Here is a 136,089-nt window from a genome sequence, read left to right as displayed (position 1 = left end):
CCTAAGACATATAAATATATCTTATTCATGTACATGTTGAATCAAGTACATTTATATAATTTATGAGGCTAACTTGACAGTTTCCAATTAGAAATACACTAGCAGGCCCTCCAAAACAAAGTTTAGAACTAGTACTACTAGGTATGTGTGTGTGTCTTGGATAAAGTTAATAGGTATTTGGAAGGAGATGGTAATAATAGGAAAAGTAATATTGCATTAGTGGTATTATCATCATTAGTACCAAGAATAGCAGCAATGACAATAGTTATAACAGTAATATAAAAAATTATAGGAAAACAAATTTATAGAATGATATGATCCTATAACTTGGTTTGAACCATCTTGAAAAGTCTAGACCCATCAATAGTCCAATCCTGAAAATATTTTTAACAACAATGGTTACAATAATAGCAGCAGCAACAACAATAAGTAATAATATATATATATATAGAAAATCACGTTTAAATTTCATGTTATTCATTCATCATTAAAAAAAGTATACTGTTAAGTTCTAGAATATGTACAGGCACCCTATAAAATGACTTTTCTATCATACAAAAGAGATATTTGTGTGAATTGATTGCCAAAAATTATTATCTAGACATAACAATAAGGAAGAACATATTGAAGATGATTGGAATATGCTGATTTGTTTTTTATAAGTCACATTATACACATGTTTAGTGTCCAAAAATTGCACCAAAGGATTCAATTAAAAGTAATTCATGATGCTTTTTATTAGGTAGCTTCATCCTAATAAAAATTGGTCATTCATTGAATAAAGGAGGGGTTACTTTTTATTTTCAAATATCAGTCACTTTTGACCACTTTATTATCTTTTGATATTTGTAATCTCATATAAGTTAAAAATATATTTCATTTCATCCCTACAAATTACAAACACATTGGACCAAGTACACTAGGATTATTTCCAAAGATAACTTGGTCACTTTGGATAAAAAACAACTAGCTGCCCCTAAAAAATGTACTACTACTACTAGGAAGCGACAAAATTAATATTGATTGGTTGTGGAGGAATGAAGTGATTCCAAAATTAGTGTTATAAATATTTGTACTATAATAAACTAAATTTAGGAAAAACCTAAAAGTTTCAAGGGATTTCAGACTTAGAAAATATGTTTGAGGGGATTTCATCCAAAAGAAATTAGAAAGATCTTTTAAATATTTTCTAAGTCAATTTTACATGATGAGTATTGGATAATTGCAAATAATGTCAATGGCTTAAAGCAAATGTAGTTATTTATCTAGTTTATGCTTTTATCTAAAAACTTTAGCGCTTCAATTTTAGAAAACATTGCATAAAAGCACACCTTCTGAGAAAAATATATTTTATCAAACAATTAATTGCTACCAAACGATTAATACATTGGGAGCTAGAAATGGTAATAGGAGAAAACGTGTTTAGTGCTTGATATATTAGGTCCATTATTTAAAGAAGGATAAGCTGGGCTATGACACCTAAAATCTATTTTGACAAAAGTATTGATAGTGTTATAATTTCATCACTTTCAATCAATAACAGTACTTTTAGAAAACTAATAATTATCAATAAAAATAGAGTTAATTAGATTGGTACCATTATAATTTCTCAAAGTTGGAGATATACTACTACAATTCTTCATATTGGAGATGTGCTACTAGAATACATCTTTCTCCACTTTGGACCCACACGCAGTGTATACGAGCTTGGTATTTTTACGTATGGACCTATTTGTCCCTTCCTATCGATCAATCTCCCTCTCTCCCGTACATCGCTCGCCCCGCTCATGAACCCTAGCCGCCGCTGGAGTTGGTCGTCGGAGAGGGCCGCGCCCCACTGCCGCGCGGTGCAGACCGGAGCAGAGCAGACCGACAGCGCCCCTCTGCGTTCGCCCCCGACCTGAGCAGAGGAGGCGCGGGCCCAGACGTGCCGCGCGCTGCCTGCCTACCGCGGTCGCCGCCTACAGCAAGCGTAGGCTGCCTGCCGTGGGCGCAGGCCCCCGCGCGCCTGCCCTGCCGCCGCCTCAGCGCCGCCAGCAGAAGAACTCCCACGTTGTCTCGGCCTTCTTGAACGCACGCATGAGCTTGCACGCCAGCCGCGGCGTCCAGACAAGCCCGACGGCCTCCAGGCAGGGTTTGAAATTTCGGCGAAATTTCGCCGAAATTCGGCGAAAAATTTCGTTTTCGCTAGTTACCGGGAAAAAAAATTTCGGTATTTTTCGGAAAATTTCGTTTGAAAATTCAAAATTCAAAAAAAATCGGCCGAAATTCACCGAAATTCGCCGAAATTTACCGAAATTTCGGAACAAAATTTCGTTTTCGCTAAACACCGGGATTTGCAACGAAAACGAAATGGTTAACCCTGCCTCCAGGTCGGCCACCTCTCGCGGGTCCCAGCCGTCCAAAGCCCTAGCGAGCTCGCGCGGGTCGAGGCGTCGAGCCATGGCTTCAGGCTCTGTTTTTCACTTTTGCCTATGTCCCTGTCGCCATGATTGGCATCGCCGTTGTCGTCGTCCTCCTCGTTGTCTCCCTCTCCCTCGACGTCGTCCACAGCATACCCGATCTTTGCGTTGGGTGAAAGCTCGTCGACGAAATCCTCCGTGCAATCGTCGACGTAGAGCAGGGTGAGCCATGTACGAGAGAAAGAGAGGGAGATTGATCAACAGAAAGGGGCAAATAAGTCTATCCGTGAAAATACCAAGTTCGTATACACTGCGTGTGGGTCCAAAGTGGAGAAATATGTATTCTAGTAGCGTATCTCCAATATGAAAAATTGTAATGGTATATCTCCAAACTTTGAAAAATTGTAGTGGTACCAACCCAATTAACCCATAAAAATATGTGCATTATATTAAATGCCAAGGTCTATGTCCGATGAATAAGTTGGATCAAGCCATACGCGTCCTATTCTCTGTACACTACTAGAAAACGGGCCTTGGGCACCGGCTGAGAAAGGCCAAAGGCACCGGTTTCCCAACCGGTGCCCCGCAACCGCGACCATTGGCCTCTAATTAAGACACCGGGTTTTTCAACCGGTGACTTAGGCTTCCATTGGTACCGGTTGGAAATACCAGCCGGTACCAAAGAGGCTTCCACGCTGACGTAAGGTGGCAGCCTCTTTGGTACCGGTTGGCATTTCCAACCGGTACCAATAACATTTTCCCTTTTTTCTCAAATCTAGTTTTGTTTGTTATATTTATTACTGTTTATTCTTTTATAATTTCTAAACGCACTCAAGCTCTACAGTACTCTACGTTCATTGGTTGTTCGTGTTCGTTTTCAGAGAATATTTGAAACTAACTAAAAGTGAAATGCGAGCATATAATTAAGCTAATTAGATGAACTAATATATTTACAAATTTACAAACATCAAGGCATAATGTTTAAAAATATTTACAAATGTACAAGTCATGTTAGCGTCCAACTACTAGTCCCATCAGGATGTCGATGAAAGTCCTCTATCGATGTGACCGTCGTGGTAGAACTCGCCTCTAGGATCCAAGATCTCGTTCAAAATGAATCCGGCGAGCTGCTCGCACACGGCGTTGATCCGATCAGTAGAGTAACATTCATCCCCCATTTGAGACATCTATCATTTAGGAAAAAAGCATTAACATTCTGTGCGTTAGTACAATTATGAAAATATACTAGTGAACGGTTTGGACGTACTCTCGTTTCTTCATCAGTAGCCTTCCCGCATGGAGTCATGATGTGCAAGTAGTCGTATACGTAGTACCCGCACCAATCAGTTCCTTGTTGTTGTCTCGCACACTTAAGGAGAAACAAATAAATTACTCAATTTAGAACAATTTGGGATTATATACTTAACTAGACAAATCTTTATGAATGAACATACCGGATAATCCATGTTAACGTTCAGTTCGGGCCTCCATTGACCACGTCCTTTGTTATTTTCACAAATTTTTTCCAAACCCTGCGCTCAAAGTTAAGTTTGATATTCATGAATTGTTATTAACAGAAAAAAGATTTGATTGTGCAAACTGAACTTACCTGTTCAATGGGTCTATGATATGTTGGATTGCGGACTTTGGATTTCTCATTGAGTCAAAGACTATAAGATTGCCGGTCTCTACGGAAAGTATGAGTAAAATTCAATGATAACTACAGATATAGATAGGATATATACATAAATGTATTAGACAACTTAGTATTTATTTAGTAATATAACAGAGGTTTGAGTCGATCAAGGCTTACCCAAAGTTGTATGGTATGAATATATAGGATTTGTAACTTTGCCTAGTCAACGAATCGTACATGTTTTCGCACGTTTCCTTGTAACTTTCGTTGATCAATTTCTGGTTGACTAGCAAAGGAGACATGAAGCCGATCTGATGGTGCCATCCATGTTTTCGGCTTTTTTGGATCTCCTGTCTAAACGATGCAATAGAAATTTTATAATGCACACATATAATTATGTTCTTGTTAACAAAAAAATATTAATGTAGAGGTAAGTGATACTTACAAAACCCAAATGGTGATGATAGAGGCGTCGAGGGCTTGTCGAACGGTTTTCCATGCTGGAATGGAGTAATAGTGCGAGCGACAGGGATTTTTGCCTCCACATGCCCCGTTGCCTCCTCTAGCGTTAATCCAGTTTCAGAAAGAAATATTGCGGCCTGTAGGTCCGGCTGGAGTTGTACGTCCGTCGGGTGTAGGAGTGGCAACCCTGGCACTCGGAGGGGCTCGAGTTCTTTTTGTTGTGTGCCAAGCTGAGGAATGGTCTTGCCACATTTTTTCTTCAGACAAACCATTTGATGCCTTCCATTACAATAATTCCAATGTGGTACCCAACTTCTTTTGGTCTTGTTTGCAATCAGGGTACAACAATGTTCAGTAGTCCTCCAACATACGCTTCAGATCTCTCGATTCCTTTTCTGTTTTGCAACCTTCCTCAGCTTCGCATAGCATCTGACCAAGATCATCTTCTACAACGTATCCTTCAGTATATTCTTCAGGCTCACCCATTGCAGTGTCGTTGAAAAAGGAATTATAATTGGCTGCAAAGTCAGGAATACTGTCCTCTTCTTCTACATTATTATCCAGCACAATTCCTCTTTTGCCATGCTTGGTCCAAACATAGTAGTTCGGCATGAAACCACTATTGAACAAGTGACTATGGATGGTTATTGATGATGAGTAATCCTTCTCATTCTTACAGAATTTGCATGGACAACGAATGAAACCGCCATACTTGTGTTTCTCGGCCGCTTCTATGAATTCATGCACGCCATCAATAAACTCCTTTGAACGCCGATCGGCCATGTACATCCATTGCCGACTCATCTAGGTCCACAATACATTTATATACATCATTGTAGTGTACAAATAGTTCATTCATACTATAATAAATTTGAATTCAAATATATAATTGATAATGCATATAACTATAATAAATAAATACTATTCACTTATCAAATAAATTAAATGATAACTGCTTCTAAAAACCAATTGCTAAGTTATGGAGAAAAATAACTAACCTTTTTTGAAGAAAAAAAATAAAAAAAATCGCCTCCCCTCCCCTCACTCAGCTGCCATGAACAGTGAGTTCACGGCAGTTTGGAGGGGGGAGGGGTTGGGGTATTTATAGGCGTGGCTCAAAAGCACCGGTTGGTGCTCAACAACCGGTTCCAAACAAAAGGCATAGGCACCGGTTGATGTTACCAACCGGTGCCTTTGTTGTGGGCACGTGGCGGCACCGGGCCATGGCAAAATCCAGTGCCATTGTCCACCTTTTAGGTACCGGCTGGTTCCACCAACCGGTACCTATTCCTCCTTGTGCTTTTGGTACCGGTTGGTGGCACTAACCGGTTCCTATATTGAAGTTTTGGTACCGGGTGATGTTTTAACCCGGTACCAAACACCTTACTTTTGATCGCCGCTGGCCAAAGCTACCAGCTGCTTTTGCAGCCGGTACTGATGTGTGGCATTAGTACCGGTTGCAACAGCAGCTGGTACCTTTGGCCAGGACCTTTGGCCTGTTTTCTAGTAGTGGTACTACTCGTGCCAGCCATCAACTAGTTTGTTATGTGATTTTAACACTTGCATATGTTAAGCAACGGCAAGTACAAAAGTGTTGAGCATAGGGTCACAGTGCACCCCATACAAAGAGCGCATCTCCGCGGCGATGTTCCACCAACTACTCCCAAACACGACGGTTGGCCCTCTTCAGGAGCTCGTGAAAGGCAGCAGCGGGGCGCGGTACAGATCGGTGGATTACACGGATTTCATGAAGCACTTCTTATCAGCGAATGAAGCATGATAAAGGAGCGAGCCACCTCGACCACTACAAGATTTAATTTGCTCAAAGAGGATGATGGATACCTTGTTATCTGGTTAATGATGTATCATTTGATGGATGAACTATGAAAAATAAAAGCACTTGTGATGCATGATAAATATAACGGGAAACATGTTTCTTTTAATACTTCTACGACTCTACGTGTTTTGCTGACATTTTATAATGAATAACTTCAGTGATAGAAACATATATAGGCCGTTTGGATCCATGGACTAGGCCTAATGTTTAGTCCAATAGGTGATCCAAAGAGGTGGACTAAAATGTAGACAAATAAAGTTTAGTTCCACCTAAACTAAAGTTTAGTCCATTAGTCCTCAAAATCCACCTAATTTGGACTAAACCAATCTGCGAACTGCGAAATTAGGTGTGACTATATGCATGTAGGCACAAAAATAGTATAATCCAAGGGTAAAAAGAATATTTCTATATATGTCCCACCTAAAGTTTAATTCATATATGGATCCAAACTGGCGTGGACTAAAGTTTAGTCCGAACTAAAGTTTAGCACCAGGTAATATATGAAACGAGCTTACCTGTTTGGCTGGAAACTTTCCTGCAAAATCCTCTTTCTTTTCTTGAAAAGAAGCATGAACACCTTGATTTGAAGCGTTGTGGGTACCTTCACTCTACTCCAAGGTTGATTTTTCTACTGAATTTTGCACTTTTCTTCTATGCTCATACGAGCCATCTGATTTGAGAAATACGAAACAATGACACAAAAAGAAACTGAGGCAATAATTGTACAATTATACCTGGTCCGGCCCAACTCTTTCGCAGTTGTCTGAAGCTACCTAGCCTTCCGCCGGTGCCATGACATTTCGTTAGCAAATATTGTCAGAAACTCAGGTTTGGACAAACTTTGGACTTTGAACGTTGATTGTTTACTCAGACCCATACGCATGTACAATGGTTCTTAGCTTGCAGAATGTATAGCCTATGTTAGAAAGCGATGTTGCACCTGCCCTCCAGGGAAGTAATGTCCTTTTTACTCTCTAGTGGAACCATGTGAATTTTGTCTACGGTATTACTTCCTATGTCCCATAAAAAGTGATGTTCTAATTTTGTTTAATGGTGTGAAAAAATTCTCATGCTGTTGTTTGTTGGCTACATATAGTTAGTTTTAGCATGTAAATCAAATCTGACAACTTAATCAGCTGATAGTTGAGATTTAATTTCTTAGATTACACTCTTTGTGGAATTTCTTTTTTAAATGTCAGAGAATTGTATTTTTTATAGAACAGAGGGAGTAAATTTTAATAATTACGCCAATAATATTACCTTGAGTGCTTGACCCACCCATATAGATGACTTCCCTGCCTTATCTTTCTTTGACTGATTATAGGATTTAAACGTAAAATACAGCAGAGAGAAAGAGACCTGTTACTCTTAGCCTATACATGTGCCAGCATATTCATCATCAGTAGTTTAAAAGATTAGATTGCAGGAAGGAGAGGAACCAAATCAGTCAATGGCTCACGCGAATGCAGGAGGTCATCTGCAGGTGCCCAACGTGCAGGCACTCGCTCAGACTTGGAACGGATCAGGCGATCAGGTGCCAGCTAGCACGGTACGTCAGGACGGAGGAGGTCGGCGCCGAGGTGGTCGCCGCCGCCGGCTGCGCGGTCCCGGTGGTCGATCTCGGCAGGCTGTTGGTTAAGCCTCGCGTTATAAATAGACTTGCATGTTTCTTTCTGTTATGCATGCGCACGAGCACTGACTTTGTGTGGTCGCCGTGCGTGTAGGAGGTAGTGGCAGCGAGAATAGCTCGCGCATGAACCTGGGCGATTGGGTCTGGCCGGACGACGTGGACGTGGGGATGGACACGTAGGGGTGGTAATAGCCCAGTGGTCTCTTCACAGCCCAACAAAATTCTTAAATTTTTTAGTTCAAAATTGTATATAAGATTAGAGCCCGGTCCTTAGATTTTCTAGTTCAAAATGTTAGACCCTTTACCACCCCTATAGACACGTCGTGAGCGCGGCGTTCGGCCGACCGCCAGGAGCTTTGCTTGTACTTCACAATAAAAGGAGAAGAATAGAACAGAAAACGCTGCCAGTTTAAGCAGCACCAAACTATTGTGTCCAAGTGATAGCGTGTGTTTCTTGCTGTGAGACCTCGTCTTCCGGCGAGCTTGCGACCTCGACGCCGGCGTACATCGCCGGGTTAAGGTCCAACACAAACACAGGCTGCTCGACCCGCGGTCGTCGGAAGAGGAGCTCGCGAACCTCGGCTCTGCCTGCCAGCAGGGTTTCTTTCAGGTACGAGAACACAGATTAAAGCTATTTCCTGTCAAGTTCTTGCATGCTACCCGAATTCCAAATTGTAATTCTCGATCGTGTTGGAGAATCACTCACAGCTCATCAACCATGGAGTTGCGGACGAGGTGATCCGGGACGTGAAGAGCGACATAGCCGAGTTCTTCAAGCTGCCACTCGAGGCCAGGAAGGTGCACGCGCAGCTACCGGACGGCCTCGAGGGGTACGGCCAGGTCTTCGTCTTCTCCGAGGCCCAGAAGCTGGACTGGTCGGACATGCTCTACCTCATGCTCCGCCCCGTCGAGTCCCGCGACATGCGGTTCTGGCCCGTCCAGCCTCCGTCTTTCAGGTCGCCACTCATGACGTGCGCCGGCCGGCCGCCCGCCCGCCGGCGGCCCACTCCGTTTCTCCGATCTGCTGCAGGGTGCTAATTTGAGTGTCGTCTACCGCGAATCCGGATACGTTTGCAGGAGCTCCGTGGATCGGTACTCGGCGGAGGCGGCGAAGGTGGTGTCGTGCTTGCTGCGGTTCATGGCCGTGGACATGGGCGTGGAGCCGGAGCGCCTCCTGGAGCTGTTCGGCGGCCAGCCGCAGACCATGAAGGTGACCTACTACCCGCCGTGCCGGCAGGCCGGCAAGGTGATCGGCCTGTCGCCGCACACGGACGCCTGCGCCATGACGCTGCTGCTCCACGTCAACGACGTGCAGGGCCTGCAGATCCGGAGGGACGATGGCAAGTGGCTCGACGTTGAGCCTCTCGACGGCGCACTCACTGTCTTCGTCGGTGGCGTAATCGAGGAAAAGTACAGCTAACTATGTTTATTCCTTATTAACCCTTATGGTGTGTGCTTAGGAAAAGTAATAGTAAAATGATCACATTGTTTAACACTTTTTCGATTCATACTTTTTCTGTTCCAAATTATTAGTTGTTTTGGTTTTTTAAAATTCACACACTTTGGATGCGTAGCAAAGTCTCTGGATTTAGAAAAACATAGAACAGAGGGAGTATCTTAAATAAGAAGTAAATTAAAGGGGAGGTACGGTACTAGTGTGAGTGCTGACTGGTGAGCGATTGCGACTTGCAGATTCTAAGCAACGGGAGGTACAGAAGCGTTGAGCACCGAGCCGTGGTGCACCCGGACAAAGAGCGCATCGCGGCGGCGATGTTCCACCAGCCGCTGCAGAGCATAATGGTTGAACCTCTGCCGGAGCTCGTGAAGAAAGACGGCGGCGGAGCTCGGTACAAATCTGTGGGCTACGCGGAATTCATGAGGCGTTTCTTCTCGGCGAAGCTCGACGGACGGAAGAGCCACCTCGACCACTTCAGGATTTACTAGTCGACTTCCGTCCTACAAGCAAGCGAATAAAATGTCGAACAGCCCAACAGATAAATGTACTCCGGTCAGAGGTTTATGCTACTAAATTTCTAGGCTGGGTTTATCTAAATAAAGTACTCCATGGGTTATATTAATGTAAGGCACATTTTTATTTTCAAAACTGAATTTTAAATTTTGTCCAACCATTAGCCAAATTATATATGCGTTAATTAATGTACAAAAGTTGACCAATACATTTGTTTTCTAATAGATTTTAAGAAGATATTTATATTCTATATATAGCAATTGACAAATATCAGTGTCAAAAATTACTTTTCCTCGATACCTTTTCGAGACTGTGCCTGAGCATGTTTTTCACTAAAAAGAAAAGAATTACAAATGACGCGATTATGACAGAATCCTCGTAGCGCAGAATTACAGACCATCGAGAAGGTGACTCGTGCCACGAGCTCCTACTGCCGCCCGCTGTGCCTGCTCGGCCTCCTCAGCCGCCCGCCCCGCCTCGAGTTCCCGCTGTCAGTCTCCAGCAGCCCACGAGGTTGGCTGAGGAGGAGCCCAACACCGCAAGGGGGAGAAGTGCGCGAAGAGGTTGGCTACCTCCTTTCACGCCACTCTCGGGGGCAAAGGTGGCAAGAGAGATGGAGGAGCCGCGGGGAGCCACTTTTTGTTTTGGCTCCCCCTCGGTCGTTGGGCTCCAAACAACGGGTTTTCAAGGGCTTCTCTGGTGGAGCCGTCGTGAAGCACCCCATTTGGCAGGGTTTTGCATGGAGCTAGGTTTGGAGCTCTACCAAAGCAGTGGAAATAAATAAATATTTTTTTGGAGGAGGAATAAAGAAATGTTAGTTGTGAAGTATTGTGTTATTATGCCCTATCCTGATATGAAGAATCAAATATCAGAAAAACTTCATGATTGTTTGACCCTCAGGATATAATAATAAAAAACTGCTATGCATGACGAAATAAAACGTCCACTTGTTTCCTTTCATAACCGCCATGACTAATGAACTACTTATGCCGCTCCGAAATAAAGAGAAGGATCCGTGCATGCCAACTCAGGATGCAAGTGGGTTGGATTTGGTTGACCCAAACCTTGACCCACTGTACCCAGTTAATTAGCGTTGGGTTTTGGGTCAATCCAATCCTAGACAACTCTGGGTTTCGGGTTTTGGATCGGCCCAAAAAAAAAACACCAGCGAGCTTTTTCTTCTTCCCTCGGAGAGCAACGCTCTCGCGTGCATGAACCACTGTCCGCAGCAACCCCACGTTGAGGCGGTGCCGCGGTGCCGAGCCGTGCTTCATGCCTCAACTGTCGCCGTCATCGCTTGCAGTGAGCGCTCCTCCTGGTCCCAGGGAGTGAGCTCGATGACGGACAGCAATGGCGTCAGGCCATCAGCGGTCTAGCAGCGCCGCTCTATGATGCGGATGGCGCTGCAGCAAACGGGCCGCAAATGTCTCGCCGTTGAGGAGGAAGATGACAATCTCCACTAGGGCCTCGGCCTCGCAGTATTGTGCTTGTGCTGCGATGACCCCTCACCTGGAGCCACTGCTCCAGGCCGGCAACAGGCTACGTCGGCGCGGGAGGTGCGAACGTCGTCGGCTCCAGGTGGTGCGTTGCCATCGCGGTGAGCAGAGTTAGACGGGAGAGCACTTCCACAATGGTCACACCGGAGAAAGTCATGATGATAGTAGTGGTGCTGCTAGCTAGCGATGCAATCTCCACGAGCGGCGGGATTTATCAGACTACGAGACGTAATATTTTCGGGTAATCCAATGACCCATTTAATAAACACCAGTTTGGCACCATATTATTCTTGGGTTTGTATTATAGGGTTTTTACCCTACTAGTTATGGATTGGGTTTTGGGTCATTGGGTTGACCCGAGTAATCCTGCATCCTGAATGCCAACGCTTGAAAGTTGCCTGTTTTTTTTTTCATTTTTTTTCTTTTTGATGGACTGTCACTGGATTAGTTGAAGTTGTCGCGTCCCAAACAAGCATTTGCAACTTGAAACTTTGAAAGGACACCTAGTGCTACAAAAACTTCGGACCTTCGCATTGATTATATGATTTGTTTACATACATGATGATTTACACGTCTAATGGTCAGTGATGTCTCTTTCTGCGTTAGCCTCCACGATTTGATGTGTGTTTGGTTTCAGAAACTGAAGAGTGATGGAACTGTCTGATCCAACTCTTTAACACGATCAATTTGTTTAAAGTACACTCACAAAACGCCAATGTTGTTGGTAAAAGAAATGCCTAAGTATCAATACAAATGAAGTGAGAAACTACGGGAACTATGCGTCTATTATTGGTAAGGCTTGTTACAAAGGGAACAAAACAACACCACAGGTAGCTGTTTTTTTAGATTTTACGCAGTGGTTGCAAATGAGCATGGGCAGAGAACAAAGATTGTGGCCGTCAAAGTACAAAGCACCAAATCCATGTCTCAAACATGCTTGGGGCCAACAACAGCTGATTGTTTCAATGTGGGCATTTCAAGAACAAACCAACTTCATTCAACTTTCCTTGGTTCTGCTCGGGGCTTCCAGAGACCAAGACGATACTTGTGAGCAAAACTCAAGATCAACTTCCTCTGCATTGTAGGAGGGGAATTAGATATATAATAAATTAAGAATTTGGATTAGCAAAAAAAACAATATTAGAGAAGTAAACAGCTAAACATTATCCAATCAAGAAAAGAATGCTTGTGATCAAGACCTCACGTCTTGACCCACAGTAAATGTTACAAGTAGAAATAAGTAGTTAGCAAGAGGTCAACCGTTTCAATGTTGGGTTCAAGTAAAACAAGATTTTGTTAACTTGATTTACAGCCTAGCTGCCAAAATCATAGTTTAGTTAGACATATAGATAGCACCAAACTTGGACATTAAAAGCCATATTTCCTGCACTCGAACAATGGGTTCTCTATGGAAACTAACTTCTACCTGGTTTTCACAAATTAGAAAACTATGTACAAAAAACCACTAGAGTGGAGGACAGACATTGTATAAATACAATCCCAACTGAATAAAAACATATAATTAGCATTTCTAGAATTAAAACTCAATATGTGTACTGAACCAAAAACTCAGTAGGCACACATACAGTTGTAGATGATACTACTCAGAACATCACTCACACTATTCAGAACTGAAAACATCTAACAAGCGTCTGTAGTGCAAGTCAGGAGGTGCTAAATCTCATTGACTAACCTATAAAGTAGTGGATTTCCATTATTTTCGAGTATCCGTAGACCATTTCCTAGGAAACAGCCTAAAAAAACAAAGGAATGCCCCCACAATTCAGTATGCAAGAATTTAACTGACTAAATCTATCAGGCGATTTCCTTGCAGTTAAAAGTGAGCGCATAAAAATGGCTTCCGCCTGGTTTAGAACTCCTTCAATCCAAAAAAAACATTGCTGAATGCTGATGCCTTGATGATGGCTTTCAAATTCTAGTTTAAGTTCCTAGTGCCTGAAACAAAATGCATGGAAATTTCCCACATGACAGTACACATGAACCAATATTCACCTCGAAGTGACAGTACAACAACAAAGCATGGCATTCATATATTCCTTACAACGTTTTGAATACAAAATTTGGGTCCTGTGCCCTCTCGAGATCATAGCAATCACAGAAGTACATAAAAAATTTAACTAAAAAACTAAGTGGACAACTTCAACCCAAAAAATCTGCTCTTGGTGATAAGAAATCGCAACAGTTTAGCACATTTCCATTCCCCATTGAGTATTCACTGCAAGTTCTGGATGATGTTAAGATATTGAATAATACAATCCACCGTAGAGAATAAGTGAAACAACATCTGAGTTTTTTTTATTTTCCGTAGCCATTCACTAGGTATAGTACAATCAAGGGGACCCACCATTGGAACAAAATGAGTCACTAGAACCAGCCCTAGCCTCTAAACATGAAAATTACCTCGCATTTTTGCCAACCTAGGTATATGGAGAAAAGTGCTACACATCTCAACCAGAAAACACCGCAGTAACACTCCTCACCAACATTTGACGACAATAAAAAAGATTCAGAGTGGATGTAACAGTCCTAGAATTCTACTAAAGCATCACAGCAATAGGCAACAAAATCCGACCAACCATGACGAAATGCTCAAAAAACCAATGCGCTAGCAGAAGAAGTAAATTAGCGACTTACATGCTTGCAGGGGATGCCGAGCTTCTTGAGCCTCAGAGTGCGGGCCTCGAGGAGCCTCTGGAGGTCGCCGCCCACGGTCTCCTCCAGCTTCGCGGCGTGCGTCTCCACCCCCTTCCCCACGCCGTTCAGGAACTCCACCACGCCTACCTTGGCTGCGTCCCGCAAGGATCCAACCCCAATCAGCAGAAACAAGCGCCATGAGATTAAGGAGGCGGAGAAGGAGAGGGCGTACCTTGGTAGGGCTGGGCGCGGAACGCTCTCGCCGGTGCTCCAGCGCCGGCGAGGAGGAGGCGGCGCGCGTGAGATGCGAACGCGAGAGCCATGGGATGGGGGAGCAGGGGGGGGGGGGGGATCAGTGGATGACGAGACGCACGGGGCGGCGGCGGCGCCGGAATGCTGTTTCTGGGAGGACGAAGTCGAAGGTGCAGGTGCTCCACTGATCAAAGCGACTTGGGCTTGGGCTCTAGCCTTTTGGGCCTTCCCAACACGAACTCCAAATTGGGCCTTGATAGGGGAATCGAGGAGAAGGCGACCTACGTCAATTCGATCGGGACGGACCTACTAGCAAATTGGGCTTTGATAGTGTTTGATTGGGCCAAATGTAACGCAAACGGATTACAACGCTATTTGGTTTTCGATAAAATGCTGGTCTGGTATGTTCTTCCTTCTCTTTTAAGCCATTTTCATGTTTTCTTAGGTATATGCCTACAGCCGCCGCCGCCAGACCCTCTCATCGCCGCCCCCTCAATCCCCTCCTATGTTCTTTCGCTAGCCTCGCCGGTAGGGGGAGGAGCGGAGATCCATTCCCTACATAAATCTAGTCTTTAGTTCTTTTTAAAGTTTGGTTCTCCAGTGATATTGGCGAGGTGGTGGCGACGATGACGCTTTCCCTACCTCGACAGCGTCTGTTCCGACACCAATGAAGGTTAAGTGGAAGTTAGTTCTATCAAATCTGACGATTTTTTCCAATCAGGAGATGTAGTTGGTTGTCTTTTGTTATAGAGACTTCAACCTCTTCTTTTGATCTGTTATGCGATAACATCTAGTTTGTTCAACACTATATTTTGATGGTGAAGGATTGCAAGCCTGCATTGCTTGTGGTGTTTCCCTAGCCAATGTTTTTTCAGTGGTTGTTAGATCTCGTTGTAAGCAGCGAGTTTTTGCGGTCTTCAAGCCTTGTGTGGCGATGGCGTTTGCAGGTGTCCCTTTTCCTTACTGCCTTTTCAATGTATTTTTTAAGTTTTGGTGGATGGCGAACAATCGAATGAAGAAGACGATTAGAGAACTCTTCGGTGTAATTTTATTTTCTTTATGTCCACCCATTGTTTTTCTTGATATGAATCAGATATGAGACATCTTTATGTTTCTAAAAAAAAGGTATGGATCGATTTAGATTGTAGTGTCTCTTTGGAATGTAGTCTGCTTGGTTGGATTCTAATCTTTGTCCAGCTAAAATTATGGCAAGCCACGGCTTGTTAAAATTAAGGCATGCCAAAGTTAGAGCAAAAATTTTAGGTGTTCATTTGGTTTAGTGCCAAAATATGATAATCAATTCCCCCTGGTAAGGTTCAAGAAGTTTCCACTAACTTTCCATAGTTTTATTTGCAAATATTAAGGACATGAATCAACTGCCAGCAAAATTTTATGGATATGGCTTGAGTTTAGCTGGGCAAAAATTTGAAGCCAACCAAACAAACTTGTAGTGTTTGATTTTTAGGCAATGATTTGTTTAGATATTTGCTTCAATTCCACATGGTAGTAGTCTGGTAGACTAGAAAAAGGCACCCATTTGGTGCCTCCTTGTTCTTTGCATTAATTCCACTACCGTCTTATTTATTTGTGCTAAAGCCGATAGGGTCACACAAGCAAATCTCTACATGGTAGTAGTTTGGAGCTGCAATGATCAATCCCCTTTTTTTGGTCATTTGGTAGCGGTACTAGTGTGTGTAATGACAATATGTGCATGCAGGATAATCTGTGCAGAGCATTCAGAATTGGGCATGATAAATTTGCCAGAATGGGCCGTGATACTACTGCACTCATGTGTGCATACTTAAGAGATTTGAGAAGTTTATTTTTTTTGAAAGATAGATTTGAGAAGTTTCCAGGCTTTCTATATATTTGATCCTTAGACCTGAAGCGTCATTATCCAATTTCTGACAGAAATGCATCCACATGTTGAATAAAAGGGTAAAATATTTTCATGTTAGCAATTTCGTTGTGCTAATTTTTCTCGAGCACGCAAGAGAGGTCTTGCATGGTCTCCTACACCGTCCGCCTTGACAAGGCCTATTTGCTCACAAATAGGATCAATGACTGCGTGAGGTCTTGAACAAACTTGTCATGCAACCTGCGCTACACATGGTCGACCTTCCATCACCGATTAGTGATGTCACCGTCTCACCGAGATGGTAAACATAACCACAACGTTGGGGTGGACCTTGATGCTGAAGGAGGCCCATGGGCGATCTGGCTCCGTCTGAATTTGTTATCATTTTGAGGCTCTAAGACGTGACTACGTGAGGCCTTGTTTGCTCAGCTTTTTCACTTGAATAAGTTGACAAGCCAATGTCCACATCTAAGACACTTGGAGCTCAAAGGCATGTTATTCTATTATCATTGCAAATTTTCTGAAGCTGTGTCAACAAAGATAAGGTGCGGCTTCGCCCGGCAGCGGTGGCGTCCGCGCTTGGCGTGCGGTGTCCGCGGTCACCCCGGAGGCGTGCCTCGGCGCAATTAACGGCGCGGTGGCGCCTGTCGGCTTCGCGTGCTTGGTGGAGACGATGCGTCGGCGACGACGGTGCTACCGCGGTTCCTCCACGTGAGGGCCTCCGGTTTCAATGACGGAGAGGCTAGTTCCGGGTTTCGCGACTACTTCTGGCGATGACATCTTCATTCTATTTTCTCATGTGTCTTCCATGCAGTTCCAGAGGCTCGTGTCATCTTGGTTTCAATCTGCGGATTCTCTTACTCCGAAGACGGGTTCCATTTGCACTTCGTTCCGGTGGACTATGCACGTATCTATATTGGACACTTTGTAGCATGGTATTCACGGCAAACGAGGCTACAGATGGTTTGCTAGACTTGGAGTTCGTGGCTCTTTGAAGTGGGCCAAGTCTTGTCTGTTTGATAGCATTGGCTTGGCAAGAAGGGGGAGCAGCACCAGGTGACTTTGTCTATGTGGTACTTGTTCGGTACTGATTCTTCGGTGCCAGGAAGAAATTCCAAGTTCTGACCTTAACTAGTTGTACCTGATAATGGTCTTGTTGAAGGCATTGTTTGAATTCCGAAGAATTGCTCTCTAGGGTGAAAACCTATGATCAGGCCTTAATTGGTTGGGTCACTGCAATGGCAGTGCGTGCACGTACCGTTTCCACGTTGGTGGCGTTGTTTTGGGAGCCTTATTCGAAGTCTAGGTGTTGCTATGGTAATGAAGGAGGCAAGGAGTTGAAGATGAAGTTTTATGTTGTAGTTTGCTACGGTATGATTTTTTGTCATGTCGCTCTTTTGTTTCTTTTACTTTATAGACTGTGTGTATCCTAATTATGCAGAGGTCGGGTTGGATCTTAGTATGATTGTATCATCATGATGTAATTGTCTAAGATCGATAAAGCTTCTATTTTCTTAAAAAAATAAATTTGGTGATTATATTATCTGAGATTATGATTTGTAAAAGAATGCACATTTTTTAAAGTTCTTTCTCTTATGTATTCAATTCTATTATTGTTCTTTCATTTTGTGATGGATCTTCTTACTGATAGTACTGTTTTTGAATTTATCTTAGAAAAGTTTGATGATCCGTAGATAAGTACTGGATGCTTGTCTCTTATCTGTTACTACAGGGGAAAGCATCATGTTACTTGTCATCTTTATTCCCAGCCGAACACAATAATGGAAATGAATAACGTTACGGAGCCAAACAAACAAAGCTGTTTTCCTTTAAATTGTAATAGATAGCGCTGTGGTTTCTGTTACCATTACCATTACCACTACAAACAGCCTGATCCAAACAGCTCCTAAGATTAGATGGAGAATTTTGATGGGAAAGTAGAAAGGAATCGGGAGCTCATCTATTTGCATATAAATTAAACTAAGATATACTATCTAGATGTGCAACTAGTGTTCTTCTAGTGTGAAAATCTTCATCCCAAAAGAGTTATGCAACCTATAGCCAATCCTATCAAGATTTTACTCTAGAAAGTAAAGGCACACAAAAATTACAATAAGTAAATGCGGAAGCTTAAAGAGGGATGAGAGAACGCAAACTCTTGTGACACGAGGATTTATACCGTGGTTCGGTTAGCCACAAAGTCACACCTACATCCACGTTGTTGAAACACTCACAAAGAGTATTGCTTCTCGTCCACCAAGTCTCTTCCATGAACACTCACGGTCACCTTGGCCCCGGGTTCCACTAAGAAGCTTCTCCACCAAGAAAGGGAGTCTCCACGTCCTCCGCACAAAGCTTGTCGCCGCCGTTCCACACCAAGCGGAAGGGTCGAAGATGTGCCGGTGAGTCACCAAGACTCCAAGGATGGCCAGCTCACCGAGTACAAGTGATAGTTCACTCTAGAACCACAGCACAAGGTGCAACAACCTTGCTCACTCACTCACTTAGGAGCTATTCTAGCACTATCACTCACTAAGGATGTGCTAAACCTAAAGATGTGATCAATTTGATCTTTGGTTGGCTTGGAGATGTTCTTGGATGTGTGTGGGTCTTCTCTGAATTCCAGCAACTCTAAAATGGCTGGGGAGATGCGCTTATATAGACCACCAACACATATTAGCCGTTGAGTAGCCGTTATGCTTTTTTCTGCATAGGCGTCAGATAATCCGACGGTGCCATTGACCAAGGTGTCGGATCATCCGACCCCACTGCGATCTCCACGATAGCCGTTACCCTTTGCAACTTTTGCTGACGTCATTTATCCGACCTATTAGTCCGGCGTGTTCTGAATCACATGTCGGATCATCCGGTGCCACTGCCAATTTTGAATTCCAAACAACGGTCACTGATCATTGCTACTTCCCATTAGTCCGATGCTCCGAAGTCACCACGTCGGATCATCCGATCCTGAAGCATGAATTCCAGCTGAGAAAACATGCTCTCTGGTACATGATCCGAGCCTTTGTCCGACGTGCGTTTTTCCCATCGTCGGATAATCCGAACCCACTGTGACAGGCTCTCTGCAGAATGCTATGAGTCAAATTCTGACGCATATTCTCAAGGGTCTTATAATCCGAGTGCATTGGCATGTTTATTCGACCCTAGGGTATTCGGATTATCCGAGCCCACTGTGTTTTGTAGAACTCATCCAATTCAGCGTTTCTTTGAGTTCTTTCTTCGTGTTTTGCTTTGCTAGAGCTTTTTACTTCATTTTTGGGACCTGATGAGATACACTTGACAAACACATTAGTCCCATTGATTGCATTGTCACACGATCATCAAAATCACTCGAAATGGCCTAAATGGGGCCATGTTTGTTACAATCTCCCCATTTTTGGTGATTGGTGACAACACAATCAAAGCAAGCATAAATTTGCAAGAATTGACAAATTAAACCACTTACACTTGCTTGGATGCTTACCACCATCCAATGTTGGCTTGGCCTCCCCCTAAATCCATGATTTTTCCCCTTTACTTCTCCCCATATCCCCCCCCCCCATTTAGAAGACATTCCTCCCCTTTTGGGAGATACTTGCTTTGAGCCACATTTCTCCCCCTTTGGAGTCAAATCACCTAAAAAGGCCTTGCAAAATAATATAGCTCAAAGAAAAATATTAGTAGCCTAGGGAGTTAGTTCCATGAATCATGGTCCATGTGTATGATATCGATGAAGATACCACTTGAATGATTACTAAGGTGGATCACAAAATATGAAATTTGCATGACATGAGCTAAGCTTTTCACAAGTATGTGCACAAAATGATAATGTGAAAATCAAGTGCACAACTAGATGTTTAGACAAAAAAATTAGATCATATCATGCACGGAGATAGCTCTAAAGGATATAGAAATGATAAAGATACCAATTGAAATGAGTTTTAGAACTTTGCATACCTCCAGGGGACACTTAGTTACCTTGGTTGTACCACTTGAAAGAGAATGAGTGAGAGGCATTTGGGTACACCAAGGTGGGCAAATGTATGAGCACATAGTCTATGAACTTAGATATGGAAATTTAAATTCGATAGAGCATGTCTCAATATGCATGAAAGCACAAAACTTTATCTAATCACTCTTATAGAGTTGTTTGTTCACATTGAGAGTGAATAACATTCTCTTTGAGTGTTTACTCCATCGAGAGACTACAAAAGGTAAACTTGCAAACATGTTAGTCTCCAAAATCACAAACCATAGGATGAACTCCCCTAAATGTGTGCATTTAGTGTTTGAATTACCATGTAAATGTATGCACATTGTTTATGACAACAATGGGAAGTTTACCCTATAGCTTGTGTTCATGGTACAAAAATAAAATACATACCTCATGAAGTCCTTGTACCATGAAGAGGTGTTCTTGTGTAGCTTTCTACACACTTATCAAACTATGTAGGTTGCACATGTGTTAGAGCAAGACATAAGCAACCCACCATATATAGCACTAGGAAATGCAATGCAAACATCCTAACAAAAGCAATGGAGCTACATGATGTATGAATTGAAATTTAGCTACCATTACCTTATGGGGGATTTGGGCACCAAATGTCCAAGTTGTGAGTTTAGCTTCTTTTGCTTGAACCTTCTCATCATCTTGTAAGCTAAGCCTCCAAATCCCCCGTAGCCTATCCTTGGTCTTCAAGTATCTTTTGGAACCCACACTATTTGAGGCCCTTTCATGTTGGTAATGACTTCTTTGGGCACCCAAATGGAGCGGTTCCAACTCCAATCCTCCTTCCCAACCTTGTGAGCAACCACCTTGCCATTGTTCTTCTTCTTGATCACATAGGTGGTGCTTTTGCTTTTGTTCTTGCGGTTGGGCTTGGTGTAGATGAGAGAACTCTTGATTGTGATCTTCTTCTTGTTCTTCTCATCCAGAAGCTTCTTCTTTTGTTGAGGGCACTTGTTGGACTTGTGGCCTTCTTGATGGCACTTGAAGCATATCACGGTGGACCCCCTTCTCAAGCCTTTTCACCATGTCTTCACGGTTATCTTGAGAAGGTTGGACAATGCTCTTATCCTTCAATCTTGACATGTCATTCATGAGCCTTTCCACTTCTTACTTGAGCTCATCATTCTTCTTGGCAATGAGATCATTACATAATTCTACAACAACACTCTCATAGCATTTCTCATTGTAAGGGTTAGATTGCTCCGTTTCCAAAGAGTCATTAGTTTTTTTAGTGATGTTCTCAATTTTTAATTTGAGCTCTTCATGCTCCTTGCTAAGCATTTAGAATTTGCACAACAAATTATCATAATTTGTAACAAGGGTAGCATTAAAATTATTAAGAGAATCACATTTTTTAGATTGTTTCTTAATTGCTCTTTGGTGCTCATGAACTAAGTCAAGAAGCTCTTCATAGGAAGGAGAGTCGGAGTCATCATCACTTACATCGCTTTTCATACCTTTAGCCATAAGGCATGTGTTGGATGATGAAGTCGCGCCCGTGTTGAAGCGAGTGGTGAAGGTTTTGTTTGACTCATCACTTGAGTTTGTGCTTGATTCTTCACCACCGTTTGTCCATTCGCCAAGAACGACAAAAGCTTCTTCATTGGGCTTCTTCTCCTTTTCTTCTTGAATCTTCTCTCAACCTTCATGAGTTGATGGTGAGGCCCATCTTTGAGGAAGACCATGTACCCCATCGAATTGATCTTCTTCAAGCTCTTGTTCGTGATTTTCACTTCCTTGAAAATCTTAGGGGGCATGACTCCATCTTCATCACTTGAGGAGCATTGACTCTCCTCCTCTTCACTTGAGCTTCTCTTGATTGCCATCTTCTTCAACAACTTTTCTTGTTTGCTTGTGAGAGTGCTATGTGTTGGTGAAGAAGGTGGAGCTCTTGGCTTGATGTCATTGCAAAGCTCATGGGCGGTCACCTTGTTGAGAACTTTATTTTGTGTCATTGTTGAGAGACCTTTCTCAAAGAGAATGGTTGTCACCAAATCATATTCTGGCCTTCGGAGAGAGTAGAGTATCTTGCGAATGAGTTCCTTGTCTTCAATATTCTTGACACCTAGGGCATTAATCTCATTCACAAGAATATTCAATCGTGAGTACATAGCTTCGGCATTCTCATGATCTAGTTGCTTGAAGCTATTTAGGCTATCAATGAGAATATGATATCTTTCGTTAGCCACATCCTTTGTGCACTCATGGTTCTCAATGATAGTTTTTCATAGCTCTTTAGCATTCTCACAAGCAAACACATGATTGAAAATTTTATCCTCAAGAGAACTCAAGATTACATATTTTGCAATAGCATCAAATTGTTTCTCTTGTTGACCCTTGTTTTTCATGCCCTCACTAGTGACTCTCCAAACATTTAGGCCCTTTGCTTGGAGATGAGATTCCATTAAAACCTTCCATCGTTGGAAGTCCGTGCCATCGAACCGTGGAGGAGGTCCTAAAGAATCCATCTCTTCCCCGATGAGCTAACTCACTAGGTGGTGAAGTCTAATACCGATCCTATGAGCCGGTAACACAAATTGTCAATGGAATTGGCTTTCTTTGTAAGAGATGTGAGTCCCGGCTTTGATACCAATTGAAAGGAATCGGGTGCTCGTAGCCTAAGAGGGGGAGGGGTGAATTATGCAAACTAAAAACCTTAACCTCAAGCTCCAACTATTTGCACATAAATTAAACTAAGATATACTATCTAGATGTGCAACTAGTGTTCTTCTAGTGTGAAAACCCTCATCCCAAAACAGTTATGCAACCTATAGCTAATCCTATCAAGATTTTACTCTAGAAAGTAAAGGCACACAAAGATTGCAATAAGTAAATGCGGAAGCATAAAGAGGGATGAGAGAATGCAAACTCTTGTGACACGAGGATTTATCCCGTGGTTCGGTTAGCCACAAAGGCACACCTACATCCACGTTGTTGAAGCACTCACAAAGAGTATTGCTTCTCGGCCACCAAATCTCTTCCGTGAACACTCACGGTCACCTTGGCCCCGGGTTCCACTAAGGAGCTTCTCCACCAAGGAAGGGGGCCTCCACGTCCCCCGCACAAAGCTTGTCGTCGCCGCTCCACACCAAGCCGGAGGGTCGAACACGTGCCAGCGAGTCACCAAGACTCCAAGGATGGCCGGCTCACCGAGTACAAGTGATGGTTCACTCTAAAACCACAGCACAAGGTACAACAACCTTGCTCACTCACTCACTTAGGAGCTATCTTAGCACTATCACTCACTAAGGATGTGCTAAACCTAAATATGTGATTAATTTGATCTTTGGTTGGTTGGAGATGTTCTTGGATGTGTGTGGGTCTTCTCTGAACTCCAGCAACTCTAAAATGGCCGGGGAGATGCGCTTATATAGGCCACCAACTCATATTAGCCGTTGAGTAGCCGTTATGCCTTTTTCTGCATAGGCGTCGGATAATCCGACGGTGCCATTGACCAGGGCGTCGGATCATCCGACCCCACTGCGATCTCCACGATAGCCGTTACCCTTTGCAACTTTTGCTGACGTCATTTATCCGACCTATTAGTCCGACGTGTTCTGAATCACATGTCGGATCATTCGGTGCCACTGCCAATTTTGAATTCCAAACAACGGTCACTTATCATTGCTACTTCCCATTAGTTCGACTCTCCGAAGTCACCACGTCGGATCATCCGATTCTGAAGCATGAATTCCAGCTGAGAAAACATGCTCTCTAGTACATGATCCGAGCCTTTGTCCGACATGCGTTTTTCCCATCGTCGGATAATCCGAACCCACTGACAATTTTCCAGGCCACATGACAGGCTCTCTGCAGAATGCTATGAGTCAAATTCCTACGCATATTCTCAAGGGTCGGATAATCCGAGTGCATTGGCATGTCTATCCGACCCTAGGGTATTCGGATTATCCGAACCTACTGTGTTTTGCAGAACTCGTCCACTTCAGCGTTTCTTTGAGTTCTTTCTTCGTGTTTTGCTTTGCTAGAGCTTTTTACTTCATTCTTGGGACCAGATGAGATACACTTGACAAACACATTAGTTCCATTGATTGCGTTGTCATACGATCACCAAAATCACTCGAAATGGCTTAAATGGGGTCATGTTTGTTACAAAAGTTCTTGTTGGTGACTTCAGATTCAGGTGCTAAAGATTTGCTAGTTAGATCATGTCCGCTAAGCCGTGACAAAGCAAGTCTAGGGCCATCTGCCACTTTGAAGGTTGGTACACCCTAAAACCTAAAATCATATGACCGACAACAAGGTCCGGACTGAGCAGGAGCACTTTGAAAACGTGTATTCCTTTGCATTAAATTCATTTGTATATTTTTTATTCAATGTTTAAATAAGTCTCTTGCAGAACAACCATCAGATCAGGATGAGGGAACAATGAAAACAAATGAGAATACCCTTTGCTGGGATTGTATGAACACAAAAAACAAGTTTGGCAATTGGCTAACGGGTGCTACGTTTACAGATACCAAACCTTCAGGATTTAACCAACACGATTGGCAAATGGTGGGAATTGGATACAGCATTGAAATGTATGTGTATGTTCCGAAGGGAAAGCGCTGGGATTTAAGTAGAGCTTTAATATACACATGCTCCTGGAACATTTCAGAAGATAGGGATCTTTGAATTTTCATTGCCAGGAGCTTGATCACCAACAGGTGGCTCTTCCCATCCAGGAGGAACTCGGTTGTTCATCACTAACCAGCAAGCTCTGCTAAAGAAATGATGGTTGGTTTCTGGCAGATTAGAAATTGCCTGATGTTTAGCTTGTCAGCATTCTTGTTAGTGACTTGGGGGTCCAGTTTTCTTCTCCAGCACATATATAGTTAAAAGACTCCGTAAACTTTTCCTCTCTTGCTTCGAAAAGAACTTTTCCTCTTTTGCTTCGAAAAAAAATGAAATTAGCAGTGCTCTTGGCCTCTTACCTTGCTTCTAAAAAAAAGAAAAATTTTCCTAACAGATCTCTGCAACATTGGCGATAGTATGTAGAAAACTAAGCTTTCACCTCTGCATAAAAGAACAAATTAACTTTGCTGGATACATAAGCAAGAAGCAAATGGAAAGGTGATATCATATCGACAATGCACATGTGTATACCTCTCGTATCTCGATCCTTCGGCTTTTAGGTGAGAGGTCACCCTCAGCTAGGTTTCTTCCAGAGTTGAACAAAGAAAAGATAGACCTGCACAAAATATAATATTATTTTATTTCTTTACAGCCTGTGCTGAAATATTACCAGGATGAAAACATGCACGGACCACCGTAGGAAATTGATTGTTGTGTTTCTCACTATCATCCTTGAACTATTGCAATTTCTATTTCGTGCAAGCAAAGAGAGTTAGTCTAGAACTCAAACTTTGGTGTAGCTTCTGTATACAGTAAAGGTATTCAGAATAAAATCAAAAGATTACCCAATAGCCTTGTCCATCCAGAGTCAATCATTTTTTTTGAAAAGATTACCACTATGAGGAATTGAATGAGTTCTAAGAAAAAGCAAAAAGGGAACCTTTCCTCAAGATAGGTCGAGTATTCACTATTCAGCTAGTTGGCTAGTGTAAATTATTATCAACTGCTTGTCGCTTTCTGTTATCCTAGACATAGAGTTTGGTAAACTCGGGTAATGTTTATGTTTACCATCCTTAACAAATCAGCGCCCTTACCTTCTCAATGAGGCTTAAGCAACCCTGTTTTATTTTTTACGGAGTGCCAGAAACAAAGCTAAGAGTAGCATGTCAAACTAGTCGACCAAGGCAAACTTGTGAGCTACTTTGGCACCACAACTGCATTTTCTTGTAACAATTATATATGACCTTTTCACCCAGCTATGAACTTGCTGCATATATATAGAGAGTCTAGGCTTGAAACGAACTAGATTGAACCAGCTTAGCAGTATCGCACAAAGAATTCTTTGGGTGTCCAAGTGCACGCGCGCATACATGGCGTCCAAAACATTCTCCAAATCTTTTTTCGCCTTCTACCATTTTATTCGCTGGAGACTAGGGAATCCACAAGGCCAGCATGATCATCGACGAAGCACAAGCACGACACCTACCTATGCTGAGATCATCGAGGGGTGTCCATTAGCCTCCAAAGATGATCAGCTTCGAAACCAAGTTCTACTCCTAGATATTGAAGGAGGACTACTAAGGTCTCAATCTTTCTTCCCTTACTTCATCCTTGTTGCCATAGAGGCAGGTAGTTTCCTTAGAGGTCTCATCTTATTATGCCTTTACCCTCTTCTCTCTTGTTTGACACAAGAAGCACAATCAAGGGTCATGGTCATGGTGTGTTTCTTGGGGTTAAGAGAGGAGGAGGTGACAAGGGTCGCTCGGGTAACATTGCCGAAGCATTTTCTAGAGGATATTGGGAAGGAAGGGCTTGATGTTGTGAGAGGGTTCAAGAGGGTGGTGGGATTCAGTAGGATGATTCCTAGGGTTATGGTGGAGGATTTCCTGAAGGAGTACTTAGGCCTGGAGATGGTGGTGGGAAGGGAGGTGAAGTTGGTGAGAGGGCGTTATGTTGGTCTGTTGGAAGTGGAGGGTGAGATAAGATTACAGATGGATGAGCTTGAAGGAACAGAGATGGTAGGGTTTGGAAGCAGCTCCAGCTATTTTAGACATAATCATAACCAGCTCTTCACTTGTTGCAAGGTTCGATGCTGAGCACTACTGACATGATGATTTGTCTATGTTTTCCATACTGCATCAATGTCAGTAAAGATACTGCATCATGTCATTTATTGTCCCACCTGATGGTTTTTACTGCAATTTTTGAGCCAATTAAATTCAGTCTGACTGTTATTTATTTTGCATCTGATAAGGTGTTCAGTTGTTTGGTACTAATCACCCTTGCATGTATATGTGGATCTAGTTTTTTTTTATATGCATCCACAAAAGAGAGGAGCAGCTAAAAATACTCTAGCTTACTATTAATATGTATGCTCGTATGTAAACATATTATCCATGACACGTCTGTTCACATTATCCCTCAAGTAACATCTGCATGCATACATGGAATTAAAAACCTAACCACCAAGACAATCAGTCATGCATACTAGAATAATATAACTGAACCAAACTAGTTCACATTTTATAGGCTCAGAGCCACATACGTTCCTCGATTCTAGTAATATTTTTCTTAAGTATCACTTTTGAACAGCTGTAAACCAGGACCATAAAACATGTACCATATCAGTGCTTATCGTTCTTAATTCAGCGCAGTTACACTTCTCTCCATCATATACGTGACATCTTACTTGCACAAGTTAGGTAGGCATTTTTGTACCACTAGTGGTTGTTGATGGCAGGACCACACATATATTCCAAAAGGTAAAATATTAATTATTAAACTAGTAGAAATGCACGGATCATGTATATGTAGTATCAGATACAATAACTTCTGATAGTGCAAGGTGGTGACATCTATCCATAGATGTCCATACCTGGACTGAAATGACTAGACAATACTGTGATGTACTAGACAATCTCTAGTATTATTTAGGTTCACATTATCTTTGCAATTTGTTCACCTTTATTTAAGGACAATTCATTGCATGATATTATATGTATGGGGGATAGTTCAATTCTTTCTCGCTCAAGATCACTAACATACAGGAAGCTACACATAGAATTTGTTTGATTAGTCAGTTTAACCAAACTACTTGATCAGACACTCAGACCGAAACAAATACAAGACACTCAGAAGGGGAAAACCCATCTCATTAGCTATATACATGCTTCGTGCCACTGAATATTTTGATTATAACTATGTATTAGAGAAAAATATGTTCCTAGAGAAGGATAAAAAATGGTGGTTCAAATACAGGGAGTATGATTTAAATTTTGATCCTCATCGATTAATATATGTTCCAGTGAGAATATTCAGAGTAAAATGTTATGGCTCTAGAGGAAGTGAAACCTGCGTCCCTAACACTAATATGTTATAAGTGTTAAACGGCTGCTGTTTTTCACATAAACATTATTAGCCATGGATGCTTTAAAATCAAAATTATGTTCCTACTAGAAATGCACAGAGTGTACCTGTTTTAGTTAAGTGATGATCCTAAGCAATTTTAATGTCTGAAGATTAAGTTAAAAATGTTTGAACTAGTTAAGAATTTTATCTCCAATTTAACTTTACTAATAGGAAGTTCATTGACCTTTTGAAACTAAACCATGTTTCATTCTACATCAGTCGTGAACTATGTAAAGACTCTCCTAAAAATCAGCATAAGTGCTTGGGAGAATGAATGTTAATCAAGTGCCACTTCTTTTGCTTTCAGGAGGTTTACTTGGTAACCCCAGAACAAAAGAAACAATGGTCAACCTTGCCAAGAGACCAGTACCCAAGGCCCTTGATCTTCCATGATGGCAGGCTGACTTTCAGGCCTACTCCTCAAGCCACCCTCGCCATGTTCATGTGGCTCCCGCTTTCTGTCCCCCTCACAGTGCTCCGAACACTCATCTTTGTCAACCTTCCGTATTCTATCTCCCTCTCAATCGGGAGTGCGTCCGGAGTCACAACCCGGGTCATCAACGCCCCAATCTCTTCCAATGGTAATGCAAACCATGGAGCACTTACCCAACCCAATCCACGTGGTCGCCTGTATGTATGCAACCACCGCACACTGCTTGACCCAGTCTACATCTCAGTGATGCTGAACAAGAAGGTATCAGCAGTGACATACAGTGTCAGTCGTGTCAGCGAGCTCCTATCACCAATCCAGACCACCCGGCTGACCCGAAACCGCGATGAGGATAGGAGGAGAATGGAGCACTCGCTGCAGAAAGGGGACCTGGTGATTTGCCCTGAGGGTACCACATGCAGGGAACCATACCTGCTCCGATTCAGCCCGCTTTTCGTCGAGCTCATCGACGAGGTCTACCCAGTTGCACTAACGAACTGGTCCAATATGTTTTACGGCACGTCTACTGGCAGGTCCAAATACACGGACCATTTCTACTACTTCATGAACCCGCACCCGGCATATGTCGTTGAGTTCATGGATAGGATGCCAACCTCTGTGGTAATCAATGGCAGGAGATGTGAGAGTTATGAGGTGGCAAACATGGTGCAGGGTGAGATTGGTAGGGTTCTTGGATTTGAACCCACAAAACTAACTCGCAAGGACAAATACATGATTCTAGCAGGAAATGAAGGGATCGTGGATACAAAGCAGTAACATATGACAATCGTGTAAGATGAGAATATATCACACTACAGGAACTTGATGGTAATACGATTCCTAGCTGGGTTCTGATTAATTGTTTAGAAAGGTTATATGTGTACCCTATCACGTGTCAACATGTCTGTCTGTCATGTACAGCAGTGAGAATTATAGGTTGTTTAAGTTCTGTACATGTGTATAATGTTAGCTAATCTCTTAGTATGTATCTGAAGTGATATAGCTTAGTTTTCGATAATTAAGAAACTTATATATGTAAAAGAAGCATGTGCTAGTCTTAATATTATATATTGCACCATTCTTGCATCAATGCTGTTGTTTCTATGTGTATCCCGTGCTTAAAGTAGAAATACAGGCCAAGTGCATTCTGACAGCCAACAAGAGTATTGTGCCATTCTTTCATATGTATGATTGCATATAGTGCAAGTCCAAGCATAAATCCCTTGCACTTACCGCATAACTCATCATCTGAGAATGTCAAGCCATGGAGCGAGTGCCAATACGTTTCAGATTGCAGCCACTTCTTCTTTCGTTAGCAAAACAACCACTGGTGATACACTGCAATCCAGAACTCAAACTACATAAAACCACTCTTCTATGTGAAAAAGTAGAATATAACCAATGAAAATAGCAAGCTAGTATATTGAGTCCCATGCATTCATTTAAACCATCATTCTCTAGGTCAATGAGTACACAACATCACATTACATGAAGTTAGGTTTATTCATATTAGAAAGGCACACAAACAATAATGATGGCAGCATTGTACCCCAAAAAAACTTACTACACAAGAAACAGAAAATCTAACTATAAAAAAATTAGACTAAACCCAGTAAAGTCAACCAGAAAGGATGCCATTGAAACAATATAATCAAGACGTTCTAGCATACTTACCATAAAAAATGCACGTGTTGCCTAATCGGCATTGAACTCCGCCTGTGTTGACTAGAAGACTTTCTCGAGTCGTCTTAACATAGCCGGTCCCAAGCCCGGGTAAAGGAGGAGGGTTGTGGTAGGTTTGGCGAACCAGTGTAAAAAATAGCCACTCTAATGGATATGAAACCCATAAGAATCTCGTTGGGGTGTAACCCTCTGAGTGACGCGACACATCGGAACCCGGGTGTGGTGATAAGTGGGCAAGGGCCGGGCCGCCACCCCACCAATGGCGCGTCGTATCGTGACCTAGGTACGATGATAAGTGAACAAGGGTCGAGTCGTCACCTGAGTGGCACGCTACATCTACGCCCGGGTGTAGTGATAAATGAGCAAGGGTCTTCGCACTTCCCTCGACAGGTGCGATGGGTAAGTAAGTTAGCCGAGCCAACTAGGATTCGTATAGGTAGCTGGAACGTAGGGTCCCTAATGGGTAAGTTGCGAGAGCTAGTTGATGTAGCAATTAGGAGGCGTGTAAATATTCTATGCGTTCAGGAGACTAAATGGAAGGGCCAGAAGGCGAAGGAGGTTGAGGGTACTGGATTCAAGCTTTGGTACACGGGGGCAACATCGGGTAGAAATAGTGTTGGTATCTTGATCGATAGGAGCCTTAAGGATGGAGTCGTAGATATTAGAAGGCGAGGCGTCTGGATTATCCTGGTCCGGATAGTAGTTGGAGATTCGGCTGTGAATGTGATCAGTGCCTATGCCCCACAGGTAGGCCTTAGTGAGAGCACCAAGTAGCAGTTCTGGGAAGATCTGGATAGTGTGGTCAGTACCGTGCCTGTCAGCGAGAAACTCCTCATAGGAGGAGATCTCAACGGCCATGTGGGTGCGACTAATGTAGGGTTCGAGCGGGTGCACGGGGGTTTTGGGTATGGTAGCAGGAGTCAAGAAGGGGAGGATGTTTTGAACTTCGCGTTGGCCTACGACTTGTTGATAGCGAATACCCTTTTTAGGAAGAGAGAATCCCATCTTGTGACCTTCCGTAGTGGACAACACTCGAGCCAGATCGACTTTATCCTTGCTAGGAGGGAGGATAGACGGGATTGCTTAGATAGTAGGGTGATACCTGGGGAGTGTGTTGTCCCTCAACACAAGCTTGTGGTGGCGGACTTTCGTTTTCAGGTACGTGTCCACCGGGACAAACGTGCCAAGATTATGAGAACGAAATGGTGGAAGCTTAGAGGGGAAGCAGCTCAAACATTTAAGGAGAGGATGCTAGGTGAGGGGCCTTGGGAAGAAGGAGAAGATGCTGACGACATGAGGCTAAAGATGGTGACATGTGTCCGGAAGGTGGCCTCAGAGGTGCTTGGCGTGAGTAGGTGAGGCAAATAGGAAGGGAAAGACACCTGGTGGTGGAATGACGAGGTGCAAAGGGCTATTAAGGATAAGAAGGAATGTTTCAAACGCCTCTACCTTGACAAGAGTGCATCCAACACCGAGGGCTATAAATTAGCAAAAAGGGCTACAAAGTGAGCTGTGAGTGTGGCAAAGGGTAAGGCGTATGATGACCTGTATCAGTGACTAGGCACGAAGGAAGGGGAGAAGAATATTTATAGGATGGCTAGGATCCGCGAGCGGAAGACACGGGACATCAACCAAATCAAATGCATCATGGATGGGACGGATCGACTTCTAGTGAAGGATGACGAGATCAAGGAGAGATGGCGAGAGTACTTCGACAAGCTGTTTAATGGGGAGAATGAGGGCACTACCTTTGAGCTAGATGACTCTTTTGACGATACTAACAGACGTTTTGTGAGGAGATTTCAGGAGGCAGAGATCGGGGAGGCTTTGAAGAGGATGAAGGACGGTAAAGCAATAGGCCCTAATGGTATCCCCATTGAGGTATGGAGATGCCTAGGTGACAGAGCGATAGTATAGTTAACTAAGTTTTTTAACCTTATTTTTCGGTCAAACAAGATGTCTGAAGAATGGAGAAGAAGTATATTAGTACCGATCTTCAAAAACAAGGGAGATGTTCAGAGTTGTACTAACTACTGTGGGATTAAGCTGATGAGCCATACGATGAAGCTCTGAGAGAGGGTTATCGAGCACCGCCTAAGAAGAGTGACAAGTGTGACCCAAAACTAGTTTGGGTTCATGCCTGGAAGGTCGACCATGGAGGCGATTTTCCTAATACGACAATTAATGGAGAGATATAGGGAGCAGAAGGACTTGCACATGGTCTTTATTGACCTTGAGAAGGCGTATGACAAAGTACCGAGAAATGTCATGTGGTGGGCCTTGGAGAAGCACAAAGTCCCAACTAAGTACAATATCCTCATCAAGGATATGTACAAGAATGCGATGACGTTTGTCCTGACATGTAGTGGCGACACCACTGACTTTCCTATTAACATAGGCCTTCATCAGGGATCGGCATTGAGCCCTTATTTATTTACTTTGGTGATGGATGAGGTCACAAGAGACATACAAGGTGATATCCCTTGGTGTATGCTCTTTGCTGATGATGTGGTGCTAGTGGACGAGAGTAGAGCAGGGGTAAATAGTAAATTAGAGCTGTGGGGACGCACGTTAGAGTCAAAAGGGTTCAGACTTAGTAGGACCAAGACCGAGTATATGATGTACGATTTCAGCGCATCTAGGCATGAGGGTGGTGACGTTAGTCTCGATGGGCAAGTGGTGGCCCATAAGAACGCTTTTCGGTATAGGTTCGATGCTAAAAAAGGATGGCAACATTGATGAAGATGTTAGGCATAGAATCTCAGCTGATTGGTTGAAATGGCGTCAAGTTTCTGGTGTCCTCTGTGACAGGAGGGTGCCACAAAAGCTAAAAGGTAAGTTCTATAGGACAGCGATTCGCCCGGTGATGTTATACGGTGCTGAATGTTGGCCTACAAAAAGGTGATATGTTCAGCAACTGAGTCTAGTAGAGATGCGGATGTTACGGTGGTTTTGCGGGCACACAAGGAGGGATAGAGTCCAGAACGAAGCTATTCGGGAAAGGGTAGGGGTGGCACCAATTGAGGAGAAATTTATCCAACATTGGTTGAGATGATTTGGACATGTCCAACGGAGGTCTCCGGAGACACTGGTGCGTAGTGGGGTGCTAAAGCGTGTTGATAAGATAAAGAGGGGTAGAGGTAGACCTAAACTGACTTAGGACGAGTCGGTTAAAAGAGACCTTAAAGATTGGGATATTTTTGAGTTAGCTTTGGATAGGAGCGCTTGGAGACTAGTTATCAACGTGCCTGAACCATGACCTTTGTATCTTTTGGGTTTCATCTCTAACCTAGCCCAACTCGTTTGGGACAAAAGGCTCTGTTGTTGTTGTTGTTGACTAATAAGCATTGACATGTTGAATAAAATTGCAGAAATATAACATCATGTTAGTAAAGCTGGTCTTTGAGGATATCCGCCCCAAGTAATTGTACAAAAGTCATGCGAAAACCTCACTACAGGTCGTCATTCCTTGCTCATTTTTACTAGTAATTCTCTTTTGTTCAAAACCTTTCAGCTGCGTGTCCAATGATTCAGTTTTGGGTTCAAAATAAGCTGACAAAATTATAATAGAAGGGCATGGATATAATCAAGGTAGTCTGTAAAAGATTTGGAAAAAACTATTATTTTACTTAAAAAATTATCATACATGTTTCTTCAGCCTGAAGAACATTTCAGATTTTAATGCCTTATAAAGCTAGTAAACTGTATATCAGCATTAGCAATAACAAAAAGCATGTTTATCAGATGAACAAAAAATAACATGGGATAGCTTAAAACATAAGATACATATACAAATGCACAGCTCTTCTAAATTTACTTATGATTACTTCAATCAACGATCATAAAGCTGTGTTTTTCTCTAACACAAAGGAGGGCTGTGTATCTTTGTGATATAGAGAGAAAGAACGGACCCTTACAATAGCAACCACCATATCTCACCTAGGAGATGAGGAGGCTTCAGTACATGATACAATTCTAAAGCAGTAGTATGGGGACCCACTAAATATGAGTAAGATAGTTTGCTATCATATAAACCACCTGCTCATCACTGCAAATGCGATGATGTCATCAGGGGACTAAAAAAGTCTTTTAGTCTTACCTCTGTTAAATTCTCTATACACTGCATAAACAATTTGTTTAGTTCTGGGCAGGTACTATCAGAACTCAAACCTCCAGAATCAGTTTCTGCAATATTTAATTAAGAATGGAGGAACCATTTAAGAAAAAAATAATCATACAGCTCTGGAAATATTGTCAACAAAATCATTTCCAGTTTCATCCATGTGTTAAGCTAAGATCTGCAATATCTCATCTGCCAAACTAACTTGAGGACTGCTACTGTCAGCTGTGCTAAAGCTACACACCTTATCTGTTACCTCTATCCAACTCAATGCGACCTCCTTACTGCTTCCTGTGCCCCTCAGTAACCTCCTTGTCACAGCATACTCACCCCATTTGCCATCTGCAGCGTATATGTTTGCAAGCAGGACATAAGTCTTCACTTCATCAGGATTAATCTCAATTAGTTTCCTTGCAACTAGTCTGCCCAGATCTACATTCTTGTGCATCTTGCAAGCAACAAGCAATGCTCCCCAGACAGGTTCATCAGGAGTGATTGGCATTGTATCAATGAGGTTAAAGGCTTCTCTCAGCATCCCTGCACGAGCAAGAAGATTGGTGACACAACCATAAATCTCCTTGCTAGGTTGAATATCATACTCAAATAGCATTGACCTGAAAAGGTTCCATCCTTCATCTACTAAACCAGCACGGCTGCAAGCACTGATAAGGCCCATGAACACAACATGGTCTGTGATGGAGGAGAGAATATTGGCTTGTATTCCTCCAACCCTAGAAGGGTGGGTATATATAACACCTACACATGGGCCTCTAGATGGGCCTCTATACACATGGGCTCAATATACTCCAACACCCCCCCCCCCCCCGCAGTCTGAACTACCGGCGCAGCGGTGTTCAAGACTGGACAACAAGCAAGCTAACACCCCCGCAGTCTAAACAACCGACGCAGCGGTGTTCAAGACTGGACAAGATGAGAGTACAAGTAGAGCACAAAAGAGTTAATACCCCCCGCAGCCACAACTAGCCACCGGCTACGTTGAGGTTGGTTCGAAACTCCGAGAAGGTCGACGAGGGCAGCCCCTTGGTGAAGATGTCAGCAAACTGGGAGGTAGTCGGGACATGGAGTACCCGAACATCGCCGATGGCGACTCTGTCACGCACGAAGTGTAGGTCGATCTCCACGTGCTTCGTCCGCTGATGCTGGACGGGGTTGGTGGAGAGATACACGGCGCTGACGTTGTCGCAGTAGACGAGCGTGCTCTTGGCGAGCGGGCTGTGGAGCTCCGCCAAGAGCTGTCGTAGCTAGGAGCCTCCACCACGCCGTTAGCGACAGCCCGGTACTCCGCCTCGGCACTGGAGCGGGAGACAACCGGCTGCCGCTTGGACGACCAGGAGACCAGGTTCCCGCCCAGGAAGACGGCGTAGCCGGAGGTGGAGCGACGAGTGTCCGGGCAGCCAGCCCAATCAGCGTCGGTGTAGACCACCAGCTCAGCAGAGGACGAGCGGTGAAGTACCAGGCCGAGGTCCACAGTGCCACGGACGTACCGGAGGAGACGCTTCAGCGCAGCAAGGTGTGACTCCCGGGGATCATGCATATGGAGACAGACCTGCTGAACAGCGTAGGTGAGATCCGGCCTGGTGAAGGTGAGGTACTGCAAAGCACCGGCCAGACTCCGGTAGGCAGTAGGATGATCCACCGGAGCACCCAAATCAGCAGACAGCTTCGCCTGAGTGTCGACTGGAGTGGAGCAGGACTTGCAATCAGTCATTCCAGCCCGCTCCAGAATATCGAGAACGTACTGCCGCTGGTGAAGGAGAAGACCAGACGGGCGAGGCTCAACAGTGACTCCCAAGAAGTGGTGGAGCTGACCGAGATCCTTCATAGCAAACTCCCGCTGCAGAGAGGAGATGACACTCTGAAGCAACTGCTGACTGGAAGCTGTGAGCACAATGTCGTCGACATATAGCAGCAGATAGGCAGTCTCATCCCCACGGCGGTAGATGAAGAGAGACGTGTCAGACTTGGCCTCGGTGAATCCCAGTGTCATCAAGAACGTGGCGAACCGAGAGTACCAAGCCCGAGGAGCCTGCTTCAGTCCATAGAGAGACTTGTTGAGCCGGCAGACCATATCCGGACGACTCGAGTCCACAAATCCCGCTGGCTGAGAGCAGTAGACAGTCTCTGACAAGGTGCCATGAAGAAACGCATTCTTCACGTCCAGCTGGTGCACAGGCCAAGTGCGCGAGAGCGCAAGCGAGAGGACCGTGTGCACCGTAGCGGGCTTCACGACCGGGCTGAAGGTCTCATCATAGTCCACACCAGGCCGTTGAGTGAACCCCCGGAGAACCCAGCGAGCCTTGTAGCGCTCCAGTGTGCCATCAGCCCGACGCTTATGCGTCTAGATCCACTTGCCAGTCACCACATTGCAACCAGACGGACGCGGCACGAGGTCCCACGTCTGGTTGGCAAGAAGAGCCGCGTACTCCTCTTCCATCGCGCGACGCCAGTGAGGATCCGCCAAGGCATCGCGGACAGAGGAGGATACCGGAGAGACTCGCGGCTCTCCCTCGGTGGCGGAGAGAGTCGCGGCCTGGGACGCCATCCGCCGAGTCACCATGGGATGGATATGCCGAGGATCCCGATGGAGGACCGGCGGGTGGTACACCTCCGGCTCGGCTCGAGAGGGAGCCGGAGCTAGCGGCGGCGGCGGCGGCTCCGGTGTCGGCGTCGCAGAAGCCTCCGTAGCAGGAGGCGGCGCCGGTGCCGATGCCGAACGACGCCGGTACACCTGCACCGGCTCAGCGTACCGCTGTGGCGCCGGGTTCGGCGCCGAGCGACGCCGGTACACCTGCACCGGCTGAGCGTACCGCTCAGGTGCAGTGGAAGGCACCGGGGCCGCGCGTGGCGCAGTGGGAGACACCGGGTCCGTGCGCGGCACGACCGGAGGTCCAGGGGCTGCGCGTGGCGCGACCGCGGGCACCGGGGCCGCGCTCGGCGCAGCAAGGATCACTGGAAGTGGTGCCGGTGGGCCGGGAAAACCTGCAGGAAAAGGACAGACAGGTAACGGTGGCTGAACCACCGGGTCAGTCGGAAACAGAGATGCGAGCTCGGGATCAGAAGAAGGTGTGGAGGAGGTGGAGTAGGGGAAATCCGACTCGTCGAAGACGACGTGTCGGGAGATCAGAACGCGGCGAGAGGTGAGGTCAAAGCATCGGTACCCCTTGTGGTCAGGGGAGTACCCAAGAAACACACAACGAGTCGAGCGGGGCGCCAGCTTGTGAGAAGCGGTGGCGGAGGTGTTAGGGTAACACGCACACCCGAAGACCCGAAGGTGGTCGTAGCGAGGAGGGGTACCGAAAAGAGCGTGGTGTGGAGTGGGAGCAGGAGAAGCAGTGGACGGAAGGCGGTTGAGCAGGTAAGTGGCGGTGTGGAGGCTCTCAGCCCAGAAGCGCGGGGGGAGAGAAGCCTGGATCAGAAGGGTGCGCACGACGTCATTCGTCGTGCGAATCATCCGCTCAGCCTTGCCGTTCTGAGGAGAGGTATACGGACAAGACATACGCAGCTGAACACCCCGAGACAGGAAGAAAGACTGGGAGGTGGAGCTATCGAACTCCCGCCCGTTGTCACACTGGACGGCCTTAACGGTGAGGCCGAACTGAGTGGACACCCAGGCAAAGAAGTGGAGGAGGGTGGGGAAGGTCTCAGACTTAGCGCGCAAAGGGAAAGTCTAAGAGTAATGAGAAAAATCATCAACAATGACCAGATAATATTTATAGCTAGACATGCTGAGTACAGGAGATGTCCACAGGTCACAGTGAATGAGATCAAAAGCATGCACAGCATGCGAAGAAGAAAAAGAAAACGGAAGTCTAACATGACGACCTAACTGGCACGCATGACAGAGGTGCTCAGCAGGAGCCCTAGTACATGGAACATCGGTACTTCGGCGGAGCTGAGCCAAAACGTCGCGGCCGGGGTGACCAAGCCGGCGGTGCCAGGTGGTGGAAGAAGGCGTCACGGCAAAAGCAGAAGATGAAGAAGCCGAAGGCGAGACAATGGAAGCAGGAAGCCGAAGAGTGTAAAGAGGCCCCGGGCTGTCACATCGGAGGAGCGGACGCCGGGAAGCCGAATCCTTCACAGTAAGACCAGATGAGTCAAATTCGATAGAACAGGAGTTGTCAGCAGTAAACTGGCGAATAGAAAGAAGGTTGTGAACCATTTGAGGAGCAACAAGAACATAAGGAAGACGAGGAGCAAAACCCACGGCGGTGACAGGAAGGCAAGACCCATCACCAACCATGATAGAAGAAGGACAAGAGGGGTGTAGGGGTCGGACAAAAGAGAGGATACCAGCATCGGGAGTGGTGTGGAACGAGGCGTCCGAGTCGGCGATCCACTCAGTGCTGGTCGGCGGCGTCAGTCCCATGGTGCTGAAGGACTGCGCCAGAGCGGCCTGGTCCCACCCCCCCCCCAGGCCAGGTCGGCTGCTGGCTGGGCTGAGCGGGCGGGGTCCAGGAAGGCGCGAAGAGTGGAGCAGCGCCAGTGAACATGGCCGCCGGCTGGAGCTGAGGACGAGGCCCCCCTCCCGGACCCTGGAACGGCCACATCGAGATGCGCCCTAACCATGGGTTGCTGAAGGATGGCCAGGGCGTACCTCCAGCAGCAGGGGCGGGAGCGGGAGCCGGAGCCGGTGTCGGCGCGCCGCCCCGACGGCCCCCACCGGTACCGGTGTTCCCAGAAGCAGGGCCACCAGTGCCACCACCACCACCCCGTCGTCGGCGACGTCCACGGCCCCCCCTCCTCCGGTCTGCCCGGCGGGTGTAGCACCAAGGAGGGAGGTGGCATGAGCAGTGGAGGAGGCCGGTGGAGTAGCAACGAGCGCGGCGGGGGTGGGCGAGGACGATCCGGGCGCGAGACCCCTGGTGATCTCCTCGAGGGCGAGGTCGTCCCGTACCTGCAGGAAGGTGGGGAAGGGCCTCTGGCGGGCGATCTAGCCCTTCAGGTGGTCATAGGTGCTGCTCAGTCCCCGTAGGACATTGAGCACCAAGACCCGATCGGACACTGGATCCCCGAGGTCGTGAAGAGCATCGGCTATGCTCTTCATCCGCCGGCAGTACTCACCGACGGAGAGGCCCCCCTGCACGAAGGTGCGGAAGGTGGAGTCGAGCTGGAGGGCGCGGTACTCGGCGTTGCCGAGGAACTGCCCCTCGAGCGCCACCCAGGCCTGCCGCGCGGTGCCGCCGTGGGTCCTGACGAGGTCCTGAAGATCTAGGGAGATGGTCCCGAAGATCCAGGACAGAGCGACGCTGTCGAGGCACAGCCACGTCACATCTCGTGTCTCGATCGGCGAGTCGACGAAAACGTGGTCGTCGAGGGCATAGCGGCGAAGGGTGAGGAGGACCTGGTCCCTCCAGCGGCCGTAGGAAGAGGACGTGGGGTCGAGGAGGACGGAGACCAGGGCCCTGATGTTCTGGACGCCGGCGGCCTGGAGGTGGAGCTGGGCGACCATGGGGTCGGTCGGGTCGTACCGGGCTCCAGATCCAGCGTGCGGGGCCTGGTGGGAAGACGAGGCGCCGTGCTCGGGGTCGACGGGCTGGCCGGAGGAGACGCGGAGGAAGCGCTCCGCCTCGGCGACCCGGAGAGCGAGGGCGTCGGCCGTGGCACGCTCGCGCTCCCAGGCGAGGGCTGCCATGCGGACCCGCTCCTGGGCTGCCGAAGCCTCCAACTTGACGGCGAGGAGGGCCGCAGCGAGAGCGGCGTCGGCCTGCTGCCCTCGGAGAGCGGCGGAGGCGAGCGGCGCATCCGCGGGTGCCATCCCGAGGCCGGACCACGCGGGATCGGCGGCATCGGCGGGCTGCTTGCCGGCAGCGACCGCGGTGCGGTAGGCGGCGACGGCGACGGCGGCAGCAGCAGCAGCTGGATCGGGTGTCGTAGCCTGCAGCAGAGCGTGCTGGGCAGCGGGTTCGGCTCCCGCGCCCGCGGCTGCGCCACCCCCTCCAGCAGCAGGCGTCTGCTGTAGGGCAGCGCTGGTAGCAGCGTGCTGGGGCCCCTGCACTGGCAGCAGGCCCTGTCCGGGCGGCTGCAGTGGCCCCTGCGGCCCGCCTGCTGCCTCTCCAACGACGCCATCAGCGGCGGCGACGGCCAGATCGAGCTGGGGCAGCGCCACCAGGGCGGCCGCAGCAGATCCGGGCCCCGTGGCGGCCGGGACGGGCGCTCCCGCGGCGGATCCGCGCCCTGCGGTGGCCGGGACAGGCGCTCCCGCGGCGGATCCACGCCCTGAGGTGGCCGGGACAGGGGATCCCGCGGCAGATCCGCGCCCTGCAGCACCCACGACGGCGGCATAGGGCGGCCGAGCGGCCCAGGCGCCGGCGGGCTGCGGAGCAGGGGAGGGGGAGGTCCACGCGCCGGCGGGCTGCGGAGCAGGGGAGGGGGAGGTCCACGCGCCGGCGGGCTCCAGAGCAGGGGAGGAGAGGTAGGGGAAGGAAGAGAGGGGAGGGGAGGGAGGCGACGCCGGCCGCCGGCCAGCCATGGTGGCGGCGGCGGCGGGGCTGTGAGGAGGGAGGAGAGGAGATTAACCTAGGCTAATGATACCATGATGGAGGAGAGAATATTGGCTTGTATTCCTCCAACCCTAGAAGGGTGGGTATATATAACACCTACACATGGGCCTCTAGATGGGCCTCTATACACATAGGCTCAATATACTCCAACAGTCTGGATGAACCCCAGCATGAACCATGGAATTGAACAGCTCGATGGCCTCATTCGCACACCCATTCATCCCATACCCACCAATCATTGATGTCCATGATAGTATATCCTTGCAATTCATCATGTTAAATACCTTCTTAGCATTAGAAATGTTTCCACACTTGGAGTACATGTCCACAAGGGCATTGCAAATCTTTAGGTCATCGCCATAGTTTCTCCTAAGTACAGCCCCATGGACCTGCTGACCACATCTTAGAGCTGCAAGACCAGCACATGCTGATGTGATGCTAGCTAGAGTCAAGCAATTTGGCTCAAGATTCATGTCAACAAGCAGCTGCATGGCCATTAGAGGATCACATCGGCTAGATCCAGCAATAATGGTATTCCAGGTGACCAAGTTTCTTTCAGGCATCTCATCAAAAAGCCTCCTAGCTTCCAGTATGCTTTCACAAGTGCAGTACATGTCGACCAGAGAATTTGCAACAGCAAGATTCAGCCCAAGAGCTTTCCTTATGGAGAGTACATGAATTTGCTGTCCAAAACGTAAGTTCCCTACTGAAGCACATGCATGGATTGCAATAGAGCAGGTGAATGGACTCAGTTCAACATCATCCTGCACCGGAGAAACAGCAGCTAATGGATCATGCAAACAGATATGCTCTTTACAGATATTAAACATGTGAGCTACAGCAAAAATTCCACAAGCAAATCTGACAATAAGACATCTCCTGACCTGACACATTTACGATCTACCTAAGCTGTAAAACTGTAAATAATGCTCTCACTATAGAGGAGCATGTTAATATTTTGACAGGTGAATACTTTAATAATCATCATTTCCTACTTGTATTAAGAACAGTTAGCATCATAGAAAAGTTGATCCAATATTAAAGTTCAACCTAATGAACGACCAGCATATTGTTGAATTCATAAGGATCTAAGCTTTAGATACAGTTTGCGAAGTACAGATGGTTCCTCTGCTCTTGTTCCATAATTATACGAAATCCTGCCTTTAGTTTCAGTTTACAAGGTATACATGGTTCCTCTTTTCCTTATTCCTTAATCATATGAGTCTTGTCTTTAGCTATAGTTTGCAAAGTATAGATCGTTCTTTAGCTATCTCCTTAACCATAAAATAAAACAATAAAGTCTATAAATTTGTTTGAGCATTATATGCATGACACGAGAAATATTGAAATAAAGGAGATATTTAGAAGATGAAGACTTGAAGAGATAACTAAACCTGAATGATATTTTGGAACAATTGCAGCCCCGTGTTCTCCTGTCCCCAACGGACATAACCGGCTATCATGGACGTCCACGATGCAGCCGTGCGCCATCCCCCAAGCGCTTCGAACAGCCTCCTCGCGTCCACAAGGCTGTCCCCGTGGGACACGTACGCGTCAATGAGCGCGTTCACAACATATGGCATGTGGTCCACGCCCCGCATCACAGCAACGGCATGGATCAACGCTGCGCCGCCGCCACGGCACGCGGTCAGCAGGGGCGGGCCTGGTATTGATTCAAGGGTATTCAACTGAATACCCAAAATTTTTTGCAACAAAATTTATATACATAGTATATATAACATGTATATGTATTAAAATAGAAAATAAGGGTATCTCTAAAAGAATTCTTAAATTCTAGTCTCCAACTCTCTATATCCTCTAAGTAGAGGATCATCCTAAATATTATTTCTCTTTGTATTCTTGTGTCGCCATGGTACTTCCCTTGTACCGGATATTTTATTGTTTGAACCTTGACATATTAGGTAAATATGACCCATAAATTTGAAGGTTGAGGGTCTAAGATCCAGTTCTAAAATAGCAAGTATTTGGATAGGGTGTGGAGAGAGATGATTTAGGGTGTCTCTTGGAGATGATCTAACGTCACAATACACGCTTCCCGATCTCATATTGCCTCTTGTGCTCAAATGGCTCACTTCACCTCTTCTAGGCCCAATAGCAACCCCCAACCGGCACCAATCCATCCCAATTCCACTTCCCCTTTCCCTTGTGGCCGCATCCTTTCCACTTCTGGCCGATGAGACCTAAGCAACCTGCGTCGCTGGGGACAACATAGCGCAGCGGGCAGCGGCGGTCAAAAACATTTCATCCTTAAAAAATGTTGAATACCCAAACCCCAAATCCTGGGCTCGCCCCTGGCGTCAGGACGCTGGATAGGGTGAACTCGTTGGGGACGACGCCGGCCGCGAGCATGCGCCGGAAGACGTCCAGCGCCTCATGGTGGCAGCCGGTGGAGGCGTAGCCGGAGAGCATGGCCGTCCACGCCACGACGTCCCGGTCGGGCATTTCATCGAACACGGCGCGGGCGTGGCGGACCGCGCCGCGCACGCATAGAGATTTGATGAGCGTGGTAGCGTGTTTCAGCGACATGGGCTTGGGCGTGTTTCGCTTCGGGCTTGGGCTTCCTCTGCGGGTCACTGGGTTACTACAGAAGTACCGAGTGTTGCTAAAAAAAATGAGGTTGGGGAATGGGAAAGTTTGTGGAGGGCCAGGCAGTGACGGAGCTGGCAGTTTTTCACACCAAGGGCCACTTATCTAAATGCTTAAAGCACTGAAACTAATCTACATAGTCATAATATCAATAGCTGAAAAGTGTTTAAATTCATGATTTATACTACATCTCCAATTCCAAGTTTAACTGTACATCAAACTCAATAAATTGAAAAATTATAAATAAATACCTAACAAATGCCAAGTCCGTTCATCAAGGCTATCAATTTACCATATCTGTATCTTCATCAAAGGTAGGAACTGAACCTGAGCTTACACAAGTGAGTTGGACATTTCAAATAAATTAGGCAAGTAATATGCAAAATACAATTAATTAGTGGAAATGAGAATTGAATGTAACATACAATTAATCTGTCCAATTTTAGCAGAAAAAATAAATGTGCATTGCAAGATGACCGATTGGGGAATGGGAGGTAGAATCAAATTAAGAAATTAACCTTCCTTGCTGGCTTGCTGCCTTTTGCTTTGCTTGCTGCCGGCTAATTCTTTTCTGCTCGCGTGATCTTACTTGCTGGCTGCGCCTTTGCTTGCTTCCTGAACGCCGAGCGGGCGAGCTGCCGGGACACCGCGCCGCGTGCCCAAGCGGCCGGGACGCCGCGCCGCGCGGCCGCCGGCAGCAGTCCTGCCCGGCAGGGACGCCGGACCAGTTGCTGCGCCCGCGCGCCTAAGCGGCCGGGAAGCCGTGCTCGTCGGCCGTCGCTTGCTGGCTGCTGCGCCGTCGCTTAGGGTTAGGATTTGGGCCATGAGAGACTAGCAAGCACGTTGTCCACGGGCTGCCGGCGGTGGGCTGCAAAAGAACTTGGTCCAGCTGATCAATAAATCCTCGCTGGGCCGTGAAAAATTACAAGGGATATTACAGATTGTTTGGCCACGACTAGCCGCCTAGGGTCATGGCCCTAGTTGCCTAGGCCCATATCCGCCCCTCGGGCCAGGCCCTGAGCATTTTTAGTTACACAACATCAAGAAATGCCCTTTTGCTAAAAAAAACATAAAGAAATGCCCTTCTTTTTGTATTTGATATAGAGATTTAGTAATATCTTCATATTTTAACATGATGAGACCTTTTTAAAACGCACAAATATACTCTATTTCAGCCGGTCGTAAATTTATCCAGTTATACGGCCGCTTCCATCTTCTGCCCGTGCTCCATCCAATGATCCTGTGTGCACCCATATGCAGTTGACGGACAGTCTCACATTCCAGAGAAAAACTTAGAAGGCCGGACAGAGAGAGCGGTGGAGACACGCGCCTGTTCATTTCATCCCCCCGCTCTCTCTCTCTAGGGTTACTCTCCCCCCCCCCCCCTCTTTCCTCGCTCGCATCGACTGGCGATTCGCATCCGGCCTCTCGCATCCTCCTCGCATCGATGCCCAGCCGAATCCGGTGGTAGTCCATGGCATCCCTCCAATGAGGCGAGTGAATTTTTTTGTCGCACAACACCCCCTCCCCCACTCAAATCCTCCTACCCCCATGGGTTTTTTTTCATCTATTTTGGATGTGCTCTGGTTTTAGATTTCATCGGTACGCTCATCTCCAAAGGGGGGATCCTGCTGGTGGCATCTACATGTGGTACGCAGAAGCGTGGATCAGGTCAAGGTCCGACCTCTCATTCTCCTCTATCCCACGCACATCCAAACCCGTGCTCCCATATTCTATAATCGAGGTTTTGATTTTAGATTTTTTTTTCTGTTTGGCGTTTGGATTTGGAGGTGGTCGTGGAGTAGGGGGCATTCGTGCTCATCCCTGGTTGATTTCAGGGTTAGCCTCTCTCGTCTCTCCTCTCTTCCTGTTCCCTCAGCGATTCGCCCTCATTACTCTCAGATCCGACAATTTTACGCGGTGGGAACCGTAAATCGGAGGTGGAGAGGCGAGTTGCGCCTCCTATGCCTGCATGCGTTGCACTGCCGCTCGAATTGATGGACATTGGGACCAGCGTCGTCGGCGTCCTCCACCTGCCGGTAAGGGAAGCTTCTCATTGCTGTAAATCCATTCCTATTCATGCTATCGGTTGCCGGTTGTAGTTGCTGGTCGGGGTGGCCTGGAATCAGACGGAGCTCACCTAGTGTCTGGGTTGTGATTGGGATTGCCTTTGAGGGTGAGATTTAGGGTATTCGATGCGGGATCCTTGCTGGGATCAGGGATTTCACGCAGCCTATTTAAGATCCCCTCAGTCATTCAGTCTTAATTTTCCTTTGATTCATTCTTCCTCAGGGTTTGAATCTGTAGGTTAGTTTCAACTCTTTGTTAAAGTTTCTCTGCTACATATTTGGTTTGGGCATTTTAGTTTGATCTGTTGTAGCGTTGATAATGGAGCAAGAATGTATCAGCTTTTCATGATCTTGATCAGTGATCACTAATTCACAGTTATCTATCAACGTGTTAACACTGAGAATTATTTTTAGCTGCATGTATGAGTTATTTTCTTTGTTCATTTTTTGGTTACATCGTGATTTAGTAAATGATTTTTGATACTTTAGAGTACTGCATTCGAATGCATGTACCATTATTCGCTTTGCTCAAAAATTAGTTTGTAACAATAGCTGTTCTCCCAAGCATTTTCAGCGGAGGCAAGAGAAAGCACACAAGGTGAGTCAACTTGGTGCATTTCCCCCTCTCAAATTAAGCAGCATGTGCTCTATGATTTTCTGGATATCTCTTTTTGGCTGACCATAGCCCGATAATCATATACCAGGTTGAACAAATAGGCTGGTGTTTTTTTTTACTTAGGTTGTGTCTGACTCATTGTGTATTAGCATTTTCTGATTTAACAAAACAGCTCATGTTGTAATTTTTTAGTTCATGAGAAGCATTTGCGTAAGTATATGTCTAGTTATTCTAATTGTTTTTCATGAACATGTCTAGTTATTAGTTTTTTCTATTTAGATAATTTTGCTGAATATGTCTAATTATTTCTAAACGTGCCCACATATGCTTGCACATCAACCCTGAATAAAACTTGCTTACTTTTCTAAACATGATTGCTTAAGTGCTTATACTTGTTCTTCTATGAAAAAAATGTTATTAGAAAGTGGTTGTTAGACTATGCAGTTTTCCTACCATTTTATATCTATGATTCCTAATTTGTACACAAAACAAATACGTGGTTGTTAGACTATGCAGTTTTATTTTCTTTTTTCTACACACATCATTTGGCAGTTAGAAAGAACGAGCAAATAAGTGTACTATGATCAAGCAGTATTATCGTAAGGTCAATGCAATACAGTGCATATCATCGGGCAATTTTATAGCATTCCCTTTCTTCTCTAATTTCTCTTTATTTTTCTATTCTTCCATTGCAGTTCCATTGCAGGTTCACAAGCTATCCTGCAGAGGTTTAAGTACAATGCATGAAGAAATATGATGTGCATATGAACCAGCTCAAGTAAGTAAGTACACATATAGTGAGAGCAAGTACATCTCTTGCAATTTTTTATCTAAATATGTACTTCATTTGGCAACAATGTTGTTCTAGATTAGGTAAATTATGCAATTGTTTTAGGCAATAATATAGTTCTGAATTAGGTTATATAGAACTAGTAATGTTTTGTTACCTGAGGTATCTAACCTTGCTGATATTTTAGTCCTAATGCTAATTGCACTTGCTATTCGTTTTAGTCATACAAAATAGTGTTTAGAATCTTAAACCTGATGTGCCTTTTTCTGCCTACAAGTAAAGTAGATTTTGAGACTTATCCTCATTTTAGTGTAATGAAGATTCTGAAACTTATCTTCAGTATAGAGTAATGCAGATTTTTTTATGAAGGAATGGGAGTTGCGTAGATCATTGACTTATATGTGTTTTCTGTTCTTAGATTCGAGCTAATCACCTTAGTGGTGATTGCCATTACAAGCGTGAATTGTTGTGTGGTTTCATGAAGATAAGGGGTCATGAGAAAGTAAGTGTCCTTTTCTGACCTAGTAACTTGTTCTAAAGTTATAGATCACATGTGCTTTGGTATTTTGGCTGTTTTCGCTATGTTCAAACACGTGTAAGCTCTTTGCATATGAACTAATGAACTATCCAATCTAGTTTATTTAGGTTGGCACCAAATAAGGTTGGCAGCAAATTTGGTTGCTATTGTCAAATATAAAGAGTGTTTAAGGATATTGAGATTTTCTTATTGAGTTCCAATGGTTCCCTAAGGGCTTATTGTAGCTTCTATTGACCAGGCCACTAACATCTAGGTGAGCGATTTGGACTTTTTTGATTTAATTGCTCTTCCTTTGTTTGGGGGGGGGGGGGGGTTAATCTGCATGAGTGGGTGGTGTATCCATATCGCTGTTAATTTGGAGCTTCAGTTTGGTTCCTAAATATGAAAGTTAGTTCGTTCTTTTCACATTATTATAAGCATTTTATTACTTTGCAATAGGCATTTTTGTCAAATAGTAGAATCATTTTTAGTACTTTGCTATAGAGAATTATGTAAATTATTAGAAGCATTTCATTACTTTTCGGTAAGCAAATACATCAATTATGAGATGCATTTTCAGTACTTTCCAGTAGGCAAATTGAATCTAATATTTCATGATTCAAGAATAATGTAATTTGTGTCTTGTAGTGCTGATATAATATTTCATGTAGGCAACATACTGCAAAGTTTTCAACCTCTAGTGGTTTCCTCTAATTATGTTCTTTCTTAAAACCATTGCAGGTCTAGCGTGGTTAGAAAGGGAAGCAGAAAGGCATTTCCTCATATGTTTTTTTCATATATATTTACTCTAATTTTGCTTCAAATCAATCTGTTTTATTTACTTGTACATTTATTCTGGATTGCTTCAGAGTTCATTATGATACTCTTTCAACTTTTAACAAAAGTGCTTTTGGAACTGTATGAAAAAATATCATCGAAACATATTGAAGTGAGATCTTATTTTGATATTTTTGTTGGGAGCAATTCAATGGTGCAATCAGATTTTGTTTTTGATGCTTGGTTGTAAAATTACAACTTTTATAACTTGAGATTGATTTTGCATGCGCTGATATCATCTTTTTGGTCCTTATTCTACTTTGGTAACGGAGTGCAAGAAAAGTGAGGTGGCTAGCAGTTTTTTTTCTAAAAACAGAAAACCCGATACGTAGGTTGCCAAAAAGGGATAGGCCGTACGGCTGGCCTAATTTACGGCCGGCCGTACGTTAGCTGGGTCCAACAATATATGTACATACACCTGCCAAAAACCATGGAACGTGATGCACCCATCGAGACCGTAATAAGGGCATATAGGATTTTAGGGTCTATTTAGATAGGCTAAAGTTGAATGCTAAACTTTAGCACCTATTAGCACTCATACTATTGCTAAAGTTTTAAGTCTTGACTAAAATTTAATCCACCATATTAGCAATTCTATTTGAATAAACTAGTGTTAAAATTTAGCACTTGGATCAAATACCCCCTTAATCACCTTGGGTCCTATCTGTTTCTCTCACTAGATAATATAGTTAAGTTTATAATCGCTGGGAAATCGGATTATAGTATTATAACAATCTAACCTATAAATTGTTATGATTTAGTTATGATCTAGGACATGTTTGTTTCAAGTTAATGCTTATAAGTTGGATATAATCTGTGGTGGAAACAAACACGGTTATAGCATAATCTTCTTGCAATTCTGGAGAAGTGCGGTAGAGTGAATTGGCTCACCATCCGTTCTCTTCGGTCAAAAAATGTAGGTCCTTTTTAAATTTTATCATACATCACTTTTTATTATTTTAATTAAGTTTACACAAGAATACATCAACATTAGACATCAATCCTCTTAGTTAAATCAATTTGGTACTACTGTAGAAGTTAAGATATTTTTATTAAAGTTGAACTAAAGTTAGAATAGTTTAATTTAAGACAAATAACAAAAGAACATGTTTCTTTGGGGACGCTCTTTTTTCTCCTGCAATTGTGGTTTCGTTCTAACCCTGTCGAACAACACCTTTTTTATTTTGTTGTAGTGAAAGTGAAAGAGAGTATAGAGAATGAATGATTGGTCTCTTGATTGATGGTTTGGACTACTCCTTTTATATGTACAAGAGAGGAAAAGGTATCTACTTCTGAAGAGTCATGTCCCTTCGAGAGTGACCCTTTCATGTAATTAGTAACCACTTAGCGACATTCTAATGATGTCATTAATCCAATTAATAAAGTAATTACAAAATTGATCACTAATCTATTTTCTTCATAACAGATTTTGAGTGTGATGGCCCCATTCTTGTTTGGATTGGTACCACAGCTGACCTGAAAAAGATGGGTAGTGAAACTAGGCTTCCTAGTGTAATGGTAGCTAATTACTAATATGCCCAGTTCACGTCCAATTTCTCAACGTGCTGAACTCCTAAAAGACTACTGCCCCTCTGTTCAAAAAAAAAAAGACTACTGCCCCTAGCAAGTTATTTATAATTGTCGCACTAACATCCAAATAAGCATATAGTGCAAGTTCTAACAAAGAGTTTCATCATGTTATCGTTTTAAAGAGTCCAACATCATCTAAAGGGGTGTTTAGTTTCCAAAAAAATTTCTAGAATACCCGTCACATCGAAACTTCAAACACATACATAGATCATTAAATGTAGTTGAAAAAAATAACTAATTATATAGTTTAACTGATTCTTACGAAAGAAATCTTTTAAACCTAATTAGTTTATTATTGGACATTAATTGTCAAATAACAACGAAATATGTTACAGTACCAAAATCCAAATTTTTTCACCAACTAAACACCCCCCAAAGTATCTCGAGAAGATGAGTAGAACAACCTCTCTGTTCATCATTCAATGTACCACGGGTCCAAAACCGGCCAACGCCCGTTGAACCTACGGAGTAGTAGTATGCAACAGCAACAGCCCAATCTGCTGCCGGAGCACGGCCGTCGGGCGATCCAGGATCAGGACGCTGTATTAGCAGCACGTGCCGTATTACAGTTCAAACAATAGGTGCGGCGGGGATTGCGTTGGTGACCCTCGCGCGCACTAGCGCTCGAGCCACCCCATCCCGTCGCAGTCGCAGTCGCAGTCGCAGCCGCTGGATCCGAGGCTCGGACGGCCAGGATCATCTTTGCGTGCGCCTTTGTTCCCTAATGCGCGTTTAACTAGCTTTCGGTGGGCCAGGCCTAGGTAGAGCAGGAAGGATTAATTAACGAGTGATTAGAGTAAGATGGCCGGGGCATCGTACACGTGGGGCTAGAGCGGCTGCGCGGCGCACGTCAGCCGGTCTTCACGTTGACGGCTGGCTGACCACCGTTTGACCGGGCGACCGGAGACCGGCGACCACGTTGGACCCCGCGGCTGAGCTGCCACGCAGCTCGTTTGGAGCATGGACAACTGGACCGCGTAGCCTGCTGGCCTCCCTGCTGCCAGATCACCCGCCTCGCTGGAGGCAGCTGATAAAGCTTATATTAATTCTTCGATTAGTAGGAGTAGAACACAAGAGAGGCATCTCTGCTTCAAGAAGGCCCAAGTAGGTTGTGACAAAAAAAAAAAATCATAAAATGGGTCACGGGGTCGGCACGCAGGTACTCTCTCATTCTCTGCACACAGCAATAAACTATTCAAATGTCCACCGGTATCCTGTAGTATAATTTTTTACCATCTCATCATTTGTATGACAGCTAAATTCCATTCAGGCAGTAGGGGATTTGTAACAGCTAAATTCCTACTATTACATATTATTTTTTTATAGAATGCAAAAATAGCCTTTATTTGCCGAATGAAGGTTTTATGACACTAGAAATATATATGTCGGCACGGAGCAGTGCTGGTTTTGTGTCCACATCAGAAAATAAATATAGCTCATATGTTACATTAGGGTTTCCTCAAAATAAAGAAATTACAAAGGTAACACAACATCCTACTTGGATACTCTAAGTGAGTTAGAGATTAGAGTTAGTTTCTAGCTCATGACTAACCCTGAACTAACAATAACTAAAATGGTGTTTGGATGCAAGGGTTAGACAGACAATAAATGTATTTTCCCAATCATTTGGCTCATTCAAATCCTCTTTCTAGCCGGATCTGGTGTGCCCAGCTCTTGTGTGACCTCCTCCCGCTCTTGGGTGACCTCCTCCAATCCTACAGTCCACTTCGTCAGTTTCCAAAGTCATTCTTGCTCCTCTGCAGGTGCCAGGTCATGGACGCCACCGCCTCCTCGCGCTTTCTCTGTGACACCCACGCCCCAAACCCCCAAGCTTGCCCCCGGCCCCGCCACCGCACCTCCTCCCACTCTGCACCGCCGCAGACGCCGTATTCTTCTCCCTTCCCTCTGCCCCGCGCGACCTCGGACCTCGCCGGCGCCGGCGCTGCACGCCTTCCCTCCTCCGTGCGACCTCCATCGCCGCGCCGCCATCTCCGGGCCTCTCCATCCAGCTCTCGCCGCGCGCGTCCCCACCCGCGCTGCGACCGGAGGGGGTGCTCGAAGGGGCGACGGGGTGGTGCTCGGAAGAGGGGTGGCGGGAGGGGCGGCGCCACGCCCCTGAATCGGGATGCGGGATCGGGCTAGGAGGGGGGCGCAGCCACACAGGGATCCGTGGGAGAGAGAGACAGCGGGGAGAAAAGGTGGGGTCCATCCCAATCTAACCCCAATTAGCACCCCCCTGAGGGATAGTTTTTTGGATGGGTTAGATGTATCTAATCCAAATCTAACCCCCATGTTTGGATATTTTAGGGTTAGATGAAAAACCAAATCTAACTCTAACCCATGGATCCAAACAGGATCATGTGGTCATCCTCACCTCTAGTTGGAACCAAAATCGAAACCTTGTACGTACTAAAGGGAAGCCCCAATCCTAATTTTAAACACTTGTTCTCAAATTTAAAATTTGATTCAGTCTTTTCTAGAAAAAGATGGAAATTAAATCATTTCTGTCCCTAGCATTTTTCCTTTCACTAAGGTCAGTTTTCGTCTGCTCACATATCTTGCAAAAATTCTCGTTGCCCCCTCAACCTTTCAACTTTAATTTGATTTGGTACCTTTCTTTCGTCTCCCTCTTGCCATCCAAATAAACAAATGTGTTGCGGCAACATTTGAAAGGGTGGGGTTTGAACATGTGGCGGAGCTGGGGGGGCTAGCAGGGGCCATGGCCCCCTAACAAAATAATTTTTGTTAAGTACCTTCTAATTTTACCTTAATCGTAGTTGAATTTTTAAATATTCTTTAATCCTAGTTAATCTTAGCTTAAGTTTCCAAGTACTCTTTAATCTTAGCTCAAGTATTTAAGTACATCTTAATCTTAACCCACTTCAGCCTAAAACAAAAGCTCACAATATTATTCGGTTTCTTGTAAGTTCACCAAATCCACCCTGATCTCTAGCCTCAAAAGTTCTTTCCGTTCTCCGTGTGTGGCTTCTCGCTAGCTACAGTTCATCAGTGTCTTAGTGGAGGGTGCCAGCAGACTCACATCTCATGATTGGCATCGCGCGAATGCACGCCAAGGCGTCGATGACAAGTAGGCAAGCAGCCACTATCGAGATGGACGGCAACAACAAACACACCTGCCCCACTAATGCGATCGCATTAGCATCAAATTCATGGCTTCTGTCTATACTTCTTCAATTTAAATCAATATAAATTTATTATTGTTGATACGGTATGCTCTAAGCATTGCTGATTCCGTATCGCTTAATAGAATAGATTTTTTAAATTAAGCCTAATCTTTGTAGGAAACCAAGAAAAAATTAAAATGACCAAGATATATTGACTCCTGTTCTAATTTTGCTTTGTGAATTGTCACTGCATGATTAAATAATATATACTATGACTAACTAGCGCATATTAGCACAGTTAATAAAAAATTAATGCAAATTGCCAAATTTTTGTACCTATAAATATTATTAAAATTTGTTCGGCCTCGACCCCCTTAAAATTTGTTTCCACCTCCGCCACAACATACCGCACATACAACACGCGAGGTCACGAGCCATCTCCACACTAGGAGGTCATCACTATTGCACTAGGAGACCTCATCAAGCTTAGTTTGCTCGCTGCACATTACAGGGCAACTGTACATGCTCGAAGAAGATTCACCCTAACGTTTTCTAAAATAATAAGAAGAAAAAACTGCTCATAGCGAATCGTTCGATTAAATGGTTTTTATTTGGCATAAGTCTCTGCTGATTACTAATCAATTATCAATCAGATAACACTACAAAAAGTTCGGTCACCATAGCAGCATACGCAGTGGCGGATCTAGAATCTCAATCTAGGGGGGCTAATTTTCCCTCTTTCTTCTTCCCTCCTCACTTTTTCTTCTTCCTCCTCCTCCTTTTCTTCTTCCTCCTCTTCATTCATGGTTGAAAATTCTTGGGGGGCTCCATTGGATCCATGGGGGTAGGGGGGCTCTAGCCCCCCTGCCCCCACGTTGGATCCGCCCCTGAGCATACGTATATCGATCAGCATAGCGGTTGCTGCCAGATATCGTCCAAACTCCACAAACTGTCTCCAGTTTCTCCCAATAATCCGAAGCCCGGCAGTCCGGCGGAATCCGCGTCGTCGTGGTTGGCGCGCGCAAGAAGCTCCGACCAGCTCTCGTCGAACATGTCACCACCGCTCGTCGCGCTCGAGCAGCCGTTTTGGCACTGCTCGGTGGACCAAGCCGGCATGCTCGGACTGCTTGTCTGGAACTGCGCTGCCGGCGACGCCTCCCATGGCGACGGCGACCCGGTCACGCACGACGCGGCGTCCGGTGAAGTTGCGCGCGCGCAGCTGCTGGTGGGTGCTGCAGCGTTGGGGTACGCCGGCTGGGAGGGCGGCGCGTGCGCTGGGCTCGCGGCGTGGAAGTAGTGCGAAGCGTCACCAGCGGCGGCGGACTCGTCGGCGTGGATCCGCTCGAGCAGGCGCGGCATCCAGAGGTTCCTCATGGCGTCGTGGAAGCGGCCGCTGCCGACGTCGCAGCCGAGCTGCTTGGCGTGCTTCTGCACCCGCGTGCGCCAGTAGTTCTTGACCTCGTTGTCGGTGCGGCCCGGCAGGTGCGCGGCGATCTTGGACCAGCGGTTGCCCCAGCGGGAGTGGAGGTCGAGGATGAGCAGCTGCTCCCGCGGGGTGAAGCCGCCGCGGCGCACCCCGGGGCGGAGGTAGTTGAGCCACCGGAGGCGGCAGCTCTTGCCGGTGCGGCGCAGCCCCGCGGCGAGCGTCAGCTCGTTCCAGCGGCCCTCCCCGTGCGCCGCCACGTAGCCCGCCAGCAGCGCGTCCTCCTCCGCCGTCCACGGCCCCCGCCGCAGCTCCGCCGCCGCCGCCGCCGCGGACGACGGCAAGCTGATGCTGCCGCCGCTAGGAGACATCCACTGCGCGTCCATCTCCATCGACGCCGCGCTGGAGCGACCGACCTCGATCAAGGGATGAGCTCGCTGCAGGTAGCCGGCCGGAGACTGGAAGTGAGTGAGCGAGTGAGGGAGTGAGCTCGATCGATGACGATGGGAGCTGCTGTGTGCGTGTGAACGTGCGGCGAGGCTGTCGATGGGGAGAGGGGCCAGGGCGGGCGCGGGGGGTTATATAGTGGGGGTGCGCGTGGTGGGGTGGTCAAACGGGGGCGTCTATTCCTCGCTTGCGCGAGCTCGCGCCGAGCTGTCGCAGCTACGCTCCGCCCCCCGCTCCCCCGCCTTCCTCCGCCTCCCAGGCTCCGGCGCCGCCCTCGGCGCCTCCGCCGCCGCCCTCCGCCGCCGCCTTCCCTAACCGAGCTCGCCGCCGCGCGCCGCCGCCTTCTCCTCGCCCCCGCCGCCGGCCCCGCCCACCGGTTATCCGGCCCCGCCCGGCCGGCGGCGCTACCGCGCCGCCGCGCCCTCCGCCGGTCGATCCGCCGCCACCGCCTGGCCGCCGCCGCCCCCGACCCCTCCTCTATTGCCGGCGGCCATGGAGCCGCCCCGCCCCCCAACAACCCGAAATGATAAGGCCGCCACCGCCCTCCACCACCCCGGCCGCCGGCGACCTCGCCGGCGGCCGCTCCGCCCACCTACCACCCCTCCCCGGCCACCCCTCCCCTTCCCCTAGCTCGCAACCCCCGCCGGCGGGCGCTCTCCCCTCCCCTGCTCGAGGAAGACGATGAACAGGGCGAGCCGGGGGCTTCTGCGATGCGGCGCGATGAAATCGCGCGCGCTATGAATAGATCTCCCGTGGTCAAACGGGGAGGGAATAATCCGGCATGTGGCCGCAACGGCGATAGTTTAGCGCGGCCGGGCACAGGGGGATCGGAGGAGGCGGTGCGCGTGCTGCCGGATTGGATTGCGGTGGCGTTTGCATCATCGGTCGCCGACGAGGCGAGTTGTTTGTTTAATTAATCGCGGAGGCAGCGTGGCGGAGGTTTGAACGTTGACCCGGTGCGACGACCTTTCTCCGGCGACGCAGCTCGGCTTTGTTCCTTCTCGCCCGCTTTTTCGGTTTTTCCCAGCGCGGGTTTCTAATTTATTTTTTTAATGCACATCGGCGTGGTTTGGTCGTCGGGGTGATGAGGAACAGGGGTCTGGCCGTCTGGGTGGGTGGCTCAGCCACCCGGGTTTAGTCAATTAGTGCCGTGGAATCGATTCTTCTCCAAACTGTTATGGATCAACTCACAAGAGCCGCGGCGTCGTCCTTCTTTCCAGCTTAGTGTCTTCAAATCGAGCATCTACTCCATTCCATTCGTGCGTGCAGCGTGTTGCGAGGGCATCTCCAATGTACCCGGCCTCTGGTCACAAATACTAAGTGGCATTTTCATGCATCAACATATGGTCTCAAATAAAACATAATTTTAACTAGAAACTTTTAATAATTATAGGACATAATAAAATTATATTTTAATGAAAACTCCATGTTGTTCGGCTGGCTGGCTGGCAGCGCTGGCTGCTTGCTTAGTACTTCACCAGCCGTTCGGTCGTTGCAGGGTGGGAACCAGCCCCTACAGCCAGCCCAGCCGGAATCCCAGCGAACCGAACAGGGCGCTAGTCGTAAGGAAAATATAGTGTAGTATTTTTAAAAATTGATGCTCACTACATAAAAAGTCATTTCCAGCAAACTTCAAAATGATTTTACTGCACATAATCCAAGACGACGTCACTTGTTTGCCATGGAACCAAGTAAACGTAAAGTTGGTCCAAAGAGGAGAGAGCACTTGAGGATAAACTCATGAATATATACCAAATAAAGATCGATTGTGCGTGTGCTCGCTGCATCTATTTGACATATATGTAATGCATCAAAATTAAAGTACTGCTTTGTTTTTTCCCGGGTATGACACTACATATTCCCTGATATCCAGACGAGTCCGGATGTGATGAGGTGTGCTTTAGTTATATTTCCATGAGAGAATATATGCTAGAAAAATGTGTTATGTAGTGCGTGAATTATTTTCATATATATATGGATTCAACTTTAGGGTTTGTTTGCATTGGTGAAAGACAAAAACATTTGCTGAAACTTTCATAAGCTCCGCGTCCCTTCGTCACCAGGCATATTGAAAGGTAACACCACATCCACATTCAAATGAGTTATGAAAGCAACTTTCAACTGTGTACACTAGGACTCATGTTGCATAGGTACGAATACAATTACCTTCTGATTTATTTTGGGGTGGGCACAAAACGCTCTATGTTTTTAATGAGATGAATCAACATACACTCTCCTTTTTAATACAAAGACGCGCACTTTTCCTGCATAATTTGAGAGAAACCCTAAATTTTTTTTCATTTGACACAAACATGTAATGATATGGACGAGTTATTAGCAGCTTCTAGCTGTATTTGGGAATCCTCATTATTTCCCAAATTTCAACTTTAAGCCTTTAACCTCAAGCAAGAGGGGTAAAAGTGGCGATATATAGGACAACTTGTCTATGCACACCAATAGTACCGAGTTGGTGTGGAAAGGCAATGTAGTACATCAATTTTGGGGAAATTAAAGTTCAAATGACATGAAAAATTGAGAAGAGGGAGATCAGGGACACATGCATGTTTTCTTTATAGTGCCAGTGAGTTGGTGCGGTACTAGAGACAAAAATGGCACCGAAACATCACAATTGCATTACCATGGTGGGGGCAGGTATCTGCCTGCTCTGTGTCTCTCTTTTTAGCAACGCTGGAGCTGAGTAGGCATTGTCTGAAGTGCCATTGCAACCATCTTTAATTCGATGTGATCAGACCTGTCACAGCCCAAGAAAAAAAAGGAAATAAATAAAAATTTTCCCGCCGGGCCCACCCGTCAGCCTCCTTCTTTCCTCCTCCTCTCTGTTCTGCGCCGCGGCACGCACGCGTCGCCACGCGCCGGCCATCCCCGGCTTCCGTGCCGCGCGCGTCCTCCGCTCGCCCCATCCTCCACGACGACGCCGCGGCCTTATCCTTCCCCGCTGCCGTGTTCTCCTTCTCCTCCCCATCTTCCTCCTCCTGGAACTCGAGCAGAGCTCGCCCCCATCGCCGCGCCGACGAACTCCGGCCGCCGTTCCTCGATTTCGCGCGCCCACGGCCCCCTCACCTCGCCCTCCACCTCCTCCAGCCTCCTCGAGCTCGCTCCCGCGTTTTCCCGGCGGAATCGAGCCCGCGCCGCCCGGCCGCCATTGACGCCGCCGCGAGGAGCTCCGTCGGCCGCCGTCGATTCGCCGTCTCCGGTGAGCTACTTCTCGATTCCTTGCGCGAGGAGCATCTCCTCCCTTCCCTCGCTCGATTTCCCTCCTCACCAGGCCTCCTCCCCCTCCCTGCAGGGCCGTTGGTGCAGCCCTCCGCCCGCCGCCGCTGTTCGTCGTCGCGCCGCCCCGTCGTCGCTCCTCTCCGCCCGTGCCGTTGTTGGTGAGCTTTGCCGTCGCCTGGAACATGCCTTGCGTGCGCCTCCGGCCCCTCTCCAGCCCTGCTTCGCCGCGCCGCCGTCCGCCGCGTCGCGCGCGTCGTGGGTCTGTTCGTGGACATGAAGAAGAAGATGAGCAGTGGTAGAAGCTAATAACAATCTTTGTTGTACTTGTGTGTGTTTGAGTTTGCAAAAATCATAGAAAAATATATATAGATCCAAAAATAGTGAAACTTGTTTTGTTAGTTTCCTTTTGCTTAGATCTACTCCTGAAAAATATAGTTTTGCATGTTACTGTCCTGTAGATTTACTTGTGGTTTAATATTGCAAAAGTGAGTTAAATGCTTAGTTATTTGTGTGATGCTCTAAAAATGCTAAACCAAATTTTGTTAGGCTCCTTGTGAAATGTTCTTTCCAGTGGTACAACTTGCTTGCATGAATCTCGCATGTTGGTTAGCGTTTTGTTTCGATTTTGTGCTTGGTCTGAAATGTTGTTTATTGCATTAATATTTTCTGAAAATGATAAAATGGCAAAACCACTTTTGTTAGCCTTGTTTACATGTTTAGTTCCTGTGCAAATTTTATGGAAATTGTTTGGACTCGTTTGCATGTTCTTTTTTTTATCTTATTTAGAGTAACTAAAAATTGATATATTTATGATTAATTCTAGGAAAATGCTTTTGATGTAAATCCAAATTTTCATGAGTTCCTTGTAATGTTCTTTGCTTTCTCAATTTAATTTGTGATTTATGTTTGTTTAATAAGTTTATTTCCTAATTCTTGCTCTAGTTTCCTCGTTCGTGTTTGCATAGTGATTGGTTGTTGTCGCGTGTGTTACGTTTGTGCATCATCGCATATGTGCCATTCATTATTCACGTCTTGTCACCCTTGCATAATCTAGGATATCACACTAATGCATGCATCTCATTTCATGCATAGCATTTGTTGCACAATCAGGGCATCATGCTAATTCTGGCATCTCATTCATGCATTATAGTGACTGAACCGTCGGAGAACGAACCCGTTGAGCCTGCCGAGTCCGTCGAGCCTGAACCCGGAATCACGTTCATGGTCGAGCCCGAAGTTAACCCAGGCAAGCAGCTAAGCATGATTCTTTACTCCTATTTAATCTGAGTTAGTTAGTTACATCACCGGGTAATATGGGGTTATATAGTATGTATGTATTGCATTTTGATACCTATTCTCTTGCATTACCCTTCCTTGAATTGTTATCCATGTCCTTGTCACTTGTTAGTCAGTTAATAACTTAATCTGATTAGATGCTTAGCCCTGCTTAGAATACTCATATTGCTTGCTCGAAAGGAATGGTTTGGAGTATCACACTTACCTGATTATCCTTGAGTGCACTTGAGTATCTGGGACAAGTGGAGTGCAGTATCGAGATTCGAGCGGAATGTTAGGGCCTAGAGAATGAAGTCACATGGGCATAGTCCGCTTGGATCGATTAAGGACCGAGTGGACGACGTTGGTTTTGAGCACCTTTCCGTGCTACCACATATCCAATATAATGGAACGGATAAGCCAATTACCTTCTTTGACTTGATCATTGATGTACAGTCCTAGATACGTGGCTAAAGGCTATGCAGAGAGGCTTAGAGGTGTCCCCCGGATGGACCTATGTGTAGGAAAGTTTAGAGATGTCCCCGGTGGAAACTAAGTCTCTACGCGTAAGCTAGGTGTGAAGATTTCAATGATCGAGCCATGTTGGGAACGGTTGTCGCGAGTGCCCCCTTATCCAACTTTGGCCGGTTGGGTGAGTCGCATGGTCCTCGCGTCGTGTGGGTAAAGTAGTACACCCTTGCAAGGTTATAACCAATTCGAATTGCCGCGCTCTCGGTTATGAGCAAGCTCATTATCCCATGAACTCCTCATAGATTATCGTTTATGATGGGAACGGTTCTTGTTACATCTATGATCAGTTATAGATGATGTTACTCTCTTAATCAACTAAAAGTGTTTGGGGGTTTGGGCAACTTTAATTAATTTTGTTAGAAGAGCTCATGCTTATGCAATAATTACTTAACCTTAAAGCTTTTATTTGAGCCTTTGCATGATCCTTGCTTATTTATTTGCGTAAGTCTTGCGGAGTACCTTTGTACTCAGGGTGCTTCTAACCCTAGTTGCAGGTGAACCCGAAGTGGTGTTCGGCCACTTCTACCCCGCCGATTTAGTCGCGGGGGAGGAGTAGGTCGTTGAGGCTGGGATGGTGTCCTTGAGCAAGACATCATCATCGTAGTAAGTTTCTTCGTAATCGAACTCCGTGAGAGCATGTAAATATAATAATCCTTAAGTTTCTGTTTAATATGGTTTCTGTGAGCCCAAGGTTTGTAATGAAGTTAGGTTGGACCCACCTATATCAAATTTGTAATAATAAATGAATAAAATTGCTCTTTGTGGATCATCAGCAATGTATGCGTTTGTATAACGGTACGTGTGCTTAATCCTGGGCATGTGGCAAACACGTACCGGGACTACCGGGTTTGCTCTCGTTCTGGGTGAATTGTGTTGATTAAGTGCCTCTAAGGCGTGGATTAGCACGTGGCGTGTCGAGAGACGGACACGTGTTAGCCCTCGTCTTAAAGGATTAATCAATAATTTCACCTAAACCGAGGGTAAATTGGGCGGTTCTCACAAGACCAATCCATTCAGTTGACGCTAAACAAAACAATTTAAGAAAAGGTTTGAGAAACCAGGACCAATATAATATCACGTTCAACCTGACGAAATGACGAGATTGACTTGTCCCACGCCGCCATACAGTTGGTCTTCGGCTCCATATATCTACTATATCCTTGTCCCTTTCTGTCTAGCTAGGCACTAGAAGGTAGAAACCAATGCAAACGTGCTTCACTTGGTCTAAACCTTTTTCTTTTGAACATCCGTCCCCAACATAAACATGAATAACGCAGGTCTCAAACCGGAACGGCATTAACCTAAAAGTTAAGTGCTTTTTCAATAGTGCCGCACCGGTTCATGCATCCAGTTTAACTTCTCGCAAGCTAGTTTATTGTTTAATCAGTCACAGGGTCAAAAAAAGAATGAAGAGGACTTCCGAGAAAATAATATCTGAAGATGTTGGAACTATCACATCAATCATTCTCTGTCACACACTCACACTCCACTTCAAAAACGGCTGGTACAGTGCATGATCGACCATTTGCCTCAGAGAGAAAATGTGACATCGAAGGAACATTTAGATTCTGAACTCTTGGTGTAAATTCAGTCTGTCAGCATAACATTTACTCTCAGCAATTTCAGTGAAATTTTGCTATCATGGGTCCACAAAGTATGCTTCTACTAAGGTCAGTGTACTCTCACTTCCGGTTCTAGAAAAAGCTGCCTTCGTTCTTCTATCTGGAAAGACGCTGCAACGTGAGACATGACACAAGAAGCATAGGGTGAAAAACTCACGGCAAAGGGTTTGCCGTGTGCTGCACACGGCAAACAACACACGGCAAATAGACGTCGGCAAAGAGGTCCTTTGCCGTGTGCCATTTATCAGGCACACGGTAAACTCTTTGCCGTGTGGTTTGTAGCACTCGGCAAACAAATTTTGAAGGAATAAACAACAGCCGCGTGTGGCGCCGCCGCCGGCACCACTGTCCGCCGCCGCAGACACCATTGTCCGGCATCACCGCTCGGAGGAGCCGTAGTCGCCGCCGTCGTGGTCCCTGCCGTCGCCGCTTGGAGGAGCCGCCACCACCGCCGCGCTCTTGGTCCCCACCACCGCCGTCGTGGTCCCGGCCGTCGCCACTGCACGAGGGGGGCAGGCGCCTCCTGGTCCGCAACGGCGCCAGAGGGGAGGGACGGCCGCCGCTGGTGGTCCTTGTTGGCCGGGAGCGCCGGCCGGGGTGAGTCATAGCAGGGGTACCTTGGCTCCTCTGCCGCGCGCGTGCCTCGCCACCTGGAGAAGGAGGGGCCCGCTCCACCGCGCGCGCCTCTCGCCGCCGCAACCCGCCCGCGAGCCTCGCCGCCGGGAGAAGGAGGGGCCCGCCCCGCCGCGCCCGCATCTCGCCGCCGCAGCCCGCCCGCGAGCCTCGCCGCCGGGAGCAGGAGGGGCGCGCACCTCTCGCCGCCGCAGCCCGCCCTCGAGCCTCACCGTCGGGAGCAGGAGGGGTGTGCGCCTCTCGCCGCCACAGCCCGCCCGCGAGCCTCGCCGCCGGGAGAAGGAGGGGCCCGCCCCGCCGCTCGCGCCTCTCGCCGCCGCAGCCCGCACGCGCGTGCCTCGCCACCTCGGCCAGCCTCGCCGCCACGCGCTGACTGCCGCCGAGATCTGGAGGGAGCAGGGGAGGCGGAGAAGAAAAGGTAGCGGCAGGAGAGAGAGAGAGACGGAGGGAGAGAGAGAGCGTGAGGGCCAATGTGTCAGCACACGGCAAATCATGTATTTTGCCGTGTGTATTTTTTTGCCGTGTGTTTTTGTTGAGACACCCGGCAAAGTGGCTCTTTGCCGTGTGTGTCCAATAAAAAGCACACGGCAAAGACCTAGGCACACGGTATTCTAGCGATTTCCGGTAGTGATAGGGAGAGAGAGAGCGAGAGAAAGTGACAGCAAACAGATGTGCGTGTGATCCGATATATAGGGCCCAGACTCTCTTTTTAACGCGCAGGATCTCGCCTACCCTCTCTGCTCGTAGCCGTAGCTTTGTCGACGATCCGTAACGGTATGCGAATCCAGATCGACACGGTAAGTTCACTAATCAAACATATAATGGTAAGCCGATCGATGACCTGAAAATAAAGGTAGATCTTCCAAGATGCTAAGTTATCAGGAGCTACTTAATTTGAAGTAGCTAGGAAGAGAGAAGGAAGTTGAAGCTTGCAAGTACAGACCACTAGATTTCAATTAGCTATATTGATTATTGACATTTTGGAACACTATCCTATTCCTATCAACTCGTGCTCCTGCACAGCCTCTTTCATATATTGAATATTCTAATACATACTCTAAAAAATATATTTATCATTATCTAGTGGCAATAGATTTCATTTTGCATCACCCTCCGTTTGTGTATGATATATATTTAATTGAACCATTTGTTTGTATATTGGTATTTTTATCTCTTCCATCATACATAAATACATAGTGACACATATTCTGGGTAGTATTTTTATATAAACAATAACATAAATAATATACTAATAATAATAGAAATAGTAATTTATAATTTTATGTTGGTGCACTTTAATATTTTGTTATAATTATATAATTTAGATTCAGATTTAGGGGTTATTTATCTTAATAATGTCATAATTGGATAATTTATATGCAAATAAGGGGTTGTTTGCATTATTTTTATAATGACATAAGTGAATAATTTACAAAAAAATTAGGGGTTTACTTTAGATTCTTTTATAATGGTAGAGTCGGGTAATTTAGATATATATTTAGTGGGTTACTTTAGTCTATTTTCATAATGGCAGAGTGAGTAATTTTTTAGAAAAGACAGCAGATCCAATGACTATTATGATTAGAGTTGTCAGATTGATGGCGGAATGTTTCTGATTTTTGTGAGAATTTCTATAATTTCTCTATTTTTTTAGAGTGTGCACCTAGGATCCTAAGTGGCTTCATGTGAAGGCTTCAAAAGAAACCTCTAATTAGTAATAGTAAGATGGAGTTTAATCAATCGATTATTCTATGTCGTGTTTTGACGGAACATGAAGGAACTTACTAGCCTTTTTTTCCCAAAAACTTGTCTAATCAATCATTTTATTGCGAAAAAGTAATAGTTTTTTTTAAACTGCTACACAACCACAAACCGAGAAATAAAAGGGAAGCTACAGCTCAGGGGCAAAGAAAAAATGGCTTAGGAACAAACTAGACTTTGGAGATGCAACGAGCGACGGATCATTTATGCTTTTCGCGATCCAACACTTTGCTTCATTGATAAAATCCTTACCCAGACGGGGGTTAAGGGCCTTTGCTATGAAGACCCTCCCTATATCATTATTCCTCTAAAGCGAATTGTGAGCATTAGTAAAGAGTTAAAATCTAACTGGTTTTGTGAATAAGGGTGTGTTTAGTTGGTGAAATGAAAATTTTTGGGTGTCACATCAAATATTTGACCAGATGTCGGAAAGGATTTTTGTACACTAATTAAAAAACTAATTTCGGAACTCACCTGGAAATCGCGAGACGAATCTTTTGAGGTTTGAGGTCGTTGACCGCATCATTAGCACATATGGGGGTTACTGTAGCACTTATGGCTAATCATGCATTAATTAGGCTCAAAAGATTCGTCTCGTTGTCTACATCCAAACTGTGCAATTAATTTTGTTTTTTAACTATGCTCCATGCATGTGTTCAAAGGAAGAGACAAAAAATTTTGGATGAAATTTTTTTGGTAACTAAACACCGCCTAAGTTTCGCCATTTTAGACACCAATTCCTCTACCAAAGATACATGGCTACAACTCGCTCAATGCGTGGAGTGGAAAAGATGTAGCACGGCATTGAGCGAGTTCCATGCCTATGACATATAATAATATAAGTTGTGTCTAACCTATAGCTTTCACTCATCATCTAGCACGGCATGAAGATGAGTACTATGCTAATTGCTAATCCCTGCGTTTCAATCATAGGCCGTTTTAGTTTAAATCTCAAATCAGTTGGATTTAAAGTTTCTATAACCAAATAATTATACTGACAAAATTTATTTGTGATGGATTTGGTAAAACTAATTTAATGTTACAGATGCTGGTATTTTTTTTCCTATAAACTAATTTAATGTTACAGATGTTGGTATTCTTTTTTCTATAAACTAATTTGACCTTAGGTGTAAACTAAAACGCTCTATATTTTGGAGCGGATTGTACAAAATTCAATATCACCCAGCCGAACGGCTGCCAGCGTGGGCTGTCTCGAAAGGGTCCTCTACCTACATGGGCCCAAACCTTGTGCATGGATCCCCCACCTCCTTAACCTTTAAGTGTGCTTCATGGGCCCACAGAAAAACTAGGCCTTAATCATACTTACAACTCCCGTTCTGCTACTTCCTAATTGCTGATGATTCGCTTTCGCTACGATTTGTTCCTTCATAATCGTGTGCTTCAACTAGGAGGGCTTCTTAGAAAATTTTAAAATCCAGTTAAAATTTGAGGTAAAGCCTAAGGAGTGGTATGCAAAAAGAGGGAAAAAAAGACTTCGAATGGAGCAAGAAAACAAGTCCTTGGAGAGAAACAAAATCACATCAGAGGTCGTCACCCAAGTAGCACATGCCCAAGAGCACCACGAGACCAAGCTAGCAATGAATCCTCCCACAAGTACAGTGACACCACACTCCTGTTCCGTTTTCTGACAGTGTGATCAGGCTGCCGAAACTGCAGCCGCCCGTATACATGTATGCTATATGTCCTCCGATCATCGCCGCCGGCGTCTCCCGGTTCTTCCGCTAAACTACCTCGCCTTATTTTCCCCCCGGCACCCCTCCCCCAAGATCTCTGACGCGTCCAACTGACACGCCGTCAGCCGAGCCCAGGCACGGCGACGTCAGCTTGAGCGTCGCCGTCGCCCGCCGCGCGCGCCGGTCAGTTGCTGCCGTTCCGGGGCGTGTCCTGCTTGGGGTTGGTCGCGGAGAACACCGGCAGGCTGACGGCCTCGACCCGGTTGCTTGCAACCGTGGCCTTCCCGTTGAAGGCCAGCCCGACGGCGGCCTCCTCGTCGCCCTTGTCGCTGTCGAGGCCCGGCTTGTCCATCTCCCTCCCCTTGCCCCAGAGCACCATGTACAGCCCGGCAACGATGAGCGCGGACCCGATCGCACTGCGGCAGTAGCGAACAGAGCGTTGATGAGCAACGGGACGTCACGGTTAACGACTCTCTGTCTGCATCAGAGGTCGTCGGTTTCCAGAGAAAGAACAGATTTAATTTCAATCACCTTCCGACGTGGATCTTCTCGCCGAGGATGGCCCAGCCGACGAAGGCGACGACGACGAGCAGCAGAGGGCTGAACATGGACACGTACAGCGGCCCGCGCACCTGGATGCACCACGACATGATCGCGAACCCGATCCCGGACCCCACGATCCCCTGCATTTTGTTGTTCGTACATCCATGGATGCAGGCTGCGTGTGAGAATCCAACGCAGATTTTTCATTTCTGTGCTTCAATCCAAGAAGAACTTACGATGTAGAGCACGGAGTAGAGCCTGATGTCGAAGCCGAGCTTCCAGACGGCGAGGCTCCGGTCCATGGCGGCGCTGACGCCGGCGCACTGCGCGCCGGCCATGAGGCACATGATGGCCGTGCTGGTGTAGGGCGCCGAGAAGTCCTCCGCCATCCTGGACTGCAGGATGAACCAGACGGCCCAGGCGACGCAGCTGCCGATGATGAGGACGTCGCCGGCGACGGCCCCGGCGGAGTGCCCGCCCGCCGCCGCCGCCGCCGCGGCGGGCGCGGACGCGGGCGACGTGTGCTCGGCGAAGCGCCAGTGGATCGGGGACGGCCAGAGCCTGAGCACGGGGCCCTTGTAGAAGGGTATGATCATGGAGCCGCCCACGCAGACCGCCGTGCCGACCAGCTTGGCCTGCCCCGCCGGCGTGCCCGGCCGCACCGTCTCCATCTTGAGCGCCGCCGCCATGACGAAGGTGACCGCCGGCAGCGTGTTGGTCAGCGCGCACGCCGCGGTTGGGGTGGTGGACTTGAGCCCCACGAAGTAGAGCACCTGGTTCAGCGTCGCCCTGCGTAGCACGGCGAGCGAGCGAGCGAGGTCATCATCAGTAGTGACGACATGACACTATGACAGGTAATTGGACCCGACAAGTTTTTTTTTAAAAAAAAACAATTGTGTCTGGATTTGCAGACCGAGGCCCTTTAGTTATCAAAAATTTCTAAAATTCCCCGTCACATCAAATTTTTGGACACATACATAAAGAATTAAATGTAGTTTAAAAAATAACTAATTGCACAATTTAGCTGGAAATGATTAGATGAATCTTTTGAGCCTAATTAGTACATGATTGGACATTAATTACTAAATAAAAATAAATGTGCTACAGTAACCAGACCCAAAAATTTTCCCAAACTAAACACGCCCTGAACTTGCAAGTGCCATGCTCTGAATCTTGGCTGTCTCGACCAGGTCTGAGGGTTACGCACTGGTAACATAAGACTCTGCACTACTACTACGACCTGTGTGTTAGTTATGTGTGGTGGATCGATCAAGCGTCACGTCACCTCCGGAAACACCCCCAGAAATTTGCAGACACCCGTTTCATCTGAAAAGCGCTCTGTTCACCTGCAATCTTTGCGATAGTTTCCCCTCGGTTTGGGCTGATGAGCCGGGCGGCCTAGACGATCATTTCGGTTGTGGCTGAGCGTGGCAACGGCAGAGCCAGCGCGACACCGAAAGCAGGCGTGTCCCTTTTCCCTGGAGGAAGAGCCAAGCCCGTGTACCGCACAAATTTGGCAGACGGGAGCAACGGAGAAACTGAAGGGAGCTCGAGCTGCAAGCAAAGCAACTGGCCTCCTCCTCCCTCACGAAACGGACTACTCGATCGGCTGCAGCGACACGGAACGGAGGAGAGGGGCGAGCGCGGAGGGGAAGTGTACGTACCCGAAGATGGAGGAGACGAAGATCTGGAGGAGCACTTTCTTGGTGACGGTCGCCCCGCTTCTCCTGCACGCAGTGGGTTCGAGACGACAAGGCACAGTTAGTGGCGACTGGCGAGCGGCAGGACAGCTACTCAGCTAGCAATCTAGCTAAGACTCGCATTCAGAGCAGTGTACATGCGGAAAGAGAAGCAAGCAATCTATTCCTGGCATGTGTAGATCGAGAAGCCACCGATTAACTCTATCGTTTTCCAGCGAATGCTGATGAGATCAATAACTGTTTTTCTCAAGTAGCACCAAACAGAACAGCTGATCAGTGGGCTGAGCAAGCAACTTCTTTTTCTTAAAAGGAAAGGAGAACGGCTCGATCTGAGAAAGCACTGCAACGTCCGGTGAACTGAACCGAAGCGCTGCTAGAGATCTCCACGAGACCTCAGCTGAGCACATTAACAGAACACGCGTGCGTGCATCCTGACACTGACACCACCACCGTACCACTCAAATCGAAACACCGGCGCCCATGCAGAGGGAATGATCGTTGTTACCTCTCGAGCAGGTAGGCGACGGGGGCGATGAAGGCGGCGGCGATGAGGTTGCGGTAGGCGATGAGCACGTAGGGGCTCATGCCGGCGTCCAGCGCCACCTTGGACACCACATTCATGCCGGCGAAGCCCAGCTGCACGAGCACCATGGCGACGCCGGGCACGCAGTTCTTCCCCATGGCCGCCGACCGATCAATCGAGCTCGCTCCTTCTCTCTCTCTGTCTCTCTCTAGATTTCTGCTAGCTCACCGACGAACTACCGGTGCTACGCTGCGCCAACGTACGGTAGCTGTTCTTGAGAGGTGTGGGATTTGGGGGGCGGTGGTGGTATTGATCACTGACGAGCTAGAGACGGCCAGCTAGTGGTGCTACCAGCACGAGGGAGATAGGCACAGTGAAGTGCAGGGGAGGGGAGAGAACGCGTGCGTATATATATAGGTGGCGGCCAGAGAGAGAGAGAGAGAGAGAGAGAGAGATGGTGGTGGTGGTGGCGGCGGTGGCGATGACTTGCTGCAGTGAATCCTGCGAGGTGGTAACCGAAGAAGGGACGAGCCCGCAAGCGAAGGAAAGGGCCGTCAACTAGCTAGCTAGCCTGCGTGCTGGTGGTAGTGGTCGATAGGCGCGCAGCTGGCCGTGCTTAATTCTCACAAGCAATGACCAAACGTGTGCGGCCGATCCACCCGTGCAAGCTGTGGCGACCACCAGCAGCCAGTGTCAGTGATGCCGCCGCCGCCGCCGCGTGCGATGCCCTGACCTGACCCGGCCTGGCCATCCGCCCTGACCTGACCTGACCGCGGCTTCATTTCGCGCGTGCCCATCAAGCTTGGGCAGCCGGATGGAAATAAAAGCTCTTTAATTTGTTTCAGGAACATGCGTCACGAAATCTTCAGGAAGCACAAATCATTCGAGCTACATATAGGGCAACGTATCTAGTGCAAACCAAGGACTTTGTGCAAATCTGTGCAAACCTACTAAACAAAGTTTCAAAAAATTCTGAAAAAAATCATGACTGTGCTTCTCAACTTACCTCATCTATATACAAAATTTTATGGTCAAATTCATCTTACTCTAAAAGTTACAAAAAAAACAAAATTTCTGACAACAATAATGGTTCAAATGCATCTCAAATTTGTCTTTTTTGTAACTTCTAGAGTAAGACGAATTTGACCATGAAATTTTATATATAGATGATGTAATCTGAGAAGCACATTCATGATTTTTTTCAGAATTTTTTGAAACTTTATTTAGTAAGTTTGCACAGGTTTGCACAAGGTCCTTGGTTTGCACTAGATACGTTGCCTACATATAGATCATTACGCTCTTCGATTTGAACTAGTAATAAGATTCATGACAGGTAATCAGGGTTACTCAGGTACCATGGCCTGAAAGATCAACCAGAAGCGCCATTCCTTTTGCTAAGTTTTCTTCAGGTTTCTTGCTCTGCTCTCCGACTGGGTGCCGCCCATCCAAACGAACGCGCGCGCGTGCTGTGTCAGGGTCGGGCAAAAGCCCTTTCCCCACGTCGTCCTCGATCATCAGCATCAGCTGAGCTCGCGGCAACCGAAACCGTTCGGAAAGCCAAGAAGCCATGAGCGTGTGACGTAAGGTTCTTCTCCCCCTGCTCTGAAACCGCTCCCCATCCTGAACGAGGGATGGAACGCACTACCGGCCATCACTAGTACTTCACCCAAGCATCTACCGGCCGGCGGCGTCGATCCTGATGAGCTCTCGATTTGGAAGCAGCTGGATCCTTCAAATGGCCTGGACGATCCAACTGCGCTGCAGCCTGCAGTTCAGGAATACTAGGTCAGGACAGCTAGCTGGGTTGGTCATGCCGTTGCTGCGATCTCCCCCCTTTCGACCTGAACGCCCGAGGGAAAGCAGGAAGCAAAGAGGCATCATGGATTCTGTTTTGCGCCTGCTATATTCTGATAACGTATACGAACTTACTTTTGTTTTTAACAATAATGCGGCGGTGGCGTATAGGAGTAGTTTCTGTGTCCAAACAAATTTGAGTTGGATCCTAGTCGGACGGCCTTTTTGACCTATGTTTTCATGTAACTGAAGTAGCTAGTGCGTTAGGTTTGGTTTCTTGACGGCTACGGGTGGGATCTTCGGTTACAAAGGGGGAAAATGAAAGTGAATATATCAGATGCAAACTAAATTTTTTGTGCAAATCGTGCAAACTTCAATCTAGGCCACCGGATCAACATTCAAAGAGCATGAGGGGTTGGCAATTTTATAATTAACCGCTCGTCTCTAATCACACTTTTGCGAATCTCTCGTCCCACTCCCATGCGCACCCCCTTAGATGTTGATCTAGTGGCCTAGGTTGACGTTTATATGGTTTGCACGAAAAGATTGGTTTGGAACTAATATGTTTCCAAAATAAAACCCTTTAAACCACATCTGGCCTTAAATCAGGAAAACCATTATGAAAACTCTAATACCAGAAATTGTCTCATTTATAGTACTTGTAGTAAGTAATTACTACAATACTCCTACATAGTAAAAGCTTCCATCATGGCCATTATTGAACCATTGATGAAATTTAATTTTATTTATCATCACGTTAACTAGTATTGTACGTCAGTAATAAATGTATTTCCAGATGCAGGAGGAAGTTACGGACCTATCTATTCCATCTTGAGGCCATTTCTTGACCAATGTTAGTTGTGTCCATAATTTGCTTTTAAACTCACCACCTGTCTATGCTTGTGGATCGATTCCAAAAGGAACAAACGACAAATGGTTCGTTTTGATCTGTCTTCCCAAAACTATTTCTATGCTATCATTTTGGTACACCTTACCATCATCACCAGTCAAGGCAATAATCTATTCATATCCCTATTGAGGATCCGCTTCCTTATAGTGGCAGCAGTTAGTTCTATGCCTGAAATAACTTGTTGATTAGGCAGAGACACGAGTGTTTTTTTACAATTACCTTCCCCTTTAGGAAAATTAATTCTATTTATTGCCTTATGGTACGATTATATTCCTATTCCTAATAATGTGTTATTATATGACGACGCGGTGTTCAATTTAATTATATATGTTCAGTCTTACACTATATATATTTCGAAGCAGGCCCACTATTACAATAACATTCTGAATTGAAGCGGGCCCATGCTAAGAGCATCTCCAACAGCTTATTTATTATGTTAGCTAAATTTAGGAATTATACCTCTTTATAAAAATAGAAAACCATCTAATTCCATAGGTTAATCCAACATGCTAGGTAAAACTTGATTCCTGTATTCAAAACCGGATTCCACGTCGAGCGATTATCACAGTAGCAGTGCATCCCCTCCGAGCCGAGCGTTCCCGAGCAGCTGCCATGGCATCCGAGCCGAGCGTTCCCGAGCAGCTGCCATGGCACCACCGTGGAGCTTGGTGCTCCGGCCGTCCAAGGGCCTGTCAGGGGCACAGCTTGCTCAGGAGGTCGGGCGCAACTGTAGGTGTCGTGGCTTGAGGTCAGGTGCAGCTGTAGGTGTCGCCGCCCGCCAGCCCTTCCCGCGGCCCTTTCCTGCTGTCGCTCTTGGCACTGCTAGCTCTATTCGCGGCTGCAGCAGCCTGGCAGGCAGGACGACACACTCCAACGGTGGAGGCGGCCCCCGGCAGTGCGACAAGCGGGGCGGCACGCGCCGCGACGGAGCTCTGGTAGGCGGCGTGGGCCTGCTCGGAGCTCCCAGGTGCGGTGCGACACCGAGGCTGGGCAGCGGCGGGGGCCCATGGGCGGCGTCAGGGCGCCAGAGCGCCAGCGGGAACGGGAGGGCACCGGAGCGGCGACTCCGGGGCCGGGCAGCGCGAGGGCGTCAACGCCGACGCCACGACCACGCTCGCCTCCGACGCCGTGAACTCACTCCCAGTCCTTGAGGTCACGACGCCGCAGCAGCAGCAGCCGACGGAGGTGGACAAGGCAAGGGGCAGCGGCCGTCGCCGGAGGAGGAGGGGCGGCGGCGGCGAATCAAGCTCTCTTGCCGGCGAATCGAGCGAATCCGACGCCGAATCGACCTCCAACGCTGGCGCCCGAGCTCAGCCCCGCCTCCAGCACCTCCGCGCGCGAGCTTGGCCTCGCCTCGAGCACTGCACGCGAACGTGGCCGGCGGTGGAGCTCCCCACGCGCGGCGGCGGCGGCACTCGGCCGCGGAGCTCTCCGGGCGCGGTGACGGCTCCGCAGCGCGACCCACGGTGGGCCAGGGCCGCCTACGGCCCTCGCCCGTGCGGGGCTTCGCGGCGGCTGAGCTCCCTCGCGCCCGGCGGCGGTGCTCCCCGGCGCGGCTCAGCGCTCGCCCGCGAATGGGGCCAGCGGCGGTGCTCGCCCACGGCCGCGGTGCTCCCCAGGCGGGCGGGAGGGCGCGCGGGAGGAGGAAGGACCGCGGGAAAAGCGGAGCGCGCGCAACGAGGGACATGGCGAGCGGAGCCGTATTGTTAAAATGCCTAGCGAAGGGAAGGGGATACATAACGGGACAGAGAAGGAAAGGTAGATGAAGGTACTGTTGGATGGGGGTTTTTTCCCATAATTTTTTATTTTTACAGATTCAAATAAATTTACATAAGCGGTTGGAGGTACTCTAACACGACTAAATTTGCAAACTGCAAGCTATTGAATTCTCCACACGATCGATCACATAAAAGCAACCATCCATCAGTAGCGTGTGTAGAGCAATAAGAACACATGCATGGGCGATAGGTATTGTATTTTTTTAATTATTCCTTAACTACTATAGATAGAATGTTTCGTCGGGGCAAGCCAGCATCTAGCATAAGCCTAAGATTAAGCGTCTCGACCTAGGTCAATTGCGTGGCCGAATTGCGAGGACCCGTTTTCCTTGAACCTTGACGCATGCATATCGAGTTCCTACCTTGCTGCATATATACTGCAAAAGAAGACCAGGCGGGCGGTCGCAACACAAACTGCAGAACCGAAGCCCCGGCGGCCCGGCCTCCGGGACGTTTCAAGGCGGCGCGGAGCTAGCTAGTAGCCGCTAGGTAGATGCAAGATGCCAACCGCAGCAGCACTCAGCCCGGCGAGGCGGCGACCGGCGATCGAAGCACCGCAACACGCGGGCACGGCAACGTGCGCTCCAGCTCAGCCACACCCTTTACTGCGCCAACGCACGCATCGATCGGCCGGCCCGGCCGACCGCCGGTTCCCGTTCGCGGCGTGCCTGTCTGCTGCCTGCTAGAGCAAACAACGGTCTCGAAACGGAACGCGTGCACGCATGCTGCAGGAGAAGGCCGACGCATGCAGCGGCCAGCGTCGTCCGTCACGCACCGTGTAACAGTTAGGAGTAAGCTACAACTACAAGCCACGATGCGATCGTGCAGACAGTCTCGCAACCATGCCCGGCCGGAGTTAATGCCCGAGGATCCAGTTGCCGTGCACATTTCCGTTCCGGGCCGTCGTCAGGCGACTCATCCGGTTACCACATACACGGAGCTGACGCGGCGACGTACGTGTGTCCGCGCTGCTCCGCACCAACGCCGCAATCACGCGCGAGCAACACCGATCCATGTTAGCACCCAAACAATTTCGATATTTGACATCGAATCCGCATGTCTCACTTTTTTTACATTAAATTCGCAGACTTTTTGAAATATAACATCAGACATGCGAATTATTTCGAAACGTGGGCTTTCGACGCATTTTCTTATTTTCGCGAATTTCATTTAATTTTTCTCTTTTCTGAGCACATGAAGTACCCAAAATACCCCTGACTCTATCCCCTTTAGATCGATTGGATCAGAATCGATCCCCGTCTCTACCGTGCTCTGTTCTTCCGTTCTTCATCCTGCATCTCGTCACCGAGGGCTGAAGACCGGCCGCCGCCGGAGAGCCGCGGAGCTCCGCCGCCTGGCCCTGCAAAAGCTCCGCCGCCCGCTCGTCCGTCTGCCGCAAGAGGTCCGCCGGTAGCCCGCCCACAGCCGCTCTGTTCATCTCTTTCTCCTCTCTCTCTCTGTATTTTCTCTCCCTAACTGTCGTGGATCTCTCATCTCTCTCGTGCCTGGCGCCTGGCACTGCGGAGGGACGCCGCTCGGGCTCGACGTGCTCGAAGGCTGCTGGAGCGCCGCCTGTCGCTGGTCCGTGGGGAGGAAGCTCATCCACGGGGATGCGGAGGAGGGCCTCGGCCTGAGCAAATGAAGAGGAGGGCGGAAGAACACGGGAGAAAAAACAGAGCGGTCACGGGAAAAACAACGAGCCGACAGGATCGATTCCAAGGGTGAGGGTAGAAGGGGAAATTCAGGTGTTGAGAAAAGAAAAAACATTAGTGAAATTCGTGAAATCATGAAAAAGAGCAGAAAACCCGTTTCGAATTCGCATGTCCGATATCATATTTCAAAAGACTTGCGAATTTATATCAAAAGAGATGAGGCTTGCGAATTCGATGTCAAATATCAGATTCCTCCAAACGAAAAGTGCGTGGGCGACATCGCCCAGGTGACGAATTCTTGAGCCGAGAACGAGCTGCCGCTGCCCGTTGGGAAGTTTATTCTTACTAGTCAGGTTGGCGCGCTACGCGCGCCTGTAAAAAAACGTGGATCTAAAATATTAATAGAAAAATATTATCTGTTACTATGTTCGAAGCAACATCGTATCGATGTATTGAGTTAGATCTAAAAATTACAGTACAGCGGGCATAGTAGTTTTGTGTCTGAGAGCGCGCCAGTCTCAAGCATTATAGTATAGAGGTACATGTAATTTTTCCTTAGGGTTTTTTTTGTGTCAGTAGGTATAGTTTAATTACTTTAGTAGGGGAAAAAAGTAAGATTAGAAATGAATGAACAATCTAATTATATTTTGTGGGTTTACGGAGGGAAATCAAAACCCAAGAAGTAGTACAACTACCACATGTAAATGTAGTATGCAAAGTTTAGTTATTATTTTTTGTATGTAGGAAGTAGTTAAATATATTTTGTATTGTCAAATAATGGAAGGAAAATATTTTTTTTAAGATAAAGAGGCTAATTTAATATAATCGTGGGCCCCACGTGGGTCCCGCCTGAATAGTACATGGGTCCCACGTGGGTCCCACCTGAATAATACGTGGGTCCCACGTGGGTCCCGCCTGAATAGTATGTGGGCCCCACGTGGGTCCCACGTGAATAGTATGTGGGACCTGCATGAACAGTGCACAGGCCCCACGTGGGGCCACGACTCATGAGGTTGCTCCAATTCTTGGAGCTTTAGTATATGTACTCAATTTATTTTACGCGCGGCGCAACGGGCTCGCGATCTCGGCCGGCGGCGCCCGCGAATCGCGGCAGCGGACGGCGAGCGCTGGATTGTGGCTTGACAGCGACAGCACCGGCGGAGAATCCCCCCCGGCCTTTCCAGGTGCGTCGTCCAGCCCCAGTTCATGGGGCTCGACCATCCATCGGTAGATACCGACACCCAGGCACCTTTGCCGCCGTCTCCTCCCCATCCCCCATCCCCATCTGAGGATGGTTTCGGCAAGGGACCGGGACGCGACAACCACGAGCCGCTGCTGTGCCTCTTTCGTTCGGAGAAGAAGATGGCTAAAAGGTTTGTAGTACTGGTGTACGGTGCTAAAGTGGTATGGCTTCCACGGTACGTGATCAGCTTATCATCAGCTTGTAAGTAATGGAAACATTAGAGACCTACTACGCTTATCTTACCTTCTCCATCTGGTTTCTTTTTATTTTTCCTCTTTTAGTATTTATATTTCTGTCTTTTATTTTAAAAGATTACTGTCTTTTATCCGCTTTTAAACTGAAACAAAGCAAAAGAAAAACAGAGACATAAACTTCACCAGAATTCAATGGATGGGCCAACTGTACCTAAAAGAGATCCAGCCCAGCGAGCTCGTCAAATAAAGGTCCAACGTTGACGGGACTAGTAGTGGCCCAGCCCAGATAGACGGACTCAGATGGGCCCCAGCTTGTGGCTCTGTTCCATTTCATTTGTGGGCATTGAGCTGGCTTTCTAATCTACAAATGTTTTGCTTGTGGGCTGTTTCTTCTTTCTCATTTGCCCACTTCCTCTTTTTTTCTTCCTTATTATATCAAATTGATGGAGAAATTTCCAGTTCACGGTGTGTTCATTTATTTCGTTGTCTTCAACTATTAGCAATTTAAATATCAAATGTATGGATTTCCCAGATTGTTTCATGTGGTAATGACATATTCAGTCTTTCTAAGATATTTAATGTAACCAAACTTATTGTGTCAGAAACGTTTTGATCCCACGGATTAGAATCGGGTACCATTTCGTATATGCTCTAATAAGAAACTTCCACTCGGATGCTCAATGCATTATGTTAAAAAAAAGTGCAATGCATCAAAGTTCAACATCCTCAACATATATGCAATGCATCAAAGCTTTTCATCATTAAAATTGTTCTGGTATGGCAAACTTGATATTTTTTCATACTTCATTATATTAAATTTATCTCCAACTATAAAGTTTTCACTCACTTTTTTCTGACTCGACAACTAACTACAGGTATGCCATACTTTTATTAGATGAAAAACTCAATGGAGCGCAAGATTAAAAAAAAAGGTTGGTTGCTAGCTAGGCACTCCCTATAAAAAATTTGTTTTGACAATACATCCATGGACGCATGTGGTCAACCTTCTAATTTTTTTCGAGAGGATTCTTTTACAGGAAAACTTTTGAAATTTTGATGTACGTAGATTTGTGACCTTATAATTATGTAACGTAACTAGTTTTATCATAAGAAATCTCTACGTATCATTATACTGTTTGTATTCTAGTGTTCACATTAGACTTTTCAGTTATATGGTGTTTTACATCATTGTTTATCAAATATGCATACTGTAGAAATTAAACTATTCCAAAACGACCAGGTGACACCGTGACAGGGTAGGGTGGGTGGGTAGTACACTAGTACTACCAGAGTAGGACCCGACTACCAGTGGAGACCGGAGAATTGAGATGTAAATTTTGGTAGGGTACCTAAGCTTGGCAGCATTTGCGGTTGAGGCCAAATTGATCATGATCGACGTCACGTACTTGCGCAGTGTAAAAGTTCACATGACCACACTGCACAAAAGTCATCCGTGGCAAACCTGACGAGTTTACCATTTACCATAAGTCCATAAGAGGAGAGAAGTGAAATCAACCATTCTCGAGCGTGGAATGTTACATGTCATGCTGCCGCGAGAAAAAAAGTAAATGCTGCACCCACTTTGCTTCCCAATAATGTCAATAATGCAATCGATTAATGGATCGATCTGCTTCTACTTTTGTATAGCGCTGTGTAAAGTAATTACACTTGCTTCCACTTTTTTGGCTCGCTACATTTAATGTTTTGATGAGTTTTAACCGTTACTTATTACCCTCAGTAAAAATAAAAATAACCCCCAATAAATTGTTCTACACTGCCAAGTTGATCGTGACGGCGAACGACAGCGCCAGCGCGTCGTCCCCGACGATGATCGCGCTGGCGCCGGACGGCACGACGGTGTAGGCCGTCTCCTCGACGATCGCCAAGTCCCTGCACACGTTGAGCGCGAAGGGCACCTCGACGGCGGCCCCGGCCGGCACGAACACCCGCCGGAACGCCACCAGCTGCTTCCGCGGCGCGTCGCCCACCTCGGCCGGCGGCGCGGTGTACACCGGCACCACGTGGCCGCCGCCCACGCCGCCGGTGTTGCGCACCGTGACGGCGAAGCTCACGGCCTCGTCGCACCTGTGCCTGGCGACGTCGAGCGCCGGGCACGCGGGCGGCGGCGACGGCGCCGCGCCGGACTTGTAGGTGAGCGTCTTGCAGTGCTCCCACGCGCCGACCGGGATGGTGACCGTGGCGCCGGTGGTGGCCGACGCGTAGCTGAAGTTGGTGTAGCTGAGGCCGTGGCCGAACGGGTAGAGCACCGCCGGGCCGTCGTAGAACTTGTAGGTCCGGCCGGGGTAGCCGCGCGCCGCGTCGGGACGCAGCGCCATGGACGTCATCGGGATCTGGTTCACGTACTCGTTCTTGAACCAGGTCAGGGGCAGCCTCCCCCCTGTTCGTGGTGATCCAGGAACGAAGTTGTTTAAGAAACATCAGTGATGCAGACGATGTGCATTTGTAACGCAATTAGTATGCACCTGGATTGTGTCTGCCGAAGAGGACGTCGGCGATGGCCGTGCCGCCTTCCTCGCCGGGGTAGCCGGCCCAGACGATGGCGCCGATCTTCGGGTTGTTCTGCGCGAAGGAGACGTCCACGCCGCCGGCCGACATGATCACCAGGACGATCGGGTACGGGGAGGCCTCGGCGACGGCATTGATCCAGCCGGTCTGGTTCCACGGCAGGAGGAGATCCTCCCTGTCGTTGCTCTCCCTCTCCACGCTCATGTTCAGGCCGGCGATGACGATGGTCGCGTCGGCGATCTTCGCCGTCCTGGCGGCTCTGCCCATCCCTCCCGCCGTGTCGCAGGCCCCGTTGTCGCAGGCGTGCACGTACGTGGCCTTCACCATCTTCCTTATGGCGTTGTACGGCGTCACAACTCTGCAAGGCTTACCTGTGCTCCATGTGAAAACCAAGAAGAATCTTACTAGATGACAGTAACAGCACTGACGACTGTAAATTTGGCCTATTTGTCAGGTACAGGGAACAGTAAAAAACCACCACTGTCAGTTTTCCTGAAAGAAATTACCTCGGTAGTCTCCGAGCATGACATCCGTGGCATTGATGTGCTCCAACAGGCCAACCAACGACACGGATTTAATCTTGTTGGGGTCCACTGGGAGGCGGCGAGCATCGTTCTTGAGGAGGACCATCCCCTGCCTGGCGGCGTCGGCAGCCAGCTCCTTGTGGTCCTTGCTGCAGACGTCGCCGGCGCCGAGGGACTCGAACTCCGGCATGCCGTCGAAGAAGCCGAGCCGCATGAGGGTGAGGTAGACGTTGGTGAGCGCGTTGTCGACGTCGGCCTCCTTGATCTTGCCCTGCCGCACGGCGTCGACGCCGTAGGTGGTGAAGAAGTCCCGGGCGCCCTCCCAGAACATGCCGCAGTCGAGGTCGAGCCCGGCCTTCATGGCGGCGGCGGTGGCCTCGACGCCAGTGTAGTTGAGCCACTTGGCGTCGCGGACCATGACGCGCACCGAGTCGCAGTCGGAGACGATGTACCCGTGCAGCTGCCACTGCTCCCGGACGGTCTCCGTCAGGAGGCGCGCGTCGGCGCACGCCGGGATGCCGTTGACGCGGTTGTAGGAGCACATGACGCAGCTGGCGTCGCCGTCGCGGATGCACATCTCGAAGGGGCGCTCGAAGGTCTCGACCATGTCGCGCTCCTGCACCTGCGCGTCGAAGGTGAGGCGGTCGGCCTTGAACCACGCGTCCACGTCGTAGGCCGCGAAGTGCTTGCAGCAGCTGGACACCTTGATGGGCCGCGCGAACGGGTCCGCGGCGGCGGCGGAGCAGCCGCCGCCGGCGACGTCCTGCATTCCGCGCACGAAGTTGACGGCGTAGCGGCCGACGAGGAAGGGGTCCTCGCCGGGGGTCTCGCTGGCGCGGCCCCACCGCGGGTCGCGCACCACGTTGATGTTGGGGCTCCAGTAGGTGAGCTCGGCGTGGCCGAGGTTGTACATGGCCCGGACCTCCGTGGACACCGCGGTGCCGACGGCGCGCCACAGCGACTCGTTGAACGCCGCGGCGGCGTTGATGACGAGCGGGAAGCTGGTGGCGCCGGGCACGACGTCGCCGAACCAGGTGCCCCCCGGGCCGACGTCGGAGACGCCGTGCAGGGCCTCCCCCCACCACCGGTAGGGCGGCAGGCCGACGCGGGGCGCGCCCTCCGCCTGGTCCCCGAGGTTGCGCACCTTCTCCTCCAGCGTCATCCGCCCGACCAGGTCGCGCACCCGGTCGGCGTACGGCAGCGACGCGTCGCAGTACCGGAAGCGCGACGCGTCGAGACCCAGCGCCGCGAACCGCGCCGGGTCGCACACCCTGGTGTAGTTCTTCCCGGCGGTGGCGATGGGCCCGCGCCTGCCCGCGCCCCCGCCGGCCGCGGAAGAGGCGGCGGCAATGGCGCACAGGAGAGCGACCGCCACCGCCAGGGTAGGGCGGCACCGGGAGAGGAACGAGGATGCCGATGGCATTGCGGCAAGAGGCATCCCCTCTGCTCCCGGTGGCTCGGGCTGGACGAAGGGTGATCAGATCCATGAGCGAGGCAGTGTATATAGGACGCTGTCGCTGGCACTCTCGATCAGCGCCGACACGGGCACGCAGCGAGTGAGGAAGCTCGCCAGCTCGGTGGGAACAAAAAAATAGAAACTGGACCAGCTGGATGGAATCCTTGAAATTCAGTGCGTTTGTTTGTAAGAAGGATGAACCGCATTAAGGCGTGCTCCAGGGATCGTCTTGTCTTTGCTTCGCCGAGACGAGCTGTGAACGGGGCAGGGCATTAAGGCGTCCATGTTCCGCCAGCGATGCTGATAGGATGCGATACGATCCTTGGGCGACGAACAGTGTCCGGCGCCCATCAGCCGTTCTGATCGTGCGAGTTTGGGGTCATGTCATGTGCGCGTCCATGGATAGCTAGGCCGGGCTACGGGATGCACGAAGCTAATGGTTGTTGCTTGATTCCTTTTGGCACTCGTACATAGCGGCAAACCGGCGATTTCCAGTGTTCGATACTCTGTTCCAGTTTGTTGAGTTGGAGAAGAAAAGAAAAGGAATTTTTAGCTCCTAAATCCTGGCAATCATGTGCAGGCAAGCAATCACGGGTGCACGCAGCTTTGTTACTCTACCACACGCCAAGCTAGTGCCTGTTGTTTGTCCGGCGCCGAGTGTGTTTGTGTCGGGTAAGAGGCATATGCCATGTGCGAGATGGGATTTGCTGGAATTGCTGTCCGGGTTACCTCGCCCCACACGCCGTGGCATGCGATGATGCGTCGTCGTAAAAGGCTAAAGAATTTGCAGCGCGCGGGTGCGGCTGGACTTGTGTCGGTCGGGCCTGCTGGCCGGGGTACAGACGTACAGTACACTAGAGGGGGGTCGGATTGGAATCGGAGGAGGATGAGGTGATCTCACAACCAGACGGTGCTGGCAGCCGGCGGTCGAGCAGGACGATGTGTTATGGTTCTAGACCTCCAAATCAGAATAGCAAGAGTATTGATACAATTTGGAGAAGAATAAGAGAGAATCAAGACTAGAGATAGCACAGATTTAGGAGGAATAGCAAGAAACTACAGAGCAAGTTCTTGGACAGAGGAAGAGGATGATCGGTTGGTCTGTTGTTTGTTCGATGATTTCCCTTCGGTTCTCCTCTGCTTTTGTATGCCGGTCTCCACCGCCTCCATCTCCCGGCCCACTGGGCTCATCTGGCAGCCCAGTTCATGACATTCTCCTCCGATTGAAATGCGGCTTTCCCTCAAGCCGTTCCATGGATATTGGTGACTTGAGAACAGTTGCACCCTCTAAAGATGGTCGGAGCAAGATATTGGTCTGAAGATGGAGGACATTGATACTGTTGGCACCCATTTGTAGAACTTCAGAGCTTGCAAATTGAGGACTAGAACCATCAGAATTATTGTGCATCAGCCACACCTCTCTTTTGTGCATTAATGCTCGAGCAATCTTCTTGTTCTTTTTATTTGCATATGCAAAAATGTAGTCCCCTAAGATACTTTGAGTGTTGTAGCAGTTGTAGGACAACAAACATATACCCTTTAGCTGTATAATGCAAAAGATTGTTGTTTGCCGAACACCGAAAAAATTCACAAAGGGAGACCACTGCTGCAGTTCAACCAACAAATGTAAACCAGCTTGCCAAACAGCCAGGGCACACTTCATTGACTGAACCAAGGGTGGTACAACAAACACTTTGAAAGAGCTAGCCATAGCACCATTACGCCTGAATATATCCATCATGGAGACACACCAGTCAAACACACCAGCTGTGGTGTTATCAATCTCATGACAGCCATCCAAGTAACAATTGCAAGCATTTCTCAATTTCGTGTGGATTTGAGATGATGACCATAAGAACAGCAATTGCAGTGCATCACCAACGATAGAGTCTGTTTTTTGTAGTACCAAAGACAGTGATTGAGTGGACTTATGATAACTCTCAAGCAAATTGTCGTGGTGTGGCAAACCACAGCCGGGTGGCGGAAGGGCACCCGCCTAAGCCCAGAGGGTGAGTACTTGGGGGTTAGCTAGTCCTAGTTCGATCTCGCTCAAGAACACGATGAACACAGCAGGTTAAGAGTGGTTCGGGCCGCCGGAGCGTAATACCCTACGTCCACTGAGTGCTGTATTGCTTGAGTCTGGGTCCGCTTGGAGCTGAGTCCAGCGTGCGTTTGTGTGTGTTCTAGCCAGCCTGTTGTGTACAGCGAGCGCCTCCCTTTTATATCTCAAGGGAGGCGCGTACATGGCCGTTGGGTCCCCGACAGGTGGACCCAAACGATGTAGTATAAACAACGTACTATTCATACATTATGGCGTTACAGGCGGAGAAGATCTCGCGCTGGATTTCCTTCCTGCTCCTGGAATCCCCCGTTCAGCATGTCCAGGTGCTGTCTTGTCGAAACAGCGCCAGGTGTAGCTAGCTACGTCGCCAGCCACGTAGCTGAACGGGCCGCGTAGCTTGCGGCGTAGGCGGCATGATGGAAAAGTGCCGTGCCGTCGTATCCAATTAATGTGTGGACGGCTCTGCGCGGGTGCGGCGCAGGCGGCTACACTGTGTACCTTGGTAATACGAGGTCCACAGTGAAGCCTGACAAAGGCTGCCCCACGTGTCGCGGTGGCAGAGCACGCCTCAACCACCCGCATTGAATGCGGTGGGTGGGCGAGTCTTCCAGTGAAAGGCCCGCGCCCGCGCCCCCACCTGCGGGACACGTGGAGCCTCCGGACCTCCCCTGGCGGTATGCTGGCTCTATGCGCACGGGAGGTCCGGACAGGCGCGGGGAGGTCCCGGATCCCTATGGGGGGTCCGGGCCCCCGGCCGTTGGTTCGGAGCTTCCCCTCCTCTTGGGACACGTGGCGTCTCCTGACCCGCCCCAGAGCTGGGAACAGGTCCGGGGCCGTTGGCCTGGTGAGGTAGGAGCCTGGCCCGTGGGGCCCGGCAGCTCCGCCCCTTATGGCGATAGTCGCGGATGACTATGCGAGTCCTGCCTTGCTGCAGTAGAAGTGGGTATCCCTGCTACAGGGTACCGACAGTGGCCCCCGGGCCCACCTCGGGAGAGGTAACGAACCCGCAGGTGGGGCCACTACTGCGATTTGGCTTTGCATAACTTGAAGCCTCTTACTGCAGGAGTCTTGCTCTGCTTTGACTGTTTATCGGGTTTTTTGTTACCTCATCACATCGCAACGGCTTACTGACTCGTGGTCCCCACGCTCAGTGGTACCCCTAGTCATGTGTGCGACACTCGGCGTTGTTGCGGCTGGAGTAAACGGGGTATTTACCACCAGCGCAGTTCCCGAAGAGCCCGGTCACGCCAGCGCTTAATGCGCGCACGTCAGCTCAGCTTCCGCCTCGCTTCGCGCGCGGATGACGGTCCAGATCCCGCCCTTTCACACCTTTGTGGTTACCCGCCCTCCCTGACAGGTGGGCCTGGCCCCCTTTGTCATAGATTAGGCAGTTAACTCCAGGTGTGCGGGGTCGCTTGGGTTGCAGTGACGGTTCCGGGATGCGCTGGTTGGGTCAGGCTTTATAAAGGGAAGAACCGCATACCGCGGTTACTTTTCCGCATTCGCCTCCTTCCTTCCAACCTTTGCGCCCCTTTGCCTTCGACCTTCTCCCCCCTTGCTCATCTGCGTAGATTGTTCTACACCCCCACAGCGCAATGGCGTCCCTCGGCCACCCCCGTCGTTTCCAGACCGAGGAGGAGCTCAGCACGGTGCGCCGCTTGCTAGGGTGGAGCCCGCAGGAGACTGGCTGGGGGGTCCGAGCAGGCTCGGTTCCCCTCGGCAACCTCCGCGCGGGGAATTTGTGCTATTCACTTCGCACATTTCCACCGGCGTGGGGCTGCCGATCTCTTCGTTCCTGCTGTTGCTACTGGAAGACTTCGGCCTCCATCTTCAGCACCTCACACCCCACTCCCTCCTCCTGACGTCCATCTTCGTCCATCTATGCGAGATGTTCGTGGGAGTGCGGCCCCGCGTCATCCTCTTCCGCCATTTCTTCATACTGGTGAAGTCCGGGAGGGCGAAGGATGAGGTGGGGGCGTATTACTTTCAGACAAGGAGCGACCTGCCGATGCCTTAGATTCACGGCCTTACTGGCGGGAAGTGGGAGGAGTGGCGCAGGGATTGGGTGATCGCCACCACCGAAGCCAACGAGCGCCTCACCTTGCCGACCGAGGGACCCGCCTCCGACCATGGATCCTGGAGGGCCAAGCCGTCCCTGCAGCCGGATTTCGACTCTGTGCTGGGCAAGATCAGGTCGCTGGCGGAGAGCGGCCTCACCTCGCTGCACGTGCTCGGAGATTTCTTGAAGCGCCGGATCGCCCCCCTGAAGCAGCGGCCACGCCCTGCTTGGAGCTTCACCGGCCTCAACGACTGCAGCAGGACCCACCGCGGAGAGGGGAGCGACCTGACCTAGGAAGCCCTGGAGGTCCTGGTGCGGGCGGTGACGGGGGAAGCCTTCATCCCGGAGCAAATGATCCTTCCCCAGGGCGTCATCCCCCTCTGCGAGGACTCGCGCTTGAGGACCGCGGTGTTGGCCACCCTGCCGACTCTTGACGACGGCGGGCTGGCCGCACGCCAGACCGGAGGCGACCCGAACCGTGGGATCCGAATCCCTGGTGTGTCCGGGGATCAAGCCGTGCCGGATGTCGCGGGGTCTGGCCCCACCGCCAAGGGCAAGCAGGCCGTGGCTGGAAGCGCCGCTACTAGCGGTCCCAGCCAGGCCCGGAGCAGTTCCGGCGGATCGCCGGGAGATGCGGGCCAGCGCAGGTTGCAGCGGGGCGATGGGACCCTAGTTGGGGAGCCCGCCGCGAAACGCCAGAGGTCCGCCGAGGACGCGGGGTCAGGGCAGCTCCCGGGCCCCCGGCCATCGCGGGACCTCCGGGGTGGACGCGCCGCCACCATCACCGCCAAGAGACACCTTCCCCCGGCAGCAACAGCAACAGCGGCAGCCACGGGAGCAACAACATCAGCAGCAGCCACAGGAGCAGCAGCAGCAGCAGCAGAAGAAGTCGTCGGGCCTCCGCGGATGCTGGAGACCCCTTGTCTCAGGGTTAGTGCTATTCTGGCCACATCCCTTATTCTCGGTGCTCCGCTTTGTGCTGAAGGCTCCTTCTGTTTGTTTTGCAAGGGCTCCTCGTCCAAGCGGTTCTTCCGCTACCGCTGGTCCGTCAGCAGGGGTCCAGGCGACAGGGGCCTCGGCGACGACGGCGGGTACGACGGCGGGTATGGAGAGCGCAGGTGCGGCGGCTTCCGTGAGCCCAGTGGCGCCCGATGCGGCCGAGGCGGATGCGCCAGTGTCAGGCGCGTCCGAATCCGATGCGGCGGCGGCTGATGCGCCAGTGTCGGGCGCGGCCGCATCTGACGCGGCGACGGCTGATGCGCCAGTGTCGGGCACAGCCGCATCCGACGCGGCGGCTGCTGAGGCGCCGGTGTCGAGCGCGGCCGCATCCGATGAGGTGGTGGGTGCGCCAGTGCCAGATGCGCCAGTGCTGGGCGCAGATGCACCCGACGCGGTGGCCCTCGAGACCCCGGCTACGACGACGATTGTGCCGACACCAGATTCGGCAGCAGTGAGCTCGACGGCGGCAGGTGCTGCGACGGCGAGCACAACGGCAACCGAGGTCCTGATGCCTCCGTCGGAAGCTCCCACCTCCAGTTCCAACCCTGTAGCAGAGGAGGAGCTGGAGGTGGTCCTTGGTAGGCAGCTCCTGCGGGGCCCCCCGGAGGAGGAAGCAACTCCCCTCCCCCAGGTGCTGGTCCAGGTCCGGCAGTCGATAGTGGAGGCAACCTCCTCTGCCGAGGCGGCCTTCCGGCAGGAGTGGGCTGCCCTAGAGAGCGAACGCCAGCGCCTCTCCGACTGGCACACCTGCCTGGAAGCGCACACGAAGGCTGAAGCTTCCCATGCTGCAGAAGCCCGGTCCAAGCTCAAAGCCGACCAAGAGGCCTACCGAGCCAACCTTCGGAAGGTGTTCGACCGGGAGCTTGCAGTATCAAGCCGGGAAAAAGCCCTGGCGTAGTGGGAGGAGACTTTTACCTTGGAGGTGGTCAGCTTCACAGCTCAACGGTCCGATCTTGAGACTCGGCTCGCTGCCCAGCGGTCCGAGCTTGAGACCCGCAGCCAGGGTCTTGAGATCCGCAAGCAGGAGCTGGACGAGCTCTCTGGGACCCTTGCTGGATGGCGGAAGCAGCTGGAGGAGAGAGCTAGCAAGCTGGCTATTGCCGAGTCGGAGCTGGAGGACGATAGGAAGTCCCTTCACATGCGGGAATCCCTCACCGCCAGCATGGAAAAACAGCTTGAGCGCCAGCGCGACTACCTCAAGAAGCGGAAGGAGTCGGCGGAGAAGAGGAAGGCAGAGCTCGAGGAGAGGCTCTGCGAGGTGGAAACAGCTAAGGCAGCTCTGGACAGCTGGGTCCAGGAGGTGGTCCAGGAGGCGGTCCGGAAGCTGCAGGAGGAGCAGCGCGTGGGGGCCCAGCGGATCGTCAACTGGGCGGGCGAAGCGAGCTTGGCGCTGGTGCCATTTGGAATGAGCCCAATCCAAGTGGCAGAGGCGCCAGCTTCGATTGCTGACGCCCTTCCAGTGCTGAGGTCTGCTTCGGATAGGCTCCGGCGCCTGGAGCCGGTCCTTGCTGGCCAGCTTGAAGCCGAGGGCTGCGAGCTGATCCGGATGGTGGCGGAGCACATCTTGACCTGCCTTCGGAGCCACGACTCGGCCATCTCGCTAGCCCCCGTGCTCGATGGTCCTGTGGCGGAGACGGAGGCCTCTGCACGAGAGGGCGTGCAGGACGTCGTCGACTTCGTCGCCGCCTACTTCAAGCAGGAGCCCGTCGATCCCTGAGCTGGACAGTGTACTTTTGCTTTGCTTTTTGTGTTATGTAACAAAACATTGTACTTGTTGAAACTTAATATAAGAAAATTTCAACTTAGCTGTTTGTCAATTGTTCTAGTTTGCGGTACGCAGCACCCCGGCGCCCTGGCCCCCTGGCAGATAGGTTCAGTTGTTGGACCTATCGGTCACCCGAGCCGTAGAAGACACTTCGGACCCCCGCAAGAGGTTGGGCAAGCGTCCTTGGGCATAGGTGTAGCATAGATTGCAAGCCGCGTGAGCATCTTATTCCCTGTGTAGCAGAAAGAACTACAGAGAGGAAAATCAATCTCACTTATATGGTAGTAATGATACTGCAACTTAGCTGTTTGACGCATGCATAATCGATCCGTGATGTCTGGGTCAAAGCGAATGCTTCGGGCCCCCTGGGAGATAGACTCAGTTGTTTTGAGCCTGTCTACCACCGAGACTGGACCTTGATCTTGCATGAAACCTTTGAAGCGGACGCCGGGACCCCCTGGTAGGTAGGCTCAATGGTTTGAGGCTAGGTACCACCTGCCAAGGCTTAACCTGTGTACCACTTCAAAGTTATAGCTTAGTTGCAGGCCCGCGGAACCTATTCTGGGCCGTCCCCCAGGCTAGTACGAGGTCCGGAGCTCCAGAGGCACAGGTCCAGGTAATCCAGTGTTTGTTACAGAGTGGTGGAGTGTGTAGGCTTAGGGTGCGGAACCAGGCTAAGGCGCTACACAGGGCTCCGGACCACTCCAGGAAACAACACGACTCTTCCGAACCTGGCTCCGACGCTCCAGACCCTTCCTAGCAGTGGTTGAGGTCACTTTGTCGTACTCGATCCTTTGAGATATGGAGCTGGACATGCCGTGTAGGACTTAGGAAGCCAACTCTTGAGCTAGAACGAGGTCCGGGCCCCTAATTACCCGGCTCCGGGTACTAGAGCACTCGTTACAGGGTGGTGGAGTGTGTAGGCTTTGGGTACGGAACCGGCTAAGCGGCTACACAGGACTCCAGACCACCCCAGGAAACAAGCACCCCCTCTCCAGAGCGGGTCCCTAGGGGTCCGGACCCCTCTCCCAGCTGCAAGAGGGTACATATCTGTACGGCCGTCCAGCAACTCAATACAGATCTTAGTTGTAGCGATAAGAGCGGAAATTCGCGCGGGGGTTAGAAAGGTAAAAACTCAAGAGTCGAAATGCGAAATAAAATTTTGACACAAAGACAGAATTGGGGCAAATCTTTCCTTTGCAACCTGATATACATGGCTTGCGCGATGAATGCCAGAGGCCGGGTTTATGAGGGCGGACCTCTACCGCTCTGGGCCGCGCGTTGATGCTAGCCACTGGTGCGATGGATGCCAGAGGTCGGGTTTACGGGGGCGGACCCCAACCGCTCTGGGCCGCACACTAATTCTATCTTATTACAAAGGAAAAATTCATTTCCCTGCTCTGCCTAAGTGTAAAACTTACGCAGATGCTCTATGTTCCATGGGTTGGGCAGCGGCACTCCATCTTTTGTGTTAAGGCGAACGCACCCGGGCTGGCATACCTCTGTAACCTTGAAGGGCCCCTCCCAGCTGGGGGGAGAGTTTGTGGAGCCCTGCTCGGTTCAGGATCCGTCTCAGGACGAGGTCGCCAGCCCGGAGTTCCCTACTGTGCACGAACCGTTGATGATAGCGCCGGAGCGCCTGGTTGTAGCGTGCATTTCGAATAGCTGCTCGCCATCTTCGTTCATCAACGAAGTCCACATCGTCACGCTGCAGCTGTTCCTGCATGGACTCGTCAAAAGCCTGGACCCATGGTGAGCCCAGGTAAATTTTTGGGGGAAGGCATGCTTCAGCCCCGTAGACCAGGAAGAATGGAGTCTCCCCGGTGGCTCGGCTGGGAGTAGTTCGGTTGCCCCATAGTACGCACGGAAGCTCATCAACCCATTTGGCACCATGCTTTTTCAAGCAGTTGTAGGTGCGGGTCTTGAGTCCCCTGAGGATCTCTGCATTCGCTCTCTCAACTTGTCCATTGCTGCGGGGATGTGCCACGGACGCAAAGCATAGCTGGATGCCGATGTCCTCGCAGTACTCCTGGAAGAGTCTGCTTTTGAATTGGGTCCCTTTGTCCGCGATGATGCGGTTTGGGACGCCAAATCTGCACACAATGGACTTGAGGAATGCTACTGCTGACTTTTTGGTGATGTTCACCACAGGGGTAACCTCCGGTCACTTTGTGAACTTGTCGATGGCGACGTAGAGGAACCGGTACCCGCCGATGGCCCGGGGGAATGGCCCCAGGATATCCACACCCCACACGGCAAATGGCCATGAGGGCGAAATCATTTGCAGAGCTTGAGCCGGTGTGTGTATTTGCTTTGCATGGAACTGGCATGCTTTGCAGGACTTTACCAACTCAGCCGCATCCTGGAGTGCTGTCGGCCAGAAGAAGCCATGCCGAAAGGCCTTGCCAACAAGCGTGCAAGATGAGAAATGATTCCCACACTCGCCTCCATGGATCTCCGCGAGTAGCTCGCGGCCCTCTTCCTGGGAAATGCACCGCATGAGGATACCATTGGCGCCATGGCGGTAGAGACCCCCTTCTACCACCACGTAGCGTTTAGCCAATCATACTATGCACTCCGCGGACACATCATCATCAGGGAGGATATTGTCTTTCAGGTAGTTCCGGATCTCGGAGATCCATGCATCGGGAGCTCCCTGAGCAGGTGGGAGTGGCTCCGCGAGGTCTCCAGGATCCTCGACAGAGCTCACAACCCAGGGCAGGCACCACAGGTGGAATGCCGCCGGGACCGCTAGCTTCGAGGTGCTAGCCTGATCCTCTTCACCCAGTTCGGCAGGCTGGGCGGTAGGTCTCAGCAACCGTCTTTCGAAGACTCCCTCAGGCACGGATGCCCAGGTAGATGCTCTCGCAGAGAGATCATCTGCTGTTGAGTTGAGTTCGCGAGGAACATGTTGCAGTTCCAGGGCATCGAAGTCCTTCTCGAGCTTCCTGACGTGGATGAGGTATGCCGCGAGCTGGGGATTGTTGCAGCTGCAATCCCCTCGGACCTGCTTGATGATTAGCTGAGAGTCCCCCTTCACCAGAAGCTGCCGGACCCCCAGAGACAGGGCTTGTGTCAGGCCAAAGATCAGAGCTTCGTACTCCGCCATGTTGTTAGTGGCCTTGAACTCAAGGTGCACCATGTACTTCAGCTGATCTCCGTTTGGGTCGATGAGGACCACACCAGCTCCGGCCCACTTCTTGCGGACGGACCCGTCGAAGAAGAGTGTCCAGTGGGGCTCGGTGAAGACTGGTGTCCTGATTTCCGGCTCCGTGGGTTCGGCGTTGAAGTCCGGGCCCCCAGAATTGCTTAGGGAATGAGTCCATTCCGCTATGAAGTCAGCCAAGATTTGGCTCTTGACTGCATGGCGAGGCTGGAAGTCCAGTTGGAACTCAGCCAACTCTGTTGCCCACTTGGCGATATTGCCCGTGGCGTTGGAGTTATGCAGGATCGCTCTTAGCGGGTAAGAGGTCACTACGATAACTCGGTGTACCTGAAAGTAGTGGAGCAGTTTCCTCGACGCAATAAGTATTGCATAGATAAGCTTATGCGTCTCAAGATACTTGGCCTTTGCCTTGTGGAGGACTTCGCTGACGTAGTAGACTGGCTTTTGGATGGTCCGGACCCTGGTGACCGGGTTCGGCTCGCCCTTATCCACCACGTCAGGTCCTTGGGCCCCCAGCGGTTCTGGGTTCCCACTGGGATGAGGCTCCTCCGGACCCCCTTGTCCGGGGTCCGGACCTTCAGGCAGAGGTGAGACTGACGGGCCCCCGTGTCCGGGGTCCGGCTCACCATCCTTGGCCGGGGAGACCCAGGTGTCCCCCTGGCGAGCTTACTCCATCCTTTCGGCGACCAGCACCATGCTGACCGCTTCTGCGGATGCAGCAAGATACAAAAACAATGTCTCACCGGGCTCTGGAGCCACCAATACTGGCAGTGAGGTGAGATGCTGCTTCAGCTCCTGGAAGGCTAGCTCAGCCTCTTCGGTCCAAGAGAATGGACCGGACCTTCTCAATAGCTTGAAGAAGGGGAGGGCCCTCTCAGCCAGCCTCGATATGAAGCGGCTAAGAGCAGCGAGAGATCCAGTAAGTTTCTGGACGTCCTTGATGCGACCGGGGGCCTCATCGCTTCGATCGCCTTGATCTTGGCTGGGTTTGCCTCAATGCCTCGATGTGAGATCAGGAAACCCAGCAGCTTCCCTGCCGAGACGCCGAAGATGCACTTCTTGGGATTCAGCTTCGTGCGCGTGGCGCACAGCCGGTCGAAGACGAGGGACAGGTCCTCCACTAGGGTTGTCCCTACCTTGGTCTTGACCACAATGTCATCAACATACACCTCAACAATATCTATAATTAGATTACAAAAGGTTTTGTTCATAGCTCGTACAAACGTGGGTAAGGCATTCCTCAGACCATACGGCATAACAATGTAGCAATAAAGCCCATCTACTGTTACAAAAGCATTATGCTTCCTATCCTCTCTAGACATCTGAATCTGGTGGAAACCAGAGTATGCATCTAGGAAAGACAAAAGGTCACACCCGGAGGTGGAGTCCACGATCTGATCGATACGTGGAAGAGGATAGGGGTCTCTAGGACATGCCTTGTTGAGGCTGGTGTAGTAGATGCACATCCGGAGCTTCCCGTTGGCCTTTGGGACAACGACCGGATTAGCCAACCACTCGGCGTGGTGGACCTCCTCGATGATGCCAGCGTGTAGCAGCTTGCGGACTTCTTCGCGGATGAAGTTCTGCCGCTCCACGGACTGTTTCCGAGGCTTCTGGCGCACCGGCGTGGCGTCGGGGTAGATCCTCAGATTGTGCTCGATCACTTCCCTGGGGATCCCGGGCATCTGTGACGGTTCCCAGGCGAACACGTCCACATTTGCTCAGAGGAAAGTGATGAGCGCGTCTTCATATTTCTCCTCCAGGTTCCCCGCGATGCGGGTGGTCCTGGTGGAGTCCGCCCCGATCTGCACCGCCTTCACGGGAATATCGTCCGGATCAGACGGCTGAACCCTGGGAGCCTTTGCAGGCACCCTGGGTTGCGAGGTGGATGGGTCCTCCTCGGAACGCACAGCCTCTGCCGCCAGAGCATGCAGTCTCTCAACTGCAGCAACGGCAGCGGTGCGGTCACCCCGCACGGTGAGGACACCGGCAGGGGAAGGCATCTTCAGGACCAAATACCCATAATGGGCAATGGCCATGAAGCGGTAGAGAGCCGGCCGGCCAATGATGGCATTGAACGGGAGGTTTACCTCTGCAACATCGAACTGAACGCTCTCTGTGCGGAAGTTCTCCTCGGTCCCGAACGTGACTGGCAGTGTGATGCTCCCCAGAGGGAACACCGGATGTGGGCCCACTCCGGAGAATGGGCAAGAGGGAGTCAGCTTGGACTCCGGGATCTGCAGCTGCTTGAACGCTGCATAGCAGATGACGTTGAGGCCAGCCCCACCGTCGATCAGCACGTGATAGAGCTTCACATTGGATATGACAGGGGCGGTGACTAGAGGCAGTACACCAGCCCCGGCCATGTTCTCCGGGTAGTCAGATGGCCCGAAGGAGATGGTTGTGTTCATCCACCTTTGGTGCGGCGCCGCCTTTGGGACCCCCGGCTTCACCGAAAGGACCTCTCGGCGAAGGGTCTTCACATCCCGCCGGGAGACAAGCTCCCAGCTTCCGCCGTACATTACGTACAGCTTCTTGCGGCGGTCGTCGTTGTCGGAGTCGGAGTCATCGTGGTACATGCCCTTCAGCTCCCGGGCGGGGGATTGGTACCCCAGCTCCTTTTCCCCGGCAGCGGTCCCGCTGTCGGAAGCCTTCTCCTTGCCAGGTCGCTGGCAAGGAGGGGGCGAGCCGTCCCTGGAGGACAGCTCACGCCGCCCACTGACCCGCTTCGCGAGCTTCTGGATCTCGCGGCAGTCAGCGGCACTGTGGCGAGCGGTGGGATGCACTGGGCATGAACCTCCGCTGCCAGCTTGCGGGCGAGGGCGTTTTCCATGAGCATTCTGGCCCCCAGCCGCTGCTGCAGCAGCTGGTGCCGCTGCTGCAACGGCCGGACCGTCAGGTTGCGGCTCCCCCCGACTCCGGTTCTTGTTCTTCTTCTTTTTTGCCACCGCCCTGAGCGGTAGCACCGGAGCCACCAGCTTTGGCGTCTCCGTCTTGGGGGGCTGAGTGCCATGCGCGGCCCTCAGCGGCCCTGGCACACTTGTCTGCCAGGGAGAAAAGCGTGGTAATGTTTTCCACCTCGTGCGTCGCCAGCTTCTCGAGCATCTTTTCATCACGTACCCCCTGACGGAAAGCAGTGATAATAGATGCGTCAGAGATACGAGGAATAGTACCCCGTACCTTGGTGAAGCGCGAGATGAATGCCCGGAGCATCTCCCCAGGTTTCTGCCTCACGGCGTGGAGGTGAGCCTCCACACCATGCTGCTGGTATGCACTAGCGAAGTTCGCTGTGAACCTCGCACAGAGCTCCTCCCAGGACCGAATCGTCCCAGGAGTGAGGTTCATGAGCAAAGTCCGGGCTGGCCCAGACAAGGCTACATGAAAGTAGCTCGCCATGACGGCGTCGTTACCACCAGCTGCTGTGATGGCGGTAACATACACCTGCAGGAATACCGACGGGTTAGTGGTACCGTCGTACTTCTCCGGCAGGTGTGGGCGAAACTTGGACGGCCATGCCACCGTGCGGAGGTGCTCCGCTAGCGCAGCGCAGCCCACCCCAGCCACCGGAGCGCCCACCTGTATTTGGGCGTTCACCGGAGGCTTGGGTGCTGCCACATCCAAGTCGGCATTGAGGTTGCGGCCCTCAATGTTGAGACGACGCACTCGCGCCCTCTCTACGGAGATGCGGGCGTCCTCACCCGCACGCCTACGGTTGAGCTCCGCCCGCAGGTCTTCTGTTCGTGCACCCCTCACTGTGGGGGAGCGCACGGATGCCGACGCACCACCCTGGCACCGGTGGTAGGGTACCACCACATTGCCAGGAGGAGGTCGTTGCCCAGTCTTTGCAGAACTGGGGGAGGCCTGAGCCAGATGGAGGAGACGGTCAACGTCATCCCGCCACTGCCTCAGGGCATCTGGCGAGGCTGCAGCAGCCGGAGGGTTGCGAAGCAACTCCCTAGCCTCCGCCAGCGCTCCGCCGCTCGCAGCCTGTGAGGGGGCCCTTGATGGGCGCCCTGACTCTTGCCGGCGAGCAGCGCGCGCCGCCGCCGACGGTGGCTGCTCCACTGGCACGGTTACCCCTGGAGCAGGAAGGCGAGAGGCGTGTGGCGCGGACGATGCCACACCCTCTGTCATCTCCACGTCGTCCACACGAACCATAGAGACGAGGAAGAGATGAACTGCGACCAGCTAAAATTCCCCTACCTGGCCCGCCAAATGTCGTGGTGTGGCAAACCACAGCCGGGTGGCGGAAGGGCACCCGCCTAAGCCCAGAGGGTGAGTACTCGGGGGTTAGCTAGTCCTAGTTCGATCTCGCTCAAGAACACGATGAACACAGTAGGTTAAGAGTGGTTCGGGCCGCCGGAGCGTAATACCCTACGTCCACTGAGTGCTGTATTGCTTGAGTCTGGGTCCGCTTGGAGCTGAGTCCAGCGTGCGTTTGTGTGTGTTCTAGCCAGCCAGTTGTGTACAGCGAGCGCCTCCCTTTTATATCTCAAGAGAGATGCGTACATGGCCGTTGGGTCCCCGACAGGTGGGCCCAAATGATGTAGTATAAACAACATACTATTCATACATTATGGCGTTACATGCGGAGAAGATCTCGCGCTGGATTTCCTTCCTGCTCCTGGAATCCCCCGTTCAGCATGTCCAGGCGCTGTCTTGTCGAAACGGCGCCAGGTGTAGCTAGCGGCGTCGCCTGCCACGTAGCTGAACGGGCCGCGTAGCTTGCGGCGTAGACGGCATGATGGAAAAGTGCCGTGCCGTCGTATCCAATTAATGTGTGGACGGCTCTGCGCGGATGCGGCGCAGGCGGCTACACTGTGTACCTTGGTAATACGCGGTCCACAGTGAAGCCTGACAAAGGCTGCCCCGCGTGCCACGGTGGCAGAGCACGCCTCAACCACCCTCATTGAATGCGGTGGGTGGGTGAGTCTCCCAGTGAAAGGCCCGCGCCCGCGCCCCCACCTGCGGGACACGTGGAGCCTCCGGACCCCCCTGGCGGTATGCTGACTCTATGTGCACGGGAGGTCCGGACAGGCGCGGGGAGGTCCCGGATCCCTATGGGGGGTCCAGGCCCTCGGCCGTTGGTTCGGAGCTTCCCCTCCTCTTGGGACACGTGGCGTCTCTGGACCCGCCCCAGAGCTGGGAACAGGTCCGGGGCCGTTGGCCTGGTGAGGTAGGAGCCTGGCCCGTGGGGCCCGGCAGCTCCGCCCCTTATGGCGATAGTCGTGGATGACTATGCGAGTCCTGTCTTGCTGCAGTAGAAGTGAGTATCCCTGCTACAGAGTACCGACACAAATCAATGCAATGTGTCCAGCAATTATTATTGAGCTGACAATGGAGGCACCTCATATTGCACTCACTCTCTGAACAATAACAGACCATTGATTGCAATTTTTCCAGCCGCACGGGAGGTGGCCATGGTGGTCTTTGCTGCACCAGAGCCCAGCCACAACTGAATGGCGACCAGAACAACTCCATAGGACAGATGTTAACTTGAGGCCAAAATATCTCAACTCTAGAATCACCCATGCTACGTAAAGAGATCCATGTAGTAGCAAGTTCAGAAAATTGCTGCAGACCATAGCAAGAAATTGCTCTTACCCTTAGAAGTGTTTCCTCTGAATTTCTCCATAACTGATGGGCACCTCGTTCCCCTGATGGCAGCTTGTCAAGCATCAAATAATTTTCTTGCACTCTAAATTTTTCAGGACTGAAACCATTTCTTTCCCATTGAGATAGTGGCTCGAACCCTTGATATAAAAGACACACACCATCTGTGTAGCTAAGCCAAAGAAGCTCTCTGAGTCCACCATTTAGTAATTTCATCTTGCACTTTCTGACTGAACAGCAAAACACAATTGAAAGTAACCTTCCCATTTGCACAGGTGGTGGCCATGGTGGCCTTTTCTGCACCCCATCCGAACCACAGCGGAATGGCAACCAGAAAATAAAGCATAGCCAGATTGATTTAGAAAGCAAAGTGTTGCTATCCTGCCATGGGGAAGGCCAAGGAATTGCTGGATTCGGCTCCATCATTCTATTAAGCATCATGCAGTCCTCAAAAACATCGGTGGCAACTTCAACCGGAACAACAACAATCAAGTGAAGATGGTAGCAGCCGGTGAGGTACCTGATTAGCTTCCTCTCGAGAGTGCAAGCCTTGCGAACACCAAGTGGGCAGACAACTGAGCACAAAGCAGAGGTGGTGCTGCGGTTGTGACATTGCGCCGAACATGTTGTGGGCGAGACATCGGGGACCTCATCTCCTGCACCCAGAGTGCCATGGGCAAGCGGTCGGTGATGATAGACTTGATGTACTGGCCTGTGAGGGTGCCGTTCATGCCACTGAGTGCAACGGGGAGCAGATCAAAGACGAACTCGCGCTCGATGTCGACGGCGTCGACGACGATCTCGTGGGCGCGGACCTCGACCAGCTTGCATTGGTCGGTGGCCGCGGCATCGCCAGCGGTGCCCGAGAGGACGGAGCTGAAGGCGGCATCGGGCATGGGCACGAGGATGACGCGAAGGCGAAGCGGCCTGGAGGCAGCGTCCCTGTTGTAGGGCGACTGGTGCGCCATGGGGACGTCCTTTGTCGAAGGAGGGCTGCGCGCTGACCCACTCCTGGAGCCCGCTCCAACGCCGGTGGAGCGCGTCCGCTTCCTCGTCCATGGGCGGCGGCGGCCAGGTGTACTGTAGCGCGCGCACGCGCTTGAGGACGTGTGCAGACGCGGTGCTCCCTCCTGGCCGTCTTGGCGATCTTCTTCGTCGTGGCGAGGAACGGCGGCATCGGAAACCGAAATGAGATGGCGACCGCGGTGGTGGGTGGAATCGATGCGGTCGTTGGCACGTATGGTACGGGCATCACGGTGGTGGAGCGCGCCGATGAAGGGGTCGTGGCCGGTGTCGAGGCGAAGGACTTCGGCGAAGTAGTCGTGGACGCGGCCGAGGACGCTGCCGGCGTGGGCGGCGCAGCTGTAGACGTGGCCGAGGGTGCTGCAGGCGTGCGCGACGCAGCTGATGTCGTGGCCATCGTCATCGGGGCGGATGTCATCGAAGCTGTCGGCGAGGGCGAGTTGGTGGCCAGCGCAGCAAGCGCAGTTGGGGATGCCCGCAAAGATGGTAAAGCTGAGGACGCCGACGACCCTGTTGCAGAAGCGTCAAGCGCCGCGGGCGAAGGCGGGGGCGCCAGCGACGAGGTCGATGAAGGAGCCCGTGCCGCGGTCGCGGACCTGCGGTCGCAGGAGCGCTACTCATCCGCGCCAGCGCCTCCTCCATCCTCCGTAACATCCTCCATCCTCCGTAACATTCGATCCATTCGCTTGGAAAGGGCATCGATGGCGGCTGACTCAGAGTCCGTGGTGGTGGAAGGCGTGGAAGCCATGGCGCTCGATCCGGTGGAGAGGAAGGTGGGATTGGGGAAAAAATGGGTAGAGAAGAACAAGGCTCTGATTACCAATTGTTATGGTTCTAGACCTCCAAATCATAATAGCAAGAGTATTGATACAATTTGGGGAAGAATCAGAGAGAATCAAGACTAGAGATAGCAGAGATTTGGGAGGAATAGCAAGAAACTACAGAGCAAGTTCTTGGACAGAGGAAGAGGATGATCGGTTGGTCTGTTGTTTGTTCGATGATTTCCCTTCGGTGTGTGCCGGTCTCCACCGCCTCCATCTCCCGGCCCACTGGGCTCATCTGGCAGCCCAGTTCATGACACGATGTCGTACCTCTCTGCCCTCGTCTCGTTCCTCGCTGCGCGGCGGCCGCCGGCGCCGGGCGCAGGCTCCGTTGCCAGACCGCCGTCAGTGGGTGCAGTGCGGGCGCACAAATCCTGGCCCGGACCGGATGTCCGCGGAGCAGGGCGGAGCCATAACTCACGCCGGGTGCAAGTCGCACAGCTCGGATCGAGTCGCAACGCACGAGCCACATGTGCCATGTGAGCCAGCCAGCCAGCCAGCCAGAGCCCCAGCCAGAGGTAGAAGTACTATCATGGTGGTCTCTGTTCCAGGGACTCTGACATTGGCTCTGTTTGGTTCCATTCTAGATTTCCTAGAATGGATATTCTAGCCTCCGCATGAAGAACCAAATGAAGTCTATTTGCAAAACCTCTTCAGAGATGGTATAACTTTTCACGATGAATCTAATGACGGTAATTAATCCTCAAATTACGCGGTCAAAGACCTCATTAGAATCTTCAGGGTTCCTAGCGCAGGGTTCTGAAGTTAGTTTTGTAAACTGATTTTGTTTGACACTGTAATTACTGGTCAAAGTGTTACTATTCCCTTAAAAGAATCAAACCAAACAAGGCCATTAATTACGTAGCGCGTGCTGACACGGGCAAGGACAGGATACGGCAGAAAAGCACAGTGCATGCATCCATGTGCGTATGATAGACTCCGATACCGAGTCCTGAGAATTCCGAGCGCAGGACACGAGAGACGCCAGGGCCTGGATCGCTCCTCCGCGCGGGCGACCCAGGTGCCCTGAAACCCTAGCGCCGCTCCCACCCCACTCTCCTCCCTCCTCACCTCGTCGCCGCCGAGGAGGGCCGCCGGAAGCCCGCGCACGCTCCCAAGGATGGCGGCGGCGAGGATTTCACCTGGTGGACCGAGGGTGGCCGGCGCGGAGGGGGTGCCCGGCGGTCTTGGCGCTCGGGGAGAAGGATGGCCGCGAGGAGGGCCGGCGCGGCCGCGTGGAGGAGGCAGAGAGGCGGCCGGGCGCGAGCGCGGTGGCCGTGGAGGCCGCGGCGGTGAAGGCCATCGACGGCCGGGAGGAAGGATGAGGGCCGCGGCCGGCGCGGAGGGGGCGCCGCCGCGGTCAGGCATGGCGGGACACGGCGGGACTACGGACGGAGCACCTGGGTGGTGGTGGAGATTGGCGTGCGTCGGCGGTCTCCTCCTAGTTGCGGCGACGGCGGGACCTGGTGGCGCGGCGGCGGCGTTGCGTGGCGGCGCCGTCGGTTCGCCGGCGAGGGTCTTGGATCTGCGCGCTCCGGCCGTGCTGTGGCTGTGCACGCGGTGGTGGTGAGGCGGACGGCGGTTGGCGGCTCTCTGCGGCTCGTCGGCGGTAGAGATGGAGGTGGCGAGGGGAGGCTGTTGTGCCGTCCCTGTGGTGCTCCTCTCCCTCCTCTTCTCGTCTCCGGCGGGCCTTGGTGGTGCGGCGGGTACTGGTGGCGCCGCTAGGGTTTGCTGGGGGGCCGGCTGCTGGTGGCGGCGGCGCGACTGGTTGCTGGTGGCGGTGGCGCAGTGGCGGGGTGCTTGCTGGTTTAGGCTCCGCCATGGTGGCGGGGCCAGGATGGCCTGTGCTGCGTTCTGTGGCACCGTGGTGGTGCTACTGCACCTTGCCGGGTCACACCTCTCCGGTGATGCACCTTGGTCGTCTCGTCCATCGGCTGGCTACCGCGGGGCAGGTCGCTCTCTTCGTGCAGCAGGTTGGGGCTGCTCCGGACGAAAGCCTTGGTGACGGCGCCCTCCGGCATCATTCTCCCCGTTGGGGGCACCACTAGGAGCCACTCTACCTGTTGCATGAGAGGTCTCTGGGTGAAAATCCTATCCACCTTTGGACGAGCGTCGGCGGCGCCTTTGGCGTCGCGTCCTCCTTGGAGGCGACGTCTCTTGAGACCGAGTTTGGCTTGCAGTGGTCGCTGTGTCGCCAATGCGGGGGGAGATGGCTTTGGGTGAGTGTGGCCCGTTGGGTGGTGGTGGTTCGTCCGTGGTTGTGTTGGGAGATGCTGAGGGCTCATAGTTGTTGTTGGCTTTGGGTCGACGTTTGTGGTGCGGTGGTAATCCTGATGGTGGCATAACTTTTCTTGGAGCCACGGCGGCAGAACAAGTCTTGGCGAAGCAGTGTCCAGCGGCGGATATCGCTTCAAGGTGGTTTGCTTCTATATTGTGAGGAGGTGGTTGCGGCGAGGCCCCCACAAGTGTGAGGTTTCTGAGGGTCAAGACTTCGCTTTTGCTGCACGTTGGTGGCTGGGAGATCGACGACTATGGATGTGTGGCTTGAGGTTGGCAGAGCTATGGTGGAGGAGTTGTGGGGCACTGCTACGGCTAGCAGCGGGCTACACCAGTGATGGTGTGGAACATCGTTTCGACGGCGTTTGTTTTGGTGGTGTCTTGTTGGTTCCTCTTCCAGGGTGTAGTAGTGTGGCGTCGTGTTGAGTTTTTGCTCGGTTTTTCTTAATTAACTGAGGATTGTATGGTTTGGTCTCGTTTCTCTTAATATGAGACATCTTCTTCTTATATGATGCGGTAGTGCTCCTGAGTTTAATTTCAAAAAAAATACCGAGTCCTGACCGACCGAGGAATAGATTTCCTCCGCCACGGCCGGCATCCATTGAGAGCCACGGCATGGCGCTTCCGTCCTACCGAACTCACCGTACCCTACCCTGCTAACTCGTTGCCCTGCTGGATTTCTTTGGAGCCTCGTCCAGGAACACCCACGTGTACGTTTCCGGCCGGCGGACCCGACGCGTGCGAGTTCAGGTTTGCTGGAGGTTTTGGCAGTGGAGGTTCCCGATGCAGAGGCCATGCGGCACGCGAGATACGTACAAGATCTCCAGCGCGCGCTTCAGTTTTGAGTAGTTCACAGCTAAAAAGTTGCTGTTCATGGTTTATCCTGCGCTGCCATTACGCCATTTCTTCCACTTCAAAAATTATGTTGTGCTTTTAGTACTCGTATTCTTGTTCTTTCTAGTGTCACTACGCTCCTCCAACTGCCTTAATAACATTTTTTAGATAAAGGAATATTGAATAATATCCTAGCCTTTATATCAAAAGATATATCCGGCCTTAATAACATGAAGAATTAAAGACTCATGCTTGGGCTGTTCGTGAACATGTTTGGTATGCTTGTATTAGAAATGATCTGGCTGGAATTGGATTTTTGCACGTAACACCCCCTGGTGTTACTTACAATCATTAACCCATGATCATGTCATAATCATGCTCGGTCATGATTGTTAGCCATACGTTTATGAACATAAATAAATGACAATAAGTGATTATATAAGCCTTTTTTAATATAGCTCATATCTAAGAGAAATACTAATTAAAGAAATCTTATGGAATGCTTGAGCAAAATTTCAAATTAAATACGAATAAAAAGGTTTAATCATGAAAACATGATAAGTATTATGCCAAATTCATGTTACCCTTGTCAAATAATAATCATTTGACAAGTGGAACAGGTTTTCTTATAGAAACAAGTTCAATAAATCAAGTTTAATTAGTATTTTAATGCTAAGAAAAATAGCAAAATAAGGAAAATATGTGAAATTGATGGAAATATAGCAGGGATGTCAAACAACTTAGATTGTGTGGTCGAACAACTTTCAAAACGTAACATCATCAAAAATAAAGTATGATATGTTGAACTCGAGAGGAACCTGGTGCACCTCTGTTGGGAGCAAGGAGAGTAGGAGCCATGCCTTGACTTTTATAGAGGGGAGTTAAGCCTGGTTTGTCCAAACCACAAACCAGGGGTTCGGCCCACCCTCTCTTCACTGCTCCTTGGCCCACCTTTCAATGCTGAAGCGATACGATCCATGCAAAGGTCAGGAAACTTGAAAGGTTGCGTAAATTGGCCAGTATATAATATAGTCTGCCACCCATGATCCCATTTTGTTTTTCAATAAAGCACAAAGAACCATATACATTTATTCATAAGATTCCAAGAATTTGAAGTCTCAAGATTCTGCCTGTAAAGTTTTTGTGAATAAGTCTTAATTTATTTTATTTAAGGAATCGGAAGCAAATGTAAGAGTTGGGAAAATTCAAATATGTTGAGGTAAGCACAATTCTGAAAGAAAAATGAGAATTTCACTTCAACAAGTAAATTAGTAAAATAAGCTTATGGGAATTTTAAGACTAGATTCAAACCATCTGGATTCAAAATGCATTCCCAAAGAGAAAGAGCACGTCCAAACACCCAATAATTATCATCTACAATCGAGCAGGGGAACTGTGTAGTTTTGTAAGTGCATGTATATTCGCCAGATTCTATTTTAGGTAGGTAGATCACCAGAAGTGGTTTCAAGATCACAAGCTCGACTCGACTCTAACTCCCAACTACTAACCTACTCTAGAAATGAGAGAAGAGAGCCCCTTTTTGGTGTGTGTTATTAGCGAGGATGGGATGCCTATTTATAGTAGTTCAAGGTCGGTTCAGAGATCGGTACTGTAGATGTCCGCTACCCTTGCTTGGCTTAGACTTCACGTGAAAGGGGGTCACCAGAGGCTGCCAGGTGGGGCCGGGCGGCCTCCCCTAGGCCGGCCGGCCTGGGGGTGCTGCCATCTAGTCACCGCCTTCGAGTGGACGCTTCTAATCCCTCCTGGTTGTCAGTTCCGTTGGTGCTTGGTCCAAAAAACGGTTTCCTAGGCTGGGCGGCCCAGGAGAGGCCGGGCGGCCTGCCTCCGGAGCCTGTTGGCCCTCCGTTTCACTGACATTGTAAATCAACGCTCCACATTACTCCAGGGATGGGTCTCACCGACGTTTGCTTCTCTTTTTTTCAACGCCGGGCAAAGCCCTGATTTCATTACTAGAAGCAACGAAATTAACAGAGTTCGGTAGCACGGTCAAATAGCGCATAGTACCGTAATACAAGTTCAGCTAAAGGAACTACCAGAAAAAAACAAGGTATCTAGAAGACCCAGCAACAGAAACGAAGGGCTGGCACCCAGCAGTAAGACGAGAGGACCTAAAGGGAACTCCTAGCAAAAGAAGAAGAGCATCCTCCAGCTAGTGGAAGACGTTTACTTATCTGGGCACCGACTTGTGGGTCCTTTTAGTTGATGCCCATGCCTTCCGAGTCAACTGACTGAATCTGGGACCAATCTCTAGTTTAGGGGGGCATTGTGAACATGCCACATTGCTCCTGTAACATGGATGCACCCATGTATGTTGAGGTGTCAGGCTGACCGGCACGGTCGAGGCTGGGCGGCCTGGATTTTCTCTGTTTTCGTCCATTTTTGGGTTGTGATCTCTTGCAAGCACAAATCATCCAAAAACATGTGGAACTAATTATAATTAAATAAAATATGCATGGAACATAGTGCAAAAGTTTATTTTATCCCCGAGAAGTTGACGGTCAGAATGTGAAAATAATGGCCGTCAACACCCCCTAAGCTTAAACTTTTGTTCGTCCACGAGTAAAGCTTAACACTGAGGCTCGGTGGATCAGGAGTTGCATCAATGTGTACCCCCTGCAGGTACACTGCGCACAACATATTACTCTACCCGTATGTACGTCGAGTAAGTTGGCTCATACCTATATGCTCTAGTTGATGGGGCTTATTTGTATTTCATCCCTTGTCTTGAGCGGTTGGAGGACTGAATCACCAGAATATTTTCCTATTTTCCTATTCAGGTTCATTCTCGGAATATTTGCAAATTTTGCACAATTAGAATTAAGGTTCCCCGAAGGTACTCTCAATCGTTCAAGGTGTATGATTCTCACCATGGTCAAAATTTGACCAACTTCGTACTTCTCGAAGGCTGATTTGTGGAGTTTTGGGTAGGAAGAGTGTAGCATACCTTGATTACCTATATTGCTGAGCCGAAGAGTGGTTCGCGAGAGGTACGCTCTTGGTCAAATTCCAATCTTATGGAATTTCAAATGTTCAGGGGAGAGAGAGGAAATGGACTCACACTTAACAATATTTTGGGTCATTTTATTTGAACTCTTTTGCTAAGGATCATGGGTTTCTTCTTCTTCTTCTTGATCATCCACCAAGCTAAGTTAAGTTTCCTCACTTGGTCCACCAAGCTAACACTTGATCATCCAACAAGCATAGAGTTAGTTCACAGGGTTTTTTTCACAGAAACCTTACTTGGGTGATCTATGAGCACTTTTGAGAGTGTCAATCAACCAATGTTGCATCCCTCTTGATAGTATGGCATACCTGTACTCAAAATCAAATGTAAATTACTAATTAAACACTTTAGCTTTGCCATACTTTGACAACCTTGGGATTTCAACATTGCATCTTCTTTTCTTAGGCAAATCCATACTTGAGCTAGTGACTTAGCACTCCTATCTCATTTGCAAATTTGTCCTTGGAACCTTAATTCACTCCATAAAATATTTGATGTATTGCATTGCTTCTCCCAATAAGGCTTAGACATGGTTCTTAAAACACCCCATGGACATTAGCCACTTCACCTTAGCAACTCGCACATGGTAAGTCGTCGCTCTACCAAAGCTTGCTTAGTCTCTCGTACTAGTCATCTCGGTTGGTTTCTTTACCACTTGCTTTTACCTCATTGAATTAAGCTTTGCACATCAACAATGAATTCCACTAATCATTCTCATATCTTCATATCTTTGTCTTTGTGTTGTAATTATGAATCTTTGATCCTTTAGATAACGAACTCTTCATTATGCCAAGCCATAATTTGAAACCATCATTGATCAATGTATGAACACTTGTTTCTATTTTTCTTCATAATATGCTTGACTTTAAACAATATTTGCTTTTGTTTGATTCTTCATCACATGAGCCAATAACAATAATTAATTCAAAAATGAATCCTTGCTCATGACAACTTTAACAAAATCATTTGTCCTTTAATCATGTTGTCATTTAATTCACCAAAACCCATTAGGGGCCTAGATGCACTTTCACCAAGCCGCACACCGCCCGCGCTCACGCTAGGAGGTCAGGCGCCATGGCATCCTCGTATCCACCACAACCCCACCGCCGCCACCGCTTGATGCAGGATGTCCTCAACAATGACATCTACTAGGAGGTGTTGCTACACCTTCCCGCAGACTAGCCGGAGCTGCTGCTCTGATTTGCAGCGGAATTCTAGGGTTGGCGCTGCATGATCACTGAGGCCAATTTCCTCCACTTCTTTCACGCGTTCCACCACAACCTGTGCCCATGCTTGGCTATGCCTTCAACTTCACGAACATTAGGAGGGAAGTGTGCGCCGCCTTCGGACCCACGACCCCCGCATCCATCACCCGTGTGTGTGGTACATGCCTAGTGGAGGCCGCAACCTCTGCACCCCTGACAGCCACTACAGACGAGTTCTGTTCAAGAAGTTCACCTATCAGAAGAGGCCATGGGATAACAAGCCCTCCCTGGTGGTATGGGATGCCGTCATCGGTGAGCACCAGAAGGCACGACTACCCAAGGCATTTTTGGGCAACAACTAGAGCGCCTTCACCCTCTGCGACACTACGGGTTGCGACCATCTTGACTATGGTGGTGGGTCCTACAGCATCATATTCATCGATACAATGACCTTCAACATCACACGAGTTCGTCCACGCCTCCATCACCGGTGCCTAGACTTCCATAGCACTGCTTCACACGCTTGCCTAGGAGCGCCCCCACGATGCCATCTCCAACAAGGCTACCACCGTGGTTGGTAGCTGCATCTATTGCAGAACACGGGGAACTGGTATCATCCGCTACCAGCTCGATGGGCTGGCGGCCGAGCGTGTGTCATTCATCGTGCACCCACAATTTGACCCATATAGGGTTCAAGGCACGGTGCTCATCCCGGCAGCAAGTGGCAGGCTCTATTTGCTGTATTTCGAGTCTGAGGCGACAGGAACATTCGATTGCGGGAGATGGTTGTTGGTTCCAATGGAGCCCCGCAGTGGATCCGACGGGCGTGGTTCAACCTCCTAGTGCCCAGCACCCAAATGGTGGGCTTCGTGGAGACTATTGAAACTTATTTACTATTTAACCTACATTTTCTATCATGTACTTTCCAATGGTATATGTTTATCATCAATGGTGGAATGAAATTTTATGAAAGTAGAGTTGCTGTTGAGAAATTGGTGCGCTTAACTTTGACACTGACTTCCATAAAGCGGTACCAAAGTAGTATGATACCACTTCTTCTACGGACCCTATACCCACATTACACCAAGAAGACCTTCACCTAGACACCAATATGGTAGACCAAATCTATATAGTGACTCAACTCTTTATTCACCGTAACTTAGTACAACACAAAACCCTTGCACTCTTTATGTGACTACCCACCATGACACTACTATACTATATGGCAACCCAGCTATCTCCTACTTGAGGCCTCTTATGCCCTGGTATGGCAATAGGGGAAGGGAACACCTAAATTATAGGTGCTCATGGGTGTTGTGGTGTTATCATGTGGCAATTTTTGCACTCTTCTTTACAAAATATCTATCTCTAGAATTTTTCTCATCCTTATCTAACTATGTAAAATATCATATTCTTGAGAATTATTATCTCGCCATGAAGCATGGCAACTCCTCTCTCTTGAAATTTTCAAATTATTCTTGAACCTTCTCATGTATGCATTGTTATCTTCAACACACCCCCTCAATGCATACTTGTCTTCGACAACCAGATTGTTGCTTGTCACTTCGCTTGAATATTTTGCACTCTGCCGTTTCGAACCTTATTCTTCTCTTGTCCAAGTGACATGATCTAATCTCCCTTTGGTTTGTACTCCTCAACCTTTAGTTGGAGCTACTGTATAGATTTGATGCAACTATGCATCTCCTTTTTCTTCTTAGCTCGTCTAGTTGTTTGCCTTCTAAATGCCTCCTTGTATGAAGGAAAAATATCCCGAACTTATCTAGTTGTTGGGCCGACCGGTTAGACCGGTCTGAACCTGTACAGTCCGAGTCGAGTTAGATCTGTAATCTATGTAGCACGGATACGGATACGCGGATATGGCAATTTCCTAAAAAACCCGATACGCGGATATATTTTACTATTTTTAAATAAATAAATAATGGCACATATTAAATTTGTGAAAGTAGTAAATTATCTTGCAATAGCAATTACCAGCCAATACAAGTGCAGGACATCAAATTCGCAAATCACAAGTGCAGACTAGTAAAATACTAGTGGAGTTGACCATAAATCCATAACATAGCAGCAGGTCTCAAATTCTCAACAATAAAAGTGCCAATACTTAACTACTTAAGTTCTATTAAGCATAGCAGCAGCCAGCAGGCCTCAAATTTTCAAACATAACAGTCTTAGGAAATTAATAAAAGCAAAAGGCAATAAGGCATTCAGATTCAGGCTTGCAAGTTGCAATTCAGGATCGCATCAGGTTCCTATTCCTCATTTGTTTCATTGTCATCAACCTATGAAGCATCAGCTTCCAAACCAAAAGTCACAGATTGCAATTCAGGTTCATCAAGGGACAGGTCAGCCACTTCACGAATGCCAATACCACCAAGTGAATCAAAAGAATCCCCTCCTACATCCCACATCATTGTCTCTCCTGTCTTGTATGCATTAGTTCTTCTTGACAGATGCCTCAGATTTGAGTGCACAAAGACCAAATCTTCAGCACGCTCTGGAGTTAAGGCATTTCTCTTGACACTATGGACAAAGCTATATGTGCTCCAGTTTCTTTCACAGCAAGAAGATGAGGTTGGTTGGCTAAGCAATTTCATGGCCAAACTCATCAATAAGGGAGTAGATTGTCCATGATTTATCCACCAAGTCATAGGGGACACAGCCCATCTATCATGGATTGAGTCAGGATCACTAAATTCTTCTGAACAACTAGAGAACCTTGAGTACTCTTCTTTTACTTTAGCCAACTCTTCTAGCATGGGAAAGAACTTCTTAAAGCAAACCATCCTCATTTTCGATACCTCTTTATCCTTGTGGGGTGGTTCATGGCCAACACCTTCTTCAAGCCACTTTTTGCTATAATATCTGCAATTTGGTATTATGATTTTAGTGAATGAAAAAATTCTGAATGACACAAGTGAATAAAAAAAAATCTGAATGGCAGTTTGTAGTTTTGTACCTTGGATTAAGTGATGAGCTAAACAATGAAGTGGATTATTTCCTTTTGTCCACCTAGCAATCAATATGTCATAAATAACCAAGTACAAGTCTGACTCCTCATCTTCTTGCTTGCCCTCATATCGATATATGACTTTCTTCACTTTCTCTATCATTGAATCCAACATCTCATAAACTAAGTGAAGACATGGTGTGTCAGTGTCTGTCATACGAATCATTTCATATATAGGAGCAGTAATCCTAAGAATGTAGTCCACCTTGTCCCACCATACATCATTAAGTATCAAGTCCTTAAAATTTGGGCTATTGGAGTTGGAGAATCATCTCTGACTTCTCTGTACACACTCCATCTGTCACTAATCACCATTTGTTGGAGGGCTGTTTTTACCTCAACAAACCGCTTCAACATACATACAACGGAGGCAAATCTTGTTTTAGCAATAGAAAGTAACTTCAAATGGCTGAACTCGTTGAACATTGAAAGTCGCATGCCATGATTCATTATGAAATTCTTTATCAGAGCAGCCTCGGTTTTAACATCATGCATAAATTCAAGTTTCCCCCAAGCAAATATTTCTTCTTCAGAAGGGTTATTTCCTATTTTAAGTTCACATATACTTTTCAAAGCTAGATTGAGGGTATGCATAACACATGGTGTCCAAAATATGTTATCATTCTCAGATTCTACTATGAGACCAGCACCTTTGCAATTTGTAGCATTGTCTGTAAAGATTTGTACTACATTATGTCGACCTACTTCCTCAATTATACCCTTCAACTTTTCAGCAATGTATTCTTTTGATTTGTACTGACCTTCACAATTATCAGCCCTCAAGAACATTGGTGCCTTGTCAGAAACAGCAACAAAATTGATTATTGGTCGCCTCTGAGGATCTGACCAACCATCAGAGCAGATTGTGACTCCCTTCTCAGCCCATGTGCTCTTTGTGTTGTCCAACAAAGTCTCTATGTGCCTCCTTTCTTGCTTCAGAAGTCCCTCCCTAGCTCTGTTGTAACCAGGAATCACATAACCTTGCATGTTGCGGCTGCAAGCAAAGGCAAAAGCTTCTCGAAGATATGGGTTTCTCAGAAAATTGAAAGCTATCCATCCAGAATAAATTGCTCTACAAATTAAAGCATCCAAGTGCTTACAGTCTTCTAATGCCCAAGCTTTTTCCAATGCAGAAATAGGCCCCCTCTTGCTCCTCTTGTTGGTGTCAGCAGTATTGCTTGAGGAAGGAGCAGTAGGCAAAGAAACGGTTCTTGTCTTGGATTTTTCACCAGCTCCTTCACCTTTCAATTTCCTTCCTCATGTCACTAAGCATTTCATATGTAACATTAGGACATTTACCTATTCCCTATCTTCCCTTCTGCAGCAAATGAGCTTCAACTCTAGTGTAACTACTCAGTTTTTGCATTGGACAGTACTTGCAGCGCCATAAAGCATTTCCTCCACCAGTTTTAGGATTCTCCAGAATGGTGACATGATCCCAAAGTGGTGCCTTGATGTCTGTTGTGTGTGCGGCTGCAGATCCTATGCTAGCACTAGCACTTGCACTGCCACTACCTACACTACTCATATTTGGAGACGCCATCTACTGCATACAAGCAATAAGGCAACATGAAATCACTAACTGCATGTTTGCACTGCAGAAATAGAATAGATCGAGAATGGGGACATGAAGATGAAGTGGGGAGCAAAGAAATCAAGCAACAAGCAGCCACGAACTGAAGAACAAGAGGAGATCGACAAGGGGAAAGGGGATTAACTCACGTCTCACGGGAGTTCACTGCATTGCAGGGGCCTAGATCTGCGTCGCAGGGGCTGGATCCGTGGCCGGCGAGTAGGGACGGAGGCTCGACGTCGGCGAGTAGCGGAGGCTCGTTGCCGGCGGACGGCGACCGGGGTTGCGGTGCGCCGGCGTCACCAGGTGGACCTGCGGCGCGAGGAAGGGGTTGTCAGACCAGGGGCAGCGGGACTGCTTATAGACATAGAATATTCCAGAGTAAGGGATAGCTTATGGATGTACCTTATCTCTTTTGTAACTACCCGAATAGGCGTAGAACTAGCTGTAGTACAAAGGAAACTACCTGATTGTGTTGTAGTATGACTCCAACTGTACTCGGCTAGGACTTTCCATGTTACCCTGTCCCCCCGGATATATAAGGGCGGGCGGGGACCCCCCTCCAAAGAATCAACACCTAAAGCAATACAAACCACCACACAGGACATAGGATATTACGCAACTCGCGGCCCGAACCTGTCTAAATCTTTGTGTTTCTTGCATCATCGAGTTCCAGAGCAGTCGATCCCTACCTACAAACCTTACTGCTAAGGGTATCCCTGAGCAGGCTTGGCGGTAAACACCGACAGGGGCGTCGGGGCGTGCGGGTCTGGGAGGCTGAGGCGTCGGGGTAGTTACCGTGTGTTAGTGGGTTGGGCCGTATCCGTCGACTCGATATGTATCGGCCCATGTATGCAATATTCGTAAAAAAAATAAAAAATTGGATACTCGGAGGATACGTATCTGGGGCGTATCCGATACGCATCTGTATCCGATACATATTGGATATGCGATACGGCACCAAACTGTCGTGTCCGTGTAACGTAGTCTGTAATTTGGAGTCTGTTTGTAACCCGATTTGGAAGGGGTACGTCTTCCCCGGCCTATAAATATAAAGGCCACGTCCGATTGAGGTATTTCTACCCAATCGAATCAATCAGTCTACTATTTTTTCTTGTTTTTCTCAAACCCTAGCTTTTCCAACCTCGTGCTGTTCTTTGCTCGTCTCTACGGTGTTCAAGGGCGTCTTGGGTGGTCTGCCGATTCCAATACAACCCTAGATCTGCGAGCTCCGACGGGGTCCCTCCCGAGCTTGCAGTTTTAGGTCTTCACGAAGCTCTCTGCGCCCAACCGGTCTGATCGGTCGTCGGGGTGTTTCGTCAGGTTGCAATTGTTGCGATCCTGCACGTTCTAGCGCTTGTGTGTTGGCCAGTTCTGCGTCAATATACTTTTTGGCGACTCCGCTGGGGACAGATCTTCATCCACCGGTTACAATGACCGGTGACAAGGTTAACCCCTCCAAGGTAGATTCCACTCCCGTTGACGTCAAGTATGAGGACATACCTGAGGAGAGCCGCAAGCAATTCGAGGCCCAGCTCAAGAAGGAGCAGGAGGAGGCCACGAAGAGATTGCTTGCATATTATGGGAAGACTCGGCAAGGCATTTTTGAGAAGGAGAAGTTTGTCATGCCTACGTTCTCGCCGCCAGCGCCGAACCCATCTACTACAGCTACAACTGCTGCATCATCTGCTTCCACTACAAGCGATGTAAATTTTTCATTTGATTCTACTAAGCAGTTTGCGGAAGCCTTTTTGGGTAGATTCAAACAATCACAGAAGCTCACACAAGATCTACTTATTGATTTGAATCTATAAAATAGGGGTAAGAAATTTTCTAATGAGTATCCTAAGCAAACCCCTAATCCTAGTTTTTTGGCCGGGCCAATAGAGAATTATCAGTATGGTATGCCGCCGAATTACTTCACGGGGCAAACGCCACCGCCAGGCACAGTTCAGCCGTCCAGGGCTGAACCGGTCAGATCGGTCCAGCCGAGCGGTGCCTCGGCGGCTTGACCGGTTCGACCAGTCACTCAGACCGGTCAGACCGGTGCCATGGTGCTTGGCTCTGTGTCACAGCCACAACTCGCGCCTCTTCCTACTTCGGCTGCCCCTGGCCTGGAAGAAGAATTGGCAGAGTTTGTGCACCATATACTACAAAGTCATATGGTGAACCCCCGTTTCCTCCACCGTTGCCCAAGGATATTTGGGATGATTGGTTCAAGTCAAATCCTCAATATGCCACACAAACAATGTCCAGTACTGATCCTGCGACACATCGTTTAGGCCAAACATCTACCGGCAACTATGAGGCCGATTTTGCTAGGATGAGAGAAGATCTGGACATTATGTTCAAGTCTAAACTCGGTTTAGATGTGGGTAGGAGTCGGCTTTACCAAAGGCCATATGTTGATGCTTTCAATTTAATTCCTTACCCTGCTGGTTGGCATGTTCCCGATTTCGTTAAATTTAGCGGTGGTGATAACCGATCCACTTGGGAGCATATCAGCCAATATATCACTCAACTTGGGGAAGCTGGTTCTAGCAAATCTTTGCGCGTTCGTTTATTTTCTTTGTCTTTAACTGGAATGGCTTTCTTTTGGTTTTCGTCATTAGCCCCGAACTCAATTCGTCCTTGGGACGAATTAGAGCAAAAGTTTCATTATCATTTTTATAGCAGGGATAACGAGACTAAGTTGACAAACTTGACATCAGTTAGACAGGGTAGAAATGAATCTATCCATGAGTATTTTAAGAGATTTAAAGATACAAAAAACCGATGCTTTAATTTGACTCTTTCTGAAAAAGATTTGGCTGATTTAGCTCTTGCGGGTTTATGTTCTAATTATAGAGAGAAGCTTGATAGTTCAAATTATTATTTTTTAAATCAGTCTCAGGTAAGAGCTTTAGGCCAAGAGGCAAAGTTTAGAAAAGAAAAGGATACTTACAACTCCCATCATTCAAACATGGATATTGTTGAATATGATTCCGATTCTTCAGACGATGAGGATAAAGAGGTATATGCCACTGAGTTTGTTTGGCCAGCCTTGGCCAAACCGTGTTCTTGTGCATCTCTTAAGCCGACTCAAAGGAATCGGCAAGAAGAGATGAAGTTTACTTTTGATGTGTCCAAGTGCGATCGTATTTTTGTTGAATTGTTAAGACTTGGGGATTTAAAAATTACTCATGTGATACCGCCGCTTGAGGAGCTAAACGGCGCACTTATTGTAAATTTCATAATTCTTCATCTCATGCAACTAACGATTGCAATGTATTTCATCGATAGGTACAATCAGCCATAAATGAAGCACGATTGACCTTTCCAGAGATGAAGATAGACAAAGCTCTGTTCCCTGTCCATACCATTGATCTCAACAACTCCAAGGTACTCATTCGGCCGGATCAAGCCGAAGGAGCAAAGGGCAAGAATGTGATCATTGGTGATGAGAGGCCATTGACTATTGATAACAAGATTCTAGCCAGAGAGGTGGTTCAGGAGAAGACTCCTGATGGGAAGAAGAATCTGAGGATAATGGTTAAGCCTCGTACGCTCGGGGGGCAAAAGGGTTCTTCTTCAAGTGACCGGTCTGCTGATCAGCTGAGACCGGTCAGACCGGTTCCTCCGACCGGTTAGACCGGTCCTGGTAGCCGGTCAGACTGCCCTGGTGGTCAGCCCCGGACGTTTAAGCCTAAACATCCAGAAGTGGGTACATGGAAGATAAACCAGCCGAAGGTGCAGGGTAAGATCGCAAATCAGAAGCCCACCTTTGGTCAATTGCTGAATAAGTACTCAAAGGCCATTTGAAATGATCGGCCGCTAAAAAAAGAGACCAAGGTCACCTCTACGACAAGGCGCACCATCATCTCCTAGGGGAGAATCAAGCTAGCGCAGGGGTGATGTCGTTACATTGTTCCCTCCTCAGCAGATGCAGCCGATGTACGCTACCATGCCATGGGCTCCACTGGCGTCGTATTTTCAGTTTCCCGCATGGGAGCATGGGGGATTTTGGATGCAATGCTATCCGATGCCGTATCCGCCACACTTCCAAGGGGAGGTAAGTTCCAAAGGGCCTGTCTTCAACAGGTTGAAGCAGCCGATTCACGACCAATTAGGGCAACACCAATCTGGTCAGGGGCAAAACCCCAGACCGGTCAGACCGGTCTTAGCAGAGGACGGCCCAAGTTCATCCTGCACGTCAAGAGTATCGCGTCAAGGAGAAAAAGGATGAACCTGAGCCAATGCAAGTGGATTCTGGGAAGGCTCCAGTTATTGATATTGTTCAAGTTGAGGATGGCAGAGACAAAATCCAAGATACACAAAAGGGACCGATGATCGTTGAGAAATCGGTCGATCCTTCTCAGAAACTTGTGTTGGCTAATGATCATGAGGCCAGCAGCAGCAACCCTAGGGACCAAGAGAAGGAGAAGTATTTTCAGCCTAGGTGGTGTCCGCCGGGGTTGACACATACTCAGAAAAGGAGGTTGCAGCATCTTCGCCGCCAAGAACAGAAGGAAAAGGAGGCGGAGAAGTTGAGGGACGAGCACTTCAAGAAGTACAGACCAAGAATCCCTCAAGGCAAGGTGTGGCAGGTCAAGGCAGCTGACTAGCCAACCGGACCGGTCGGACCGCTCCGGCCGACTGGTCTGACCGGTGTCCCGAACCGGTCTGACCGCTCAGAGCAACCGGTCAGACCGGTCGAACCTGAGTCTGAGCAGAAATCTAAAGAAGTTCTCACTTCGGCTCCTAGCACATCAGAGGTTTTAGCAGCTCCTTCAACAGAAGACGAGGAGTTGGTGGATTATGAAGCTTCTCCGGAACGCACCAATATGGAGATCAATGTTGTGCGCTTTTTCGATAACTACTTGGTGATTCCAGAGGAGGAAACTGCTCATCTGGACTTTGGGCCACGTAAAGCTATATTTCAGAAGCCCAAGGATTCAGATAATCATTTGAAGACTCTCTACGTAAGGGGGCATATCAACGGGAAGCCAGTTTCTCATATGCTCGTGGATAGTGGGGCAATTGTGAATTTGATGCCCTACTCACTTTACAAGAAGCTCAATAGGACGGATGAATAGCTAATCAAGACGAACATGATGGCTAGCGGCATTAGAGGAGGTGATCCTATTGGTGCCAAGGGGGTTGCTTCAATGGAGTTGACCGTTGGGAGCAAGACAATTGCAACAACGTTGTTCGTCTCCGAGGTGCAAGGTAACTTTAGCCTTATACTTGGACGTGATTGGATTGATGCCAATCAATGTGTGCCATCTTCCTTGCATCAGTTTCTTATTCAGTGGATCGGTGATGAAATTGAAGTAGTGCATGGTGATGCATCTTCCTTCATTGCAACCGCCGATTCCGAGTTTATTGGTGCACATGACAACATCGAGTGCTTATCGAGCCTGGACTTGACCGATTACGACTTGATCAGTTGCACCAAGCAGGGTTTCGTATCTGCTGTCTTAAAGCCGATGGAGAATCAGCTACATTTACTTTTATGATGAATCAGGTCAGTGACACAGAGCCGACCGGTCAGACCGCTGACTCTGACCGCTCAGACCGGCCGACCGGTCAGAACGGTGCAACAGACCGGTCAGACCAGTCCAACGCAGAGTGGCAGCAGCAGCGTGTTGGGCATTATCGGGCGAAGACGAACGATATGTGCGAGGCCATTGATGATTTCAGTGATTTTGATAAGTTAGGCCAAGGTTTTACGTTGGCTGATCCTTTAGAAAATGTAGATATTGGAGATGGTTCTATTCCTATACTGACTTTTGTAAATGCAAATTTATCGGATGATTGTAAAGCCGATTTAATAAAGGTATTGAAAGAATATGTCGATTGCTTTGCATGGGAGTATTCTGGAATGCCTAGTTTGAGTCGTGATTTGGTTGAGCATCGACTGTCGATTAAAGCCGGTTTTAGACCTTATAAACAACCTGCTAGGTGTTTTAATCCTGTTATGTATGACCGAATAAAAGAAGAAATTAATAGTTTACTAGATGCTGGATTTATTCGGTCTTGTCGTTATGCGGAGTGGATCTCTAACATTGTACCCGTTGAAAAGAAAGATTCGGGCAAGATTAGAGTTTGCATTGATTTTGGAGATCTTAATAAAGCTACTCCTAAAGATGAATATCCTATGCCTATAGCCGATATGTTGATCAATGAGGCTTCTGGACATCGTGTTATCAGTTTTCTTGATGGTAATGCGAGTTACAATCAAATATTTATGGCCGAAGAAGATACGTCTAAAACGGCCTTTAGATGTCCTAGTTTTGTTGGTTTGTTCGAGTGGGTTGTCATGACTTTTGGATTAAAGAATGTTGGTGCTACTTATCAAAGAGCTATGAATTTGATCTTTCATGATTTACTTGGTATTATATTGGAGGTCTATATTGATGACATTGTGATTAAATCGGCCGGCTTGAGTCATCATTTGGCTGATTTGAGACTTGCTCTTGAGAGGATGCGTCAGTATGGCTTGAAAATGAACCCGCTTAAATGTGTTTTTGGTGTATCGACTGAAAAGTTCTTGGGCTTCATTATTCATGAGAAAGATATAGAGATTGATCCAAAAAGAATTGAAGCCATGAAGAAAGTGGAGGCTCCTGCTTGCAAGAAAGAACTTCTGGGCAAAGTGAATTTCTTGAGAAGATTTATATCTAATTTGTCCGGAAAGATAGATGATTTTACTCCTATTCTTCGGTTAAAAGATGAAGCTGAATTTACTTGGGGGGCAGAACAGCAAGAAGCTTTTGAGAAGATCAAGAAATATTTATCTTCGCCGCCGGTTCTCAAGGCGCCTAAGAGAGGTATTCCTTTTAGACTTTATGTGGCTGCAGAAGATAAAGTTATTGGTGCTGTTTTGACTCAAGAGACCGAAGGAAAGGAGTATATTATTACATATGTGGGCCGACGGCTTATTGATGCGGAAACAAGGTATACATTTATTAAGAAATTGTGCTTATCATTATATTATGCTTGTACCAAGTTGAGGCATTATCTTTTATCGAGTACTTGCATAGTTACTTGTCAAGCCAATGTTATTAAGCATATGCTACAAAAGCCGATTTTGAGTGGTAGAATCGGAAAGTGGGCTTATGCACTTGTTGAACATGATTTGCCCTGTGAGTCTTTGAGAGCTGTTAGAGACCAATTGTAGCGGATTTCATTGTTGAATATCAGACTAATGATGAGCATGATTTAGAAGTCGGCTTGTACACCATGGAAGTTATTCTTTGATGGATCGGCTTGTGATGATGGTCAAGGAATTGGTGCCGTTCTTATTTCTCCGAGTGTCACTATTTTTGAGTTCTCATACCGATTGGAAGAAGAACGTACGAATAATCAAGTTGAATATGAAACACTTCTATTTGGCTTGGAATTATTGGAATCAATGGGTGTCAAACATGTAGAAGCTTATGGTGATTCACTTCTGGTGGTGCAGCAAGTATCTAAGGTATGCCAAAGTTATACTGAATCATTAAATGCATATCTTGATAGATGCCTTGATATTATCTCTTGCTTTGATAAATTTGTAATTCGACATATTCCAAGAGATAGCAATAAAAAGACAAATGCTCTGGCTCAGCAAGCATCTGGCTATAATGTTATTAACAAATATTTTAACATGAGGAAGCCGATGCGAGCAACAACCGAGTTACTGGTTCTGGACGGACCGGTCAGACCGGATGCCCCGACTGGTCTGACTGCCCAGACCGGTCTCTGGTTTGACCGGTCAGACTGCTGAAAGCTGCAAGTCGGCCGTTGCTTCCAATTCCGAAGGGAAGGCCGAGGTTGATGATTGGAGGGTGCCTATTGTGACGTATTTGAAGAACCCTAGTCATGGTGCAGAAAAGAATATTCGGCATTTAAATATATTTTGATCGATGATGATCTTTATTGTCGGACCGTCAAAGATGTGCTTCTCAAGTGTTTAGATTCTGATTAGGCCCATGTTGCTATGGGAGAAGTTTATGAAGGCATCTGTGGTACATATCAATCAGCCCCTAAAATTAAGTGGTTGCTTAGGAGCGCCGGTCTCTATTGGCCAACTATGATGGCAGACTGTTTCAGATATTATAAGGGGTGTGAAGAATGTCAGCGGTTTGGTAATGTTCAATTAGTGCCTACTGCGTTGTTGTATACTATAATCAAGCCATGGCCATTCAGAGGTTGGGGGTTGGATTTTTTTGGTCAGATTAATCCCCCTTCTTCAAAGGGACATCGCTTTGTGTTGGTTGCTATGAATTATTTCACTAAGTGGACCGAAGCAGTTACTTTGAAGAATATGACACATCGGGAGGTAATTGAGTTTATTATGGAGCATATTATTCATAGATTCGATATTCCTCAGGCTTTGACAACAGATCAAGGTTCATCATTTATTTCAAAGGAGGTGTGTGATTTTGCCGAATCTTATAAGATCAAGATACTCAATTCATCTCCATACTATGCTCAGGCCAATGGTCATGCCTAGTCTAGTAATAAGATTTTGATAAAGCTTATCAAGAAGAAGATAGAGGAAAATCCTAGGAGGTGGCATGAAGTATTACCTGAAGCGTTGTGGGCTCATTGTATATCTGGACATAGTGCTACTAAGGTTACTCCTTTTGAGCTTGTATATGGTCAAGAGGCCATTTTGCCCGTTAAGGTGAATCTGGACGGTTATAGATTGGCTAAACAAAATGACTTTACTACCGTTGATTACTATGACTTGATGATGGATAATATTGATGAAGTGAGCGACAAGCGGTTGCAAGCTTTAAAGAAAATTGAGAAAGACAAGTTTCGGGTGGCTAGATCTTACAACAAGAAGCTAAGAGCAAAATCTTTTCAGGTTGGTGAGCTGGTTTGGAAGACAATATTGCCTCTTGGGACAAAGAGTAACAAGTTCGGCAAGTGGTCGCCAAGTTGGGAAGGACCGTACAAGATCATCAAGGTTATCTTCGGCAATTCTTATATGGTGGAGACGATGCAAGAAGAACGTCTTCCAAGGGCTCTTAATGGAAGATACTTGAAGAAATACTATCCCAGTGTGTGGCAAGATGCTTGAAGACGAAGACGGCCGGTATAGAATATCGCCCTTAGCATTATTTTTAGCCTTGTGTTTTTCTGTAAATTATGTATCTAGGCTAGTTTTTAGTACTTGCTTTTTGGTTTGCAAAGCTCACCAAAAAGGCAGGGGCATATATTGGCAGTCAAAATTGGCAAAGTCCGAGGCCAACCGGTCAGACGAGTCTAGGCTGTACAGTCCGAGTGGAGTTAGATCTGTAATTTGGAGTCCATTTGTAACCCGATTTGGAAGGGGTACATCTTTCCGGCCTATAAATATAAAGGCCACGGCCGATTGAGGTCCTTCTACCCAATCGAATTAATCACTCTACATTTTCATTGTTTTTCTCAAACCTTAGCTTTTCCAACCTCGCGCTGTTCTTTGCTCGTCTCTACGGCGTTCAAGGGCGTCTTGGGTGGCCTGCCGATTCCAAGACAATCCTAGATCTGCGAGCTCCGACGGGTCCCTCCCGAGCTTGCAGTTTTAGGTCTTGACGAAGCTCTCTGCGCCCGACCGGTCTGATCGGTCGCCGGGGTGTTTCGTCAGGTTGCGATTGTTGCGATCCTGCGCGTTCTAGCACTTGTATGTTGGCCAATTCTGCATCAACACAGAGTTCCACACTGAGCTGGAGCTTCTGCCTGTCAAGGCACTCGAGCATCCTTTGCATCAAGCATGCCGTCGAGCTTGAGTAATCCTTTATGGAGGATGCCTACAACCTAGTGTTGAGCGCTCGGCAGGCTGTGCCGCACGACACCTACTATATGTTTACTTCATGGACCTTCTTGCCAAAACAGTTAGGAGAGTGGACTTCTGTTACTACTGCTTGTTTGACCGTATGGTTTTATCATCGAGGTGCTTATGGTGTTTTCTGTTGTCATGCAGAGATGAGATCGCTGGGTTCAGCGAGAAGGGATATGATTCCCTATCCATAAGTGATGCTAAACAAATGCTGATGTTCAGCTCGGACCAAGAACTGCGCCAGTACATCACAGAGGTAATTTCTATCATTCATTTTCTCCTTCCTGTATCTTGAGTGTATTTCTACGTGGTACCGTATGATATCCACTAGATTCTGATAATGTCAAAATTCATTAATTAACAGGAGCACCCGGAATGGGAGATTAAGAACGGCTCCGTCTTCTTCCAGAAGGCCAAGGAGTCGCACCCCTGCAAGCTAATCAACCAGACGCTCAGCTACGCTAGGGAGCTGAAGCGCATTGTATGATTTAGTCCACAATAATTTCGATGAATGTTTTTTCCCCTCTGGTCACTTGGCATGGCCTGTAATGTCATTACGTTTCATCACAGCTCTTGTGTGTGTGAAAAATTTCATCATGTGAACCTCTGGAGCTGTATCTGCCCGACCGATATTGAATTGTTAGCTCCATTTGTGTTTCGCCATGGTCACTTGGAAAAGGTTAAATTCATAAATTGAATTTAGGGTGACTGCGTTGCCGATGCTTTAAGCTGGCGAGTAATCTTTAGGATCTATAGAATTCCCCGATACACCGTTTTGTTATCTGTCTGAATGATATTTCTGCAACGTGTGACTGTATCCTCTTCGTTTTGTATATTGCACGAACCATTAGCTTACGCCGCCCACGGCGAATCTGTTTAGCCTTACCATTCTGACCCGGTTTGGTTTCCTAGAATTTTAGAAAAAACAACACTTTGACTGCTAATTACTGTATTAAATAAAAGCAGTTTACAAAACTAACTTCAGAATCCCTGTGCTAGGAACTCTGATGAATTTAATGAGATCTTTGACCACTTGATTAGATGATGGGTACTGTAGCATCACTGTAGCCAATTATTGATTAATTACCGTTATTAGATTCATCGCGAAAAGTTATACCCATTTCTGAAAAAGGTTTTGTAAATAGACTTCATTATAAACTTCATGGATGCAAAAAAAATTTCTCGACTAGCGTGCGCTAGAATTCGTACTAGGAATCTAAACAAAACCTCTGTTAGCATGTGCGTTGTTGTGGTTGTGCTCTATAGGACACGGTGTCTCCTTGTCCAACCGAGGGGAAGAGGCCCCTGGCTGGTGATCTCGCCCTCCCAATCCTCACCGGCCTCCCACCTCCGGCCAGCCCTGCACCTGGTGCTCGGGTGGCTCATGTGGTTGGGTGGCTACCGCGGCCGCCCGATCTAGGGAGGGGGGCTGCCCCACCCCGCAACCCCCGGCGGCTCAGGTGGCTGTGCTGCCGCCACCGCTCTCCATGGGGCGCGGGCTTGCTGTGCCTTTTGGCGGCCTTGGTGACCGGGGATCGTTGCCGCACCGCCACTGTCCACCCCGGGGTGGGTTGTCGTCTCGCATGCGCCGCCCTGGACATCTTCCTCATAGGGTCGCCAGGGTTCTGGAGCCGGCTCTGCTCGCCTGGGGTCGCCACCCCCCCTCCCGGTCTATTGGCCTCCCCTTTCCGGTGGCCGTCTGCAGTGAGGTGCCAGCTGGTGGGCTCTTATGCGCTGCGGCGTTCTTCGGTCGTCGGTTTTGGGAGGGAATGGAGGTGAAAGCCTACGTCTGCTTGTGGGCTAATGACGGTGACATTTTTCGGACGCTGTTTACCTTTTCGAAAGCGTCATTCTTAGCCTCTCTTCCCTCCTCTCCGATGAGCTTTCCGGGTGAAAACCTTGACCTTATTGGTCGGATGAGGACGACGCCTGTGGCTTCGCTCGCTCCTTGGAGGCGTCATCTTGGAAGGTTTGCTATTGCTGGTTGTCGGCTCTCCTCGGAGAGTTTCCGCTTCTACGCCCGCCTTCGCTCGTTTCATCTGCATCGTCCAGGTTGCATGGGTCATCGTCTGGCAGATACTTTACCGCCCTTCTGTTTGCTGGCGGATGCTTCACCGCCGTTCAGCTCTGGCGGATGCTTTGCCTTCGTCATCGTGTTGGTTGGTGATCGTGGGTTGGGTGGTTGCTTTGCCACCGTTGTTGTGTAGTTGACCTTTGCACCCTTGGCGTAGTATTTTCCTTTAGTAGGTTCAGTTGTGTGGTCGTATTTTCCTTTAGTAGGCTCAGTTGTGTGGTCATGTCTCCCCTGTATTTCTTGTTGTTCTTGTTTGCTGTATGGGTCGCCTGCCACTTGCTTGGTGGTGCTGTGTATCCGGCTTAATAGCCCCTACCTATTAAAATTTGTAATGGTCGTATTGCTTTACTTTTAATGAAATATGTGCTCAGCCAAATTCATGGGAAAAAAATAGTGTTTTAGGTGAAGAGTGATGCACCTCACTTAGTTGTGCTGTTTAGTTGCGCTCAGCAATGCATTTTTGAGCGAGTTGTGAAGTTTTTACACTCCAGCTGCACGATTTTTGGGTCCGACTCTTAATAAATTAGACTAATTGTCTTCTATTAATATTTCATCGAAGAAAAACTTTTCCCGCACTTAGTAAAAAAACCAACAAGTGAAAACAAGTCTTTCATGTGGTCGTAATTAGAGTAGAGTAGTCCCCAACTAAAAACCTTGATCCTAGGGGTGCAAATGGATGACCCTTAGGGGCACCTCTAATTCTTTTTAGTTCAAAACATTATACTATTTTTTCGAAATAGAATTCTATTTTGAAAACTAGTACAATATTTTGAACTAAAAAAGGTTGGAGGTGCACTAAGGGTTATCCATTTGCACCCTACTTATCCCACCGAGTACCACGTTTGAGCTCATGTCAGCGGCTTCTGAACTTAGTAGTCCTGCTTCAAGTAGGCAAGGCAAAATGGCAGAGTGGTCTTGCATCAGGCATCCAGGAAACTTCACAACCCGCACTGAATTGTCGCTGAAAATGTAGACCGGGATCCCTTGAAATGGTATCTGCTGGTCCCCGGCGTCTCATCTTTATACGTGTCAGGTAATCTGCAGCGATCCATGCGAAGCTGAGTGTTGCCGGCATCTGCTTACCATCTAACTCACTCATCTCCCTTGACGCGATCCATTTGGGGTGATAGGTTACCTGGTACGAAGAAGATGCCTTCATCTCATATACCAGCATATTCTTCTCGTCAGAGATCTCACCATGTCCGGAACTCTTGATGGAGTTTGGAATAAGCGTGTTTGAGCCTCTCTTTTATCTCATTCTTCCTCCTCTTGTTTCTTTCGGTAAGCGACCATATCTCCCCTGTCACGAGCTCTGCCTCAGTGCTCACGCCGTATTGATTGAGCAGCCCGTTCAGCTTTGATTCGTACAAGCACTTGCATTGCCAAGCATCTTCAAGGAACTGTATTGCACCATGAACTTCCAGATTGGTGTCATAAGGGACATCATTTCTGCTAAAGTCTTCCAATGATCTTACAAGGATATACTGTTGAATCGACCGATAAAGCCTTCCAAGGATCTTTTCTGATTTATACGAGATGTCATCTTCCTTTCCCATGAAGTCAGGATATTCCTGTGGTCGAAGGAATGGTGGCATTGTCACAATTTTGCCAGTCTTTGGGAAGTCCACAGCAGTGGCTGCTAGTTCAGCCAACTTAATGCACTTGTCATCCATTGCTCCATACTTGCTACGGTCAGCATGAACAACATGAGCATTGCTTATCGGACCAAGGATCTCACTTACCATGTTCCTTAAGAAGAAATCAATGATATCCTGTTACAAGAGCAAGATGTTAATGACATGTTTATGGAAATAAATATTTGTACAGAAAGGAAGAAGCTTTTTGCAGAAACCAGGTGAAATAAAGATGCAAGTCATAGTTTTTGGATGCTAGTTCTATGTATCGGATCAATCCAATAATAAGCATTCACCTCTGCAAACTTTGAAACCCAAAGATAACAAGGTACTTGATAATAATGGGCTTCAAATTACTGATACCTGATATTTAAGCTAATATAAAAATTAGTAATTGAATGTTATTTTAAGAAATAAGAAGGGTTGAATTTGAACAAATGATGTAGTCATTTTCTAAGCCAAAAGTAGTAATAATAATAATATTTTTTTCTCGAATGCGCAGGAGAGCTGCGCATCAATATATTAAGAAGAAAGAAAAATGGGGGAAAGAGCCCCCAAAACAAAAATGTTACAAGGATAAAGGATCTGTAACACACCCTAGGAAGAACACACTCTCTTAGACACACTAAACACTTAAAGGACCAGACCACCTGCACAGGGCAATTAGGAGGTGGGAGCTAGGGCAAGGAGATAAGAAACTCCTCGAGCCCCAGCTACAGACCACAGTTGGACCTCTTCTCTAAATGCTGCCATGACCCGGGATAAATTAGGAGTTCCTCCATCAAACACACAGTAATTCCTGTGCTTCCACACTAACCAAGATCCTAGAATAATGATGGAATTGATTCCCTTTTGAACCCGACCCGAGAACCTGCTGCTAGTTTCCCCCCACCAATGAATAAAGCAGTGATCATCCAACTGTGGCGCCAAGGTTTGCAGCCCAAACTGCTGCAAGGTGTGGACCCAGAACTGTCGGGTGAAGACACAGGAGACCAATAAGTGATCAATTGTTTCTCCAACCTGATCACAAAGTGGGTATTTCGGTGGGTGGTTAAGGCCCCTTTTAGCAAGTCTATATGCTGTCCAGACCCTATTGTGTGCCACCGTCCACATGAAGAACTTGCATTTCCCTGGAGCCCAACTTTTCCATATTCTCTCCCACGAACCAAAATGAGTAGCTCCAATGAAAAAGGCCTCATAGGCTGATTTAGTGGTGTATATCCCATAATTTGAAAACCTCCAAATATGTATATCCTCCACTTCTGGCTGCAATTCAACAATAGAAAGGAGGTCCCAAAGGTAGAGATATTCCACTAGAACCTGCACACTTAAAGCTCCTCTAATGTCTGAAATCCATCTTCCACCTGTGAGAGCATCATAAACCGTTCTTTTCCTTGCTCTTGCTGGTATTGCACTAAACAAATGTGGCAGGAACTGTTTTAAGCTTTGACCAAGCAGCCAGCTATCTGTCCAAAAATGGGTATTTTTTCCATTACCAATTACCGTTTGAACAGCCATTTCAAAGAAAGAGTGGACTTGGGGCTGTGCTTGGACGGGGAAAAGTACCCATGCCTTTTCAGGCTCTATTTTCTGTAGCCAAAGCCACCTCAACTTCAGGGCCCACCCCAATTTTTGAAGATCAGAAATACCAAGCCCTCCCAAGCAAAATGGTCTTGTGACCTTTGGCCAAGCAAGCAGGCAATGTCCTCCTCTAGCATCTTTTCTGCCTTTCCACAAAAAACCTCTCCTTATTTTGTCAATTGCCTTTAAAACACAAGGTGGTAACTCAAGAGCCAATAGAATGTAAATGAGCATTGAGGTAAGCACAAACTGTACCAAAATCATTCTACCAGCTTTGGTGAGCAGATCAGCCTTCCAACTTGGGAGTCTATCTGTTAATTTGTCAATAATGGGCTGTGCTTGTGCCTTAGTAATCTTATGAGGAGAGAGAGGAACTCCTAGGTACTTACAAGGGAATTCAGAGATCTGACATGGCAGGGCTTCTTGCAAGAAAGCTTTGTCATCTTCAGCACATTGTATGGGAAGAACACTACTTTTCTGGAGATTTGATGTGAGCCCAGAGGCATTACCAAAGAGCTGCAAGATATCAAGAGTAGTTTCAATATCTCTTGCTGAAGGTCTCAAGAAAAGCACAACATCATCTGCATATAAAGAGATCCTATGTTGCAGTGCCCTTCTAGCAAGTGGTTGTAACATATTCTCATCCGCAGCTTTCTTTATTAAGTGACAAAGCACATCCATGACTAAGATAAAAAGCATGGGAGACAAAGGATCTCCCTGTCTTAGGCCGCGCTGGTGATGTATCCTTTCTCCTGGTGAACCATTGAGTAGTATCTGAGTAGAGGATGTTCGAAGCAGCCCACTTAAGATATCACACCAAATTGGACCAAAACCCAGCTGTTTCAAAACTTCCAAGAGGAAAGGCCATGAAACTGAGTCAAAAGCCTTGTTAATGTCCAATTTGAGCAGAATACGAGCCTGTTTCTGTTGGTGTAGGAACTTTGTAGTATGCTGGACCAACATGAAGTTGTCTAGAATGAATCGACCTTTGATGAAAGCACTCTGATTAGGAGAAACCAGCTGATTTAGATAACTAGCCAATCTGTTGGCAAGGATTTTTGTTACTAGTTTGGCAAAGGAATGAACCAAACTAATGGGTCTGAAATCCTTGACACTAGTGGCATCCTCTTTTTTAGGCAGCAAGGTGACATAGGCTGAGTTTAGCAGCTCGAAATTGGCAAATTTTCTGCTCCAAACAGCTGAAATTGCAGACATAATGTCCAGCTTTATAATCTGCCAGCAAACTTTATAGAATTTGCCGGTGAACCCATCGGGACCAGGGGCTTTGTCAGAAGGCAGTGATCTAACTGTTTTCCAGACCTCTTCTTCTGAAAAAGGAGCCTCAAGATCATTGAGGGCAATGCTCGGCATGTTTAGCTCTGAAAGATTAACTGTCTCATCTCTGTCCACACTCTTGCCCAGTAGGTTGGTATAAAACTCAAAGATATTCTGCTCCTTTTCCTCATGATTGGTAAGAATTGTTCCATCAGCAGTGGTGAGTTTGGCTATGAAGTTTTTCCTTTTACGGTGGCGAGCATGAGAATGGAACAGGGCTGTGTTGGCGTCACCATCCTTAAGCCAACCAATGCGAGACCTACTTCTGGCAATGGTACGCTGCAGGGAAGAAAGGGCCAAACAATGTGGTGTGAGTTTATTTTTTAACCATAACTCAAGTCTGGATAATCCACGACAATCATGTGCTATTTCTAGTTGATGTAGGACCTCCCTGGCTAGTGCTAATTGTGAGTTCACATGGCTAACTGCCAGAAGTCTGGTTCAGTGTGGTTTGATTGTTGGGGATAAAATACAATTAATTATTATTATTGTTATTATTATTATTACTAGGGAACTGTCCCATCCACTCTCTAATGCTTGCAGTAGTTGTTGTCCCATCCTCTGCAAAGAACCAAGCTGACCTTTTCCTCAGCTGGTTGGATGAGAATGCAAGGAATGAGTACTTCCTGCCACACATGTGGAAACCCTTTGTCAAGATTGTTTGGACACGCCTATGAACTGTTGTCTTCTGCTGGAGAGAGTTTGACATCATCTCCTTGACTATTGGTGCTGCATAGAGGTTCAGCGCATTGATGTTCAGCGGCTGCATACCCTCATCCATGAATGTTACCCTCAGGAACCGGTCTGCCACTCGATGATAATGCCGGATAACACGGTTAGAGAGCTCCACTTGAGGCGGCAGGCAATACGCCCTGGTGGGAGTGATCACCATACTCCGCACCTCGGCATTGTGATCACCAGTAACCTTTCTGCTGCCGTGAAGACGAAGAAGTTTGTTGTTCTTGGCAGCCCTTTTCTGCGCATCCTTCAGCCTCCCGCATAAGTAGAAGACTTGAAATTTTTCTCCCAGCAATTCCGTCAACGCAGCCACATTCACATCATCTTCTTCTTTCTCCAGCAAGCCGAAGAACTCCGAGGTGAGCTGGTGTTCAGTCACTATCCCCTTGTGCACGACCACATTGACCAAGAACAACACCGAAAACCTTAGCCCCGGATACTGCACGCTGAAGAACAGGCCCTCCGTTGGTTTCCCGATCTCCGGCTCGTCGGTCACATTGAACTCCCGACACCCGATGCTGCACAGCACGACAGGCACTTCCTGGCCCTTCATGAACGCCAGGGCTTCCTTCATCTTTGGCCACAAGCACGTCCTGAACGAGACCCTGTACACCCAGCACCGCCCGATCGCCCCGCTGGGGGTGATGTCGGTTGTCCGTACCCACGGGTCGTCGTCGTCGTCGTCGAGCAGGTCGGGCGGCACCGGCTGGTGAACGTCGTCGGCCGCCGTGCGGTAGTACAGCAGGGGCGCGGCCGAGAGGCGGAGGAGGAGCGAGTCGTCGTTCTGGAACGCCAGGACCTCGGCGATGTCGAGGAAGGAGAACTCGAGCTTGACGTCGCAGCGCAGCACGGCGGAGGCCCCGCGGGAGCCCGGGAACGCGAAGGCGGCGTCACGGGAGAAGACGAGGCGGCAGGTGCCGTCGAGCAGGTCGACCACGAAGTCGAGCCCCCCGGGCGCGGCAGGGTCTCCCGGCTCCGGGGCGCGCCAGGCGACGGCGAAGGCGTCGGGCGCCCAGAGGTTCTCCACCTCGACGCGCGAGCCCGCAAAGCGGAAGGGCTCGGCGCCCTGGCGGCGCGCCGCGCGGCGGAGGGAGCCGCCGTGGGCGGGGCGCGCGCGCACGAGGAGCTTGGAGCCGCAACCGGCGGCGGCGGCACGGCGCGCGGCCTCCGGCTCCGCGAAGTGGACGAAGGCGTGCGGCGGGGGCATGGCGAGATCGCGCGGCGCCGGAGCGGCCCGGAACGCGTGGTCGTCGTCGCCGCCGTCGCCGTCCGGGGCTCGGCGCCGGCGCGGCGGTTGGCCCGTCTGGAACGCGACCACGGCGGGGTGGAGGCGCTGGAAGTCGGGGTAGGAGCCGGGCGGCGTGGAGGAGTCTTCACCCGGCAGCGGCGTACCAGGCCGGCCACGGACTCCAAGTACTCGGCGAGGCGCCGCGCCGAGAGGCCGGCGTCGAAGCCGCCGACGCTGACCCGCGTGGTGGCCGGCGGCTCCCGGCTCGTAGGCACCACCATTGGCGGGGATTGCGTGCGTTGGCAACCGACGGCAACGATCAGCTGGCAACCGCCGGGCGCTTCGGTTGATGTGGTTTGAACGGCCTGCGGCGGCTCGTTGGAGGGAAGTAGGATTCGACGCGGACTCAACCTGGTCCCTGGTCTTTTGACGATCGAGAGCTGGACTCTGGGTCTCTAGGTCAAACAGTACTAATTGCTAGGTCTTTTTCCAAAATTCGCACTGATGCCCTTTGTTTTGGGATGAGTTTCCTTCGTGTTTGTAGCTGCCGCATATGGAGCGTGCGTTATCCGTCATGAGCAATTAGTCCAAATTTTGGTTATTATTATCACCATCACGTGAGTCAGTCAATTCAAATGGACCCCAAATCTATCTAATAATTGTTACAACAGAGGGACAAAAGTACAAATGTGATGAAAAAACATTGGTCCAGTACTTATACTTGACTACTAAAATGTTCCTGTGTGCTACCCTAAATGGCTGCAAGCTTTTTTTTTCCGAACGGCCACAGAGTGCGCCATTTCTATTGATATAGAAGAAGGTTACAAGCAAAATGTCCGGGCAGACCATCTAGATGAGAAAAAAGGAAAAATTTGTACAAGAAAAAAAACAAGAAAGTAAGAGCTTAAACAAAATCGAACTAGATCCTAAGGCCCCTCCAGAAGGGCGGAGAGGTGCTTAGCTCCCGCAACGCCCCAAGTTCTCGCCTTTTCCTTGATCTTGAGCAGCAGGATATGTACAGGCCGCTCCGCTCGCTTGAAACCTCTTGCGTTGCGCTCAAGCCATAACTGCCGGTTCACAAGAAGAAGGAGCAAGTGAAATCCACGCCTCGGAACCCCCTACTGTGTGACCCTAACATGAGGTTGGTAGGTTACAATTTTGTAATAGTGGTCTGGCAATGAGCTTTATTATCTTGATAAGAGATTCAGCTAAACCATTCTGAGTGTGAACATATGGTACAGAATGTTGAACTTCAATTTCTAAGGCCATACAATAATCATTGAAGGCTTTGGAAGAAAATTGTGCAGCATTGTCCAATCTAATTGATTTGACTTGTGCAATCAATTTTGCGGAGGCATGGTTCCGTGTCGATAATAGACACACATGAGACCATCGTGTGGATGCATCTATTAGAACCAAAAAGTATCTGAATTGTCCAGACAAAGGTTGAATGGGCCACAAATGTCACCTTGAATGCCTTCAAGAAACTTTAGCAGTTCAGCCTTTATTTTAAGATGTGAGGGTCTCAAATTAATTTCCTAGATGCACATGAGTTGCACACAAAATCTGAGGTTTTTGGGAATTTTCTGTCGCTCATACAATGTCCACTTGAATTGCTTATGATTTTTCTCATCATCCTGATACCAGGATGGCCAAGGCATTCATGCCAAGTTTTGAATGTATCCACATTCTGAAAAACCACATTGTATGCAAAATGTGGTATGAGTGTGATGTATGCGTAGTACAATCCAGATGGGAGAGAAGACACATTTTCAAGTGTATGTTTGCCATATCTAGTATCTTTGGTGAAGAGGAAGAACTCCTCATTATGTTCTTCGTATGTTTTCACAGGAATCCCATTTTTCTAAATATCTTTATAACTTAGTTGGGTACGTGTTGAATCGGGATACAATAATGTCTTCTCGATATGGATTTGTGTACCCATTGGAAATATGATTGTGGCCCTGCTCGAACCAATAATCATCAATCAATTCCCTGAATGCCATTGAAATTATAGCCAATCCCTTGAATGCCACTGGATGGCATTGAAGGGATTTTTTTGTGTCTATGACATGTGGGGTCAATGGCATTTAAGGGATTGGCTAAAATTTTAATGGCATTGAGGGAATTTGCTCAATAATCATAGCATCGCGTCCCGCGATGGTCAAAACTTGTCCTTCTCTTGGTGAGAGTTTGGAAAAATTTGACTTCCCTAAGTATAGTGTTAGTGGTACAACTGTCCACTAGGCACATCTCTTATTCCATTGGATTGACTCCCAACAATCTATATAATTGTGGCAGAACCATTTTGAAATACACACCAGATCGAGTGCGCTAAACATCAAAGCGCACCTTAACCGGTATAATCTTTGGTCTGTCGGGTAACATCCCGATGTAACCACTGAATATCTGATCGTAAAACAAGTATACGTCCCGCACGAAGGTGAGTCAGAGATACAACACAATATTTTACATCCCATAGATAAGAGGTGTGCTTTACATCAGAGTTTTGAAGCTAGTATGCTAAAATTCTAACTTTTACAAGCTTATTTAGAAGATTCTAAAAGAGATACAAGTAAGCTATGCTTACTTTATAAATTCTGCAGCGGAATTTAAAACACAACTATACACCAATGTCGTAGGGTAGATGCCATGGTAAGCCAGAGTATGACATCATTGAGCTGTGTCATTGCTGGTCGAAGATGGTTCCCATTCCATAGACCAGCTAGAATGTAAAATACTAGGCCAAGCTAAACTAGTGTTTGGATCTTCCAAGGTCATCCCTGAAAACAAAGTCACTAACAAGACTGAGTATACTAATACTCAGCAAGACTGATCCGACTAAGGATATATAATAGCCCCATATCTAGACACGCTAGGCTTGGAAAGGTTCTGGGTTTTCTTTTGCTGAAAAGCCACAAAGAGTATGTCCTTAATTTTAAATTTTAGCTTCCAAATTCTAGTTGGATTAACCATTCTAGGTATGCACCTATCTATACAAACATGGTAGAGGAATTAATTTCATTCAACCATATTTGATATCTCCATGGTTCCACTTCTTACTCTATGTAGCAAAGGGATCAATCATTCTCAAATTCCGCGAGAAACAGACGATTCTGAATTGGATTTCTAACCTTGCAAGGACAAACCTAGCACACACGCTTGGAGCACTGTCGAGTCACTCCCAAGCAACCATTTACTTCTCATTCCGGTTCATGGATCAGGACCACTCTCCCTGCCTACAAAGAACCACCACATCTTTGTAGCCGCGGTGTTGCAACATAATTTAACTTCCTATCTCTAAGAGAGAGAGAGAGAGAGTGGGAGGTATGTCCATTTGCCGGGCCGATCAGTTACTAGGCTTACCGCGTACCATATTTACGGCATGTGGCTAGTACTTTCAAATGCTTAACTACCTCTACCTCAACCTGCGGCCTTAGTAATTTATCAACACAGGCGGATTTCAACTATGAAGCCTGTAACCAAATCCGTCCATGATCCTTATAGTGATTGCAAGAATATAAACAATCAACTTCTATATAGCTCGCGAGTGACAGGTAATCACTCGACTTTTACCAGTCCTATTAGCATAGCATCTAAGCGGACTCAGTTTTAGTGTTCAATCAATAGGTACCTAGAATTATGCATCTAAGGTTTTCATTCAACTCCAATAACTTAAATGCACAAGTATATAGTAATAAATTGTATAATTTAAAATAATAGGATTATGCACCGTTGCTTGCTTGTAGTAGTGTCTATGGGGTCAGTAGGCTTTGGCTCTTCCGAATCGGAGTTCGGGGCTTCAGTTAATTCAACAACGTTGGCCTGGGCTTCAGAAATATCCCCGTCTGGTTCCTGGATGAGCTCGTCCGTTCCATCTGCTAGCGGGGTGACTTTTATATGAAATGCAATAATTGGAAATAGTGAGGTGCTTGAGTATAGCTTTCCTTCACTATAAAGTTGTAATTCAACGAATCAAACAATCCACAGAAAGAATTTAATTAAATCCTTCAAGATACAAACAATACATAGCCAAAATGTGCAAAAGCACAAGCTAAAAGGGACTACAAAATTTACACAAGTCACTCATAGCTTATACTACTCATGGTCCAAAATTCACAATTAACGTGGTTCTAGATCATAGGATACAAATAAAAGAACTATAACTAAAATCTATTTTTAGATTTTTGCTACACAAGGATTCAGCTTAAACCTACAACATCAAACTTGTAGAGCTAATTACAAAGAATATAACAAAATTGGTTTGACATTTTTCTGATTTTTTTGCAATTTCCTAGGAATTTTCAAAGTTCACTGAAAAAGATTGAAAGGGGTTTGTTTCTTTTGCAGAAAGGACCCTGGAAAGTTTTGAATCATTGCAATCAGGTCCTTGACCGGGGTCAGAGGTGGGGGGGTGGTTTGACCGGCCAGATTTCCGGCGAGGGGGGTCGCCGGCGGCGAGGGCCAAGGGGCCAGGGAGCATGAGCGGCTCAAGGCGCACCTGTTGGAGGGTTAGAGTGGGGCGCGGGATGGCCGGAGGGGGCTCGTTGGCGAAGAGCAGAGCGCGGCGGCGGGGGTGCTTGATGACGGCGGTGCTCCGGCAGGGGAACGGCGGCGAGAAGTGGCGGGTTAGCTTTGCGGGATCAAGGCGAAGCTAGCTAGGGGGTTGTGGTGGTCGGAGCGGCGCTGTGGCGGCGGGTCGGCGGCGGGCAGAGCTCGCCGGAGTTGTGAAGAGGGGCAGCGGGATGGAATGCCGGCAATAGGGCTCGGCCGGGGCTATTTATAGGCCAAGAATGGAGGGGATAAGCAAGAGAAGGAGGGGATGAGCTTGCCGGAGGCCATGGGCAGGATCAGGCGGCGGCACTGGCTTTTCCATGGGCGGCCGGTGAGGTGGCGCGAAGGGAGGCCCTCGGGGCGGCGTGGCACGGGGCTAGCAGGCCAATAAAGGCGGTGCTAGAGGCTGCGGGACTTCATGCACGACTCGTGGAGGCAGCAAGGTGGCTTGGGAGCCAGTTCCAGCGCCGATTGAGCTCGCCCAAATTCAAAACAGGGGCGGCGGCGCTGCGGCGCATCGTGGAGGAAAGGAGAGGCGCCAGCGAGGAGAGGAGTGGGGCCAGGGGGTTTTAGGGAGGCTTGGCGGCGCTCCAATCGGCGGCCCGAGCGGCCGGTGGGCGGGGAAAACCGGCGGCGGTGGCGCTGCCGAAGCTCCGGTGAAGCTGGAGGTAGGGGATGAGGTTGGGGACTTATTTGTAATTTGTGAAAAGTTCAGGGGCATGAGTGTAAACTAAAATTTGCCACTGAACTAGAGCTCAAATGAAAAAGTGCCCAAAATAAAAGTTGTTCAGTTTTTCAAGATCTACAACTTTCATGTTGTATAAATTTGCACTAGATCAAAGGATTTGAAAATATTTTCAAAAAATTCAAATGAACTCTAATTAATTAAGTAAAAATAGTTTTTGATAGCAAAATCACAATACAATTGGACTAAAATGAAATAAAGCTGCCAAAGTAATGATTACTAGCATATTTGCAAAAAAGCCCTTCACAAAATTGAAATTACTCCCTAAGTCAAAACTTTTTGCAAAAAGGGACTTGTAATTTTTCATAATTACTAAAACACCCCTGATTTTGTACTGCAAATTTTTAACTATCATACAAGAATAAACACAATATTCACACATTGAACTTTGATCTAACAGTTAGAGACACCTGAAGTGTCACAATAATGTAGAATTTAAATTTATAAGAATAAATGCAAATTGTAGTAAGTACATAGAAATATATTTAAATAGCAGGTGCATTATTACAATTGATATAAATGTAGCAACATCATGTCTTTATTACAATGAATACTTTCACAAATTTAAATAATAAAGCTATGGAGCCTATTTGAGGTCTCCAAAAATGTCATTGGAAGAGAAATCCACGAGCATGTCATCGATGTCAAAAGAGCCTTCTTCATTTGGCGGAGTCTTGTTGTTGCCCGTTCCCGCTCCTTGAGGGATGGGTCCATATCTTCAGTCTCCAGCACTCCAAAAACAAAGTGTGCTTCATGCTTCTGGGTGTTTTGTGTATGACGCATGGACTTCATGTATAGTTCAACAAGATGCTTAGGGATCCGCACTTATTAGTAACATGATTGCTCTCAACCGCACCAGGCGGTCTTGTTGCCATTATCATTTTTGTTCCTAGAAATGCCTTTCCACTTTTGGACATTCACACATGGCTTGTTGGCTCTCTTGTGTTTGTCGTTGCCTGTGGAATTTCTGGATTGTTTGTTCCTGTTGGAACTATTCTTTTTCGCATTTACATGTACTTCAAGCAGTGGTGCCGTGCCCGATGGGCGCTGGTTTGACTTCCACACAGTGAGCTCATTGCTCTTTTCTGCCTATTTAAATGTTTGAATAAGCCAAGAATATTCTATGAAATTCTTCTCACGGTATTGTTGAGTAATTATCCATTCTGACGGAAGCACTGTAGACAAAGTCTTCACAATTTTCTCCGCTTTAGAAGGTTCTTTCTCACAAAATCGGAGCTTAGAGCATATCTTATGAACAGCATGGTTGAACTCATCTAAAGTTTTAAAATCCTGTAGGCGTAAGTGATTCCACTCATACTTTGCCTCAGGGAGGATAATAGCTTTGTGCTGTTCAAATCGATTTTTCAGAGCTGTCCATAAAGCACGTGGATCCTTCTCATACATGTACTCCATTTTCAAATGCGGATGGATATGATTCCTCATCACCTTAAGGTGGAGTAATTCGACATACTCGAGGGAGTAACAGTCCCCGCTGCTATTTCATATATACATCTGTATAGTCCAAGTGTCGACAGATTCACTTTGAGATCTATCGCCCAACAAGGGAAATTGGAACCATCAAAGAGAGAGGATATCAAACTCTTTGGTTGCCATCTCACCGACAGTGTAATAGCCAAAACTTTTGAGAAATTATGGCATGTTTATGAAATTTTTTGAATTCAAGATGAACTTGAACAATAAATTAAATTTCCTTCACTTTGGTAGAAAATCCGAGTAGGAAGGATTATTACAATGCTGGGGCATACGTAGGGATGGCACCCGCGGATGCGGGTGCGGGTTTGGCGAAAACCCACCCACTGGAAAACCCGTGGGGTTGGAAAAAACCCGCCCGCAGGCAGACCCGCGGGTGCATTTTTGCACCTGCACCCGCACCCACGGGTTTTGGGTGGGTTTCTGATGCTCGTGGGTGTTGCAACAGATATAATAAAAATACACAAATTCATCAATTTAAATAGTCAAACAGCATATTTCTATAAGCAATAAGGGCAAACTAACAACAAATCTATAAGTTCAAAGTAATAAGGACAAACTAACAATTCATAAGTTTCTATGCTCATTTTATAGTTAGGATAGTTCGGTTGGGTCTTATCTAAGCGGGCTGAGCTGAGGTTTCTTTGTTTTCGGATGGGTGCGGGTCCACCAACGGGTGGAATCTCAAACCCGCACTGACACGCGCAATATGCGGGTGCGGGTGATATGTGGGTGCGGGTCCACCCACGGATGGAATATAGGACCCACACCCGCATTAATCAGGTCTAAAATCCATTGATACCCGCATCCGCATGGTGGAATTGCCATCCCTAGGCATACATAAATCCATATGTTCTCAAACTTCAAAGAATTGTTCCAATTTAGAAGGAATAATTACATTGAATAAATAAA

The 136,089-nt window shown here is 48.4% G+C and overlaps 8 protein-coding genes, 1 long non-coding RNA gene and 2 pseudogenes across 9 annotated transcripts; 4 read left to right on the top strand and 7 right to left on the bottom strand.

Moving 5' to 3' along the window:
* Positions 1–8,362: 8,362 nt before the first annotated feature.
* Positions 8,363–10,045, top strand: LOC120673725 (2-oxoglutarate-dependent dioxygenase 11-like). Its single transcript, XM_039954708.1, has 3 exons — positions 8,363–8,577; positions 8,676–8,923; positions 9,045–10,045. Exons 2-3 carry the CDS (start codon positions 8,850–8,852, stop codon positions 9,385–9,387), a joined length of 417 nt encoding a protein of 138 aa, XP_039810642.1. The 5' UTR covers positions 8,363–8,577; positions 8,676–8,849; the 3' UTR covers positions 9,388–10,045.
* Positions 10,046–12,080: 2,035 nt separating this feature from the next.
* LOC120673724 lies at positions 12,081–14,494 on the bottom strand. Its single transcript, XM_039954707.1, has 3 exons — positions 14,320–14,494; positions 14,088–14,239; positions 12,081–12,506 (listed from the first exon to the last, which is right to left on the bottom strand). The coding sequence occupies exons 1-3, from the start codon at positions 14,408–14,410 to the stop codon at positions 12,426–12,428; spliced, it is 324 nt and encodes a 107-aa protein (XP_039810641.1). The 5' UTR covers positions 14,411–14,494; the 3' UTR covers positions 12,081–12,425.
* Positions 14,495–25,969: 11,475 nt separating this feature from the next.
* On the top strand, positions 25,970–29,702 carry LOC120673723 (probable glycerol-3-phosphate acyltransferase 3). The gene is made up of 2 exons (XM_039954706.1): positions 25,970–26,862; positions 28,494–29,702. The coding sequence occupies exons 1-2, from the start codon at positions 26,149–26,151 to the stop codon at positions 29,391–29,393; spliced, it is 1,614 nt and encodes a 537-aa protein (XP_039810640.1). The 5' UTR covers positions 25,970–26,148; the 3' UTR covers positions 29,394–29,702.
* A 4,402-nt stretch (positions 29,703–34,104) lies between these two features.
* On the bottom strand, positions 34,105–44,392 carry LOC120674625 (putative pentatricopeptide repeat-containing protein At1g56570). Its single transcript, XM_039955776.1, has 4 exons — positions 43,215–44,392; positions 42,335–42,658; positions 41,098–41,704; positions 34,105–35,112 (listed from the first exon to the last, which is right to left on the bottom strand). The coding sequence occupies exons 1-4, from the start codon at positions 43,485–43,487 to the stop codon at positions 34,586–34,588; spliced, it is 1,731 nt and encodes a 576-aa protein (XP_039811710.1). The 5' UTR covers positions 43,488–44,392; the 3' UTR covers positions 34,105–34,585.
* A 9,290-nt stretch (positions 44,393–53,682) lies between these two features.
* LOC120673721 (transcription factor JAMYB-like) lies at positions 53,683–55,048 on the bottom strand. Its single transcript, XM_039954705.1, has one exon. It carries the CDS (start codon positions 54,904–54,906, stop codon positions 53,998–54,000), a length of 909 nt encoding a protein of 302 aa, XP_039810639.1. The 5' UTR covers positions 54,907–55,048; the 3' UTR covers positions 53,683–53,997.
* A 2,710-nt stretch (positions 55,049–57,758) lies between these two features.
* On the top strand, positions 57,759–59,763 carry LOC120673722. Its single transcript, XR_005674767.1, has 2 exons — positions 57,759–58,175; positions 58,269–59,763. It is a non-coding gene; the product is annotated as an uncharacterized LOC120673722 (long non-coding RNA).
* A 5,805-nt stretch (positions 59,764–65,568) lies between these two features.
* LOC120673720 (WAT1-related protein At1g09380-like) lies at positions 65,569–68,635 on the bottom strand. Its single transcript, XM_039954704.1, has 5 exons — positions 68,460–68,635; positions 67,919–67,981; positions 66,491–67,043; positions 66,243–66,394; positions 65,569–66,127 (listed from the first exon to the last, which is right to left on the bottom strand). The coding sequence occupies exons 1-5, from the start codon at positions 68,633–68,635 to the stop codon at positions 65,896–65,898; spliced, it is 1,176 nt and encodes a 391-aa protein (XP_039810638.1). The 3' UTR covers positions 65,569–65,895.
* Positions 68,636–77,542: 8,907 nt separating this feature from the next.
* LOC120673719 (beta-xylosidase/alpha-L-arabinofuranosidase 1-like) lies at positions 77,543–80,779 on the bottom strand. The gene is made up of 3 exons (XM_039954703.1): positions 79,081–80,779; positions 78,532–78,945; positions 77,543–78,446 (listed from the first exon to the last, which is right to left on the bottom strand). Exons 1-3 carry the CDS (start codon positions 80,534–80,536, stop codon positions 77,818–77,820), a joined length of 2,499 nt encoding a protein of 832 aa, XP_039810637.1. The 5' UTR covers positions 80,537–80,779; the 3' UTR covers positions 77,543–77,817.
* Positions 80,780–81,446: 667 nt separating this feature from the next.
* On the bottom strand, positions 81,447–98,264 carry LOC120673718. The gene is made up of 2 exons (XM_039954702.1): positions 95,906–98,264; positions 81,447–82,504 (listed from the first exon to the last, which is right to left on the bottom strand). The coding sequence occupies exons 1-2, from the start codon at positions 96,657–96,659 to the stop codon at positions 81,759–81,761; spliced, it is 1,500 nt and encodes a 499-aa protein (XP_039810636.1). The 5' UTR covers positions 96,660–98,264; the 3' UTR covers positions 81,447–81,758.
* Positions 98,265–115,094: 16,830 nt separating this feature from the next.
* Positions 115,095–120,499, top strand: LOC120674624 (annotated as a pseudogene).
* A 2,255-nt stretch (positions 120,500–122,754) lies between these two features.
* LOC120674623 lies at positions 122,755–128,668 on the bottom strand (annotated as a pseudogene).
* Positions 128,669–136,089: the final 7,421 nt, after the last annotated feature.

This window comes from Panicum virgatum, chromosome 5N, assembly GCF_016808335.1.
Source record: "Panicum virgatum strain AP13 chromosome 5N, P.virgatum_v5, whole genome shotgun sequence".
Lineage (NCBI taxonomy): Eukaryota > Viridiplantae > Streptophyta > Magnoliopsida > Poales > Poaceae > Panicum > Panicum virgatum.
Note: the sequence above shows the minus strand (reverse complement) of the source record. Positions and strands in the feature narration are given on the sequence as shown.

What these genes read in the sequence shown, in the direction of transcription:
- LOC120673725 (XM_039954708.1), top strand. Translation starts at nt 8,850, where the DNA reads ATGCTCTACCTCATGCTCCGCCCCGTCGAGTCCCGCGACATGCGGTTC. An exon ending in GTCCAGCCTCCGTCTTTCAG is followed by an intron (nt 8,924 to 9,044) that starts GTCGCCACTCAT and finishes ATACGTTTGCAG; the next exon opens with GAGCTCCGTGGATCGGTACT.
- LOC120673724 (XM_039954707.1), bottom strand. Translation starts at nt 14,410, where the DNA reads ATGGCTCTCGCGTTCGCATCTCACGCGCGCCGCCTCCTCCTCGCCGGC. An exon ending in CCGCGCCCAGCCCTACCAAG is followed by an intron (nt 14,240 to 14,319) that starts GTACGCCCTCTC and finishes TGCGGGACGCAG; the next exon opens with CCAAGGTAGGCGTGGTGGAG. An exon ending in TCGGCATCCCCTGCAAGCAT is followed by an intron (nt 12,507 to 14,087) that starts GTAAGTCGCTAA and finishes CCTACAATGCAG; the next exon opens with AGGAAGTTGATCTTGAGTTT.
- LOC120673723 (XM_039954706.1), top strand. Translation starts at nt 26,149, where the DNA reads ATGGCGTCCAAAACATTCTCCAAATCTTTTTTCGCCTTCTACCATTTT. An exon ending in AGCTCTTCACTTGTTGCAAG is followed by an intron (nt 26,863 to 28,493) that starts GTTCGATGCTGA and finishes TTTTGCTTTCAG; the next exon opens with GAGGTTTACTTGGTAACCCC.
- LOC120674625 (XM_039955776.1), bottom strand. Translation starts at nt 43,487, where the DNA reads ATGTCGCTGAAACACGCTACCACGCTCATCAAATCTCTATGCGTGCGC. An exon ending in GGGTTTGGGTATTCAACATT is followed by an intron (nt 42,659 to 43,214) that starts TTTTAAGGATGA and finishes CTATGTATATAA; the next exon opens with ATTTTGTTGCAAAAAATTTT. An exon ending in GGTTCATGCTGGGGTTCATC is followed by an intron (nt 35,113 to 41,097) that starts CAGACTGTTGGA and finishes TCTCCTCCATCA; the next exon opens with CAGACCATGTTGTGTTCATG.
- LOC120673721 (XM_039954705.1), bottom strand. Translation starts at nt 54,906, where the DNA reads ATGGAGATGGACGCGCAGTGGATGTCTCCTAGCGGCGGCAGCATCAGC.
- LOC120673720 (XM_039954704.1), bottom strand. Translation starts at nt 68,635, where the DNA reads ATGGGGAAGAACTGCGTGCCCGGCGTCGCCATGGTGCTCGTGCAGCTG. An exon ending in TCTACTCCGTGCTCTACATC is followed by an intron (nt 66,395 to 66,490) that starts GTAAGTTCTTCT and finishes AACAAAATGCAG; the next exon opens with GGGATCGTGGGGTCCGGGAT. An exon ending in GAGAAGATCCACGTCGGAAG is followed by an intron (nt 66,128 to 66,242) that starts GTGATTGAAATT and finishes CTACTGCCGCAG; the next exon opens with TGCGATCGGGTCCGCGCTCA.
- LOC120673719 (XM_039954703.1), bottom strand. Translation starts at nt 80,536, where the DNA reads ATGCCTCTTGCCGCAATGCCATCGGCATCCTCGTTCCTCTCCCGGTGC. An exon ending in CATGCTCGGAGACTACCGAG is followed by an intron (nt 78,946 to 79,080) that starts GTAATTTCTTTC and finishes CATGGAGCACAG; the next exon opens with GTAAGCCTTGCAGAGTTGTG. An exon ending in CTTCGGCAGACACAATCCAG is followed by an intron (nt 78,447 to 78,531) that starts GTGCATACTAAT and finishes CACCACGAACAG; the next exon opens with GGGGGAGGCTGCCCCTGACC.
- LOC120673718 (XM_039954702.1), bottom strand. Translation starts at nt 96,659, where the DNA reads ATGATGCTTAATAGAATGATGGAGCCGAATCCAGCAATTCCTTGGCCT. An exon ending in TTGCTGGACACATTGCATTG is followed by an intron (nt 82,505 to 95,905) that starts ATTTGTGTCGGT and finishes CACACCACGACA; the next exon opens with ATTTGCTTGAGAGTTATCAT.